This window comes from Orbicella faveolata, unplaced genomic scaffold, assembly GCF_042242905.1.
Source record: "Orbicella faveolata isolate gen_17 unplaced genomic scaffold, um_ofav_v1 contig_46, whole genome shotgun sequence".
Taxonomy (NCBI): Eukaryota; Metazoa; Cnidaria; class Anthozoa; order Scleractinia; family Merulinidae; genus Orbicella; species Orbicella faveolata.
The window spans coordinates 15,454,947-15,567,500 of NW_028301576.1; the positions used below are offsets into that span (position 1 = coordinate 15,454,947).

Genomic DNA, 112,554 nt, shown 5'->3' on the forward strand with positions numbered 1-112,554 from the left:
TTCTTGAAAGCATTTTTCAGATCATTGAAGCCACTGGCCTCCAGAAGTCCCGTATTTTCAGCAAGTCAAGCTATCTTTTCCGTTGAATTATCAACATTCATTTTAACTGGTGATCGAGCATTCTTTTTTTTTCCGTCGCGAACTGGAAAAGAACGTCCGATCGCACGTAAGTTACTTTGAAACAGACCGATGAAAATTACATAACATGAACAAGATGTTGTGAAGAATGTAAAAATAAATCGCGGTCAATCCTAATGCTAAACACATTGCAAAGTGTTTATTTCACTGTCGGTAGACCGATTTCGAGCAGCTCAATTTTCTCCAATTATTCTTTAATTTAGCCAAGCGCCGACGGAACAAGACAAAAAGCGCATATGTGTATAATTAACTGCTAACACTGGAGGGTTGGGCCGTAATATAGACTGGAAAACAATTTCTCATTAAATTAATCCGAGAACAAATTTTGAGGACGAAATGACTGTTTTATTGCTCATATGCATTTGCTGCACATTACCCAAATACAAATGGTCAGAACGGTGGATAGTTTTAGAGGAATCAAGTTGAGCAATATTACATTTTCAAAGGGTTTCCGTCAATTTCCTTTTCTTGCATGAAACATTTGTCGCTATATGTTTAAGGAAACCGCAGTTATAAATAAACAGTTCTATACATTATATCTCTCAGTTACTACGAGTGCTGTAATTGGTCAATTTAGCGGGCCGTACTCTGCTTTACGGCCCGCCAAAAATTTAAGCTTTACATGTCGCCCAAAGGTCTCGTAAGTATTCATAACTATCATGGCAAATAAAGGTTTAAAACTTTCGTTTTTTTAAATTGTGTATTAAAATGTGTTAACGACTTACCAACGATTTTGAATTGAGTCGTTTTGCTTTCAGCCTTGCGTCAGTCATTTGAAGCCGTTCCGTGCGCTACAAATCAGTTCACGAACCCGACAGATACACGGTATGTTGAGATATAAAGATCGTTTTCTCGCTCTGTACTGTAAGTCACGGATCCTCATTTTTCACCCTTTCGATTTATGGCCTAAGTGCGCTTGTGTGTATTTTCCTGTCAGGATTCCTGGTTGAAAGGACTCGAAAATCCATCGTTCGAGACAGTTTCGAGGTCTTTCTTCCGGAATTTCGAAAAACTTGAAACCAAAATATAGGATAGTTTCTGTATATTATTTCCAGCAAACAGAGCTCAGCCTTGGCAATGAACATTACCGGTTTACAATAGTTAAGCCAGAGAGAATCATAAAAGAACTTAACACCAAAATGGCGGACTGATGTTTCGCTTTGCAACCGCACCTCGAGACACATAGTGACAGTCACTTGAAAATCAAACTTCACAGTAAAATTAACACGTGCAGTTCAACAAATCCAACACCAACGCTATATATTTATCATTTGCCTGTTTACCCTGATCATGAATTGGTCAAGATTGAAGAATTCTACTCGAATAGTTTAGTTATGCAATCACTCCACAAGAAACTTTTTTTGCTTCTTGTCAGGTTTTTTACCTCTAGCCCGGTCTATATTGATATCATTGTAATTAAAGAACAATCGATCTATTGATACGCTTGTGATGTAAACCGCTATGATAATCAAAGTCTTGCGACTCAACTCAAAACGATTAATTATACCATAAACAGCAGGCTCGCCAAGAACATTATGAACAGATAAACTAAATACTTGAACATTGTAAACAGACCTACCACCCACGGAGACGTGGAAGCTGTTTTGACCGAGCGATTTGTTAAACAAGATTATCTTTTCGTCTTTTTAACGAGGCAAAATGGCTAGGTGTTAACAAACTTATCCAATGGTGCAGATTTCAAACTTTCTTATTAAATTTAGAGGCAATTGCCATTCTCTCACATTACCAACCATAACACTTCCGTTCCAGCTTTAAGCGGTACTTATCGGCAGCCGACAACGAGCATTCACACATCAATAACTATCATTAGATCTACCGCCTTATCTTCAAATCGATCACTACCCAGTTACAGTTAGTGATGTACATGTCCCTACGTGAGTGTAATAAAATTACTAGGTGATCAAAATTCATTGATTATTGAGGATATTAGAATGTTCGTCCAACTCACTGCGGCCACAAGGAAAACAGATGGCGAAAAAATTAAGAAATAAGCAGATAAACACACACAGAAACAAACAAACAAACAAGCAAACAAACAAACAAACAAACAAACTAACTAACTAACTAACTAACAAAAAAATCAAGAAAGCCACATCTACTAGAAAGACTTTTAGCGTCTGCAGTTGAGAGCCGTCAAACTTTGCGAAGAACTATATGAGAGTGTAACTGTGCTTCTCATTTCCTCTAGAATAGTTCTTTGAAAAATTCTGAGTGGTTACATGTAAAGACTCACGAGTAACCATTTTGCAGTGGAAAATGATTACTCCTGCTGCTGGTATGACTGACAGGCTGTTTCAACAATCGCAATGTAATGATAATGCTTCACGCTAGGACACGTTAGCGCTCTTAGCCTGCGTACCAAGCGTTCCCGTACGAAGAACTATTCCGCATTCTGGCCGCGCGTAAATTGGAGCGAGAGCAAAAACTCGAATAAGCAGGGGGTTGTGAGGAGAGCAAAAACTCGACGACGCAGGGGGTAGTGGGGCCTCATTCCCCACCCCTCCCACTCTGCTTCGTCGAGTTTTTGCTCTCGCTCCAATTTACGCGCGGTCAGAACGCTCAATCCACGGACTGAGTTCGATTGACTATGCCGGCAAATTTCGGGCTGGGCTTGCTCATTAATCTTAATATTAAGATCATTACAATAAGATCAGCAGCACTGTCCGCATGGGTGATGGACGAAGGTCGAAAAATCAACTCCCTTTTAACAAAATTTCCAAATCGTTTTCTTTAAGATGAAAATTAAAACCAAGCTGGGATAGCGAACCTCATTTCTTTCGGTATTAGTATAAAACAACACCAGGCGAAGGAAGCGTGTCTGTAGTAGCTGTCAGTGTTACAAGTTTGAAACGGACACAAGTATAGCCGGATGATGAAGGCACTCCAAACAGACATTTATATCAAAACGCCACGGGTATTTTTAGAATTTACCGCTTTATGTCGTACCCTCTCAGAAATGAAACAGCTGAAGTATAGTAAAGTACTGTCTTATCTTTGGGAGCTAATCGTTAAAAGTTAGCTGATGAAACAGGCTGGGACTTTAAGATCGTTGGGTGTCAATAGAAAACCATAGTCGGGAGGGACCCGGGAGAGATCAGGACCCGAGGGAGTGGTGACGCTACTTTCTGTGGGCTTGGGAAGAAAAAGGTAATCTTGCAATCCAGAAAAGAGATGTTACTTGGCCTGGTAAGTTGCGCACTGGTCAAACAAGTTAGAGGAAAAAGAAAAACCCGTGAGAAACAACAAGTTAGTGATTCAAGCACAAATTTCTACAATCACAACATTGCTCAACCTTGCGCGAGTCAGTCTTCCCGATGCTTGTGATTGCATTTTAACGTCAGTCTAATTGTCATATTCCTTTTGTGTTGCTACAAAAAAGGTGATATTATTCGCCAACCAACAAAGGTTCAGGCTATATCTGCCATATTAAAGCGGGGCTGTTGTAAAATCCGGCTTCAAAAATCCATTTAAGGTTACAGTATACCTTCAGGGGTGTCTCGCGTGAGAGCGATGTAGCGCGTGCAGTTTAAGCTTTAGATACCTAAACCCCTATATCAAATTAAAGCTTATAGAGCTGGCTATCAAACTATACCAAGAATTGTGAAATAAAATGAATTGTCGAATTTTTCACGACCACTAAATGAGAGCGACCGAATCACCTTTCGAAAGCTACAAGTCAAAGCGAATTTTGTTTTTCGCCAATGTAATTTTTTCCTCGGCTTCAGGGCCCAAAGCGCTTTAAAAACGTGTCTGCGTTTTGGCATATTCAATTGCGGTAAAAAGTTACAGAACATTTTCGAAATAGGATTAAAAAAATGTGGAGTAATCGTACAAAAATCGCTCTCGAAGAAAAGGTATTTCGAAATTAACAATTCCCAGACACACTTTTTTAGTTTATATGTTAAGCTAGCTACTGTCCAAATTTGAGGGCAATTGAACAAATTCCCTTTGAGTTAGAACTCTTTAAAGTGTCTGCTTCAAGTGAAAAAATTTATTCGAGAAAACAGCGCTAAGAAAAATTTTCTGCTTCGCAAACAAACTCCGCCCACAAACGCCTTCAACTGGGTTCTCAGATAACTGAGCCAATCAGTGCAGGGGAAGTTTACTACCGTTAACCTCCTGGTGAAATTTACGCGCGAATCTCTAAAAAACTCTTGTGTTTCGCAATGCGCTCAAGCAACCGAAGGCGGAGAGGTAATTTTTCTGTAGCTCGGTTTTTCTTGAAGCTCAGTGGTCTGGCAAAATGGGGAAGACTAAAAAGAATACGAACGCTAGAGTGGCTGAGCGAGGAAAACAAACAAAAGAAAGCGCGGGCAGCAACTGTGTGTGGTCAACTGTGCATGGATAATATTTCAAATGGTCTCAATGAGTCCGGCGATTCGTCAATATCGTACTCATCAGAAGAGTCTCTGTCAACATCCCTGTTATTGCTGTCAAGTTCCGAAATTTTTACAGAACCTTTCTTTTCTCTTACCATGAATATTTTTCCCGCCTTATACGATAGCTATAGCTTCATCCTCGTGGCGAACTTTCGCTTCTTCACTCCTTGATGTATTTTCATTCGTTCTTCGCTGTTTTCGCTTTTTCGAACTGGTCCATGGCTTCAACGTGGTCTATGTCTACTTATGACTTAATAGAGTTACTCCTAATACCAAAAATGCTGGGTAGTCAGAACAACAATGCTGATCAACTGAGTAGTCAATTCGTTACATCCATACAGGCAATTCCCGCGAATACGTCTCGGTTGATTGCATACGCACCATAGAGCTGTCAATCAAGAGGTAAACTTTTACTTCCGGCGAAAACGTAAAACCGCCATTTCTCCGCTTATATTTAGCCTTTTTCAAAAATTTTTTTCAGATATTAGAGGTTATTCTTCGACCACTACTTTGACCCAAAAATCCAAATTTGAAGAAAATTGCCGACCTGAAGGTATACTGTAACCTTAAAAAACCAAAAAAAGCCATGATAGTTTTTTTTTTTTTTTTTTTTTTTTTTTTTTGTGTCAAAAGCAGGCGGAACGGGAAATTCAGAATCATGTAAGCTAAATTGTAGTACTGAGTAATTTGGTGTAAGTTCTGCATCTGTTTTTTTCTCTGGACGTCGTTAATTTTTCATTATCGACCGGCTACGGCGAAAGAAAAAACAAAACAACTACTGCAGCCTAATAAATTGGGCCTTCAGCTCACGAACAAAGTTGAACTGAGCCACTAGTCCAGTCTAAACGAGACAAAACAATTGTCTCACGATTTTATGAGCGACGACTTTGTGACCGAATGAAACAAAGCTCACAATAAAAGGCACGTGTGACATGGAGGACTATAAAAGAATATTTTCGACGACCATGGAACTTTGTCTTGGAGACACAAGAGCGACTCCAGACAAATCTCCAGTCGCACATTGTTACAGATCGATAGAATATCAATAGAAGATTCAACATCGCCAGAAAACAGGTTTTATTATTGATAACCACGGCAACCACTTGAAGAGATTGAAGAGGTGTAGCAATAAAAAAGGTATTGCGTTCAGGGTATTCATTAATGGAAATGCCTGGCTCTCAAAGGAGCTATGACGAGGTATAATACAATGCAATACCCGTTGTGGTGGGTAAACATTTTAACTGCTGTTAAAAACAAATTCTACCATTCGTAGCGGTTTGAAAGCCTTAGAGAGTGGATTTTACCACGTTTTTTCGTCAGGAAAAAAGAAAATGAAGATCGCGTGATGAATGTAAGGACGTCTGTAACTGCTATTAAATACACAACATAAAATAAATGCGATGCATACGAATCTTTGTTCAAGACCGGCTGGTAAGGACAATCCGCGACAATGGTCCGAATATTATGAAACTTCGCGTTTTCGTTACTCCACTGTTCTGCCTTTGAAAGTTGACAAAATTTAAAATGCATTTAAAAGAACCTTGTCATAATACTGAAATGTGATATTTTAATCCTTTTCGAATCGAAATATGTTTTAAGAATTTTATTTGCCAGGAGCTGTTTCGTGATTTTTGAGACTTTAAGAAGTGATTCGAATGATAAGAGAAAACATAATTTAGGTATTTGCTACACGAAAAACCAGATCATGTCGTTTGTAATCTGAACGCAAGCCTGGTGTTTGTAATTTTCCTTAATATATTTATAACTCTGCATGCAAAAGAAATTACATCCGGTTTTTTTCACGGGACAAAAATTTGATAAAATCTTCCTTACCTAGCGACTATTTGCTCAATATCCGAATTGCGCGCTCATTAATCATGCGAAGACTGGGCCTTTTGAATTAAAAGAAAATTACCATTTGCGTGCGTTTCCTGGTACTAAAACAAACCTCACGAATTAAAATGATTATATTACTAATCATTCGCTGATTAAAACGACTAAATTGATCTTTTGGTTTTACAAAATGAATTTGTCGACATTAGTGGATGAGAAAATGAGCCAGTTGCCGCTTATATGGAAGTTTTAACAATTCAAATGAATGCCATTCGATTAATCGAGGTACTTAATACCTGCCGCATTGAATTACGGAGAACAAAAAGCTTTGATCTACTCACGGACCTTGCTACACTTCTCCAAATCCATTAAAAGACACACTTCCTACAACGACGAAAAGTTGTTACTGGCTAAAAAAAATTACCAAAACTATAACCCCTTCCACCGCGCAGTGAAGCCATCTTCAGTGAAATAAAATGGTGAACTGCGAGAAAATACATAAACGACTTTTGATTTTTCTTTTAAACGACACATTGGTTTAGTAAAAGCTCAAAGACAAAAGAAATTCGAGTTCTTTTGTGGTCAAGCACTGGGCTTTGTCTTCTTTTATGAAAAAGAAACACAGATACGTTCTTCAATGAGGCTCTTGTTTACAAAGTATGCCAATAAGTTTGGATGATCGTATGCTGTCGAAAGTTACATGCCAAGTTTTTTTAAAATTCATTTATAATTATTTCTTCGTCATCCGCTACTCGTGCGAACTGTTTATCAAAATTCGAACGTCCGTGGAACACTCGCGAGACGGACGGGTTGAAAATATGAAAAGAATTTGATAGCAGAATGGAGAAAATCTTAGTCAACAGATAAATCGAGTTACGTATACGTTTCGCAAATCCTTAGATTCTCTCTGTTGTTGCTGAATAAGAGACTGTCAACAACCAGGAAATTGGTGTGAAATGGGACAATCGAAAGCGTAAACACAAGCTTTGAAAAGTACTGCTAAGGCTCGATCTCAAACTCGCAGCTACTCTAAGGCCCCGTGCACACTACGCCGAAGAAATTTGGTCTTCAGACCGGAAGAACTTGAAAACGCCGGCTTTTCGTTTTTCTTTGGAAGGAACGCGTTTTGAAAACGGAACTTTTCGAAGACATTGGCGTCACGATAATCACGTGATTTCCTGACCGAGTTTTCCTCAAACACAAATCCAAAATGACCGGTGATTGTTGCGTTTCTAAATTCCTCTGGCGTAGAAAACATTTGATGCTTTTTCAGAGAGAAAACTCCGTTTTCAAATTTCTCCCTCGTTGAGTGGATGGGACCAAATTTGAAAGTTAATCACATTAACAGCCCGGGAAACATTTGAATCACATGTTCACGACAATTCTGTGGCAATATCGCTTCCAATTGCCAATATAACTTTGTACAAGTTTCTGGAAGTTCCGCAAAGGTAAATACCAAAAAAAAAAAAAAAAAATTGTTATAATTCCTGTCACATTCAGATCTTGTTCAGTACTTTCTTTTTCCACGTTACTAAAGTGGAGTTCGTAACGTTCACCTTCCACAGGACATACTATAAGAACGATCCGATACCTTGTTAGTAAAGGAAACCTTAAAATAATGTTTGCAACGGCAGGCGAACACCAAACAGATATCAACTGGAAAAAAAAGGAAACAAAAAGGTACTGGTAAAGGTATGTTCGAATCTAGAAGCCCACCACGCGAGGGTTATCTCCAGCTTCCGCTGCATGAAGCAACCAGGAGTATTTCTACTTCCCCTGGAAGGGATGCTAGTTCCTCCAAGGGTCACTCCCAGCACTAAATTTGCGCCGTACCTATTCATACACCTGTGTTGGAGGAAGCACTGTGAGAGTAAAGCCCTTTGCCCAAGAACGCAATAGAATGACCCCGGCTAGGGTTCAAACCTGTACTACTCAATACGGAGTCCAGGGTCAACGGACCTCCTACTCACGATTAATAACTTTTCTTTAACTTGCTTCCTTCCATCAAGAAGTCGGGAAGATGCTGCAAGATTCTCCGCCTCCATAAAGTCGACGTGAAATTCGAGAAGCAGACCCTCGCACTTGCGGTATCTTCAAACACGCGCGCGCGTAGATAAACAACACGGGCAAAAACGTCAAAACATTCAAACTTCGCGCGTGTTCAGTCAGTTGACCTTCCTCCCTGTGGCTGGCCGTGTACGAACCGGTTAGTTTCACTGCATGGCTATGGGAATTAACACTTTTGGGGTACCGTACAACTTTAAGAGATTATGGCACAGGGAATTAACACAGCAATTGCGAAATTTTTCAAACCATACACGAAGAAAGCTAGTGCAATTAGCTTGACAGGAACTCAATCTCCGTGAACGCTACGGTTTTGGAGACACTGATGTTAAAAAGAGAGCAATTTGCACCGGCCTTTCGGTAGTCTCACTTCTCAAACGCTCGTTAAATTAGTTGTTTTCTTCCTAACATCCGATCCGTATTTAGAAGATTTAATCAAACCAAAGTTGTTTCTAATGGCAAAATGTGCTGATGTTTCTGTCTAATGTGCACCAGCTGGAAAAATCGCCTTATTTACCATCCATAAATGGCAGTTTCGCATTTGGATCTTCCGAAAAAAGAAAAACACTTTAGCAAATTTACATACGATGTCAGATTTGAATTATAGAAAATCATTGCCGGTGAAACACACCGAACGATTGCTTTGTTCGCTGTGCAAGTCGGCGAATAGGAAATATCTCATCTCGCATCAGAGTTTTAAGCCGATTTAAAAGCGTAGAAAAGCGTAGGAAAATATTTCAATGAATCGTTTACCGGTGCTTTAAAGAAATTTAAATATGCCACAAAGTGACAGGCAATTTCTTCTTCTTCTTTTAAACACAAGCCGTAGGTGAAACTGCCACAGAAAAAAATATCAAAATAACCGCTAACAGCCAGCAGCGAGCAATGTATACATCACGAAACTGCGCCACTTTGTTACTGACAAAAACACTTGTTTGATACACTTTTCCCGCTGTTCCTTTCATAAACAAAGTCTAATTTCCATTCTCATTGGCTGCAGTTATAATTTGCGTGTTATTTTATATCGATGCGCTTTGAAGACAGGCTATTTATTACCGCATAAAGCAACACAACTCAATTTAATCGTCACATTAATTTCACGCGTTCGAAATGCTAAAAAAAGATTTTGGGATTTCAGTTCAAAATCCTCGAGATTCGGCGAAACGGGTTGAAGAAACCGGGGTGGCCGTAATTAAACTCCACTTTGTCTTTTAGCGGGCTTTTAAATTTAAAGTGTTTTCTCTTTATCAAGACATAAAAATGTCATTATTTCGGCAAAAAAGGCAAACTGCAACATAGGAACTTCACAACAGAACGCCACTTAATTGAATTATACGAGAAATAGAAAATACGGAGAGAATCACCGAAATAGTTACAAAATACCGGCGAAATTAAGTTAAACGCCGGATTTTTTGAGGGAAATCGAAAAAAGTCGACATTACATTGAAGTAAAATATTTAAGGGTCTTCAACAAGAGCTCTTTCACCGTTTTGTCGAGCAATACAACCACCCGAAGAAGCGAGTAAACTGGTTCTTTCTTGTTACTATCTGAGCTAGCAGGCATTTAAATGCAGCTGGACTAAAACCACGTGTTTCAAAACTGTAGCAAAATAAAAGTGCTGTTGTAAAAAAAAAAAATTCGCTCGACTTTCTCGACAAACGGAACACAGGAATACTCGAGAGGCTTACGGAACACGCGGTCAACATTATCTTTTAGATTTTAAACTGGTTCCTCTGGGTTTTCAGTATGGACTAAGCAATTTCAAAAAAACAGCAAAACAGCTGTACTGACATATATGTAGATCTGCTAGCATATTCGACCACGGAGTGAAAGGAGAGCTTATGAAAGTTTAATTTTAGCAAGCAATTTGCTCTGGCTATTCCCATGTTAATATTTTTTCTTCTCGAAATTGAAAGCGAGAAAGCTATGGAAACGAAAGTTCGCCCATGTCAATGTGCCGAATAGAATAAAAACTAGAAGTGTTTCTCTGGCTCCAGGTAACGTTCAACTGCTGAATGGAATCTCAACACAGCTACCACATTTCTCTTTCAATTCTTTCCAACGATTCTTATCTTTTCATAAACCCACACGAAGCTATGGACTTCTTAAGGTAACGCAATGCTTTCGCCACAGAAAACGACCTCAAAACTGCCCTTCACCCGTGTGAGGGTTTCGCAAAACTCGAAACAGAAAAAAAACCCAAGAAACGAAAAAAAATTTCTCTTAACTTCATTAACTACCGTACCAGTAGTTCGGTAGTGTGATGTCCTCGAAGCTGATTGGTCGCCACGCAGAGACATTTAATTGTTAACCGGGTGAACGCGCGATGTGATTGGTGAAAGACAGTTGTGTTTACGATTCATTGTCTTGCCGGCCGTTACAGGTGAATTGTGCTATTGTAATGTTGGTAATTTATAGTTAGCGCCAGAAAGGAGGGCCTTTCACTCATTCGCTTGTGAGTGAAACAACGGCCGCACAAGAAATACGCTACTGCGCTTGAAAAAATCACCGACGAAATTCTAGAGGTAAATATCTGCTTTAATCCTGACAGTCTCTACGTGATCAGTTCATTTTCCAAGGGTGAATACGAATAATAACTCTCGACTTCTCGGTTAGCCGGTGAAGCTTATTTACGTCTGCTTATTTCCACGTACAGTCCTGCAGATTTCGTAAAATGTTTAGCAGTGGGAGCAGCGAAGAAAAACAACTACAGGACTCAAGAAGTCGCGAGATTAAGAAATGCGTTCGAAACTACAAGAAGCAGATGAAGTCGCTGGAATATTCACGGCTACGATCACTTGTTCCATCCACAGCATCAAGGCCTCGTGTTTCTAAGGTACGATACTTTATAGCAAGCCACTGATTGCCGGCGACTAGGACTTTGATAAATTCCAAAAGGTAACTCGCTGTATTCTTGTGTTTTTCAGATCGAAGTTATCGAAGAAGCGATCAAATATATCGCATATCTCCAGGCTACGCTGAGTTCGCGTTTTGAAGAACCCAACGAAAGTAGGTTTGAGATTGTAAAATTTGCCGGAACTCCAGCGTAGTGAATTGAGCGCACATTTTAAACTTGAGTAATTTTTTTTTCATGCTCGCAGACAACGACGGCGAAGGAACCGGGCAGCGGACAGACAGCGAGAGACGACCAAAAGTACTCAGGCAAAAAAGACAACGTTTAGCTTCATATATGATTAAAACCCAGAGACACACTCTTCCAGCGCGCCGAAAATTTTCAAGTAAGTCTGCAGAAATCTGTGTTTTTCTTTTCGCTCTTTGAAAAGTTCAAAGCTGGACGCTTTGCGCATGGTTAAAACGACTCAAGAGCGCGTGTTTCCTTGTTAGAAAGTGAAAATTCGGGGAGAAAAATCGGGTGAATCGTTTTCTTCATCCGGTAGTTGGGTTGGAAGATGCAGCTGCGCTTTAAAAAACAACATATGTCCCTTTGAGGCGAGCAGCACCTGGCTTTTGGTGCAAAATAAAGTTCCCTTGCGCTGGAGATAAATCACCCTCTACACTCTCCCAAATGGCTCCGAGCTTAAAAGCTAACTTCAAATCCCCGCTCTGACAACTTTTCAAGCAATTTCTTTCAAATTCGAGGAACATTTAGCCATGGTCACTCCCGTCTCTAAGTAACCAATTCTGGCTAAGGACGTATTTCAACCCTCGAACATGGGAATAAATATTCCAATATTATATTATAACCTTTCAACTTATTAAAATAAAATCTACAATTTACATATCACTCCTCGAAGAAATTAAGGGGTTGTTTTCAAAATCTGTCCTTACGTTGTTCAGTGTAGTTTTAGGGAAAAAAAAGTTTTTTTGTACACGTGAGAGGTTCTTCAAGGGTTATCAAGTTTGGCAATGAAGAGAAAAGGAGGTATAATGCAATTAGACATTCACACAGCACCCTGGGAAAATTTAGAGAGTACAAAATATTAATACTGTCATTTATTACACATTATCTCGTATGAAGAGTAAACAAGTTCTCGCTATTAAAAACGCGACATTTAGAAAGCTTTTATCTTGCTGAACATTTCTCTTTCGTTTCGTATTTGCAGGAAGAAAGAACACAGAGCCCGAGCAGCCGAGATAGATTGGAAAAATTCGCGCATGCAAGGACACACCGAAGAATTAAAGTCGCAGGAAAAATAGAGAACTGTGCTACAGACCTGCAAATTCAGTTGCGATCGACTAATCTTTCACTGCTCAGTCGTTCACTTTGACGATGTTGTCCCGATTGATTTAAAGTTTAACATTAGAATTTATGTAGAGAAAACCAGTCAAATTCGAATATATAGGAAGCCCGTGAGCTGTAAACGAGCACGCGCGCCTCTGAGTGTGTGTGTGACAGAGAAAAGGAAAAAAAAAAATGAAATAGTTTGCTAAGCTTGAGCAACCCAACAAGGTTTTGTAAATATCCAGAAATTGCTATGAGTGTGTTTAAACGTCCTTTACAGAAAGCAAAGCCGGTGAAAGCTCTTTTTCACGTACGCTGCGGCTATTCAGGCCAAATTAAATGCGTATCTGACGAAAATGAAACACGGGACCACGCGCTGGAGAAAAAAAGGGCAAGTTTTTACATAAATCAAAACTCCTTGCTCAGATACCGGCGTCTTAAATCTGAAGGATGATTTAGTTAGAGGGACATGGATCTTTCCGCCCTAGAATTTATCAAAACGACTTCTTTTATCTCGTTTTTTGAAAGGTTGGAACCCCTTTTTGAAGTCAACTACTTCCTTCAGCGAGTTGAAAGCGGGTGTTTCGTTTCAAATTCCGCAATCAGCTCAAATCGTCCGTCTTGACTTTCTCTTTCTAAAAGGAAGACTCTAGCAAGGATGTGCACTGAAGCGTTAAATCGAAAATTAGCTGGCAAATGGTCCAGTCCTAATTAATCGAAATAAAGGAAGAGGGAGTGTAATAAAACGGTTTTTAACAAAGCACTCAGGAAATAACAATAAATCTTACGAAGGAAGTTCAGCCCATTTTTTCTTGACTTCAAGTGAAGCCGAACAGAAAATGCTGCTAAGGAAGAAAAATGTACCTGCATTTATATCAAAGGCGAATAAAACTAACAAAATAGAGACAGTGGCGTCTGTTTTTGCTCTATTACAATTTCTCCCTAGTCAATGAATTTTTTCCTTCTAGCAAGGGCTCTCGCTTTTCACTAACACAGTAATTCAGCGTTCTCTTCCCAGACAGTCTATATTTTTACATTATCTCTTCCATATTTTACGTTCCTGTTTGACGTTTTTACTTTCGCAATTCTCGCCGCTCTAAGTTCTCTGATCTTTAAACTCCCAGAAGTGGTAAAATCAAGAATAAGAAGAGTCCCAAGCGCCTAAAAAGCTAACAGAACCACATGAAAGTACTGCTTGATGGCAGTTATCCGTTGAATAGTCCGTTGCAAGCACTGGAGAATTTCAACTACAACCACACCGACTAACTTGAGGTTTAAAGAGTCAAGCGCACGCAAGTACACGAGTCACAAACTCAGTTGCAAACGCCAAAAAAAAAAAAAAAAAAATTCACAGCAACACGAAAGTGACGCTGAAAAACGCAAACAGCACGCGTTTTGCACGCGCAACGTAGACAACGCGCTTTATAAGAGAAACACATCAGGAAAAGGTTATTGAGATACTTTCGACCCACTTTGCTTACTGCTGGGAGGAAATTGCAAGTAGCTATCGTATAACTATAGGGCGTTGTCTACACGAAGAACTAAATTTGAGAAGCTTGAACACAGAACACAACTAAACATTCGCTACATGACGGAAATTTTATTCGTTACGAGAGACTTTCCTAGAAGCACTTCTCATAGAAGTTCATTTATAATTGTTTTCAGAAATAGCTGAAGGGCAATAAAAAGTCACTAACGCCATAAAGCCCATCAAATGCAGTCCAGGAGTTCGACTTCACTCTTTACAACCAATAAGAAGACTGAATTCAAAATCGGACTCACGTGTTTTCAATCACGTGCGTGTCGAGTGCATTTTGATTCAGTACCAGACCTCCTCGTCCATCATCAACAACCAGGTTTTCACTCACTTGAGCCGCTGAACAATCACAGCATTTAAAAGCTTTGCTTCGGACAGTTTCTGGGAGTCATCCATAAGTTCTTTATTTGGAAACGTTGTCATGAGGACAAAGTTCATTCCTGCCATTTGCGGCCTTGAGCTGTACGTTCAGTAGGCTAAGTTAAGGCAAAATAGCGAAAGGCGTAGTGCATCTCAGCTGACTGGCAGATTCGGCACAAACGTTGCAAAATCGCGGTTTTTTAGCTCCCTGAAATAAATACTAAATGGTTTGAACCCAGGAGTATCATGATCAGTAGTCTGTATAGTGTGATCGTCTAGGTGAGGGTAGTTCTCAAAAGAACTGTTGTTGATGACCGACTTTACGACAATCTGAGCGGAAGTCATCTTCAGAGTCAACTGTAATGTGTCTGTTAGTCGATGGTGTTAAAATTCTGGTCCATTTAAAAAGATTGGTCCGTTTTGCCGTGAGGGTATTGGCTAAAATAATAAGTATTGACTGTGGATATTTAAAAAAAAAAAAAGACACACACACAAAAAAAATGAGTAACGAAGCCACATTTAGTTGAAATCAGAAATTTTAAACTGGAATAAAAAGTTAGCTACAAACCATCGATATCTGTTAGGAGGTGTTTATTGCAAGTTGGTGTACCAGCTTTCCCAGAAGAGTCAGTGTTGAAAATAGTTTGCACTGTAGGTTAAGCATTGAGCAGTATCAATTCTGTGGTTTGTAAGCTGATGTTCAACAGTGTGATTGTTTACATTACCATTTCTCTTGCTCATTCGTGTTGCTTATGGGAATCTTCCATAACATAAACAGCAAACATTAGCTTTTCAATTTTTCTATCAACGACGTAAGCTGACTAGTCCTCAAAAGACGTCAAGAATTGTAGTTTACCTAATCGTTCATTTTTGGTAAGCTTCAGAAGCGGCACATCAGGCGAATTTGAATTTTTGAATTACACCTTATCTCTGGTATCTGAGCAACATAACTACGTTACTCGAAGTGCATCCCTACAACACTTAAATCCCGAATTCTCCAGAATAAACATAAGGAAATTTTGCCCCACTGTTATTGGATGTTACTATTGGAATGACCTTCCTTTATCTATAAGTAACTTAGCGACTAGAGAACGTTTTAAAAAAGCACTCTTCCAGTATTATTTTGCTCAGTATTAATTAATTCATACCTCTTCCTCTCCAATGTTAAGTTAACTTTTTTACCCTAATTATTATTGTTCTCCTCTTACTTGTCTACTTTATATTTATCTTGGTAATTTTAGAATGGAATAAAAAAAAAAAAAAAAATGAAAAATGAATTTGATCGAGCCATGGTTTACATTTGGCGAGACCAAACGAGTCTCATAAGCCGCCGAAGAGTACCAATAGAGAGACGATTAGGTATTTAACGTAATCAAATTCGGTCAAGTGACCATGATATCGCAGGTCAGTGACTTGATATCACAAGATATCAGGACAGTAGACACGGCTTCTGATTGGCTAATGGCGGGTATTGGTACGGTAATCAATGAAATTTCTTTTGGGAAATGCGTTCGTTTCTTACGAAAAACTTCCATTCGTTTGGGGAACACCAATTCGACGCCCTTAAAAACGCTCTAATGTAGTTCAACTACATTAAAAGCTCAAGAAAATCACGAAGTTCACACTTTGTACCCGAATTTGACACACTTCTAAGTTCGCCAGTAATGTTATGCAAAATATGAAGAGCTGTATGCGAAAATGGCTACTCATCTAAACCGTTTTACTCTTGTGCATCCTTAACCGTTTGGATGACTGAAATCTGATTCTCCTTACCAAATCAGTGCATTGTCAGGGGAGAACATACGGCGACCTGTGAGGAGAATTAGTTTTTTGAGCTTCGTACTTATCTTTTTTGGGTCAAAGGATACGCACAGATGAATCGTCGAATATCTCCAACTGTATGGGAGTGGTTGAATTTCGAAACCATACTGAAAGAAAAACAACTGATATGTTAGTTAGAACGTTAAACTGAGGGCTGATTAAACCAGGCAAATGGTGAAACTCTCTCCCCACAGAGATAAAACCGTTTGTAGTGCATACATCAGTTAGATATTCACTTATTCCTCTAATGTTTGCCAGGCAAAATTTCAATTCCAGTAATGTAGGTTACTGTCTGCGAAAACTGGATATCTGTTTTGAAATACCTTGCGAATGCTGCGCACAAGAGTTTCAGTGGCCACCCCTTATTTCATGTAAAGGTACAATTTCTAGAGGGGAGATGCTGGAGGTTGTGACGGTCGCCGTGCACAGCGAAAAATGCCAGGAAAACAAATAGGAACGTTGACGGCCGCGACGAGCCGCGAAGCAAATGCGGGAAACAAATAAAAGCTGTGACAGCCGCACTATAAAATGGCGGGAAATACACGTACGTAGCAGTTGGGACTACTAACCCCGACTCAAAATGGAGGGAAACAAGTGAAGCTATCACAGCGGCAGCGAAAAATGGCGGAAAACGAATGCTAGCTGTCATGGCCGTGGTTCAATGCCTATATATTTTATACTCACTGTTGACAACATTTTGAACATATTGTGAATGAAAATGAAACACGTCAACTTACCGTGTTCCATCAGCTAGTCGAATCTGTATGCTGGTTACGGGCTGTGATTCGTCCAAAGGTGTCGCTGGTACCGCTGGCTTACTGTCGGCCTGTGCAGCTTGCTGTTCTGTAGAGTGACTGAACTTCACTTGTGGAGCTGGACTAAGGAATAAAATAACAAAAAAATAATCAATGACTGTGAAAATCTTTTGGTTACTCATCGATTTGCTTGAAAAGCCAGATCTCTCTTCTGTACAGTGCAAACGTTTGAGAGTAATATATATATCTGGAATTAAGGAACGAAGAACCAAAGGAAACAAAGAATGCAGAACGAATGAACGAACGAAGGGAAGAAAGAACAAAAGAGAGCAAAACGAAGAGAGACAGTCCTAAGCTTATCAAAGGAGTCTCAGACTTTAAACTGAGATTCGATCTCCGTCGCTCTCTCAAGTCGCTCTAAGTAACCCCGCCCCGAATTCGGGGAAAGAGCTCTGGCTCCTTTCCCGAACAACGACTGGTAATCAAGCTTACTTTTTAAAAACAATATGTTATTGTAGCAGAAAACCTTTCAAACTTGTTTACACTGTAAGCTTTGCTGTTGGCTTGAGTCCTCATTCTTCTAAACCCACCTTCCTAATTTATGTCCTGCACCAGAAAATGCCTGGACTTTGGGTTTGGGTGGAGGGACGTAGTCTTCATGTCGGTGATCCTCCATGTTCACATGGACTTCTCCTCTCCGTGACTGCCTCAACAATTCCTGTGGAATCTCTCTACAGAGCAAGACAAGTGAACAAACAGAGTGACATGCAACTTACATGAAAGTTGGTATCTTGTGGTTAAGGGGAGGGGTGGGTAGCAATGAGGGTTAAGACAAACCAAACGGACAACACTTTCCACTATTCACCTCTTCAGGGTTCGCATATTTGTTTAAATTCGCTCCAAACTTTCTTTCTCCCCTATTTATTTCAAATCCACAGCAGAACAGCTCGTTCTCCATCTTTCTTTACATATGTTTTAAGGGTTTATGCCTGGGACTTTATGTGACCTTCCTCTACAAACCATGTTTTAGAGTAGAATAAAGGTCTAGTTGGGAAAGACAAATGACCGAGTTACAAACGGTGGACAACACTGTCTACATGATAAATCACCATGGAAAAAGGGAGAGAGCATTGCTGGTAATACTTACACTCATCTACTGGATAGACATTTGTTTAATAGCATTAGCCGTCTTTCGGTTCAACCGGGATCTTAAAGCTCTTTACAGCTGATAACTAGATATGGCCGGGGCAAGGATTGTCGAAAAGTGCGTAGCCTGCCTATAACACCTTTAACAATTTCAATGTCAAAATTTGCAAGATTCCCTACCCTCGCTTGACAGAATTCAGGAATTGCTCATTTGCGGGATCTTCAAAGGATCTTAAAGGACCATCATCGACAGAAAAGCCATTGGACCAGAACTTCAAAACAACTTCTTTCTGGAAAGAGTTGAAAACACCAGAAAGCAAATTCAAATGTATTGATGAATAAATGCTTCAAAACATTTTAATTCAGTTTATCACAAAAAATATTCTTAATTTATGACACAAGAATTGGGAAGCTTTGTTGCTTTAGTTAATAATGTTCATTTCTACTTAAAAATGGCCTTTTAAATTCTTTGGAGCCAATCTTTCAAGTCAAACATATTCCAATGTACACATTGAGCCCAAATCTTCTTAATATAAATCTAATGGTTAATACATTTTGCAGATCAGCTGCTGACAAGCAGACAACAAACAAACAAACAAACAAAAAACAAATGTATAAATAAATAAATCAATCAATCAATCAATAAATAAATGAATAAATAAATAAATAAAAAAGTACTTCCACAGAACAACATCAAGGTAGCTTACTGTTTGCTGTTGACTGTTGCTTTGTCTGTTTGATATTGTTTCTGGAAGAGGTTGTGAACTTTCAGCCTCTGTGTCTCCAAGGCGATATCCTGTAAGGACAATGAAATAAAAGGATGGTATTAGCTATTATTATACCTTGACCTCACTATCTCTTTTCTGATTGGCCGAAACCGTATAGTGAATTTTTTAAATCAGTGCGTGTGACGTCATATAGCTACAGATTATACAATAATCATGTCAAGGACACTCAAGGTCACAGGTAATTGTATCAAGTTTGCGTGTTTTGTGTTGCTTGCTGTCAGTGAAGAAGCAAAAACATGACTTCCATTTCTTTTTTCGTTCGATGTATCATAAAACAATTATTAGATAGTTTCTGTTTTTGTGACATCCAGAATAATCAAGGTCTCAGTAAGGGTTATCAGCCTCAGCCTTCGGCTTTGGCTGATAACCCCTTACTCAACCTTGATAATTCTGGATATCACAAAAACCTCATCCAAAAATTGTTCATAAAAAGTTGATCTCAATCCAAACTGGCCCACCCCATTTTTTATAGCTCCTTTGGACTTGACTAAACTCTTCATCCCAGCCTGCTTATAACGCCTAACAGATTTCCAATACCCATTTTAAACACATGTACACTAGGTGGAGAGAGGAACTCTGAGAGTTACACATCTTGTCCAAGAACACAACGCAACAACCTCGGCCCAGGCCATGGGAAACTTGATCTGCCATTTTCAATTCATGCCTGATCACTGTACCTGGGTTTTGGGCAAGGTCCTTTACTCTCACTGAGTCTCTCTTCACTCAGGAATATAAATGAGTCTCGTAAAATTGTTTCCCAAACTACCAATTGAAATTGCTGCAAGACTAACACGCTTAGGGTTTTCAAATTGAAATAAAATGGCAGGTCTGGAGGAAATCGTAAAGTAGGCAGGGCACTATTGGGTTGCAATAAGGCTGCCCATTTGAAGAAGAGTGCTGAAGTGGGTTGCCCCCTTACAGGGTTACCCCTCCTGCATTGGGTGGTGGTGCTGGAAATTCTGGTGTATTTTTTAACAGCTGAGAGTGATTTTGTTGGAGAACACACTGTATTCTAACAAGAGTTTATTGACAACTTGCTCATTGCAAGATGAAGTTTCTTTGGAAGTTCACATATAAAATGATACATAAGGCTTTTCATTCCATTGTACTTGCTACATTGTAAATTGTCGTGTTTGGCTTGCAATTCTATTTAATTGAACTGCGAATTATAACATGAATCAACTGTAATTTTATTATTATTACTATTATTATTATTTTAAGTCCTTAAAGTCTTGCCGCTTTTAACTTATGGTGCCGAGTTCAATCCATGAACCTAGGGCAGTCATAAGTCTGCTGGATTACTTGATGGATAGAGTCCTCCTAAGTATGTGAGCAGTTCCAAGGAGGACGGTCTTCTGTAGCTCTGTTATTCTAATATTGCCTGGGATCTTGCCGATGTAGTTTTCTGTTCCCTTCTTGACAAGTCCGTTATTATTATTCTTATTCTTATTCTTATTCTTATTCTTATTCTTATTCTTATTCTTATTCTTATTCTTATTCTTATTCTTATTCTTATTCTTATTCTTATTCTTATTCTTATTCTTATTCTTATTCTTATTCTTATTCTTATTCTTATTCTTATTCTTATAAGATTAAATTTGGAAATACAGTTAACAATAAAGATTAGCGAAAAAACTGAGCAACGACGTTTCGGTGTCATCCTGGCACCATTTTCAAGTTAAAAAATATTTGTGCGAAAAGTAAACTAATTTATACCAATGGTAGAGGTGCAAAATTGAATAAATTAAGATTAAGATAGCTGTTCAATGTTCATGTTCATTCCAATGAGGTGTCAAACACTGGTAATGAGTTCAGTGTCTGTTGAACAGACACTGAACTCATTACCGTCGTTGCTCAGTTTTTTCGCTAATCTTTATTGTTAACATTATTATTATTATTATTATTATTGTTATTATTGTCCTCATGTAATGTTTGCTTAGAGTCCTTAGGGCTGAGACCAAACCATGGTCCTGGGGCACTAGGGAATAGCCAGTTTTTAGCTTGATTATTATTATTATTATTATTATTATTATTATTTCAATTTTGCAAGTTCAAGAAAAAAGGTTCAATGTCAAGATAATTTTAGTTTTTTTAATGAAAAAGGGCTGTAGAAGAATCAGGTCCATAGTTATTGTGTGGTTCAGCTTCGCATGGCTCCCAGTTGAGAGAAGACTGGTCTTTCATTGGTGTTAGTCATGCTTCCTTAGCTCTTAAGTCACTGATTTGTACTTTAAATCTCACCTGCACCCTTAAAAGCTGGCTGGTGGCGTACCAATGGTCCAGCGATATCTTCATCGCCAACAACTTCAGCCCCATGTCTACAATGAAAATACAGTTACTGTCTTTGAATTCCCACAGGCTATATTTTGCAACATTTTATTTGGAAACAATCAGCTCAAAATGTAGATCTGACAACTTGATTTTCCTGGTTAAAAAAGCATCTGTAGTTTTTTTAACTGTCTATTCTGTCATACAACACAAACAAAACTCCTACCCAGCAACACTTTTTGCTACAAGCTTGAGGCTCAACAGATCATAAAAGAAAAGAATTGTCAGACAGGAAACAGTCATACCTTTTTGCCTCATCAAATATACTCTGTGTAACATCATCTGATGTTTGCTTTTTCCTTGGAGGACCAAGAATTTGCTGCCCACTAGCAAGTGAACAAAAATATGGAGAAAATGACTCAGATTACTCAATGGGTTAAAATCAAACTATCTATGGCAGTTTTTGAAATTATATGCATTTTGAACCACTATTTTATGTGAAACATGAATTGATCAACATGACATGAGTGTGGGATGAAGAAAAAATCTGAGTCCCCGACAGGAATTGAACCCATGACCTCCCGAACACCAAGCAGGTGCTCTATCCAGTGAGCTATGAGAACTCATGGAGAGCAAGGTCATTTAACTGAGTTCATATGTGACAGGCATCCTGCATACTGCTAGAATCAGCACTGTCGAAGTCATTGTGAGTAGTGATAAGTGAATAGATGGTAATTTTTTTATGATGTCTGTCCATAAGTAACAACATAAGGATGATTGTCAGTAATGACTGACTCTGGTTTACAATACCACTGACACTTCAGTGCTTGATTTGTTCACAAGAACTAAACACCTGTATCTTGTGGCACTTCAAAGGACACCCTACCTTCTCTCGGAGCCACCAGCATAAAAGGCCTGACCTTCCTCGTCATCACTGTCATTATTGCCTGTTGCTTGCATGCTTGCCAGGGATGCAACATTCCGTCTAAAAAATAAGTTTGACTTTGAATCGTATTTTACTTTGGCCTCAAGTTCTTAAACATCTAGGAAAACCAAAATGTCACATTCTTAGTGGTTCATGTTGCAATACATGTACATGTAAGCAATGTTTGCAAGTTGATACTGATGAAAAATTAAGGGTGCATTCCTTTGGGATGATCTGGATCAGGATCAGTGATCAAAGATCATTTGGATCAAAGTACATGTTCATCAAACGAACTGACGATTCGGACCAAAGTGGATCCATTGGTTCCTTTGATGCACCATGATCTTGATCGCTGTCAATCCAGATCCAAGTCATCCCAAAGGAATGCACCTAAACTTATCAACTTACAAAAATATTTATTAGCTGTCTTATCAAATATTGAATTGCAGCCACAATAATAATTCCTTTGTCCTTTCCTGACAAATCAGCTTTTGGCAGCTACAGCATGCTCGAATATTAACAGTGATGTCTTTTATTGCTGGAAGACATCATTTTGAATATATATGTGGAATTTACTCAAAATGAAGATGGAGAAAGGTACTTCTTCAAGTTGATAAGTTAGTTTTAAAATTATGCATTCAGTCATACATGTAATATCTCCCAACTGTGCACGCGTAAAGAATAGTACTGTAAGTTATTCATTATCATGACAAATGTGACTTACCCTGCATGACTTGGAACATTTTGTCTTGGTTTAGAACTTGGCTGCTGTTAAAGAAAAAAAACAACAATATTGTTTATACTGAAGGCTGTATAAAACTTACTAAAGCCCTAGAAAGCTTAAGTTGCTAAAATTATTTTTTCCCAGAATACCAGATGAATGATAGGGTATCAGACTGTTAAGCACTTTAACTGGACTTCAGAGGATTGTGTGGCACTCTGAGCAATTAAGGACGTTCCCACTAACTGTTTCTGCACATCCTTATCGCATGTAAATTCACATGCCACGTTATGCAATGAGTGCATGCTAAGTAATAAAATGAACATTGATAGGGCAGATGGCCATTGCTATAGCTTTGCTTTGATTTAATGATCTTGGACGTTCGGTGAGCCCTATTTTTCTTCTGATGGATCATTTTCTCGACCGATTGTCTATGTTTAGCGAAAAAATAGAGAAAATCTATTGATTAGAAGTTTAATTTTTTTGCAAAAATTATGCAACATCAAATTCCATTCTTTTTAGCTCTTTGTTTATCTGTGTGGCGGTTTCAAATGCCTCTTGAAGGGTCAAGTTTTGTGAAAATGTTGGCAAAACCTGGAATCATTTACCCAACAGACCCACTTCTGCAATCTGATATGACTAAGATCGTTTGCCTCTGTTGGCTCACCTTCGATATCTTTAACTATAAACCCCTGTAGACCATGCTGAATTAGATGTGCCAATTTTTTCAAAATCAGGGTAGTTTTCCACATGCTTTATCTCTGAAACGAAGTCGGTGACCCCCAATTTTTTTTGCCTATCTAACAGGTAACTCACTATCTGACTGCAGTGAAAATTTAGAAAAAAATCTATTGACTGGAAAATTTTCGTACGAACGTCCTTAACTCTCACAGTGCCTCTCTTCACCAATGTGAGGTTAATAGCAAACTCTCAGCAGAATAACCTAACAAAATACTGAGGGGAACCAGCAATGAACAAGAATCCCGTCCATGTTACAAAAACAAATTGCTTATTAGTGAAAATCTTGTTTGAAGACCATGTTTGCTTTGAAACATATTAAAAATCACAAATCATTCAGATTTTAATAGCTTCTCCAGACTTGTAAAAAATGTGAAGTGAACAAGTCCTTTGAAAGTTGCCCCGTAATGCATTGCTGAATATACTTATAACTTCATGTACAATGTATACCTATGGATTGAGTCATTAGATTAGTTGTGTATGCAGATTACCTATCCATACCCCTTTTCATTCAGTGTAGGTTATGCTGAAGATCTTTGTCGTGATTGGTGCGCACATTTATATTTGCTGGTGCTCGCGTATAAGCGCTTCACTACACAAGGTGAATTGGTGTGACAACTATGAGTTCTTAACTTCTCTTTATCTCCTATATCCTGGCCAAAAACTGGCATCTTATGATCGATTTGAGTCCAAATTTTCCCACCTGCGTTTTCTTAATGTTTTTACTATACTGTAGCATTCTTCAGCATGGGACTTTGGCCGCTTGCCAGGCGCATGGCATGGAATTTAAAAAGCCTTGGTGTATCTTTGGCGTGGAAGTCTTGCAGAATGCACCCTGGTGGGCATCTCAAGTATATGAGGTCACAGCACCCCCACTCCTTTGTCCAAAGGTGCACGTATGCTAATGCCCAAGGGTACACAGTGGATTGAGGAATGGCTTAATTTAGTAATTCACAATTCAGTTTTTCGGAAATTGGATTATATGAGGCCCAAGAGTTTAACCTGAAGGCAACATGTAAGCTTATATCAGCCTCAATAAATTAACCACACAATTGCTGAAATTATATAGATGTGTCAAACAACTTATGTGATACCTTGTGAGTTTCTTCTGGAGTTTCATGTACAACACTGTCATCCTCGTCTCCCATCGTATCATAAAAACTACTAAGAGCCAGCTAGAATAAAATAAAACACATCAAAACGGGCGGATCGACAGAAAGGAGGAAGTAAAACATCAGTACCATTAGTCAGCTTATTGTGCTTGTGTTTAAAAACAGAAACCCTTTAGAAGATCCCCAAAATACACTAGATTACTCACATTGAGATCCCAGCCAGATGATTCCAAATAAAACTGAGCACGCTCGACATCAACGTCAGTCACTCCGGAAAATTCAGCGACAAGCCTATTTCTTTCACCTTCGTCCGCCATGTTGAATAGAAGATCACGTGGGAGAACGCGATGGAGACTGGGTACCGAAGAAAAGAACCCTTCCCTTCGACGCCTGCCCACCCCTTTTAGCAAAGCGAGTGTTTCCTGTGTTTTTCGTGTTGGTGTGTTTGGTTCCTTGATCTCTCGTTTTACCACGGCTGTTTGGATGCCACGCACGGAATAACGACATAACAGCGATCTTTTATGTGGAGGAAAACGTACTTAGGGTGATTTAATCACGACGATGTTCTAGGTTGTGAAGCAACTGTTTGTAATCGGTGTTTCACTTCAGAACGATAAGATTTCCACGACGGATATCAGTATGAACCGTTCCAATCCTAACCAGCTCAGGTACACTGTGACTGATCACTTGCTTACAATCAGAGTTTTTTTTTAACACTGCTAATTGCGTTATATTACTGTGCCATTTCAGTTGTTATCTTGGTCGCCTAACTCGGGACAGAACTACGAAATATTTGCTAGGAAAGAAACCTGGTACATATCTGATACGCGACAGCTCGTCAATTCCTGGAGATTTTGTTCTTGCTGTGAGGTTAGTGGAATCATAGCAGAGTTTTGTGATGCTTTAAACGATTTAAAATTCTGATCACATTGCTCTTTTATAATCAATGTCATTTCAACGATCGCCAAATATACGCTTAGCTAAGCAAACTTCGCACATTCTTGCGCTGATGTCAAAGATTCCATCAGACAGCAAGCTTCTATAGAGTGGCTTCGCTGTAGCGATAGATCGAACATTACCCTTTCATAGTTTTAAACTTTAATGGTTTATAGCATATCTGTGTGGTCAGAGTTTTAGGTCATTTATTGTGTAATTACTGTAATTACAAAGAAAGCAAATTTTATCGTGAAATCTAAATTTGTTCGCTGCACGTCTAGTACTTAATGAATAACTGTTAAACGACGCTCTCGTGGAGTTTAAATTCACTTAAATACATTAAGAGTGATTGTCATTTTGTTATATACTTGTCAAACTACAAACAGTTTGTTCCTGGATGTTGTGATCTTAAATGAAATCTTGGATCTGTAAATTTGCATTGAACGAAAATGAATTCTCGTATCTGTGAACATACGGTCAGATGAAAGTGCAAGTTTATTTGTCAACACTGGGATTTCGTTGTCATTTCTTGTGGTCAGTCTTCACAAGCCATGTCCTTATTAGAAATCTTCTCTCAAACAAGCAAAAAAATCTACATCACTTTGTACTTCATGTATATGCCACGTTTTCCGTTTTGTCTCAGGAAATAATCACAGGCATAAAGTTTAAAAACAGGAAGTAACTAAATGGAAATTGTAGTGATGGGATGACATTGGTGTGCACGTTTTGCTAACATTATTGACCGGAACCCTTATATTATTACCTGTATCTGTTTGTTTTCACATCTCAATAAGCCTGGTTATGAAAATAACAATAATTAATAGAATTAGGGATAGGGTAGTTACATGTCAAACTCGATTGTCTGGTGATCAGCTGTTATTATTCGTAAAAGGCATGTTTATCACGTAACTTTTTTTTTTTTTAAAGAACAGCTTCTGTCAGTGCCTTTAAATAGCATTGTTATAATTCTACTTGTTGTAACAGATTTGTCATTATTTAAAACTGAAGCACAGGATAATGTATTTCTTGAGGTTTGATTGGCTTAGTGGCCATTAGATAACGGTCATAATACCATGCTTGACAAACATGGTTGACTAATATCATCTTCCAGTCTTTTTTTTTTTCCCAAAAAAAAAAAAAAAAACAAGCAAAATTTAAGGATATTTCTTGATAACTTTTGTTGGAACAATAATTAATCCACCCCCACTTGTTGGATATGACATGATTATAACCAACCTTCACTGTACAGAAAATGCGCAGAAAATGTGTTGCATGTGATATTACCTTCAACCGACCTCTTGTCACTGTATAAAACTTTGTTGAGTACTGTCTTCCCTCTTCTTCACCCCCTCCTGCCAGGGCTTGTCTTTCAGCGGTAAGCTGTTCCACTGGTGACTTGTTCTACCTGTAAATTGGTGGGAGTGGTAAGGTAATCATTTCACAAGGGTGATTGGATATACTAGATCTCTGTTGGTGATTTGGAGGGAACATTAATTTTGTACACTTCCACGCTACTTCATGAAAATGAAATTATTTAAATTTGTTATGTTTCAGCGAAAGTGGGAAAGTGAGTCATTACATCATCAACAGTATAGGCACTGGTTATAAAATAGGAGAGAACACCTTTCCCGACCTACATAGTATTATAGAATTTTACAAGAATCATTTTCTGGATTCTACAAACTTAACAGAACCGGTAAGTACAACATGAGTCTGTTACGTGGCAAGAGTACAAAGCAAATACAATTAAACCTCTCCTTACAGATGTCTCCATAATACAGACACCTTTATATTAAGGACAGTTAATTTAATCCCAGACAAAACAGAATTCATGTAATCTCTTCCTGTATAATACAGCCATTTCTATAATACGGCCATGTCCATTATATGGACACTCATGTCTGTCCCTTTGGTGTCTGTATCAAAGAGGTTCGACTGTACAAGTTAGAGTTTGCACAAAATATTAGCTTGCATTGGCCTAAAGTCTTATTTGATTGGCAGTAGTGATGAAAACTTAAAAACTAAATACTCATGACTATTCCTTCGCAACCATTATGGGAGTTGCATTCCAAGTAATGGCTGCCAATCCCAGTAGCAACTGCAAAGGAGACCATGTCAAGACTTAAAGACATGTAAAACATAGACAGCTATGTTCCTGTGTCTTAACACAGATCACTGTGTAACATATACACACAATTCATTGAGAATCCCTGAAAAGGGTTTTTAGCATAATGTTGTAATCCCATGTACAGTTTTCATAGGCATCCTGTCCACATATTTTTGCATCAGAGGCTGAACTGTTTAAAATTTGTTTTGTTAAATATAAATTAAAACTGGCTTTCGATGAAATATTCATTACTGGAGCTTGTCAAATTGAAACACAGAAAAAGAGCAGTGTTCAAGACTCCTACTGTATACTAACCTGTATACTAACTTGTTTCTTTTTTCTGATTGACAGCTGTTTAGAGTACAAGCTCAGTATCCATTTACAGGAAAGGTATGTTTACTGCCTGGTAAATTAGCTAAATGAACCTTGTTTTTTCTGATTATTTTTTGATTATCTGAACTCTCAATAGCTGTTATTGCAGTTATCAGTGGCTTGACACACAAATGAGGCAAAAGGGTCAATTCTGCATTGTACTGACCCTTTCACCTCGTTTGGATGCCTTTTAAAACAAAAAAATATTTGACCGCAGGCTTGACTGCAATAACAACTATTATTGGGGAGACTATTTTAGTGGGTGCCAGTGAGTCTGAATAATCAAGTTTTGATCTTAGTATAATCTTATTACCAAGAACATCTTTGGAACATTTTTAAAAGTATTTTTCAACATTTACTTGTTGTGAAATTGAAGCAACAGCCACAATGATGCATATGTCCTTTTGTAACCTCCAAATTTATTGTTGCTGGAGTTAGGGAGGGCTCTTACTGGAGGTAAAACAACTTTGTTAAAAGAAGGAACCAATATCAGTTTGTATAACAAATACCTTGTGAATGCACTGAAGGGCTGTCATTAAGTTTTGGGTCACTTGTCGGTTGCCTTGATCTTACAACCCACAACAAAATTGTTGTTTTGTGAGTGAAGTGTATCAAGAACAGGCAAATTCACCATCCAGGGCCCATCAAACATACTAAACCGTAAAAGGTGCTCCAGGTTATGACCTTTGATATCATCCCTGCAAATACTATCACACTGACCTGGCTTGAAGTCAAATATTTTGAGAAATGAAGAGATCCGATTTCACCATGGCTACCTTGTGCTTAAACTACCCAAAGGAATGTCTTTTCCAAACCAAGCATTAGAGGAGTCTGATGTTTTGTCAGATCCAGCTGAAGGCCTTTTGTATATACATTTGTGACAAGTTCTTATGAATGTTTCAATCATGTACAGGATGCGGAGGACCTCAGTTTCAAAAAAGGTGATATTTTAGTTGTTGTGGAACAAAACGAGGAGAAGTGGTGGACTGCTATGGATGAACAAGGCAACAAAGGCCTTATTCCAGAACCATATGTTAAAAAGGTCTGTACTACAGTCACATGCTCTGCCATCCTCTGTGGTAGAAATTTGAGCTGAAAATTCTTGACTGATCCAATCAGCCGGAGGCAAAACATCTCAGAATACTTCATGTGTGCTATCCAATCACAATTTACTAGCCAACCCTATTGTAGTGCATGGAATCATTATGTTTTTCAAGCTATTGTTGACAAGGTTTTGGAACTGAGAAAACAGTTGGAAGCACAATATGATGTAAAATTGTTTTCTTAAGAGATACAATGGTCTGCATTATTATTTAGAGTCTAGCTTTTCTGATTGTTTTTGTCCCTAAATTTTGTCTTCTCCGTTCTCCAATTTACCCTTCCACTTTGTAATGAAAGATTATTGTTTTTGTTGAAAATTTATGAGAGGGATCTTATGAATACTGCTGGGACAGACGAAATTCAAGGTCACCCTTATGAAGTAAAATTGAATTTTTATCAGGGACTGTTCATTATCTGATAATTGTTTGTTTTGTAACAGCAACTGGGCTTGGATATTGTATGGGCAAATTAAAAAAAAAAAAATTAAAATTTTTAATACACCAAAAAGATACTAGACACCTGTGCTGATCAGTCCATCTTTGACTTTCAGCTTGTCGATCTTCAGCCACAACAGCAGCCAGTGTCTCCTGCACAGTCGACTGTTCTTTCCAACCTGGGAAATGACCAAAGAAGATCAATGCCTCCGCCGACAACTACAACACCAGACAATAGTAACAGAAGAACGTCCGTACCTCCCAATATGAGACCGCACCCATCGGTACAGTTTGTGTTTGTGTGACTTTCAATTGTCATGTCTTATAACCAGTAGTATCCAGAAACTGATATGAATTTTTAGTGGACTTTTGAATGTAAAGTGTGCGTAGTGTTAGATTTACTTAGATTGACTGTTGTGAGTTGGAGATAGCCAATTCCTTGAATAACTAACTTTACTTTCTTTTATGTCAGCCCGCTTTCATGGGAGGATCCATGTTAGTGCGTGCCACACGAAAACATCTGATGCCATACGATGACTCGACACTCGCTTTTGAGGTGAAATTATAGTGATATTAATAATTTTACTGTAAATGTGCCACTTCCCTCTTTTGGAGAAAATTTTCCTGTAGGGCTCAATATTGGAGACTCTGTTAGTTGTATGCCTGTTGCAAGTAACAGTTCTTACCGGTGGTTTGCAGGGGGAAGGTGTGAGGGCAACATTGTAATACAAGTGTTTTGTTATAAATAAAACGTTGTTACAGCTACAGAAAATGGCTGTGCCCACCCCAGGAAAGTTGTTAGAAATTCTGAGGGATACATGGGGAGGGGGAGGGGTGTCAAATGCCAAAATATTTAAAGGAAAGTTTGGAACACGAAGCAGGGTTGAAACTAGACAAACTGCCAAGGGTGTTGGTTTGTAGGGGGGGGGGGGGGGTATGCATGCTTTCTTTAACAACACAATCCTTATTTTGTACCTTGCCTTGTTTTGCAGAAAGGAGATATCATCACGGTTCTCAAGAAACAGGATAATGGAAAGTGGTTTGGTCAGCTTGGTGACAGAACAGGATACTTCCAGTTTAACTATGTGGAGAGTATACCACAAAGTGAAAATCCAGATTGAAAAGAATTGGTGCCACAACTAAATGTAACTACTGTTGAAAATTAGGATTAGATGTAACTAGGACTTTACTGTCAATCAACTGTCAATTATCTGGGAATGTCAAATGTAATAGGCCCTGTTCAGGCAGTGTGAGCCTAATTGGTAATCTTAGGGTGATTTTCATTTATCAGGTCTGGCTGTTGTAATGAATGTTTCACAAGATAACATTGCTGATCTCTGAACCTCAAAAATGTGGCTGTAGTGGTTAGAGACCATCTTGGCTCCATATTAGCGTGGGGGCAGAGAGATGCCCAATGAGAAATTATATATTCTATGTTCCACGAGGTGCTCTTTTCTGTGTTGTGAAAACTTTGTAACCAAACATCTGTGTTTAGAATGACAGATTTCAAATTTTCTAACATCAAAACCTTCTCCCCTCTTCTCCAAAGAAAAACAAAAAATAAGTATATTTGTCTCTAGGGAAGAACATTTGATTAAAGGTGTAAGCTCAGCTGCCAGCTTTGGAACAGAACTAAAATTCAATACAGAATTCTTCATTTCACTTGTCATTACAACAATCATCTTTTGAACTATCAAGACCTGACAAATGATAAGCACTCTTTGACCACTTTCTAAGAAATTGTTGGTGTCACATACAAAAGTTGTGGACTATTTGTGATTGTTGAGAAATTTAAGTGCTGTAATGTAAAAAGCAACCAAGATATGGCACATTCAAGCACTTTGATAATAAAGACAGCTTATTCTAGCAGACCAGAAAGTTTTAGTTAGAATATTGATTGTGAGAAATCCATCTGTTGTCGTGTAAAAAGGCCCAAGTAACTATTTTATAGAGAGGTACTCCGTAATAATAATGTACTCTTAAAACTTGTGAAGCCACTTAAGTTGACCTGATTATAAAGCTGATCTCTTCTTAAATTGTTGTCAGAGTAGCCATTTAACTCTTACAGTCATTGCTTTCTTATCTTTACCTTAAAGCCAAAAAGCAATCAAGTATAAACATGGTCTTCCTGAAGGAGATTAAGGGTTTATTTGCCAAATGCTTTGCTAACTGTTTTCTTGATCGTTTGGACATCTTTTTTTTTCTTTCTGTGTTCGTCATGGGCAACATATAAGGCTAACTGTTGATACAAAAATAATGAAATATTATCACAAGTAAAACACATTCAGAGAAGTTTAGTGCTCTTTATAATGTCCCTTTGTGATGTGAATTACAAATGGAATTTGATGCTGACATTTTCAGAGTGTACATAGCTTGACATTAAGTTTTGACACCACTTTGCATTGGAAAATTTGCTTTCAAGTGGATGAGTGCGAGAGTCAAGCTGCTGTTACGTGAATCTGTCGATGACGTGTTAAGAAAACAGTAATGGATGAATGAATGAATGCAACTGAATATGCTGTTCTTGAAGTGCGTGTAACTGATTACTGCTGGTCAATGATTACAGCTAAATATGCATTTCCCAGATTCTTCTGTGTACATGCTGGTAGAACTTGTGGATTATGATGGCCTGGGATGCACATTTATTGATGCACCCTTAATTTTATACGGTCAGAGAGATGTTACGTCAAGCATCAAAATTCTTGAGCAGTAGAATTTCTGTAAATCTATTGCTTAGTGATGTTGACAATTTCTTGATGTTGCTATCAGTAGACTAAGTGATGCTAGACAAACAAAATGATATGTAGAACACAATAAGCCACTTCCTGATTACACTTCAGCTTCTTTCTTGAAGCGTGTCTTCATGCCCATCCTTTCATATGAAAATGAGATTTCATTCACATGCAAATTAAACTTGTTTTCTAATGAATGGCTGTGCACCAGGCCTCGCTTTGATAGAGAGGCTTAGATCAACTTGGAAATGGGCTTTTGCTAGGTCCTGGTTTACACATACAAAGCAAGCACAAGCAGCATATGTGCAGACGGAGAAACATTTAGTTAAGGCAATAATAAACGACACATCACCACATCTGCTTATAATTCTTGCTCTTATGCTTGGGTTGTTTGTGCAAAGCAGCCCTAACTAACAATAATATTATTTGTATATTAATACCTGTCTCAATTCTGCTTATCTTTCTCCTCTATGCCACCATAAACCCTGTAAAATTTCAGTAACTAGTATTGCTTCATTGTATTCTTGTTCTTAAAGTAATTCAATTTGATTCATGCTTTAACCTGCATCATTGAGTTACATTTATGATGCATGTGGGATGTTTGGAGTGCATGGAAGAAGCTTAAGAGTTGTTGCTTGAGGCAACAGCAACAACATCTAGCCTCTTGGGTACTCTCCAAACTTCCTAAGTGCATCATAACTTGATCGTGCATTGCTAAATACATGAATCAATTTTTTTATGCCATTGCCAATAGAAATAAAATAATTTCTCTCGTAAAGTGAAGTTAACTTTGCGTACTCCGATCCAGCATGCACCAATGGATTATGCCGAGTTTCATAGTGCAGATTTGCTGAGCAATTTAATACCATTACAATGAGCCCCTCCGCTCTCATCTTAATTTGCATTCTTCATAAATAACAGAATCTAAGTAGAAAGAACTATGAGGGGGACTGCTTGTGAAAAGTCCTCTGGAAAGACTGACTCAGCCAATCATAAACAATTTTATTGGTACATGTAGTAAGTTTGCTGTGATAATTATGACTATATAACAACTATATGATTTTGTCAGTGATGGTAAAATCTATTAACTAGTGTATGGAAAGAATGGAAAGTTAACTTCTTGTATCCTTGTTTTAGAAGACTATTTGCCATAAAGTTATTTATCCAGTAATTTATAGTATCACAAGACCTTACCAATAACTAGTAAGATTTTCTTATAAAAATTTTGAGGGTAGTTTCTGCAGTACTACAGGTTTATGTAAAATCATTCTTGTCTCCAGAGACTGCAATTCTCTCGGTCAGCAGAAGACTATTTGCCATAAAGTTATTTATCCAGTAATTTATAGTATCACAAGACCTTACCAATAACTAGTAAGATTTTCTTATAAAAATTTTGAGGGTAGTTTCTGCAGTACTACAGGTTTATGTAAAATCATTCTTGTCTCCAGAGACTGCAATTCTCTCGGTCAGCGTAAAAAAGAAGCACTTCAACCCAAGGCGGATATTTAAGCGTGCACGGTACTTATTTTTAATTTTCAGAGGTCCAGACTCTTGGATTGCGGCCTCTTACAAGAATGAAATGCAGAGGTTTTTGTGTAGCTTGGTTTACAGATGGATGACAGCAGCTTGCTTTATGTATTGTTATCTTAAACTTTTAACTTGAGCTATCTTTTCATATCTGATTTATAATCCAAGTCAATCATACCAGGTATGATTGACTTAAATGGTTATCACCTATAGATGTTTGTTTATGATTTAAAACTGCGTAACATACCAGGCACTACACAGTTTATCTAAGGGAGCCTGGGGCAGATCTAGGGGGGTTGGAGGGAGGCGGGGGTTTGGAGGAACTCCCTAAAGTAAAGAAAATGAGAACTATCACACTGACTTGGCCTCGGAATGCTGGAAATCCCATTTCACAGGACCTCGATTTTTCGGGAGACAATCGTCTGGTACAGGGGACCACCTTCAGCGGACCGTATCTTGAACCCCCTTCTCTAAACTCCTGTGTCCACCCCAGGGAGCCACCATTTCCATTCTTTCCATGCATGCATGTTTGGTGCTCATTTCCACAGCTTTCAAATCGCATTTTGATAACAGCTCTTTTTTTTCACTTTTTGGACATACATGTGATATTCATCAGAAACATCTTCAGTTATTTCAGGGTAGTATAGTGTAAAGCCAGTCTGTCTTTATCTACGTTTTCTGTCATTTACACTTTGTACATTGTGACATTGCTGCAATCTTGACAATAAAACAATCCCGCCCCCAACCCGAACTACTCAGTTTATATTAATATCAGTGCCAAGAGTTGTAAACCTTAGGTTGTGTGGTTTGTTTATCAACACTTGATTACTGTAATGTTCTCTTAAATTTTTTAAATGATTTGTGAAACTTAATAGTTGAATTTGTTTTCATTTTGAAAGCTGTGTAGGAAATTAAATATTTTTTATTATTTTTGTATAAAAAAGAGAAAATCTTCCGGAACCAACTTGTCAGGAAGATATTTGGTCTGTTGGTGATGAATCTCCAGTGAGGAGTTGTCAAAATAAATTGCCCCAACGTTTTGTATTTAGCTGTCTTGTTTGTGCTTTTTTTTTCTGTCACCTGAGACCAATATACTGTTTGTTATGGCAGCTAAAATTAAGTTCCTTTTCATGGCCTACCTTTGACTGAGGGGGGTGCGGGGGGCAAGAGAGTTTGATAGGCACTGTTCCCCTTGGCCATCAGCCCTAGTGAGGACATGCAGCCCCCTTACCAGCAGTAGAGGAACTGCTGGTAAACAACACTAACAGGAGTGCTTGACAGGTGCTCTTGGTCAGATGGGGAATGGCAATGAACGTTACGAGCTGCAGCAGCAGCTCACTGTTCTCGAGTTTCATCTTAGTAATTCTGTGAAGAGAAAACACTTCCTGTAGTCAGCCATGCCACTCCCCAGATCCCTTATTTCTGTGAGACAGAAACATGAGCAGCTTGGAGACAATAGTTGTCAACCAACTGACCAATCCAGTTCTGGCCCTCTCTCTGCCACGCAACGCTCTCTGTCACGCGACGCTCGTTGCGTGACAGAGAGAGGGCCAGAACTGGACTAACTGACCAGTTGATTGGTCAATCGGTCAATGAATCAATCATTTGGTAAGTCAGTCAGTCAAACATTCAGCTGAAGTTTTTTCGGCATAGCCTGAATCTGGTTGCATTTGTCTCAATTTTGTAAGTGTGCCTCCAGTCCACACTTAAAGTAGCATGGCAACCTTTCTCGAACAACTTGCCAACTCTGCAATAACAGTAGTTTAAAACTTGGAACTGCAAAAGTCGTCCAGTTACAGGCACCAATGCCTGTTTGGACTGAAACAAGCCTTCTTGATGGGAAACACACTCCACCTCCAGTTCATTGTGTTTATTAATTTATAGTTTACTTTTAACAGGAGACTAAACAACAATCATTTTCTGCTTGTTCAGTGTTCGTAGACAAATTGGGCATCAAATGTACTCTAGGAAAACAGCACTTAAGAAAAGAACTGTTTTGAGTGAAGCCAGGTTATAAAAAAAATCCATGAAACTAAAAGTTCCTTTATTAATAGGAGTTTGTATCCATTATTTTACAGATATTTCACAGCTGGTTTGTTTTTGCTTGCCCTACCAGCTTTTCTTCCTTCTGTGATTTTTTTCTTTTTTTTTAACCCAAAATAAAGGGGGGGGGGGGGGTGGGGGGAACTGGGCCTTCCACTAGATCTGCCACTGGTTATGACTGGAATAATGGGATGGTCTAAAACGCAGAGTCCAAAGGCAATTTGTTTTTATCAAGAGCCTTTTGGAATACAATCATCTTACAATGTCCACTATGTTTTATGGGCAACTATAACTTGACACTTGGACATGCAACAAGCCAAGCTCTTTTACAAAAGCACCTTTTCATAGAGTTACGATCAGCTATGTCCTGTTACAAATGTACGAGAGTTTCACGTTAAATAACAAGAGCAGAAGCTTGGTACGGAGATGTGGTCTTAGAATTACATTCAATATCTATCTGAGATGACATGAAATTATGACCAGCAGCACTACTCCTCTTTACAACTAGCAAAGCATATATTATACCCGTAATATTATTAACTTATTCAATCCTAAACAGCAGTCGAACGTTCATAGGTGGTGTCAGAAATGAGGAAAGATGGCCACAATATTAGTTGGGACATTGATTAAGTGGGCAGCTTTTCAAATTGGGAACTAAAAACAGCTTGTGTAACTATGGTCATCAAACAGCTATATATACTGGCACCGCAGCCTGAGAGAAGGTTAACATTTGGGCTCCTGTGTGTAAGCAAGGAAACTGCAAGAATTTGGGTAAAAGTGAGGAACAGCTCCCCCTAAAAAACTGTCAGTTGATGGACAGACAGTTGACTGTTGGCTCACAGAGGGCTGACAGAAACCAAAGTACAGCTGCCAGAGATTTATCCAACAGATGGCTGTCTGTTGGCCAACAAAGCCCAGCGAGTTAACTGACAATTGTTGGCTGACAGGTGGATGACAGTAGACTCAGTTCTTTCAGAGAGCTATTCTTCACAGTTACCAAAAATTTGTCAGCATACAAGAAGCAGAAGTGTCTGATTATTATTACAGTTTTGCCTCTCACAAGGAAGGCAACAAGTGTGAGCTTGCTCACAAACAAAGATGTCACTGAGTCTATCATCATTCAATCTTCATTTTGTCTTTTCTTATCCTGGACACACACAGGTCAGTTTCAGTCATCTGTATTAAGAATGTCTAGTTCACTCTGTCATTGTGTGGCAGCTGAATAGTCAGGGGAACAGCCTTGATACATCATACACCTTATTCCAAAATGGCTGCCATTTTAGTGTTCTTTTGTTTACTTACAAATTAGCCCTTGCTTGTTTAAGGGGAAATATTCTTTTGAATTTCGAGTTTAAGAACGAGGCAACTAGGGCTAATTTGCAAGAAAACAAAAGAATACTTACATGGCAGCCATTTTGAAATAAGGTGTATTAGATGTCCGACTAAGCCAGTTTAGTCATCTATGAAAAATCTTCCAAAAAAACAAGCAATCAAGCATTTTAGATTTTCTCTTTGTCAGATTACATCAATACAGAGGAAAAGATAGTACATCATCACAGAGCCATAGAGGTGCTCCATCCTTTCATTTCATGCCTGGACTTTCAGCGAGACTTTGGCCTTGTTACTGTAGCCAGCCAACGGTTTTAGACCAGCCCATATTTTTTTTGGTATGCCTTCCTTAGAAGATTCCTCTGACCAAAGTATACCACTTCAAATTTAATTTAGTGTGGTGTCTTGTTGCTGCTTTCCAACAAAATGTCTGTGTTCCAGAGAACTACTTGCATTTTCCCTCCTTCTCTTGTTATAATATTGTGAAGGACCAGCCTTCTCGTGAGAAATGTCTCTGTCATGACTACCTTGAGTTTGTTTCCTTGTCGAGCCTGCTACTTCATTATGTCTACCCTTGGTGCCTGAATTTCTGCCTTGTTGCTGCGGCCAGCCAGCTGCTTCATGGTTCTGTCCATGTCTGTATTGTTGTTTAGTCTCCTGTAATTTGCCTTCAGAGTTTTTCCTTTCAGGGTTATAGTCTGATACCGAGTGCGCACATTTAGAAGGAAGAGGATCATTTACGTCAATGATAGACAATTCACTGACTCTTGTCTTGTGCTGTTCAACAAGATTTGGCAATCCCGATGATGAGTTGTTTACTCTGTGAGTTGCCTCTGCCATAGTATTTGTTTTATTATCTGTAGAAGGCTCTAAGCCCTGTGGAATTTCATCAGTTCTGTTCTCCCCCAAATTGGACAAACCACCGGAGTTAACTCTCTGTGAGGATTCTGTGTTAAATTGTACTTTTAACTTCTCTCCTGATGAGACTGCCTAGAACAAAACACACAATACTGAAACCTGGCTTACACTGAGACAAACTCCTCTACAAATTATTTCCATCATACATAAGCCACTATACCATTGGAATAACTGGAAGACACTGGTAAAATTAATCTGTCCTTTAAGTTTATTGATGGACAGCCATTAGATAGAAAAGAAATATGACGTAGTTCTTATTTTTGTCAAGACCTATTCATTTGAAAGGTCAAGTGGCCAACATACATGTAAGTGAAGTTAATGTTAAGTCTGCATACCAGCTAGGTGGCCAATCAAGCCAGAGCTTATCCCAGTTTGTGTAGTGTGAAGCGACTAGGAGTAGTTCTAGTCCCCCCCTGGATGGGATGCTAGTCCATCACAGGGTTACTCTGCAGCATTAAGTTCACCGGTACCCATTTATACACCTGGGTGGAGAGAGGCACTGTGGGAATAAAGTGTCTTGCCCTAGAACACAACACAATGGCTCGAGCCCAGACTGCTCGATCCAGAGATGAGTGCACCAACCACAAGGCCACCATGCCTCCCATCCAACATACATATAAAACCGTGCAAATTACAAGTGATGTAACTCTACGAGTCCTATCAATTTTAGTGATGTTTTATCCTCTATCTCAAAGGATTAAGCGAAGTGTGTTTATTTCAAGCAACAACTCATACCGCAGAACTGCCTAGATCTGTTGGTCTTCTTAAGGGATGCATTCCTGGGAATCCATTAGAAACAGGTCTTGTGATAGGTTTGTTCAGTTGAGGGTTGCCTGACAAAGAAGAGAAAAGAAAAAGCCATCAATTGGTAAAGCGAGGGACTCTGAGGGGAGCTGCAACTACAAAATTGTTAGGCACATCACGATTGTCCTTTTGTTACAACAGCAAGTAAGAAAGCCATTCAATTGTTTGTCACTATTTTAGGCCAACAATTTGGTACCAAGTGAAAAAGAAAGGGTGAATTGGTTGGCAAGATCTCATCAATCTACAATCCGAAACTTATCACACTTTCCGTAGCATTGAGCGACTAGGAGTATTTCTCCCCCCCTCTTTGTGGGATGGTAGTCCATTGCAGGGAAGCCCCCCCCCCCCCCCCCCCCCAGCATTAAATTCCCTGTCAGCCACGTATACACCAGGGTGGAGAGGGGCACTGTGAGAGTAAAGTGTCTTGTCCATGAACACACCACAATGATCCCAGGGCCCCAGCCAGGGCTCAAACTCAGACCACTTGTTCCAAGTCCAGCCTGCTAACCATTAAGGTTGGCTGGCTGGGCATAATTATCAAACTACAAAATGTACCTTAACCTTGGTATTCTGGTGATCTACAGTAAACGATACTGACCTGCGTCAACTGCTTTCGACCACAAAATACTGGGATCATCAATCATTGGCATCTGACCTGACAGTGATTTGCATTCAAATCCTGGAGGAGGACGAACTGTGCAGAAAGAAGTTGAAAGCAGGACTCACATCAAACTCTTATCTTCCAACCTGTTAGTAGGCAGCTACATGTATGCGTAGATTGTTTTTAATTTTATTTCAATATTGTTATAAAGGAACATGGTCTATGTTTGGTATATGGACCTGCACCTGCTCTTAATAAATCCCACTGAACACCTAAGAGTGCAAATTTGTTGGACACCTCAGAACATGAAGAAAAATAATACTACATAAAATATAATGGAAACTTTGAATATACAGATTTTGCTTCTAACCTGGAATTTAGAGATAAAAATTGCACTTGCCAAATGGGCAAGTGATTATTGGTTTGCTCTTGCTTAACACATTCACCTGCACAAGTGGGCATGACCGAATTTTTTTTACTGTCAACTATTGTATGAAAGATACAAGTACTACTTAAGGCAAAATGCCATCAGCTAAAAAAATATACAAACCAAAGAAATTGCTGTTTGGTGAATACACACCTTGGAATGAGCTTTGTGGCTGTTGTGATGAAAATGACCAGTTAGAGGAAGTTGGTTCTGTCACAAGGGATGTTGAGGGAGGCCAGGAATTTTGTGGTTGAGATAAAAGAGAATCTGGAAAACAGTGTTATCATAAAATTGAGTTTCTATCCTTTTGCTACTGCAAATGATTTGTTAATTACTGTTTTATGATCTTGAAACAGATTGGAACAAGTGCTAGCCAGTACCAAAGAAAAGTTCATGTAACTAAAGAGGAAGATTCACAGTTCACATCAGAATTCTTATTATATCAGTCTGAAAGGTAAACATACATGTAACCACATGGTTGGTGCAAAGGTAAATCAAAAAAATTTCTGATGGCATCAAGTGAAGAAAAGCATCTCTTAAAGTGCCTATGAACTGAAAATAATTGCTGCTTATTTGAAAGGCTTTTTAAAATGCAGAAGAACACTGCTCCAATAGTTCTAGAGATATTCTTTATTCAATATTTTACTGTTTTAGCTGCACAACTGATGACGTCATCACTTTGACTAATTTGCATAATACAAAAATGTCAATATCTCTTAAATGAAAAAAGATATTCCAAAAAGGAAAATGCCATTCTTCTGTATGTTGAAAAGCCTTTCAAATAAGCAGCAATTATTTTTCAGTTCATAGGCACTTTTAAAAGGATATCACCACTGACAGCATTTTGCTCCACTTCAGAGTGAATAATTAGTCAGAGACGATGGAATTCCATGCATTTCCAGGGTACAATTGTAAAATTTTTAGGAACCAAACCTCAAAAATTTTAGTGTAAATGTTTGACAATATTATGCTTTTTTGGGCAACCAAGTTACTAAGAGTCCGACTATGTGAAACACAAGCAACCTTACTGCTTTCTAAAATAACAAAATTCAAGGAGTTTTCCTGGATTTCCAGGATTGGTGCCAGCCATGCCATTTCTACCCCTGTGTGGTCAGTCAAAACCCTAACATTAGTGAGTGGAGGAAGGGGGGGGGGGGGGGGGGGGAGGCATCTGTCATACATAAAAGCTGCCTACATTTCAAGGTTCCTTGCTATAACTGCAGTACTATTGGTATTACACTCTATTTTGTTGTTCCTGACTACTGTACCTGAGAAACTTATGTTAATGTTTGGTAGAAGTGCTCTGAGTCCATCTTGCCAGTTTCTGATATCATCACCCTTAGAGAAGATCATAGTACAATACACAGTCATCCACAGGATCAAGGACAAAACCAGGTTTGTTACAAATTACTTAACCCAAGCATTATCACTAAACTGTTGGCAAGGTATGCTTACTAAATGCTGCATTTCCATGTATATTATTGTTACAAGCAAAATATTTGCTCCATGCCACGAAAAGTGAATAATTTCCCTGTTTTCAAGGACAATTTGCTAACCGACAGCTACTTTGACAACCTAGATTTTTTTAAAAAAGTATATTCGAAGATGTGATTGAATGATCATTGCAGTTATACACACAACTTAAGCAGTTGTGGAATGCCTGAAAAAATTCAGGCCTGAACAGTATTCAAACCCATGACCTCCACAATTCCACTGCTCTACCAACTGAGCTATCAAGCCAACTGGGAGCTGGTCACTTTGCGAGTTTGTTATATACCCGTAGATGGTGAAGAATACAAGTGAATATGAAAGATCATATAACTATTTGAACTAAGGAGAAAGATATGAAGACCTGAATGATCCTATTCATTTTAGGTTGCTTGGCCAGCACTTACATCTGTTGGAAATGCTGATAGAAAACTGTGTGTATGTGAAGCTGTAGAAATGTGTTGTGCTGAATCAGGTTCTGTTGTTTTCTCTTCCTCTTGCAGAAGATCTGCTAAGCCTTTACTACATTCATTCCATGGGTCAAACCCTAAATTAATAAAAAGAGAAAATGCCAAGATAAAAGTTAGTAATTCACCCTTAACTGATCTAGGAATAGATAGCAGAGAAGCATGAAGAGCAAACCAATTGAGATTTGGTACAAAGCCTGTGTCACATGGGTCGGGATCACAGACATAGAAGGCAATAGTGGATGACCTTGTATGTGTGTGTTGCCCATGGGACGTAGAGGAATAGACGATGAATTGGCACAAACATAGCTCATTGGTACCAAATTAAGTGGGTGGTAAGAGAGGCCTGTGTGTTCAATCCCTGGTGCTTGAGAATTTGTTAATTTGTTTCTAAAATAGCTTCATCACTGATTCATATTTTACTTAGAAATAATGCGATTGACCAATGAGATCAATCTTGTCTGGTACTTCTGAAAAAACTGCACACATGAGGTGACTTGCTTTAGAGATTGGTCACAGCAAAGTTGCCTTGTGTGTGCCGAATGTAAGTTACACATACCTAAATCATCCTCTCCATAAACTTTCAGATGCAAATTGGCCAGCCCCAAACCACTACAGAGATCAGCAGTAAACAAGCTGGAAGTACTGAGAAGGGACAATGAACTTCTTAGTAATTCCCTCTGATGAATAACAACACTGAAGTTGTATGCTACGTGTACAGTTGACATTCTTTTAAGTAGGAAATTAAATAAAGGAAAGTACTTTTGTTGAAAAGATGTGTTGCAAACACGTAACAAGTTCATACAAATGAAATAACAATAATATAAATGACTGCTTACTCTAATACACGTGCAGTGTTTTCTGTGTTTTCCCAACCTACAGACATGAATAAACAAAACATGTCAACATTGAAGCAATACTGAAATGCCATGAATACTACAACAAAGTGAATGAATTGGGAATATTAAATTATGGACCTGGACAGAAGATGAATAAATGTACCAAGACCTGAAAGTCTTACCTGAGTTGCTGAGTGAAGTCTGTGGGGGTTTTGTTGGTTCTTCTTGTGTCACTTTATCAGATGTGGTGTTGTCCGGCTTGGTGGCAGGAGGAAGCCAAGTATCTTCCCAGTCCTCGCTCTCTAAAACATGCTGTTGTGTATTATTCTCCTCATCCTCACTTTTGCCAGCCCTTCAACAAGCAATGATAATGCACAGTAATCAGTACGAGAAATTGATTTCTCTATACCAAGAGTTGATGCTGGACTGTTAGCCTTGGTAGACAACGTGTCAGTTACCTAGGTCCTAAATGTATACTGAAGTCCAGACTGAATGCAAGGGTTAAACAATCAGAGACCTTAAATTTATTAGACATCGATTGTCTTTTACTTGTATATTGATTTAAATTTTCTACTCTTGTTAGGAATTATAATTCAATTATACCTTTACAAACATTTATCATAGGAAATTCCTTATAGCAATTCCGTTACTAAAATAGTGATAACATGATTTCAATTGTAATTAGGAGTTTGTGTTCCCATTTAGCACCTGTGCTACAGGGAGGCTAGATTTTTCCCCAACACCAAAATAAAGTTATTATCAAATTACAATGATAATAATTGATTATGTGACCCAAGATAATGAATAGTACACAACAGTTTACCATCCGTACCAAGCCGCTCCAGAAGGTAAACCAGGTGGTGGGGTATTCTCACTGCTGCCATCATCTGGCCAATGACTATTTGAATCCTTTAAAACCAAAAAAGATGAGAAAAAATAATATTGCTAAACTGCCAGCTACATCATCTAAGTTTGTTGATAAGTTCAGACCTAGAGAGCTGACTTTTGTGGCAAGATAAACTTACTTGTTACTCTGAAATTACTGCGAGTCTTAAATATTACCATTTGTCGCCACTAAAAGTGGATTTCATACACATGTAGATGTCATGAGACCCTTTGGTGTAATTGTAAAATTTCACCCAAGGAGACTCTACCAAAAGATTATGTACTCCATAGCTGGGCTCGAAATTAACTTTTTTGTTTGGGAGCCAGCTGGCGACTAACGGAAAAATTTTGGTCACCAGATCGTAAATTTTGGTTGCCAACTTATTTTATATTAAATTACACAAGAACACAATTTTATACGTTACTTTGCATGCAAGAAAAGTCACAATTGAAGAACGAAAACAATTAGAAACAACTTGAGTAATTCTTAGTTATAAAGCTACCCTTGTTCTCAGGTGATGTGTCTCTGGTCCAAAGGTGATAGTTGTCCCCATAGTCATTTTAAATGAGGCGAAGCATGAAACGTTTTAAGTCCGTGGTTTTCATTGTGAGACAAACACGGGTCCTTGCGTATTTCTTTGAAATGCCGCTCTTTATTTTTGACTTGCTTTCTTCGACACCTTTCGCTGCCGACAAACAACGAATGAAGGATTCAAAGTTTGGATTAACCTTTTGGCTGAATCTTCATTCCCCGCAAGTAAAAACTCACGTAATTCCCTCAACTGATTGGTATCTGCTGCCATTTTCGCGGCAAATGAAAAGCACATGGTGATGAAGTGTGCCTGCAATCCCAGTTTCGGAAGAAGCCGCTGAAACAATATGGTGTGCCGTGAATGCAGTATCGACGTGTCGAAATACATTCAATTTTTTCGATTATCTTGTAATATTCAGGCATTATTTTACTGGGAATGGAAAGGTGAGTTGTATACTAGCTATCATATCCGATTGATTTCCTTATGTAAAGATTTAAAAACAAAAGTTGTGTCGTGGTTTTCTTTCGTTATTGGACAAAACGCGAGTCGCCAGTGCTCAATTTTTGGTCGCACTGGCGACCAGCGAGTCGCAATTTCGAGCGCTGCTCCATAGGAACTTTTGTGGAGCTCACACTATCCAGTTAATGCAGGCTACAATAAGGTATCATTATGTTGTACAACAGGGCTACTGCGACATTACATGAAAATGCACCCCAGGCAGCAAAGCAAAGCAGCAAAAGACATGTTAAACCTACCTTATCACTATTAAGGCCCCTACGAAAAAAACAAAACAAAAAAACCTCTGTAAGATGAGATTGGCAATCATATTATCAGCACTATTCTTATCCTGGAAATTTAAGGAACATTGCAGTTCACCAAAAACATCAAGGCACAAACCACTTTAGTTGAAAGCTAGCAGATTATCAACATCTGAAACTGAAAAAATAACCTGAAACTCACATTTTCTTTGAATAAAAAGCAATTAACTGCTGTTCATATTCTTGATGTTTTCTGAAAAGAAAAATTAAAAGGTACAGTACATTTCTTCGCTTCAAGTAAACACTGAAGGAGGTGTGTGTGTGTGAGTCAGTAACTGCACGAACACATGAGAACTGTATACATGTATGAAAATCAAGTTATGGTCTGTATAGTGTGATCCTCAGAGAGGGGAAAAAAGAAAAGAACTGTTGCTGGTGATTGACAATTCAAGAAACTTTATTGCAGGTAGTGTTTGGCAGTTGATGGTGTTGTAAGTCTGGCCCAACAAAACTAATTGGACAGTTAAGCAGTAACGTTATTGTCTCATGTAAGGTTTTTCAACAGTGATTGGTCAGCTTCAGTAAGTAAGTCAAATTAAGTTGTTGTGTTTAGGCTCTTTTACAACAATGTTGAAAACAAACGAAGCAAACAGGAGGGAAAAAAAAAGGAAAGAAGAAATACTAACCCTGCCTGCATGTCATCTTTTGTAAAGCTTCCTGCACCATCCCCTAACTCATGAAGATACATACAATCCTGCAGATCCAGAGAACAAAAGCCATCAGAACAAAAACACATCCTCAACACCACACACTATATTGAAGCTGTTTAATGTTCTGGCCTTACACATAGGATAAGGCAAATGGAATTGAAAAAGGAGAAAGAGAGAGCCCCTGCCTCCCCCTGAATTAATTCCCAAGCAGAGAGTCTGCTTGCAGCCCACTGTTGCTTACAATGTCCAGGAAACAGATTTAAGACAAATGATATTTTTCCAGAATTAACATAAACTGCATTTAACAGCTGAACTAAGGAAGCCACTGGCACTTAACAACAACCTAATGCTCAAAAATAAAATTGCTCACCGTTTTCGGACAAGGTATGTTTCTGAGAAAGTAGCTACAGTATTTTGTTGTTCCTAAAGATGCCCTGTGGGGTTAAAAACACTCAAAGTTAAAATGCAATTTGGAGGTAGAGCAAAACCATTACACTGACTGTTTTGTAAGAAGTACGAGTTTAAGAAGCTCCCTGTACTGCTTTCATGTATGTCATTAAACTTTTTTTATCCCTCGTGCTATTTTGCAGAAATAAAGTACAGACATAATGTAAATTATGCACAATGAATATTATCCTGCAATGCATGGATTTGAGGACACTGTTATGATGCACAATTAATAATAAATAAATATAATTTATATAACTAAATAGCAAAAACAAACAAAGTTCGTTTAATAATTTCTTACTTTAGTGTTCTGCCATCAAGGTGAGTATTACAAACTGCTATTATTGCTTTAATTGCATCCTGTGTATGGAAAAAGAAAACAGGTATCAAGTCTCCCAGTTGGGCAGGTCTACACTCAATCCAAAGTGACCAACACCTCCTGACCTTACCCATTTTCTGAAGCATACCTTCCCCAGCCAAACAAAAAACTGTCCAATTTTTCTGTAGCATAACTTTGCAACCCCAAACAAGAAACTGTCCAATTAACAATCGCAAAATCAACATAGTCAACCCAAAAAGTTATTCACCTCTTCTCTAACATATGTGATGTATGCACTCGCACTTGGGCCCTGAAAGAAAATCACAATTTAAGCAGGTTTTTGAAAGATGAATAAACAATAGCCTCCAATTGGCGAGAAAATATGCTAGGATATTTGTCTGCGGACATTATCTGTGCCAAGCGAACAGTTTTCCAAGAGCGTAGCTCGAGGAAAACTGTGAGCTTTGAGGAACAGATAATGTCCAAGGGCAAATATCCGAGGATATTTTCGCGCAAAATGGAGGCTATTGTGTTTATTATCCTTCAAATCTTTTTCGCAACACGCGCAGTTTTGAAAATTGGGGAATATTCTCGGATATTCCCGAGTTTTAGCTGGGGAATATTTGGTCATGTGACGTGTTTAGACCAATTGCACACGAGTGAAAATATCTGATGGATTATAAATAAAAATATATTGCTCACATGTACCCACATAAATGTGATTGCAAAGATCATCATGAAACTCACACAGCTTTCAAATTGAATAACAGTTTTCAAGGAAAATTAGTTGAACCGATTTCAGGTTTTAAGAGTTAGGGCAAGTCTGGTTTCTGTCACAGGAAACAACACAAAGAGTTGCTACTGCTCCCCTGAATGGATGGTTGTCCTTATGGCATGCGCGGTACCTATTTATACCCATGGGAGAAGAGACGCAAAGCTAGAGTAAACTGTCTTTCCCAAAAACACAACTCAATCATCAAGCTGGGGCTTGAACTTGGACAGCTGCACCAAGAGTCAGTGTACTAACTATCACACCACCCCATCTGCCAGATATGGTCTGTACACTGCCACCTCAAAGGGTTAACAGATGTCAAGCGCAATACTGGTGATGTTGTATCTCACCTGAGGACCTGCATAGTTTGTGCTATTGTTCACAACTATCTTGTGTATTTTGCCAAACTTGCTAAAGTACTCTGGTCTCTTTAGAAGCTGTGAGAGAACAGTAATTTATGTAAGTTTGGTCATTGATTCGAAGTGGTTATAAATTTGAACAAAGAAGATGAAACTTCACATGTGACCATTCATATGACAGCTATCGAGTATTATCTTCATGTGGTACTGTTTCCGCTTTACAAGATGTCCTAAAAATTAAGTCTTTAGAAGAAATGCTAGTTTGACCATACTAATACAAGGTGCTATAGTCCATGTACACATAACTCTCACCTCAGGGTCTGCTAATCTTTGAGTTAATCCCACTACAAATACCAAGTTTTTCTGTACAACTCTAAAAACAGGAGAAAATGTATACATGTGAATAATGATACACTCAGTAAAACATTTTTAAGTCCACTGATTAGCCAAAAAGCTCATCAGTTCTAGTAAATACTGGTAACTTTGTTAGAGTCCAAGAGTACTTTAAACTCATCAACAATAGATGAGGTTGGGGGTTGGTGCCTGGAAGGATGGTGGGACTGAGAGCATAGAAGCCGAGCACCAGGGTATCCCAGGCAACCCTGTGAGCGGCAACCACCATCTGGCACCGTCACACTGAATGAAAATATGGTGGAGATGAATTGATACTTACCATGAAGGGGGGGGGGGGGGGGGGGGGGGGGAGGGGAGGCAGAACAGCAAGAAAGCTAGCAAATGCGAGAACATGAGTGATTGCTCAATGTATCAAAGAAACCAGAACTGTACAAAGGTCAAGCCCTGTCACTTACCAGGCGCCCCCGCGGCAGATGTGAACTGCCATGATGAAGATCGCTGCCTGCATTGTCTTGATTTTAACTACACCTAAATTACATTTAGCCACGTCTTACTCCCTTGGATGCGATGCTAGTCCACCACAGGGTTCTCCCTCCCGGCATAAAATTTATTAGTACCCATTTATATACCAGGTGGAAAGGTACCATGAGAGCAAATCATTTGCACAACAACAAAACACAATGACCAAGACAAGATCTTAAACTTGGACCGCTTTATTTGCAGTCCTCTGCACTAAGCACTGATCATTAGACCACTGCACGTCTCTAATTATTTTCTTGTTACCATGGAACCTCCATTTAACAAACCTCTATTTAAAGAAGACCTTGGTATGACGCTCGATATTCTTCGCCCCAGTAATAGTAAAATATATGGAAAAGAACCTCAACATAACAAAACCTTGTTATAGCGAACATATTTTTCTGGTCCCTTGGCCCTTTGTTAAATCGAGGTTCCACTGTACATGTATAAAGATGCATGTGACGGCATGAACCATCAAGTGACACAACTAAAGCATTTACAAGTATATAGCCCAAATACTTTTCTTGAAAGTGTCCTACCTCACATTTGCTAAGTGTTTTCTGTTTTCAGTTACTTTCTGTTTTCTTTGGACATCTTTCTGTTTCCTTTCTTTAAGAATTCTCTGTATTCTGGCAAAAAGGGAGTTTGACATTGATCACAACAAAAGCACAAACATGTAATGTATGATCTTCATTTCCTTAGCTACAAATCTGTTTTAGAAATACTATGATATCAATGTGTTTTGCTATTGAAATTTACCAGTCTTCAAGCAAAACAATTCTTGCTTCAAGCAGTCAGTTGAGATTTTGTAAGCAAAACAATACTGCTTAATAATGTGAGACAAAATATCACTTCAACTTGTTTAGCTAATTAACTAATTAATAAAATCAGTAAGTCAGTGAGTAAGCATGTCTGCCTCTAATAAGATTACAAATAAAATGCACTTACTCATCTTGTGAAAGGGGAGTGTAAACTGCAGGATCTTCACTGTACGGCTGTAGAATTTAGGAGAAATAACTTAAACATAACTCAGGAAAACATTATACTGTCCATGTAATGTACTTCTACTTGAGAGAAATGTTCATCTACAAGTGTTGTCCCATTCTGAACGTGAAAGCTCTGCTACTTTGGGTGATACACACATGTTTAAAACTGATACATTTCTTAGTTATATAACCAACGCTTGTTTTCTACCCTTCTGTATTTTATCTTTCTTTGTGATCAATACAGTGTGAATAAAGAGTCGACTTGATTTGCAGGAATTTTGGATTTGTGTTTGCAGGCGGCATCCATAACTGCTGTCAGGCTGAGTAGAACCTCAAAGTGGTGATATGCATCATCCCGAGGGCTTGAGGAGCAAGATGGGGGTGAGGAGGGAGAAGAAGGGGGGGGGGGGGGGGGTAACATTTTTAGCTGCTCAAATCCTGTTTTATTTATTAGCATGAAACCAATCAGAGCATTAATACCTTTCTACATGCAGGACACAATCCATTTTCATCTGTTCTGATCCGATGCCAGCAAAATCTACAAATCTAAGAAAAAGATAGCAAAAATCTTTTTACTCAACACTGGAAAATTATTAAAACTACCTTATTTAGCTAAAGTAGCTCACCCAGAATAGCTTTGCTAGCTGCGAGCTACTATGGCTTGTAAACCTATTATATATTAGTAAAAGTTACTGCTACTGTTACTATAATTCATGGTTAAAATACATTGATATTTTTTCATAACCCAGCACATTTTCTATGATTTACATGTACATGTACTCAAACATTTGTGAAAAGTAAATTTTCAATCAAAGCACTTTACTAATAGTAAACTTACAGCATGCTGAAACTGCAGCAATTTAGTTCCTGCAGAGTTGCTGGTGTCCACAGAGTATTGAAACTTGATCCGGGTAACAAAGTAAAGTACACTGGCTTTTGGAAGAATATTTAACTGTTTCCCCAATGTTGCCTGATTTTTCAATGCAAGCCCATTCGGGTGTAACAGCTTGATCAGTGGGGCATTGAAAGAAAGAATCTCCCACCCTTAACGGACAGAAAGCCCCTCTAAATCAAGCCACTTTTTAGGTCAGGCTGCTATTTAGGTCAGGACACACTAGATCACAAGTTGCTTCTAGATGTCTCTGCGACAAACAGCATTGTCTGTAATTGCTTCCAAAACAAGTTGCTGCATATTCAAAACTGGTCCTTGTGTTGTGTCACAATGACTTGTCGCCTGGAGTGTCCTGACCTTTAAGGCTGGGAGTTGTTCACACAGAAGTTCACCACCTAATAGGGGAAGGACATTGACTGGCACAATAGTCGAGTGAACTCTACTCATGCTGCCTGCATTCTTCTCACACTAAAGTGCAGTTCATCATACAACAGGTGGCAGAATGATATAAACAACAGCAAAAAACTTTGCAGTACTTATTCTTGTCTCAATTAATTATTTTCTTTGCTTTCAGTTGGCAGTTTAATTACTTGCAAGTTCAGTGAAATAAACGAAATAACATTATCAACAAATAACAAAAAAAAAAGCGTATTTGAATATCTTAGACAATGAAGTGGGCGTTTTTGAAATTAAGTCTTACATGTACGCAACCCCGCTAAATAGAAACTGTTCTAGAGAAGAATAGGTAGAGCGATAGACATAGACATTACTGTATAACTAGTCTATCATAAAAATTCGATTTCATATTAACAAATCAATGAACAATTTAAATTGTGCAGTCATAAAATAGTTGTACAATACGCATCAAGTCATTGTGTACTGAAGCAATTAGCCGTCACAAGAAGTTTTTCCACGAAAACAGTTTCGACACGTATTTACCTGGTATCCACAAGTACAAGGGAAGAAATTGACGTCGTCGATTTCCAACTGCTCCATGCATAACGGGCACTACGTAATGTAATTCAATCAAACAGGGGAGAGAGCATACATAAATTGTTTAGAACTCCCGCCAACAAACGCAAGATCAACACAAAAAAAAATAACCAGTGAATCTTCAAGCATCACTACCTCTGCATCTGAAGCTTGCATAGTGATTATCAAACGCCGTGAAGCAAAACAGGTGAAGAATAAACAGGTTTTGGGAGACAGACGACGAGTTGACTTGGCGGACACAAAATTATAGACCGGGCACGAAACTTTTTAACGTAGCACCGGAAACAGTGAATGTTGGCGGAAATTACCAGCAGGTTTGATGAACAGGTCGGCCTGCGTCTTCTTGGAATTCCTAAAAGCCGGTAAATGCCCAAAGGTAAGGAAAAATGAAGCAAGCAACTCGTATTTCGCGTCTAAAATTCTCGCTCTCTTGCCCAACTTTCCTTCTAGATGTAGCTTGTCATATCGGTGTCATTTCGTACCGAGTGCGCATGAGTCACGCGCATGTGGCCAACTTGCAACCTGTCAAGATTGCAGGCTCACTTTACGAACGTCGTTAGTTTCCCGCGAAACATTTTGCGCAAGGAAATCTTTTTAGACTCGCCTTCGGCTGGGTTCATAAACTTGCAAACGGAAGAAAACAGAAGCAAAATCAAACAAACAAACAAACAAACAAAAACCAAACGCGCACAAATAATTAACCTAACAAACGGACTCATTGGCTTAAGTGTCGTAATTACCCGGCTTCTCCCCTCTTTTATTTATTTATTTATTTATTTATTTATTCATTCATTCGTTTAATGTTTTACATTTCAAGTGAGTCCTAGAGAGAGAACATCTCTTCTCCCGCCCGGGTTCATCCCGAAAAAGAACGGGTCCGGTAAAGAAGGATGAGGAACTAGAAAGCTTAAGACAATCTGAAAAAATACTGGGGAATACAAGGGGTAGAAACTCTTATTCTTCGGCCATTTCAGCTGTGGTAAAAATTAAAAAAACAAGCTGTGGTCACAAACATAACAAAACAACGCATGTTGTAGAAACCTTGATTTGAGAACTTAACGTTTCGTATGCTTCTACATACATCCTATGCAAGGACCTCATCAAGCGGGGACAGGAACCCATCACTACCCCATACCCCATATTCATGTAGTTATGCTTAAAGTCATTTTATGCTACAGAAACTGGAATAAGGTCCGTCACTGGCAACTGCTTTGGTCCGTGTACAACAGTCTAGTTTCCAGGACTCGCGGGTTCTTGGATGTTAACCTAACGGATCAACGTGTCTGTTGTTTGCACTCGATCTAACGGCGCTGAGCCGAGTAAAGCAGACTACGCTTTCGTCTTCACGCGAGAAGAAAATATGTTGAGCAATGCAAGGCGACGAGAAATTTACAAGGTAGAGTGGCTCAATCGAGAATGAGTAAATCCATCGGAGCAATGCAGCTCATGGTGGCGGAAGGTTTGCCAGTTCTTGTAAGTCATGTAGTATGCACGAAAAGTCATTCTTAAAAAAAAACAAAAAAACAAAGACTGCTGTTGTAACAAGTATTGCCAGAAGTCAATATGGTAATTCGTATAACTAGAATAACCCGTAAGCCACACATATCAATCATCATCCACTGGGAAATCGACGGGTTTTCTCATAGAGCACTTTGATTACTTCTTGTACATTAGTTGTTTTTCCTTTGTGTGTGGGAAGCAAATACTTACTCCTTCCAGAATGGATCATGTTGCAAAGAGTCCCTTCCAAGTGCACAGGAATGAGGATTTGGAGACGAGCTCTGCGTTTGTACATATAAATGCGAGGCTAGTGACTAAACATTTAGCTATCAAGTACTCAGAGATGTACTTGGTGTGGTGGAAACCTAAAAACCGGAAAGCAGGAAATTAAAGTCGTTGTGTACTAGACGGTATTACGTCCAACCTTACCATCGTACACTGCATTGTGTTGGCCACTGTATTTTCTATGGCATGGTATAAAATATTTAATACGCAACACTTTTTCGACTTGTGTCTTCTTGGTGTAAAAACACTCGCCTAAATGACTCGTGGTATATAGACTACGAGTAATCCCTCTTTCGCTTAGTCCGTCGTGCGTGACGCGAAAAAAAAAAAAAAAAAAAAAACCGCGAAAGAAAAATGGCCGTGCGACTCCTGGGGGCACGCGCGCGTCTGGCCCCCAGGATTTCTCGTGGCCATGTTTTCCTCGCCGTTTTTTTACGGTCTCGCTCGACAGACTAAGCGAAAGGGGGACTACTGGTATATACGTGGGATATTCTACGTTATACCGCGAGGAAGTGATGCATAGCTAGTATGTAAGCGTGCATGTGTCACTTTGCGATCGAAAACGTCTGATCGTGGAACAGACGTCGCGGAGCTTACGCCTTGAACAATGTGAAGAGGTGTTCAGACGCTTTTTCGCACGTGGCTATAGTATTTGTATCCCAGCCGTACGGCCTAGTAGTTGTCTTGAGCGGTTTGAGTTTTCTACGACACAACTAATCACCATGTGACTAAATCTTTAAAGGGTGGATAACACTATCTAGCTGGATCAAGCACTATCTTGTGGATAGCGCAGTTTGTTTTATCAACACTGATCCACTGGATACGTTAGTTATCCGATGGATAGCGTCATCCACTCTTTAACATAAAGAAATGGGCCTGGCGCGCCCACCGCCGAACTGTCCGGGAGAATCTGAAAAAATACTGCGGTATAGCTGAGATGGATAAGAAACTCTTCAAGCGGGGAGTACAGTTGTGCTCGAAATAAAGCGAACCGTAAACATGCTACCCATGAGAGCGTTATTCACGCTAACCTGAGTGATATTCAGGCTAACTTGAGTGTAGACTTTCACTGTGATTAGCCTGAATAACCCTTTTTACGATTAGCAATCGATAATGTTTCCGAGTTGGCGTGATGTCTTCTGGATGTTGCCGACGAAATGATATTTAGATTTATATTTCGACATATACTTAAAAGTCTGTAGTCTGCATTTTACCCCGGGTCTGCAGTGTGCAGTCCGCAGTCTGCGTTTTACCTCCGGTCTGCAGTCTGTAGTCTGTAGTCCACTGACCGGTCAACTGATCTATAGGGGCTCCTTTGGTCCACGGGCAGCAATCTCGTTCCCCCAGTGACCGCGGGTTTTCGGTTTCTAACCAAAGGATCGCGGCTTCTGGGACGCAGAGTTTACTTTCAATTCCAGTTCTGATGTTTCCTCTTGAATTAAAGATTTTTTTACATCAGAAAAAAGACTAAAGTTATCGTGGAATAGTTCTAAATAAACGTTCTTGTCGTAATATCCAGTTAGATTTTAAGTTCACAAGTAACTAAACTTTGTCCAATCAATAAGTTTCAATTTTATTAACAATATATTTCTTGATTTCTTCGTCTACAAAATAGAACTTCATTTAGCCTAAACTTCGCGTACAAAAACATGTTTATCAACAAAACAGCCATATATAAAATGTTCAAATATTTACAACGTTAAACCTGCTACATTATGAAAATATATCGTTTCATTGTATTTTCTATTTTACAGAATGTGTATTGTACCAAGACGATGAGTAGATCCTTCTAATTAATTTAATCATTTTCATTCGGTCCTCTTTTAGAATTAATTAATACTTATTATCAATTATCAACATGGCATATGTAACTATATAAATCAAAATCGACACATGGAAATGAGCATATTTGCGTCTTAAACAACTATGCCGAATTAGCCATGACGTAGATGTGAAAATGCGAGCTCACAAGCCCCAGATTAGCAGTGGTGTGGTTTTCACAATTGAGTGGAAAGCAATTTAGCGAGTATGGGGAAATCGGGAGAGCAATTTCATCTTATTTGACATTTCGAGCGCTGTTTATTGTATCAGTGATAAAAATCGACGAATAACTATTTTCCTGCGAATCTGTTTGGTGGCTAAATAAAACAAATTTCTTTCTCATTTTCGACATAAGGAACAAAACCAGCGAGAGCCCGATTACACACAGTTGAACAGATTAAGGCCTGTTTCTATAACTCTGTGAAAACGCTGAAACGTACTCCTATGGGTGTCTTATATTATTTCCTAATGGAAATAGAAAACCGTTTTGTCCTTGTTTGTGCAGACAGTCACCCAAGAAAGTTAACGAGAAGTAAACACATGCCTCTCCTCGCGCGCAACACGTCTGACATTCAACACGAAAAATTGATTGGTTGATACAGAACTAACCAACCAATCAGAGCACCTCACGGACCTCCGTTGACCACGTCATCATTCCTATTTGAATGTCAGGCTTCCCTCACGTGCGGACATCAATTCCCAGAAGTTTCAGAGACGGAGAAGAATCAAGCGCAAACGGAATTTTAAAGTGATTACGTTAATTCTTGGTATGAGAGGCAAGCTCTTCCTTTCTGTACAAAAAGGACAAATTGTTCTTTGTATTTCTTAATTTTAACATAAACAGAAGTAATTTCGTTGTTTTCAAAAATACATTTCTATGGATTAGCAATTTATTTTTCCCGTGTTATTTGTTTCTTCTAAAACGTAAGAAAAACCAGCTAACCAAAGTTACCAGAAAGTATCATATTAAAAATTTATATAAATTGAACAAGTCGCAAAAATATTTTCTGAATCTCTCTGTACATTTGTAATAAACTACTTTCTCATATGCGATCTATATGGCTGCTTCTGTAAGAAGTGAATTTATGGAGGGAAGAATTCCTGGTTCATCAACGCAGTCCATTTTTTCCAACTCACAGTCCCCGTTAAAAAGCTTATGAACAGTCATGTTGATGTACTCATCGTTTTCGTCTGCGTGATCCCCGACCCCCACCCCCTCATCCAACATTCCTGATGCCTCGGAGTAAACTATGTTACAAGCCATCATCGGGACTTCTACGCTAGTGGTCACGTGCTCAATGTGGGTGCGTGACTGAGGTTGCGTTACAGGCATGTAGTAGGCTTGCGTTACGTGCGGGTAGGGTGTGTTCGCAGAGGTCATCATGGGGTGATACGGTAGGGGACCATGACCACCAGCAGTATGAGCCGCGCCATTTTGGACGTACTCCGGGTTGCGGGCATAGCCCTGAAAGGTCAATAAACACAGTTAGTAATGATAACGAGAAAGCCTGAAACAGAACGTGACATTCCATGTGGGATAACCCCAACAAATTATCACTTTATTATATGACTGAGAAAACTGTTTCATTGTGATAGATTAAGAGCTGGCAAATTTATCATTAGTATTTTATTTCCACTACGGTGTAAATTAACGCGCGCGCGTTCCTAATTTTCTCGGTCATTTCAGAAATAAGTAATCGTATCAAAGCTCCAGCAATTAAGGATTAACACTACTCGTGGTATTTGAAAATTCTTTCAAATCGCCTTCGCCGAAAGGCTCGTGCAATTTTGAGAGAATTTTCAAATATCACGAGTAGTATAAATCCTTAATGCACTCGCATTCTTACGATTATCTTTACTTATAACGAACATCCTGAGAAAGAATTTTAATCCGAATTTAGCACTAGCTGTTGTTTAAAAAAAATGGAAAGGTTATCTGATGCAAGATGACTAATCCCAAATTATAAAAACGATAGTTACACTTACGTTGTTCATGAAACAGCTCTCGCTGGTCGCTGGAGCCTGGTACCGAGTTGGCGCCACGAATCCTCCCAGTCCACAGCTGTTGAAGTGTTGCGCTACTAAGCTGTCAATCACCTCAGATGAAGGGTTTACTTCGCCATTTATGGGGTATCCCCATGGTTGCTTCTTCTCACCCAGAGCTGTGTACGTCACTTGAGAGAAGTTGCTGCTTCCCAATGCGTTCCTAGGTAACCCTGTTGACACCGCTGGCGAAACGGGAGGCGTGAGCACGGGCGCTTGAGGCATTCCATTGTGACCAGGGAAGAAATTCTCCTTAGGGGAAGGCATAATGAAGGCGGACGACTCCAACGGTGTTGGCGGGAACCCGTTCATTGCTGGGGACATCGGTTCACTTATCATAGAGCATGCGCTCAGGCGATGAGTTGAGAGTTTCTTGGGTCTCGGTTTCAGGCCGTTTAACTGGTCACGTGACTTTGTTCGCTTGTTGCGATTGGACGGTTTGCCGGTGTATTCAGGCTCTATGATTTCCACTTTGGGAGGCAATTTGCCACCGTTTAGAACAACGCTGTCGGGAACGGTAAACTTGGTTTTTGTGACAACAGTCTGCACGCGAAGAGGAGAGTTATCTTTGTCGACTCCTTCGCCTAACAAAAAGAAATAACAGAGAAAAACATCATTCGTTGCCTTTCATTGTAATACCGTAAACTGCCACTAATATACAACTTCATAAGGGGTTTTGGATGGGCTTATATCCGGGTGGGCTTATAAGCGGAATAAAAAAACCGTTTCGAAATGTGCTACAGCAGATAAGCAAAGAAGATAAGAATCTTGGAATATTACAACATCGTCATGTTGTGAATCCAAAAGGCAAAATATTACCAACGGATAACGCCCTAACATCGAGCTAGATCATCTGCTGCTCTGAATAAAAATCACCACTTACCCATTTTCAAGTGTCTATCCAACATTTCCTGTAGCTTCTCTTCGGTCTCGTTATAGAATTTTGTTTCGATGACGAGCAACATGTATTCATCGAGAAGCATTCTGATGAGGTGGAATGAACCTGAAAATGGCAAGAAAACGTAAGACAAAGGGCTGAAAAAGACTTGGCCCCAGTTGTTCGAAAGGTGGATAACACTATCCACGGGATGAATCACTATCCAATGGATAAGTGTTGACAAAACAAACCACGCTATCCACTGGATAATGATCTATCTAGCGGATAGCATTATACACCTTTCGAACAACCCTGGCCAGGCAAACTAGTGAAAAGAGAAAATTATTTTCTGGATAAATAATGAAAAATTGTAAATTTCAAGTAATATATCAAACACGGGAGACAGTGTTTCATGCTTGGTGAAAATACAGAAGATGAAATTTCCAGCACGTCGCTAGCTTGGAACAAAACACATCTCAGTCCCCAAAGAGAATTGAGCCAATGACCTCCCAGATACCAGGCGGTCTCTCTATCTAATAAGCTACGGAAAAGCTCTTATACCCCATTCAGACTAATCAGGTTAAGGTTTCTTCAATTTTATTTTTAATCAAACACGTTTTTGCCTGGTTAAGTTGTGGAGTGTGCACGGTATGAGCAACTATTTTTTTCTTAGTTAAGCCACTTTTAAACATGTTTAACATGTTAATACGTTCCCGTACAAAACGCACACACTGCATACTGTTAGGATCAACAATATTGATGAGACTGCGAGGATGTCGTGGTTGTTGTTCCATCACACAACTCATTGGCAGAGAGACTCAGTGAGAGTTTAACACCATTTAGAACTGATATTACTATTCTTTGCGATCTTATTGATAATCGGAAAAGTAACTTGCTTTGTAATGGATTATAAGAATCGACAACTCGCCCAGCCATAAACCAAAGTAAATACCGTAGCACTAACCAAAGTATGACGAGGCGTTGAGGGTCAAGTTGTGCATTAGCCTCGCTCCCAAGAATGACCATCTTAAAAGGAATTCCTGGGCTCTACTCTTAAAGTCGTCACCAGTTCCCTCGCAGGGCTGTAAAAGGATGACAAATAGATAACATTAGTGAAAATGCACCTTTCTATCACATTCTTCAAAATTTTTTTAAAAATACGTGTTTAACCTCCAGAGGTAACGACTTTTCGTATTAAAGTACAATACTCTGTTTTCGGTATTCGATCCTTAGCTACTTTTCCAAAGCACCATCAAAGTGCATGTATATGAGGAAGTACACGAACGGGATGACGTCGGTCTTCGTGTATATCACATGCATATCATTTTATATCACGTGCATATCACGTGCACTTCGATGCATGTCACATATCACGTGCATGTCACGTGAATAACACATTATAAGAGCTTACCCTTATGATTTTCGTCTCGACCAGTCTGTCTAGCCATTCTACGTACGACTCCAAAGGCGCCTGTTCCCGCAAAAGATCCACAAAATCTTGAAGAACTAAAAATTAAAATAAAGGAATTGAAAGGTTATTTCTGAGGCGGAAAAATTAACTGCTGGAGCAAACAAAGTTGGTGTCCAAACTATTGCTTACATTCATTGTCAAATCCATCCTCGCAGTCTTTTTCAGTTTTTGTACACAGTGCTGGTCGCCCTGTGCCTCCGTTATCGAGTTTCTCGATATCTTTCACCATGTGATCAACAACTTCTTGGTTCGCTAAAACGGGACGTGAAGTCTGGAACAAATTAAAAGGTAATATTAGTAACTCCAGCAGTTTGCACTACTCTTAGACTGCCATTTCTCTTTTTATCGTGTTTTCAACCCAGGAATTACGATGTTAAAATGCATTGAATCTCTCAAAATTAGGTTACTTAAATCTTTAACTCGTTTGATCTTTAAATTGTGCCCCTTTTAAAACTGTCCGTTCCCAGCTCCTGTCATCGATCCCGTTATCTTTTGTTCCGTAAGCGTAATAGTCAAGGAAGCCTATTCAATGAGTCGCTTAATTGAAAAATAAGATTTTCTCGGTTCTTTTTTAAATAAAGTAGAATTTTGAATAGAACAATAGAAATCTGAAGATTAATGTGCTTTTTCACACATTCTTCAAAGTTATCGCCTTATCTTACCTGTGCAAGATGTAAGAAAGATGTTTGCCTTCTCAGTGACTGAACAAAACGTCTCACAGCTTCAGTTGAATAAATAAAAAGAGAAACATGGTTAGTTGGAGAAAAACAGGTGTGTAGATCTAATAAGAATCCGGTTACAAAGAATGTAGATTATTAATTTTAAAAAAGCACATTCTCAACACACCTTGAATTTTTCCCATTTTAAGATAATCTGGCAGCTCAACTGTTGCAGCTAGTACCCAGGACTCCAGATGTCTCGCAAACGTCCTGATATCAGCGAGAAGTCTGGAACGACAAATCGTCGTAATTGATCAGAACACTAGATTGAACTCAGAACGTATTTAAAATTTGAGCACAGTACTTACCCCTCCGGAACATCTTGCATCGTGGACGGCACAAGAACATCCATTAAAACCTGACAGAGACAGCAACATATTCTATTTACCCTTCGTTTTTTACAAAGAGAGTTCCTACACTCATTATATTACATTATGCAAAAGAAACATTTGAGTGAGTTTGAGTGAAAGGCCCATCGTATCCTTCCAAAATGCTACTGAGCAAACTTTGCTAAAATCCAGCCTCCCAACATAATGGTATGTAATGACTGAAATCTTTTCCTCACGATAGGTAGAAAACAATGTAACTTGGGAATGTTCATTATTTTTAAACTATTTGTGTACGAGGGCCAGAACTAAATCAGTTTTTATCAATACAAGTACCTAGTTTTACCCTCTCTATGTCACGTTATCTACTTTAAGTTGTTTGGTTTTCAAAGTTCCCGTTATAGTTAACGGAAATTATGAAATGCATATTGCCGCTTTTCATGTGAAGTCATCATTTTCCAAAATAAGAAATAACCAATCCTTCTGAAGTTTTAGTTTCATCAGATGTAAGACCCTCTAATAACTTGACGTTTTGCAGCGTTTAAGCTCGACAGGGTTCTCATTATGTAATAGAGCAAGGTTTGAATTTCCAAGTTTATGCGTTGTGTGACATTAAAATGGCGGCCCGATAAGGCTCTCGAGTATTCAAAAAGATGACTTATATCTCAAGTTTTTGCTAACTAAACAGTTGTTGCTCTATAAGAAGTGTTGATTTTAATGTGTCGGAACTCTAGAGTAATACTTTTTCGTTTCAGTGGCAAAACTCGATGACAGATGTTTCTGTCACTTTACGGCCGCCATGTTTGTGTCCCTCCGAGGGGCACAAACATGGCGCCTCCACACAAAGATCTATAAATTTGAGTGAAACACTTCTCCGAATAACGTAACGGGAGAATGAAAAACCGCACAGACCTAAATCTTGGCGAGGTTGTCTACATATCAATCATCTTTCATATCCCAGCTTCTTGACTTAATTTATTGTATGGTTATGATTTTTATTTTTGATGGCGTGACACTGCAAACCAGCCATTATCTTGCAACTTCGAATACAAACTCGTTTTCCGTAGGTTTCGCGAGGACGTATGCTTTCCTGTTGGCGTAAAGACCTTGGAGAGAGCTTAAGCAATGACGGGGGCTACTCCGGGGACAACGCCTAGTAAAGAATGAATTTATATTTTACCTATGGATTTCGCAATTGTCTAGATCTGATCAGTGCGCCTGTTAGTCTCAGAACTTGCTCAAGCTAAATATGTAACGCCAGAGTTCAGTTCCAAATGAAAATCCGAAAAACTTAGCCGCCGTCGTTCGCGTTCTCTAAATACGCAGAACTTTGTCATTTCACGTTGTTGTTTTTTGCAGAGGACGGCAAAGAAAAGTACAAATATTTATAACGCACGTGCACGGCCTTTGTTCTGCTCATTAAACCTTTTGATTTAGTGGCGTTTTCGTTGCCGACGCCGATGCCGTCGTGGTTTACTTAAGCTCTGTATTCTGGCGTTTTAAAGAGTCCACTTCCTATGATAGTACGGGCTCATCTCATTACCTTGTAGAGAATTGAATCACACACACAAACTACATCAGCAACAACTTCCGTGTTCATCAGCGGTAAAAGATGATCTGGCATTCCTTGCCAAAAGTGAAGGAGGAAATTTTTTATCTGAAATGACAAGCAGATACCATTTCGTCAAGTTCGGTTTTACAACCAGAAACCAAAACATATCAAGTAGAACAAAACAAATCTTTAAATCCCATAGCATTCTAATCTCACTATTGATACTCGTGAAACACATCCACCGATTCTAACGACATGAAGATATCATAAAACCACGTACCCTTCCCACCAAAACTGGCCAATAACCGATACAGAGCACTATTGAAAGAATGACGACTAATTTTCATATTTAAATTAAAACGACATTTCGCTGGACCAAGTTTGCGTTGTATATGACGCCTCATACAAATTAACAAAGCGACTTTCAGACTGTTTTGTCCTTCAATTTTGTTAAATTTTCTCTTCGATTAATCAGAAGCGTATTTGAAAAAACAGGGTTAAGACTTAAACTAAAACGAAAGAAGCAACTGTAACAACCACTAATAAAGCGGGAAAAAGAGCAGTGAAGCAACCAACCGGAATTCGAGAGAAAAAGCGCGGGAAAAGCGGAGCAAGCTGAATCACGGCAAGGTTTTGGTTTTGCATCTGATTGGCTGCGCAAGTGCAAGGCTTTCTTGACCAATTACATCAGCGAATAAAGCAGACACAAAACTAATTTCCACACTGAGGAGTTGGGTTAGGTGGACGCAATTGCGTACCTCGTCAAAATTAGCGTTGATGGCAGTATCCAGTATGCACTGACAGTGAGTCTTGTACATCACCACGAACGTTTCAACCTGAAAATAAACAGTCAGAAATATTTACACTCTTGTAGCACAACAAATGTACGAAGAAAGGTACCCTGCTTGTTCACTTTAGGCATCTGAGTTCCAGTTGCCGTCTGCAGGATCTCAATACTTTTTTGTCTGATACACGCTGCTTGGGTCAAAAGCATTTTATGTCATTCGTTGTCATGGCGACCAGCATGCGAGCTTCTTTCATAAAATAGCTGATCTATGAGAAGAAACAACAGTCGGTCTTATTACTAGATAAGTGCTATTTCGTCATGTGATCAATTCAAGCCAATAAGATGTCGGAAAGAAGCAGCGGTAAATTTAACGAAGGTTGTGATATTGTAGGATCTCACCTTTTCAAGAGAAATGTCTTCCGGTAGCTCCAGTAATCTTGGATTTGGAAAATCGGGTAATAATGTTCCAGTTTTGGAGCTGAGTGAATATTTCCGAATTGAAAATGAACCCTGCGCAAAAAGAAAAATAAAGCAAAAGTGTTATGGTAAACGATACGATAGAGAAAGGGAAAAGAAAAAAAAAAAAGAAAGGTAAACACTAGGGATAAAATACATCACTCAAACACAGCTAAACCTCACCCGTGCCTAGTTAGAAAAGTTTCAACAAAATTATGGATGTTCGTTATAACACCAAGTCAAAAGTGTTTTCTCTTTTTGTGCTGTTAAGATTGGTTTTTAACATCAGTTCCTTACCTCATTCTTTACTTTTGAACCAGAAAATCTGTTTGAAACAAGATAATAAAGAAAAATGTATATCACTGGGTGAAGGACTTTCTATAGAAAAATCAGGTTAAACCAGTTTCTCTTGGCAAGCACGTCAATCGATGGATTTCAACTGGTTAAACTTGATATTCACCGACTAGTTGTCATGTAACTGAACACGAGGTATCACTACCACTGACGTATACGCTGGCTCAAGGCAGAGAACATTCAGTTATAATTTGCTTGAATGTAAATTTAACAAACAACGCGGTTAACCGGTTTCTTTCCGCTCTTCTAGTAGAACACAAATACATTTACCTACGCTTTTAACGAACGAATTTGAGAGATGAACACTGCATGGGAATTTCCTCTGTAAAGTGCTTTGCTATTAATAAACATTCAAATACATTCTAAATTTGCTTCTTTCAAAATGTCACGGTGCCCATAGCTTTGCTCTCGTTGGAGATGTTGTTCTAAACTAACGAGCGTTAAAAGATATAGGGTCAGTCAGTGGTAAACCATCAGCACCAAGAAATGTTGGCAAATCTTTATTACATGTAGTAACTTTTAGCAATCCACGGGCACATCAGAATACAATTCTATGCGTGGGCGGGAAAGTTAACAAGTAACTGTTGATACTTTAAATAATAACGATTTCTAAAACGGCGGCGTTACGGGCTTTGTACATGAATAAAACAAAGCAGAAGTGCTTCCACCCTTTGTTTCTCTTCGTTGTATCGAGTTTCTTTTCGTGACTTGAGGCGAGGTAACCTTTTTATTTTGACAGTTCGAGAGTGATTCGAATGTTAACAGTCAAAGCTTGCTTAATAACCCGATTACAAAAGAAAATTTAAAAAAGCCCTACCCTAAATATAAACAGAGGAGATGGTTACAATTGCGTTGGAAAAACAGACCACAAACCAAACAGTTCTTATAGTAAACGTTTGATTTTGATTTAAAAGAAATGGAATTCGAAAACACAAAGCTAAACCAGGGATGTAAAACAACTAGTGTTAATTTTTGGTGAGGTGAAAAGCCACTTTTCATGAATAATGGATAAACGGTATTTTTTTTAAAATAAAGTCTCACTCTTATTAAAAAAGGTTATCAAGAGATTGCATTCCTAGCTTAAGAGAGCTTACAGGGCGGATATATTGTACCTTGAACCTACACATTATACTTCCTATCTGATCTGAAATTTTCTGTACTTTCAACAATAAAAGTTGCAATTTGTGAGCATGCTCCGGTTCATTTTCAGTTGAGTTACATTTTCTATTTTCAAACGCCTTTATCAGTTCAGTTTGTCGTCCGTCCATGTTTAGTGCTGCATTGTTCTTTTAATAATAACTGGCTTTGATTTACAGTATCCTTAATTTAAAATGTGTCAAAAGGAATAACTGAACTTAAATGTATGAAAGATTTCTTTTATTCCATGTGCAGAAATACTCTTCAACATTGGTGGTGCAAAAAAACCAGAGAAACTTCCCGTTTCTCAACAACTCAGTTCTAAGAGAGCAGATTTAAAGCATTAACGCTGCAATATTTTTTTACAGTATGTACAGTTTACATTTCCAAATTTCCGTTTTTTCATCCCTTACAAATTTTCAATAAGAAAGGACCGGCGCATCTTTTGTCTCTTCAACAAACAAACCCTATTCTTCCACGGTGGTCCATTTAATTACAACGAGCGGCGACATGTCGTTTAATATTGCATGGCAAGAAGGCAATACGGAAAATTATCTCCTTACCTTGTTAAACCTTTGCCTGAGTACACTGAATGATAATAAGCCGACGATTCCTTGATGCCAATTCCGTAATAGTGATATCTAAAAAGATGAAAAAGGATTAATTCGAGAGGGTCGATGCTGTTGTATATTTAGCCAAGTGCTCGTTTAAATAATCGCCATCTTAGAGCTCATTAGCGATTCAAATGATAAGTAATTCCAGTTGATGACAACTTACTTTGAATGGCCGCGAGTCCCAAGTCTTCTAGTTGTTAGTTGAGGAAATTTCAGTCGTATCGTCTACAAGTAAAAAGAATAATATTCATTAGGATAGTCTCAGGTTGTTTCATAAACTTAACAAATATTTTGCTAAGTATATGCCTTTTTCAAAGGGAATTCTTGGAAACAGATACCTAAAGAACTTTAGAAAACAAACAGACTCGTTTTCCGGAGCTTATTGACTGATCGACGATTACAACGGGCAAAATATATCCTTCTAGAATACTTTGCTCAGCCCCGTTTTTTTGGTTGAACTACCTAACAGTTATTGGAATATACCTTTTAACCAAATCATTCGAAAACAATGTTTCTCTCAATAGTCCCAAAGACTGATCGAACAATAAAAAAACAAAACAAAACAAAACAAAACAAAACAGCGGATAATGGTCGTGAAAGTTTTCCATAATTTTGGAGCCATGAAAAAAACAACAACTGTAGTTTGAAATACATGCACTGGGTACAATCGAAAAGCCTAATTTAACCAGCGCACAATTATTAAGGGTGTCAAATTCACTCGACCTGTTTTTGTACGTCTTTCATCAGTTAGGCATTCTCTCGTGTGGAAACAGTTCATTTCCAAATTGCGAGAAATCTTTATTAAAATAATTAAGGCGAAGCAACGCTTAAATGCAACTGTTCAGAATTAAGATTCAACTTCTTCCAGAGCAGAAGGATTGTAAAGAAGAAATGTGATAGCAATCATATTTCGTTCTCGCGTGGCTCCTTTTCCAGTTTATAACCGTAAGACTTTCTGTGGAAACTAGTAACACGACTTAAAGTAGTTCTAAGAAGAGGTGCAAATTATAATCAGACATGTGGTCTGCTTTGAACAAAAAGTTAATTACGCTCGACGCTATTCTTTCTTATTTTAGCAACTGATATTTCTTTTTGAGCGTTAGTACTGCATCAGAGCGAAGGAACTAGTGCTCAATGCTGAATGCTGAATGAACTATAAAGCAATGACAACTCGATCATAGTAAAAAACATAATGTAACCGCTGGTACAGTCCCAAGAAACAGATCACGATTTGTTTTCATTCACCGCATCCGATTGGCCAATGAAAATAATTTATCTGATCGGTTGAGCCTGTTGCACGAGCTTTATCGTACCAATGGCCAGTTCCCTCTATGAGGCGCGCTTGCAGGGAATCATGGTAGTTGTATTCATGAACAAAGCTCAGCCTAACCGCCAACCAAACGTAAATTCTCTGAAATACCACTGGAATAAGCCTCTACGAAAAGGCCGTTGACAGTCATAATGAGAACAGAAACAAGAGGGAGGACAAAATTTTTAACTCAATAAAGCAAATTTCTTTACCTTCCCGAACGTGGCGGCACAGGCGGCATCAACGTTGTGCCTTCGACAGAAATCCAGGTAATGAGCGTAAAGAATACAGCGAGGAAGACACACACCTTCACACATCACATAATTCTCTTCAAGCCTAGAAAAAGGAAAAAAAAAGCTACGTCACGGTTTGCAGATCTGGAAAAGTTTGCCGTTTGCAATCCGTGTCAATCCTCTCCATCCTTCACAATTCTTGTTCCTTTATGGTTTAAAATTATGTCTTTGGTGTTTTTCTATCTTAGTAAAATATTATTTTCAGGTTTCCTAAAATTTACAGGTAATTTTGTACGTGGCCAAAATAACTCAAAATACTGCTGTAAGTCTAGCGATGGATTTCCTTCAATCTTGCGTCCCTTTAATCTTACAAACGCTGCTCAAACAAAAGTCGTACTACACCCATGTGTGGTTCACAGTGATTGGTGTATAGCACGACTTGTGCTGCTGTGGTAACTGGTCACTTATTCGTACAAGAGCGGCCATAGGAAAAACCCTCAATGAAATACACTGGTTTATAGTGAAGGGGGAAAAAAACTGTAAGGTTGGTTTTTGCGATTTAACAACAAACAGGGGGCAGGAACGTCACTGCATCTGTCCAAAAAGGCACTGCTACAGTGAGCAATATTATTGTTGAAATTCATCTCGCAATTTTGCAAGATACAAGAAGTTGTTGGTTTAAACAAGAGATTAATCTCTTGGTATAAAACAGATGTCATCAGTTTAATCAGTAAAGGTGCAACTGAGCCCGTAAAAAGTGTTTCACAAAGTAGAGTCAAGTTAACTCTTCACAATGCATGTCTGCGAATTTTTCAGTATTTGTCGCGCAATTGTTCATACCGACAGGCAAAAGAGTTGCGCGAAACACTGCTTAGCTTGACAGCGCAGATAACTTAGAAACGTCACATAATCTTTGTTCAAGACCATGAACAAACTTACAAAAGACGTGATGCACCAAAGATCGTCTGCGCATGCGCCAAGAGACTATAGTTTGCAGCGCTGTTCTTTCCAGAGCCTTCGTTTTAGTTTGGACTCGAGAAGCGGGGTCCTCGGGAACGGGAATGCCCTTGGAAGGGTTAAGAAATCTCAAGGAATTTCGGGATAATACTCTCTTTTTATTTCCATTGATTAGACTCTGTTTGCACTCTGCTCAGTTTTTGAAATTTTTTGTGAGCATTAGCAGCAGGCGAGGTGGCTCAATTTCAGGCTTTGATACAAACAACAAACAGTGGACACGCTAAAGGGCTATGTCATTATTTATTTATAACAAGGAACCTTTCCGACCTTTAGAATCAAGATGATCAAGAATTGAGCAGTAATGGAAACACGCACAGGCTAATCTCTTCGTTCAAGTGTCGGTTATCAATTGGAAAGCGCGAGTTATCTCGGCGACCCCAGACCAGACATAAACAAGTTCTACACGCTACGTCTTTACGAGTGTTGCGTTCAGTCTTAAACTAAATCATTCTCGCTTAGTATTTTCGATTTTTCTGATCCCTTGAAACAATGGATTTGTGATCGCTTTGAGATCAGAAGGCAATGTTCTAAGTTGCTAAATTAAGGATCTCTCGACAGTTAAACAATTCTTCAGGAAAGTCACTTGACGGCAAACAAATACGTCGATCTTCGATAAAAATATATTCATTGCAAAAATTTGAGTCTGTTAAAAAAACCACTACGTCATAGGGAAGACCACAATAAGCGGATATAAAGCCGCTAATTGAACCTGATTGCATTAAAGAAGAGTAATTAAACGTACTGTTGAAGATTTTTTTGTCAAGCAACGTCCAATTTTGACAAAAAAGCAAACTACATTTCGAATCAGAAAATTGTTTTCACCAATTTCACGAGTTTTTGTTGGGCTTATAGAACGAGATTCTACTTTTCGTGAAGTTATTTTGATTACCGCAGACAGCCAACCACACCGCAAACCTTCAAATGCAGGTGTGGAAGAATTTACATTTCGAGTGTTCAATTTAGATCCCTGAGGCCACCAAGGGGTTCAAGAATTTGTTTTCCGGTCTTTTGTAAGTACCTGAAAGTATCCACAACTAGATCGACAATTCCATCGAATGTAACCGCAACGTTTTAATTGTCGGTTAAGCGAGTCAATGGAACTGCGTCCTGATGTCAACAAACTCTCGATCCAAGTAGAAATCCCAGGTCCTAGGTTCTAAAATTGTCACGTACTAGGAGCAGTTTTAAACTTTAAAACCAATTCCGGCGAATAAAATCAACAGGTGGTCACTGTCCAATTGGACTAATCACCAACTTCGTCTGCTAAATGCTGAAATGTTCGAGTGTCGCGAGGGTATTACAGAGAAATAAAAGCTTATTTAAAAGTTGTGAATTGTGTTGGAGTTTTATAAAGCCCGGGCGCGAAAAAAATGGTTTTAACTTCTTAAACCAATTAAAAACATTTTGGAAATATGAGCTCTCTAATGGTATTTTCGTTAATATATTATTAAAAGCATTTTTCTCAAAAGGAAACGCATTAAACGAGGATAAATATTTTCAGAATCCCGGATTGCACAATTCTGTAAAAATATTTCGCGTATTTTCTGCCAGGGTGACATCAGCCGATATCAATTCCAAACCTTCGAGTGCGTCAAGGCTTTTGTCCGGCTATGATCATTTTTCCACTATGAACGTCACTCGATGAAAGGCCTAAAAGCACTGTTTGTTTATCGCCTTACTAGCTGTTGAGTCGAGAAATATTCATCTATTTTACGGCTGACAGAGTTTACTTTAAATGACAGCTACAGAACTACAGTTTGCCGAGAAGACCAAAATAGAACTTTCAAGGGTATCTAGCATTTCAAGAAAGCTAATTAACAGCTCCTCAAGGTCAATAAATGTGGAAGCCTGGCTTATCGCTAAAACGATTCCCTCTTTGAAGATTGAAAGCAGCAATTGCTGTTGTTTGTAGTTCACACTGTTACTACACCTAAATTTACTTGTGTCCCATTGTATATTTTTGAATTTAATCTTCCGCCGAATTTCCGGACGCTGTTTGAAAGCGTGTGAAGGCTCGTTAGCCTTTTGCCTAAAAGGAAATACGGTATATCATCATATCATATCCAAGCAATTTATCAAAGCAGATAACATAGCACGAAAACCGTTTAAATGTGATATCGGTGTTGCTCAAAACGCCAAGACTAAAGTGACATGCAAATGGGATGAAAACACTGTGTTTACTGTAAACACGGCTCGAAAAAAAGAATAAATCAAGACAAGACTTTTGTCAACTTCTACTAAACGAGTGTTGCAATTGCGTCAGCTAAAAAATTGCGAACACGAATGGGTTTCTTTAAAAACTTAAACCGAGTTTGCGAACTTTCCAAATTCGTGTGAGCTCCAGTATTACAGCATGCAAAATCTACGATTCTAGCAGCAGCAAAGTCACTTTTAATAATAAGTGTTTTGCGATTTCCACTTCAAATTTCTTGCACCTTAACTCCATTAAAATAAACTGTTGTTGAATTGAAAGAAAGCTGACCAGTTCTAATTCTTAATAACTGGGCATAAAGAAGGATTGAAAGTGTGAATTATAATCTTCAAGCGGCACTTGAAACGTTTTTTGAAATGCTGAGGCGCAAAGTTGCGGCCAACACCTCTACAGGAAATCATAAACTTACCACAATAATGTTTCCGTGAGCTGTTCCTTCTTCGTTTTCGGAGCAGCTGAATTTCCATGGGATATTCTCGACTTGCTCTCTTTCATTATAAACTCGACGCCTGTGTGGAGAGCGAAACAGATCTGTCAACAAGACGGAAACGAACAAATCGGTGCTTTCATCGCGCGCCACTTACAAGCTTCATTTTCTTTGTTCTTGCATGAAGTGGTACGACGCGACTTCACCATTTCGCGCGCTGCACAAGCAGACAATCCTTCGTGCTCTAAAATGAACTTGAACTTGAGTTCCGTGAGTTTTGGTGGGTTTTAGGCCCATCTATCACAACCAAATCACCGTGGAAGCAGCTTCAATATTAAGCCGGGACAATGATAGGTCATTTATCGTGAAACCTCTCAATTCTGACAGGTAATCCTTTCTTTGAGGCTGAACGACAACTCAGCGCGTTGTCGTCTGATGCGTATTACACGCTTCGTGCACTTTTCCATGATTCCAGCAGATGATCGCTTTTGTTTTCACGCTTTTTGGTCAGCTCGCGTTCTTGGCTTGACCTCTGTTGTTACGAACTCAGACGAGAACATTTTCAAAACATTACAATGCGGTCGGCTGCGAGCAGTCAAGCAGGCAAGTTCGACACTCCAAACTTTTCGTGCAGGGGAATTTGAATCAGCCAGGTTTGACTCTCCAGAGGGCAATTACGTACAATAACAAGGATTATCGACGTAACTTAAATAGCTTTTACAGAACGTACAACTTCTAAAGAACTAATGGTCAATTGGTCAAGGCAGCTTGCACCGCTTGTACAAAAAGCATTCACGAAAATATTCAGTCTGAATGAATCAGAACATGTTTAGCCTTCGGCAAAATAGTGACGTAACTTATCGCGTAAACGCTTAGGGACGAAACTTTCGAGTATACCCTACTAAACGACTTAATATAATTGAGTGCCTCTTTATGAAATGAATAGTTCAGTTTGGAAGACTGCAACGGCCTGTGAATCAGTGATGGTCGATATAATTGAAGAAAACTATCCATGGTGAAAAAAACTTTACATATTTAACCTTTCTGTAATTCAGATCACTTTTGTTCCATGTCTATTAAAGTTTATTAAGCATTGACAAAAGATAATTAATTTTTGTAGTATCAGAAAATAATACGCCCGTTTAACCATACCTTCGTCTTCGTCGTCAAATTGTTCACTGATTTTCTTGTTGTTTTGCGCTTTCTTCGCTTTAAGTTTACATCTTTTCACCCGGGGTGCCAGGGCTTTCTTCTCGAAATCACTTGCGGCAAACTTGTTGCTTGATTGATCAGTAAGTCGGCTTCTATTTCTTGTACTCGGCATTCTGATTAACCTCGCTCTGTGGTTTGTAACTGTAAAATTCGACCCGTGCGGGCTGTTTATACTTCCTGTGGAGAGCTTGGTACTCAAGATAAAGTACCACGGGAACTTTAAAACCTTTTGCCCAGAAATGCAGTGAACGAGAGTACAGGCGAAGGAGAGGGGAAATATCTTAGCTGGACTATTTGTGTGAAAGCATCTTGAGTCATCAACCCAGGTGAATAATTTAAATTAGGTTCGCAGCCGAAGACAAAGGATGTTATGCCCTGTTGCGACTCTGTTGACGATTAGTGAATCGGTTCATAAATTATTAATGCAAACGGTCGCGAGAGTATTAAAAATACGTCATTTGAAGTCTCGTCCCACGCATTTCGATCTTAATTAAATAATTATCAGTATCTCTTTCTCTCGTGCCCAATTGACCAATCACGGCACTCGCGCTAATTGAACTTGTGCCTCCCGAAACAAAAGGATTTTGGTTGCTATGACAACTACCGCTGAAAACAAAGAGACTACAAAAGCTTTGCCCTCAGCGTTTGATCTCATTGTAAACAAGTTTACAGCGACTGAATGTTCTCTTTTGTGTGTGCATCGGCTTTGATCACAAAGCGATTGTGCCACGGATTTCTTGTATTGTACGACTCTGGCTAACAAATAAAAGTGTTTCTTTTGGAACAAACGGAGTTGGAGCATTCTTGCCGCCTTTTTCGCACCATTTTGATCAAACACCAGCCAGCAGACTTCGGACTGATATTCGGTCTACGCGTTTTCCTATGCTTCTCGTTTTAATCACGTTGCAACGGTAAACGCATCGCTTGGAGCTCTACTTTATTTGAAAGTCTTGTTGTGATATCACATTAATCCGTGCTAAGTCGTACGACACTCTCACAAATTCACTCTAATGTGGTTTGTCGGTGAGCAGACCTTTGTGGTTTACACCCGGGCAAAAAGTCTTCCTGTACCGCTTGATACTTAAAGAAAATGTTCTTTTACCGCTTCCTTTCCAGTTTAAGGGGAGAAAAATGCAGAGTGGGCAAACATGACACACGACACACGGAAACGCGTCATTTTCCCGCCGTTTGACGCACGCGGCGGCAGGTGCCATGACGCCACTGAAACATCGCTCGCTTGCGCGCGAAAAATGACGAACGCCGCGGACCACATAGCTAGGAATTTGTTGACATTGTGGTTCACCCCCTCGGCCTTTCAGTTTTTAAGGAGACAAAATTTATGGTAATTTGCTACTCTTCTTTAGTATACATGTACACTCACTTCGGCTGATGTCAACAACAGTTCATTCTGGAGTATTCCGACCACTACGACTTGAAACATTCAATAGGAGTTAAGTGATTTTGTTCACTGAAGCTCGAAGAGATACAGTATTCATGCAGTCAAAACCACACCCCGGGACAGGATGACACAAAACCATTCAAGTGAAATGTAACTCGAAAACTAAGCAACCCCATGCTGGTAAAAGTAAAATAAATCTGTAGAAAATTAAAAGAAAGCTAACGTTGGTGTGATGTCTAACGACTTTACCGACAAAATCAAATGTAGATATAGATGAACAGTAAAACATCAAAGGATTATTCGTACATTTTTTGGAAAGGTTCGGTGATACAAATTTGCATGTCATGAAAACATGTTTTCGGTCAGCCCTGCAGCAGTTCCTTTGAAATAGGGAGCTTAAGCAAACCACGACGACGACGGCAACGAGAACGTCACTAAACAAAAGGTTTAATGAGGAAAACAATAGCTGTCCACGTGCGTTATATATCTTTGTACGTTTCATTGCCGTCCTCTGCAAAACAACAACGTGAAATGAACAAGTTCTGCGTCGTCTACGGAACGTGGACGACAACGGCTAATTTTTCGTATTTCCATTTGGAATTGAACGCCGTCGTTGCACATTTAGCTCAAGCACGTTTTTAGAGTCATTGGCGTACCGAACAGATCTAGACAATCGCGAATTTCGCTTGTAAATTATAAATTCATTTTTTACTAGGCGTCGTCCTCGGCGTCGTCGTCGTCGTTGCTTAAGCTCCCTAATACCTACGTAGAGAAACAGTTGACTACTTAAACATGTTTGATATAGCCACCCCGGGGAGGGGGACGGGGGTTTACTCCAAGAACCCTACCTACCCTACCCTATTTATGACCAGACCAAAAATTCGATACCCTAAAATTCCCACGCTCGTGTCATGTTGATCAATTTACCTTCACATTTCATTACCGAACTTAAAATTCACCATCTTTATTAACTTATCACAATTCGATACCCTGTTAATGACCGTTGAGGCTGACACAGTTGCCCTTAACATAATTTTTGAAGGGTTTTGTTTATGGTCTTATCGATAATGATCAAAAAGTAGCTTTTTCTAAAAAATATGCCCATTTCAAGACTAGAGTACAAAAGCCATACCCTATTATAGACCAAAATGGCCAAATCGATACCCTATTTATGACCAAAACGGCTGAAAAATCATATCCGTTGAGGCCGCACATACTTATATAGCCCATATAAGGGAATGCCGCCCCCCGCCCTGGAGGCTACACGTTAGTGAAACGTAACTTGTTTTCTGGAGGCTGGAAGAAACCACGTAAATGAAGGTGATTTGTAGGTTGACTGAATTCATTCATTGAAGGTCGGTAATAATGTGCTAGTACTCATGCATTTAAATAACCACACCCAAAATAAAATGCCATAACCATGACAGTACAATGGAACACAACAGCAATAAATTGGTTAGAATGGCATAGTTCTATGAAAGATGAAAGAAAAAATGGACAAAACAAACTTATACTCAAAGATGACATATTGTAATTTAGGAAAGACTCGTTAAAAGGACATGCAGATAATTCCATGTGTTCAAGTCATAAATTGCATCAGTTCACGGTCACGAAGTACGTGACTGCCCGCAGCGTTTTTCACTTTTTCTAAATAATTAAAACTACCACATCGGAAAACTTTTGACCTTTTTGAAATTTCTCTGCGAAACGTAACTGATAACGAGACTTGATGCCAGGCTATTGGCGTAAACAAGAGTTAGTGCTTACAGCCAGAATTAACACGGAAAATCGAAGTTTCATAAGGCCAGTTGCAGCTTACGTGAATCACCAACAATATTCTCAATACCTTTTATGGTAAAATCTTCGTAGCCACACATGAGTAATGAAGGTCGATTCCTGTTTGTTATAGTTACAAAACTCGCGTCATAGTTTAAGTGAACAATGCTGATCAGTGGAGCCATGACAAAAGAAATAATATCAAGGCATTTTAGAAAAGAATAGCAGGGATGTTTTCTTATTTAATTGACGTGAACGGCACGTATGTTTGCGTCGCAAAACCTCGTTTGTTTTCTTCAGTTTTGAGAATCATAAGGCTATAGATCACTTAACATTCTGGAACCAGGGCTAACTCAAGAAGTATTTCAGAAACAATTAAACTGTTTATTTTAATTCCTGGGGCCGAAAGTATAGGATTTACAGAACGTACGTGTACTTATTGAAAAAATGCGATTTAAAAAACCCTTCATGATATTTTTTTAAACGTCCTAGTGTAAAAAGAAGTAGAAGAACACAACTGAAATGTTTTGATAAAGCTTAATTCGTCTCTGAGTTGTCTGAGAAATGTAGTGAAGCGGGACAAATTTAACTAGGCCAACAAAAGGAAAATATTAGCAAATTGACATTTCGGACAAGTTCGAAGTTTGAAAACACGTGTTCAAAGTTAGAAACGTAGTTGTAGATCTCACCAAATGCTATGGACAAGGCAAGATCAAGTATCCTAAAATTTAAAGGAAAAATTGCGCGTTTGTTTTTAAGCGAATCTGATAACTTCATGTGCCGGTGGCCCACATTATTTTTAGTAAATATTAGCGCTAGAGTAAATAACACTTAATGGTTGCTCTGTGATAACCTTTCTTGTGGTTGAGAGCTTGAGCCAAAAGGTGACAGAATTTGTAATAAACAAAATGGTCTAGTATCTAGACGAAGTCTCGGTCGGTTTCCTTTAGTTGCGGGCCGGCTGTGTAAAATAAAGCTCGAGACTTTTTAACCCAAATTCACTCTGCATATAGTAACTGAATACTTGAGAGTAAAGTGCGCGAAAATATTATGATTGCAACTTATGGTGTACACTGAACTGGTAACTTGTACCAATCTTCTCCAATGTCTTTGCGATTTACCTAAAATACCCGCTAGGTTTCATTTTATTTGATAATACATCACGCCAAATCACTCAAGCAAAGAAAATCCGAAGAATACAGACAGATAAAATAACATAATCCATTTGCCTTTAACTGCAAATCAGCACGTTTTTCACGCTTTTATTGCGCGAGGTATTAAGTGGCATAATACGCATTATTTACGTTGTGTATTATGAAAAAAAATCATATTTAATTGTTATACAAGAACTCACCTTTACAAGAAATGTTGTTTCCTTAGAAAGTTCTAATTCAGAGGGACGTTGAAATGCTTTGGACTGCCCAGGAATACTCGAGGGCCCTAGATTATCGGAGCGGAGATGGTCGTGGCTCTTTTTCGGGTTAGCAAAATATCGACTGAACCACAACCTTGTGTCTCCGAAAATCACACAGGTGTGACTTTCAACACAGTCATTCTGTCTCCTTCTGTAAGATATTGCTTTACCACCGAACACAGGAAGTTTTTCAGGAAATTTTCCAGCATGAATATACAACGAATAACAGAAAAACGTATTTACTGTGGCGAGTAGCTTACACGTGATGTGGGACAGTCTGTGAGCCTTTTTTTGTTTACAGAAAGCCAAGTTTGGTGACAAAGAAAATAGACGAAGTTAGTGACAAGTTCAACAAACGTCTAACATGCAGGCATTCAGTTTCTGGGCGAAAAATGCTCTGTATAACTGAAGCTTAAGTTGTTTCTCTATTCCAACAGAGATTGATAAATGTTTGCTCAAAAATACTTCATCGAATTTTTGACCTCGCTTCGTAAACTCAGTTAAGGAAAATATTTAACCATTCGTTACAAACTGGTCGACTATCAACTTTCACTCGAGTGTTGTGCTAAGTCTAGCTAGGCGTAACACATAAAGACTCACAGGGTTGTTTTCTCTTTGAAAATTTCTTTTCTCCAAGAATCATAGTGATACGAAATTCTCCTCTAGTATCATGCAACCGATAACCTGACAAATCAGTGTTTAATTATTTAAAGTTTCTCAAAATAAATTGTTTTTTTCTAAACTTCTACTTATGTTGAGAGAAAATACTAGCATTGTTTACTTATAGAAATCGTTGTTGACCGCATGCGTGTGATTTTCCTGTTGTGAAATTCAGCTCAAAATACTCTACTGGGGGTTAAATTTCTTTTAAAACAGCTTGTCATTCAATAGCCAAGTCCAAGTTCAGCCGTCTTCTCAAGCGAAAAGAGAAACGTTCTCTCGAGAACCCAGACACTCTGCAAGAGAAATTTAACCCTAACCAGTTCAGCCGGCGCTATTTTATGTAACGCTATTTTACGTCTTTTTCGCGACAACACAGCTTTTCACGTTAATTAAGTATTTTTCATTATCATGAATAATTTCTTAAATTTCAAAAGAGCTAAAATATTTGATGGATTAAGATACCATCTAAACTGAACTTGTTTTTTTTTTTTTTTAAAGTAAACGTAGTGGGCTTATCCGCGGTGATGGCAGATAGCTAAGGATCTGAGAATTTGAAAGTAACCCATCTAATTTAATGCGTTTAGCTCAAATTTTCTCAATTTTTTTCTGAAATACTGCAAAAAGTTGAATCTAAAACGCCACAAACTCACAAGGAGTCACCCGCCAATCAAAAATTGTCATTATAGCTGCATTATTGAAAGAAAATGCTCCCTTCTTAAAAACACATATGACTTCCCTAATTCCCACTTCACTGAAGTTTGCTGCAAAATCTGTCGGCGGCTGGGTACCTCAAAAGGTCTCAAAACAGCCACAGAAAAGAAATGTTAGAAGCTTAAGCTTCAGGACTTACTTTGGCGCCGTTTTAGTGTTGGCTTCATTGTTGTGGCTCGAAATTTCTTTCTGCATTGACATTCCTTTATGACAGAGTAACCTAAAGTTTCAGACTTCAAACTCAGACAATAGCTCTTATAACTATTTCAAGAATTCCTTTCGGATGACAGAATAATCTTCTAAAGTTTCAGACATTTGACTCAGACAACAGCTCTTGCACTTATTTCAAGAATTAATTACTTCACAAGAAGGTTAACTTTCGGTAGCAATATGTCTGTTCTCTTCGAAAACTGCAATAAAGCGGTCTCGTTTTTATGTCTTTCCCCAATTAATTCCAGCGCTTCTTTTGAGATATTTTTGTTATTCAACGGCCGGTCACACAATAATTAGGATAACTTTCAGTCACGTAATAATTAAGAGAGTCAGTTGGTACGTGACCCCAGTTAAAACGAACAACCTAGAAATGGTTCACCGAATCTCTAGGGCGACCAGAAAAGGACACCAGTTAAGCGGCTTTCAAACTTGAGAGTAGCTTTTCGAAGGAAAAACAGACATAGCTTTCGATCGATTTGAATTCCTTACAAACTTTTACAATACAGTCAAGGTATTAGATTACTGCGGTTGGTAACGAGCCAAACCACTAACTAAACCACGATTTTTGAACTCTCCCCAGGTCCCGCTCACCTCGAGAGATTCAAGATGGCGGCTAGTGGTCCGCCTGGACACTGAAATTGCTCGCTCTAGTGCAATGCTTGTTAACGGTGAGTCAGCGATATTACGAACGACCGGCAATCATGTTTCTTCCTTAGACATAACACCGGGTTTTAACGCAACTAATTAGGCAATATGGAGTACACTTTGTATTTCCTCACCGGCGATTTTGAAGCGTCATGCAATTAAGCAAAATTCTCTTTGTACGCGATGATTAATTTCAATTACCAAAGCTGGTATCATTCACTAATCACTTTAATTTTGTCTGTCCTGTGACAGTTATAGACCGTTTCGTGCCACCGATTCAATAACCTCTTCATTTCAAGGACCCTTCAACTAATTACTTACGACGAGTATATTTAAGCTATACAACCGAAGCACATCGCCAATATTGTGCTTGAAAACTCAAGTGCTTTAAATTCAGCGAAGCAAACCATGAATATTTCGCAATATACACCAGCCGGCTTGGAGAAACGCCTTTACAGAAATATTGGAACTGACCTTTGTCAACCACTGTAAAGTATTGCAAACCCTTCAAAGCTCGCCACACAAAATAGCAAACTGAAAAGTAAAATTCTGTCTCCTTAGTAACCTTAGTTTTCAGCCGACACTTGGACGCCATCATTGGGCAGGAACTAAAGAGCAGAACAAAATCGTCGACTTTATATTGTTTACACAATCAAACCATTAACAAATTCTTCGACTCAGACAATGTGTTCCTCTCTCACACGATCGTATACCCGATGTCGAATTTACTCGACTTTCGAGTACATTTCAACCGGGCAATTGGAAAGCTTGAAAAGTCATGACCGATCAAGGGTTTGTTTATTTGTTGTTTCCTGAATAGAGCTAGTTTCTAGGAAGAAATCTCTTATCGTGAATGAGCTAGCAATATTGACAATATCGGTGGTTTTCTTTCGAAAAAGTCACTGAAGCGCTTGTATGTTTCCTTATGAAAATAATACTGATATTATACCTTTATAAGGAGGTTGTTTCCCAGATTGTCGGTAACCTCGTAACGTTGTTTCATACTCATTGTACAACAGACATTTCAAGACACTGTTAAAAGTCTCGAGCTTAATCAAACCTGATCATGATCATTTAGTAAGTAAAAGCCTGACCTTAAATCAATATCAGGACTGTCTAATTGCTTTCGACTGAATAGTTTGGATTCCTGTTTCCACTTCTATTTTCACTTTACAAGTTTTACAATGTCACGGCGTACATTTTCTGAGGAAAACTGTTATTTACAGGCGTCTTTTCCTTGCATCCAAAAATACAAAAACAAACTTAAAACGGTAAAAAAAAGCCGGCCATCGACAGTTCATCCCATGTTACGTTACGCCCGGCTTGTTCCGACCGTGAACAGTCGCCAAAAAAGGCATTTACATGATACACATTTGCGGTCTTTTGACTATTAATATTACGGTTAATGACATAGAAACCCTCAGGCGAATCATCAACTTACTTATCAAGTCATTTCCAACCACAAAAGTGCAATTAGAATAACAATATTTTATTTGTTCTTCACACTGGCTTTTAATTCTGAACTTTTTGCCTCGTCAGGTCATTAGCATGCAAAGGAACATTTGCTCAATTCGAAAACTGAGTTATTGCTTTACTTTTGTACATACGGTTTAGTCCGATATCTCTAGACTCTGTCACGAAGCTCTGTCAACCCGAATTTACCTGTAGCTACCTGTATTGAAACCCCGTTGCGTCTTAGATGAATGACAGATTGCGTAAACTTTTTCGCGACTTACCGAGCTCATATTCCGAGTCTTCGCTCCCCTTGGCCAGTGGACAGGAAGGGAGTGACCTTAGAACGCCCTGATTGGTAAGTCCGAAAATATGCGACTTCTGGTCAATCTCGTCCTCAGTGCCGGCGTGTTTTCGGCCATATATGGCCGAACGCGGGATATTCTGGACGAAATCAAAAGCCGGAGCCAGAAAACACTCCCTCTCCTGAGGCCTGTAGCTGCCGCGATAGCCTGCCGACCCTCTTTCCAAAATGGCCGCCAATAAAAGTTCGAGAAATCGTGACGTCACGATGGCACCACCAAGATGGTCCAAAGAGGACAAATTCTGGAGTGGTAGTCAAAAAGTTGGGTGAACCCTAATCCGTCTAGGTGTAAGGGTTGGGTGAACCCTAATTCGTCCAGGTGTATGGGTTTTTTGGAATGTATTCAGTTTATAAAACTTCGGTCACCAGGTTGGGCTTAGGCTTAGGCCTAATCCGTGTAAAGGGGGTAGGTTTAGGCTTAGCGAACCCTAATCCATCTAGGGTGGGTTTAGGCTTAATGCATGTAAGTTTTTTTTTAATGTATGGCCGCCCATAAATGTATGGCCGCCCATGAATTTAGCCTGGTTGGATCTCACGTGGTGATAAGACGGCAAGAGCTCAGTAGTCTTGAAGTGTTCCAACCATGCTCAAAACAGGCTAAGCATGGGTCTACCTGTTTAGTTCTTCCCTCGAAACCTTTTGTCATGGATTTGACAGTGCATGTTGATGTCTCTTCAAATCCAGAACCTGAATCTAACCAAGAAATTACCTCAAGGTCGGTTGGATTATAACATCATTCGTTTCGGTCGCCACAACTTATTACATATTCAAGAAGTGAGTTGTTATCAGTGCGGTGTTTTTCGCCGGCTCGTTTGCCTTTTCATCTGGTTTCGGTCTTAAAGGATTTCAGTTTGCTTCGGACAAGAGGATGTAGAGCAGGTGTATGGGCGAAGTCACGAACGAGGCAGAGGAGCATAAGGACGGTTGTTTCAAATCGAAATGATCGATTTTCGAAACTTGCATCTTTGCTTAATCGCGACAATCTCGTGAAGGTGCAGATCTCACAAGTTGCTAACACCCAGGATACTTCTCACGCGATCAACTTTCGTTTGCTCAATTCCAGGTCAATACTGAAAGACTTTGTTGTTGACAAGGACATTGATCTTCTTGCGTTGACGGAGACGTGGCTCAGACCTGGAAATATTGATTGTGTCGAGAGTGGTGATTTATGTCCCACTGGTTATGATTTTATCCACATTCCACGGGAATCGAGACGTGGTGGTGTCGGCTTGCTTTTCAAAGAAAGTTTGGATATTAAATGCAAAAATAGTGAGTGGAACACTTCCTTCCAGTCGTTCGAATTCTTGGATGTTCGTTTCAAGAGCTCAAAGATGATCAGGATGATAATTATTTACCGCCCACCGTCATCTGTGCCTTTGCCAACATTTTATCGTGAATTTTCTCTCCTGCTTGAGGAATTGGCCACAGCATCAGGCGAGCTTTTAATTGTCGGTGATTTTAATCTACATGTGGATTCTTCGCGTGATGTCAACGCATTGCATTTTTGTGACCTAATAGCGTCTTTCGATCTGAAACAATGGGTGACTACGCCGACTCACACAAGTGGTCATACCTTGGATTTAATCATTACTAGAAATCAGTGTAAACTTATAGACAATGTTATGGTTCATGACCCTTTGATTTCTGATCATTACGCTATTTTTATGCATTTATTATTGTACAACCACAATTTCCAACAAAAACTATTCGCCACCGGAAGCTGCGTTCGATTGATTATGCTGAATTCAATGACACTATCATGAATTCGTCCTTGTTTGATGAATCACGGCATGATTTGGACTCGTTAGTTGATTCCTATCGTCGGGTCTTGAAGTCCACCCTTGATGTTTATGCCCCCGAAAGGACCCGTGAGGTAGTTCTTCGTCCTTGTGCGCCTTGGTATTCAACTGACATTAGTGTTCAAGAGAACATAAGGAGGAAGCTCGAACGTAACTGGCGACGTATAAGATTACCTGCAGATAGAGAACGGTATGTGTTTCAGAACAGTGTTGTTAATGACATGATTGCCTCCGCGAAGCACACATTTTATTCATCAGTGATCCAGGAAAACTCAGGGAACTCTGGACTTCTTTTTAAGACAATAGAGAAGCTTCTGCACTCCAATCCAGTCCAGCGTTATCCATCTGGACCTAATAACTGTTCTCTGTCCGAATCATTCGTTGAATATTTTAGTGACAAAATTGTTAAAATCCGCAATGATCTTGACAAAGTTGATGGAACTCTGAATGACGGTCAAGTTACTTCATGCAATGCTGAGTCTGAAAGCTGTCTAGCTGGTCAGCTGCTAAGTGAATTTAAACTGGTCAATCAGGAGGTGGTATCTGGTTTTGTGAATCACCTGTGCTCAAAGTCCTATACACTTGATCCAATTCCATCTTCAGTGTTCAAAAGGTGCCGTCATTATCTGCTTCCAATGATCACTCGTATAGTTAACTTGTCTCTTACAAGTGGCCAAGTACCTGATAGATTCAAGGTTGCCATGTTGAAGCCGTTGTTGAAAAAGAGTGGAGCTGATCATGAACTATTTTCTAACTCGTCCTGTCTCGAATTTATATTTTCTATCCAAAGTTACGGAGAAAGCAGTTGCAGCACAATTAATGGACCACCTTAATGATAATGAAGGCTTATTAGAAGAATTTCAGTCGGCATATAAATCTAATCACAGTACAGAGACTGCGCTTGCGAGAGTTCAAAATGATATTTTGAAGGCTATTGACAATAACAGATCGGTTATATTACTATTGCTCGATTTATCGACTGCGTTTGATACTGTCGATCATTCGATTTTGTTATCTAGACTACAGAATCGCTTTGGTATAGGGAACACTGCTCTTAATTGGTTTCATTCGTACCTTCACTCACGCGAACAGTTTGTTTCTGTTAATGGAATTGAATCGTCAAAGAAGAATTTACCCTACGGGGTACCACAGGGTTCTGTGCTGGGACCCTTGTTGTATTCCCTTTATACAAGTCCGCTGGGTGACATAGCCAGAAAGCATAGCATACCGTTTCATCTCTATGCAGATGACACACAGTTGTACTTGTCGTTTACGTCCAACTATCCTAATCACCTATCAAGCTCAAAGATGGCAGTAGAATTATGTGTTAAGGACATTGGGGACAGGATGCTGCGCAACAAACTTAAGTTAAATCGGGATAAGACTGAACTTTTGGTTATTAGTTCTAAATATCGTCCACGACCACCCCTCGACTACATACGAGTTGGTGATGAAGTAATCAAGTCTAGTAAACAGGCCAGGAATTTAGGAGTTGCATTCGATCAATGTTTGGATTTCAAAGAACACGTTCAAATAACCTGCAAGAGCGCATTTTTCCGCATTCGTAATATAGCTAAAATTAGGCGATACCTATCCCAGAGTACTACTGAGACTATTGTTCACGCTTACATAACATCGCGTTTGGACTATTGTAACGCCCTACTGTACGGTCTCCCAAAGTATCTGATTAATAGACTTCAGCTTGTACAGAAATCAGCAGTTCGCCTTGTTACCCTGACTAGAAGGCAGGAACACATCACACCAATACTAAGGAGCTTACATTGGTTGCCAGTTCATTTTAGGATTATTTTCAAAATATTGTTGTTAACTTACAAGCTCTGAATGGACTGGCCTCTGATTACATTAGAGACCTACTGCGATTTAACATTTCTGGTCGCACACTGAGATCTTCAAACAACAGGTTGCTTATGAGCCTAGAGCAAATCTTAAAACGTATGGTGAAAGGGCTTTTTCCGTGGCGGCACCAAGGCTCTGGAATAAACTACCCCTCCAGATCAGACTTTCATCATCAGAGGCAGTTTTTAAGGCTAATCTTAAGACTTATCTTTTTAAGCGTGCATTTGATTTGTAGTTTTTACTTTTTATTTGTAGCCTAATTGTATTATATAGCGTATTTGATTCTTAGGATTTTAACTTTTAGGATTTAGGATTTTAGGTTTTTAAAGAATTAGGATTTTAATTTTAGGATTTTAAACTTAGGATTTTAATTTTAAAGTATTGTAAAGCGCCATGGACAATTATAGTCCAGCTGTTAAGGGACAAAATTGTTCGTTTTTTGATAAAAGCATCAAACTTGGCAGGGTAGCTAACCTCCATAAGACAAATATTTCCTGATATGGAGCCATGCCAAATTTGCTTCCAGAACCATGGAATGCGCATGTCAAAAATATAGTATACAAGGCCCTTACATGGCAACGAGGCCGGTGCAAAATACCGCTTATTTTGGCCTTCTGGGACTACTATGCCTAGTATCTTGCTTTTTTTTTTAATACAACAAATTAACTAATGCTTTTGAGTCTTAAGTTATGTCACGTGACCATTATTTTCAATTACCAGCAATAGGCACTGATGAAATCATTACCATTTTTTACGTGCCAATTTTATCATTTGCAATGTAGATTCTATTGTCTAGAGTAGGAATTTCACACCTTAAATGTATGTTTGGGATGTACCAAAAACTTAATATCAGAACTATGCATCAAATCGAGGCCGAGATATAGAGTCAATTTATATAGGTTTCATTGACATGATTTTCTTGAGTTACTTGCTTAGTGTGATTGAGACACCTTCTATTTCGCGTTTGGGACTTTCAAATATGCTGGAATAGATCAGGTATGTTACAATAAACACTTGCTGAACTTTTGGTCAGAAGGAAACGTTTTGAAAAACAGCTTTCATTGGCTATAACGTTCCTATGCCTGCCTTTAAAAACACTAGCTGGATAAAGGTTCTTTTAGTTGCAATTTCCACCACAATTGCACAAACCGGTACAGTCAAGATTAGTCTTCAAGCATATGTTAATAACTTACAACAATATTCTACTTATAAACCTGATTTCCATGAATGCCGTGTGTTTAAAAATTACGATAGAGAAAGCGTTTAAATTGACTTAATGAACCAAACTCTCTAATGTTACAGGGTAAGCTGTTGCAAAGCGTTGCACCGCTATAAAACTATTTTTCATGTAGTTAGTTCTCGGAAAGGGAACAACAAGTTTGTTAACCGAGTCCCTCAGAGCATAATTTGATTCATTTCGCGTTACAAATTTAGAAGTGAGATATTCGGAAACCAGACCGTTTAAAGACTTGAAAACCATTAATTAGGGCTTTCTGAATTTGATGTTGAAATTGCAAGTCTTTCCAGCTGAGTCTGTAAAACAAGGAATCGACATCAGCGTCACAGCCCGATGAAGTTATTACTCGTGCAGCACAGTTTTGTTGTTTTCGTACCATGTTAGATAATGTTTTGCCACAATTACCCCAGACTAGGTTTCAGTAATCAAAGTGAGGTTGAACTAGAGGCACAAATGGCTTAACTCGCTTTAGGGCTCCAATTGCAGTTCTAAGCGATCTTTTTGCACATTTTATCAGTGTGGGAATGCCATGTTAGATTTTCTTTGATATATACTGCAAGTGATTTCACAGAGGAAACTTGTTCAATCGGAACATTATCAATGGAGAGTTCGAGTGTATCAGATAGAGTACTTAATCTTTGCCTGGAGCCGATCAACAGAAATTCCGTTTTTGTAGCGTTCAAGGGAAGTCTGTTAGACACAAGCCATTTGCTTAGCTTTTCAAGGTCGTGATATAGACTAGACTGAATCAGACGCAAATCAGAACCAGCATAAGTGATGTGGGTGTCATCATCATGCATTCTAGGTACGCTAAACGATAGACAGTTACGTAAATCGTTAATATAAATTAGAAATAAAAGAGGACCAAGGATGGTTCCCTGTGGCACACCACATTTAAGAGTAGTTAAGTCAGAGAGAAAGCCATTAACGGAGCACCGTTGTGTGCGATTAGTCAAATATCATTTAGACCAATCAAGAGTTTTCCCATGAGTTCTGCACCGAAATTAGTTATATCACGTTAAGCCAGACTTTCGTGCGGAAATTTTCCAACTTTGATTTTTTTCTGAGAATTTTACCACTATAACCTGATGAGTTAGTTATGTCAGAAATATAAAAGAAATGGGGGTTCACCGAGAACATGCCCGAAAGAACACCCTAAATCTGAAAAAATCGGGCTTCGTAAGCGAATAAGGCTACAGTGTCTGTAAGCCCAAAAATATTGCAAGTAGATCTTTGAAATGAAATGTTCTCTGCCAAATATTGTTTCAGTGGACCTATTAGGTGAATTTAGTAAACTGGTGAGGTTCCTTAAAGAACAAGTTCGCATTTAGCGACCATAGTTTCACGCGCCTTGCAGCCGCAAGATGGCAGGATCCGATGTCCCATGGGCAGAAATCTTTTTAACTTCCCGCATTGATTTTCTGTTCATTTTTGGACGATGTGGAGATAATGGTAAATAAAAGCTGTTTCTGGAAAGAAAAGTAGGGGTCACGGAACGTCCAAGATCGTTAAATCCAGGCAAAGCTATAGCAATAGCCATCTGTCCTATCATTGCTTATTTTATTACTTAGCGCGAGCTCTCATGCACGATGTGACTTGTGAATTTGCATGCGCAGTTAGGATGCGCAGAAACAATTAGTGCGATTAGTGCTAAACAATTAGGTGGCCCCCTAAAGTATTTACAAACATCCTTCCTATGGAGCGCGAGTTAGAAAAGGAAACTTAGTTAATTTCTCTTAACGTTTTCCCTGTAGAGATTTACCAGTTGGTTAGCTCAATTGGGAGAGCGCCGGACTGCTGTGCGGGAGGTCGAAGGTTCGAGCTCCAGACCGGACCAACACTCAGGGTCTTAAAATAACTGAGGAGAATGTGCTGCCTTTGTAATTACATCTACAAATGGTTAGACATTCAAGTCTTCTCGGATAAGGACGATAAACCGTAGGCCCCGTCTCACAGCACTTCACTGATCTGGTTCTTGTGGGACGTTAAAGAACGCATGAAACTGTTCGAAAAGAGTAGGGGACGTAGAACCCGGTGTCATGGTCTATCTGACTTGTGCCGGTCATTGGTCTGGGGTGGGTAAGGTGAGATCATACATGGACTGAAGTGGCTGCAAAGTGTGCCTTCATATGCTGACCTACCTACCTACCTACCTACCTACCTACCTATCTATCTATCTATCTATCTATCTATCTATCTATCTATCTGGGTACTGTTAAAATAAGGCTTATTTTTTGGTTGTCAATTTTTGGATTAAGGCCGTTACTATGGCAACACCTCATCTAATGACAGGCAGATATATTCCTCATTTTGGCCTAAACTCCTTAATATTTATACTCCCTTTCGGTAAAATGTTTTTATACTTTGCCACATCATGGAAATGATGTTGCGTGACAATTTGAATTGATAAAAAGTCAAGGTTGTTCAGACGGTTTTTTCCAATATTCTGTAATTTTTCATTCTTCTAAATATATTAAGTTAGCTCTGACAAATTTTAACAAAATACGGTATTTTATAGGAATTGTATGTGGTTACAACTGAGCCAAATTAAAAAAAAAAAAACGCAGCGAAGGAAACGCGAGAAAATTCACAGTCAGTTTTGCTTTTTGTGCTCATGTTGACGTCATAAAAATCGAAAAACACTGACGTTTTCCTTTGAGCGCGCGCAGATTACTTGAGCTTTCGTCCTATGCGCGCGTGCAATCGTAAAATTATAGTAAGCCACCTTAAGCAAATCACTTCAATAGCCAACATAGATCCATGCCTTGTCTAAGCCTCGATTTGATGAAGAGCCCCAATATGACACTGTACATGCCGAAACACAAGTTTCCAAGTTTGAATCTCTGATGACTCTATATGTAATGTTCAAAATGATTACTTCTTTTTATTTGCGAGGAAAAACGAGGAAGTAGAGAAATAAAAATTATTAATCGTATTAATGCAATATTCGGTATTATTTTGTTTATTGAAAATGATGGTCACGTGACTAATCACGTGACAAATTTTTAGACTCCCAGATACTTTATAAGTTACTGTTGTATTAAGAAGCAAGAAATCTAGGCAAAGAACTCCGGAGAAAGCTTAGAAATAAGCATTTTAACTCAGCCTCGTTCCCATGTAGGGGCCAAATATGTAATTTTTGACATGCGCGTAGCATGTTTGTGGGTGTAAATTTGGGATGGCTCCATATCAGAAAATGTTAACCTTATAGAGGTTAGTAATCCTGGGAAGTTTCATGCTTTTATCACAAAACGAACAATTCTGGTTATTTTTGGCTCTTAACAGCAGGACTATTTGTGGAAAATGGCGCTATATAAATGTATATTCATCAGGAGCCATAATCGGGGACGGAGACCGTAAGTCCTGGGATCCGCGCGCACCTATGATATGGGACAATTTTTCTATTTTTAGAACAAATTGCGCCATCCTGACGTCATATATCCGCGCGGATCCACGCACATGTCGGGGGCTCTCGCGTGGATGTTGTCACGTTGCGTGATCAAATGGTGAGAGTTGAGAGACCTTGCGAGATAATCTTGCGTATTTTTCACAGCGATGGCAGGGAATAAGGCAGGGAATACGAACTAGGGCGCTTATACGTAGTTTTATGCTCTGAGCTAACGGAAAAGGTGGGTTTTTCAGGGTCGAAAACAAGACTTCAATCTCGCGCTGGGAATGAATAATAAGATCTGCTCGCGCTAGATGTAAGCTTACGCGTATGTTTTTGCGTTTGTTCTGACTTAAGAATATAGCATGAAAACTCTCTACTCTGGTATCGAGTTAATTTGTGAGTTTCTCAGACAATGGTTAATCATAAGCAAAACCTGTTTTGATGGTTTCTTATTGGCCGTTTTCACACTAGAGACGGATAATCCGTCTATCTATATCCGTCCGATCATCCGTCTATATAGACGGATAATCGGACGGATAAAAATAGACGGATTATCCGTCTAAAATGAGCACCGTTCCGATTTCACACTAAGACGAATTATCCGTAATGGACGGATAACCCGTCGTAGACGGATTATCCGTCTCTAGTGTGAAAACGGCCATTGTTTCTGCTTGTTTGGTGAGTTTGCAAATGTTTTTGAAAGGAAAGTCTGACGCGTACAATTAGCTCATTTGCAAAGTGCAGCTCGTGCACTTTTAAGTCCGAGTGTTGTCAACAAATCTCGACAAAGATTTCTTTCGTTATCTTTTGTGCTGAGATGCTACAACAAATTTCACGAACGCAAAAAAGGCTACTAACATCATGTGTTTCTTCAACATAAGCATAGTGAAGTTTTACACTGCGAAAATGAAAATAGGCAAGGAGTTTTGATAACTCCAGTCGATCAACAAAATCGAAATCGTTATTCGAAGTTGATTAAAGAAAGCGTCATCGTAACTTTGCTGATTATTTCTGCTTCATTCACATATTTTCAGCTTAGCTTTTAATATGTTCTCAAACATTTATCAATCTTAAACATATTTAAAAACTATAGAGTTATTGTTTGAGTTCGATCTACGCTTTCACACGAAAGTGCGGCGGAAGTATAATTTGTCATGTTTACGTGTACAAAACACGCATCGACGGGCGCTCTCATTCATCAACAACAGAGAATTCACTGGATTTTTACACGAATAAAACTGAGCAGTATCTACGGAAGTAAAGTTATTGGGCCTAGATGAAACATCAAGCGTTGCTTACAATTCAGGCGAAACTCAAACTAGCAATTATTTTGTTTTACTTTTCGGTCGCGATAGACTGGCAAATTCCTCGCAAGCGTGTGGCAAGAGGAGCTAGGAAACTATGAAGTCCTAAAGCTCTGCTATATCTAAATACATCCAGCTAGTTTTTTGCTGTGTAATGGAAAAGCTGTTAATCTTCAACATACGTGAAATTTAAAGTGGAGTAATGTACGGCTCATGTAAAAGAAGCATCCGTCGGAACACAACTTGGTCAGCGATATATATGAGCTTAAAGCGGAACATACCTAAGTTCGACACTGTCTTACTATCTCAGACTGGAGCAGCTTACGACGAAAGTACTTAAGCAAAATTCTAACAGACGTAAACGCATTGAGTTGTGGGCCAAAAACATGAAAAACTTCGGGAATTGCGAACGCCATTTCCCCCGCGCGACATCCGCAAAAATCCTCGCAGAATGTACGCGCGTGTGCCGCACGGGATGGCGCAATTTGTTCTAAAAATAGAAAAATTGTCCCATATCATAGGGACAGCCCCAATACTAGAAATGGCGCACGCTTACGGTCTCCGTCCCCGATTATGGCTCCTGATATTTATTTATTTATTTATTTATTTATTTATTTATTTATTTATTTAGAAACGTAGGCTTAGGCTTTGTCGTCAGAGGAGGGGGTGGCCACCCCCTCATAGGCCTGTAGCTCGGGGGTGGGCTGACGTCAGGGCGCTGACGTCATGAACAGGCGCGATAGAGCATAATGGAAAAGCTCAGTTTTACATAATAGATGAAACAGGAAGTGGTAACTTATCAATTGTGTAGATCATATTTTATAATTCTATACATATTTTAGTCTTCGGTAAAGAAAAAAAAAGGACTACTGACAGTTGGATGCCAGAACTGCTATACGTCAGGTGGGGAGATACCCCCTGATGACGTCATCGCCAGATTATATAAAAAAGGCTTCGTTCACCTCTCAGAACCAGAGATGCATTTAAGCAACCTTTGTGACAAGACTTTCTCTTTCAATTTTTGTCATATCATTAAAAAAAATTTACGTCAAAAGTCGTTTCCTTTTTTTCCTGGATAGGAACTATTACTTGTTCATTTCGCGGTGTTTTCTTCGAACATGCTGGTTCAGGTTGTCTGCGCGGCTGAATCTCTGGCGACAGTGAGGGCATGGGAAGGGCTTCTCTCCGTTGTGGAGTCGAACATGCTGGTTTCTGTTTCTCAACTGGCTGAATTTCTGGCGGCAGTGAGGACAGGAGAAGGATTTCTCTCCTGCATGAACTAGAGCATGCTTTTTCATGTTTATCACCCGCTGGAATTGTTTGGCGCAGTGTGGGCACTGAGAAGGGTTTCTTGCCGGTGGGAACTTGAGCATGCTTTTCATGTTTCCTCAATGTTCATAAATCAGCAAAACGCCTAGTACATCCTTCATGCTTACTCTTTTATAGTTTCTGGCCGGTGTGTATCCGCCGGTGATTGGTCAGTGATGTGCAATGCGAGAAAATATGCAAATCATAACATGTGACATGGGTTTTTTTAATGATTTGAAAAAGTTCAATACCAACACTAACAGCTACAATAAGAAGTCCAGGGGCGTTGCTGGACTTGAAAAAACTAAACCTATCAAATCACGTAGGGTGCCAGAGGCGGTGCTGGACTTGAAAAAAACTAAACCTATTAAAACACTAGGGTGCCAGAGGCGCTGCTGGACTTGAAAAAAACTAAACCTATTAAATCACGTAGGGTGCCAGGGGCGCTGCTGGACTTGAAAAAAACTAAACCTATTAAATCACGTAGGGTGCCAGAGGCGCTGCTGGACTTGAAAAACACTAAACCTATTAAATCACGTAGGGTGCCAGAGGCGCTGCTGGACTTGAAAAAAACTAAACCTATTAGATCACGTAGGGTGCCAGAGGCGCTGCTGGACTTGAAAAAAACTAAACCTATTAAATCACGTAGGGTGCCAGAGGCGGTGCTGGACTTGAAAAAAAAAACTAAACCTATTAAATCACGTAGGGTGCCAGAGGCGGTGCTGGACTTGAAAAAAAAGACTAAACCTATTAAATCACGTAGGGTGCCAGAGGCGGTGCTGACTTGAAAAAAACTAAACCTATTAAATCACAATTTAAAAAATATAGAGTTTCATGGAGTCTGTGATTTTTTTTCCTGGCCCCCCCAAAAAACTGTTCACTCATGACTGTGTTTACATCGAACATGCTTGTTCATGTTTTCCACCCGGGTGAATTTCTTATTGCAGTGTGGGCATGAGAGTGACCTCTCCCTTGCATGGACTAGAGCATATATTGCTTTTTCATGTTTCTCACTCCGGCGAATTGGCTTTGTTAATGATTTGGAAAAGTACAATATCAACACTAACAACTACAATAAGAGTGCCAGGGGCGCTGCTGGACTTGAAAAACTAAACCTATAAATCACAATTTAAAAAATATAGAGTTTCATGGAGTCTGTGATGGAGTGTGAGAAAGCATCATCGAGACGGGCGATTTTTGCCAAGGAGTAGCCACGTGAAGTGGCAGGGAATTTTGCTCTGAGTTTTTCACTAAACTTTTTGAGCATTTCTGTGCATATCTCAAGCTCCATTGGGCCGATCACTCTGATCTGGGTATCATTGCAAAGATCTTTACCTCCTGCAGAAGATGAGCATGGACGATGCCAATTTTGACGTCAGAAGTGGAAGAAAGGGCACGGCTCGTCACGGCCAGCACAGGAGTCAATGGGTTAAGAAACAAACTTGATATCAGTGAAATCATCAATATCTTTACTAGTGAGGATATGGAAAATATGCCACCAGGAGCCTGATGCCACCCAAGTCCCGGATGTGGTTTCGTATGAAGTTTGCAAGTGACGTATTTTCCAGTAAAACACTCGTGTCTATAAAATAAATCATGCAATGTCATGCTATTTCAGTATTATGCAATGGCTGTTGTGCTCAAATCAGAGCATTTTACACGTGTTAATACTCTAAACATTAAGCTGTTGTGTACTTAGCCTGCAAAGGGAAAAAGCCTTTCTGCTTTCGTTTGAGTAGTCACTGGGAGTCACTGGCGCCATGTCTTAAATAATACTCCAGATATTGAAGGGTCTGGATAACTGAAATTAGTATCTACTAAAACAGTGGATAGCGCTGAAGGCGCGCTCAGATTGGCGACTCAACTTTGCTATTCACCTTTGAGGAATGTGCGCCCAAAAACATTGTAATTGTTGCAGGAAAAGATGACTTTAAAAAAAAATCATCTTTTTGTGCTATATTATCTCACTGTTGTAGTTTATAACAACTATTCACCTCAGCGTTGGTGGCTAGTGGTGGATATTTACCTCTATCAGTTGCTTGGTGGCTCGATAAATATCCATCACCAGCCACCTCCACTTTGGTGTATACAATTCAAAAGTTTTAATTCACTTAGCAGTGATGAAATATCAGGCATTATAATCCATCAAGTATTTTTGCTCGCACGTGATTGGTCCAAACACATCACATGAACGACTATTCCCTAGCTAAAACTAGGGAATATCTGAGAATATTCCCCAATTTGAAAAACTGTGCATATTGCAAAAAATATTTGAAGGATAATAAACACAACGACCTCCATTTGAAGTTTAAAATATGCTTGGATATTTGTCCTTGGACATTATCTGTTCCTCAAAGCTCACAGTTTTCCTCAAGTTATGCTCTTGGAAAACTGTTTGCTTCCTTGAACAGACAATGTCCGCGAACAAATACCCGAGCTGATAACCCATCCATTAATTTTTGTGCAATTTCATTGGCTACTTTATGTCACGTGGTGGACAGTTATCACGCAATAACCCCCCTTTGAGTTGATATTTGTCCTCCTCCTCTGATATCCACTGAAAAAAGCAAAGTCTGCAGAAATAAAGCCAGCACAAGAGTTTCAATTTTCATCTTTATTATTTTACATGGAAGAAAAACGGCCTTCTTTTGTAGAGTCTAGTGATAGTGACATTAGAAAGCTGTTCTCAAATGTTGTTTCAACAAAATACGAACCAGAAAGCTAAAGAGTGCCAAGTTTTTTGGGTATTTCGAATTCAAATAAGGGGCACTGCAAGAGTTCATTTCACATCATTCAATTTGAAGAAGAAGCCTGTCAGATAACATTAAAACAAATGGACTTTCTGTATTTTTAAATTTCTGTTAATTTTTGTAAATTAAGTACTAAGTTTTTGTTATAAATAGTTTTTTTTAATTAAGTTTCTGGCAGGTCCCCACCAGCCTCTAGGTTGCCTCAAACCAACCAGCCTCAACAAAAAGTATATGTATGTATGCATGCATGTATGTATGTATTTATGTATGTATGTTTGTATGTATCACAGTCTGTCAAGTTTTGGTCTAATCACAGTGGAAATAAAGTTAAGCCGATCAAATTAACTCGCCCTCAATAATCACGCCCATTCGCCCTCAGATCAACACTGGCTTTTGGTGAGCCATTCAAGTACGATACGAAAATTAATGGGAGGGTTATAAATTAAATAAACCACTTTCCGGCTTGCTGGTATGTTGGCTGATAACATCCTTGGCTGGGAGATTGTCCTCAAAATTTCATATTTGCCCTCAAAGACTTGTTTCTTGGCCAAATATTCAATTTTCAGACAATCTCTCAGCCATGGACATTATCAGCTGACATACCAGCTGCCCAAAGGGGTTTGTTTACTAAATACTTTTGTGCCAAATGGAGGCTATTGTTTATTTATACCATGCCTGAGAGTTACCTGCCAAAGAATTGTTTGAAAGTGAAGAATGATCATCATCATCAATTTAAGCAATTGGAAAGAAGAAGCCTGAAAAAAAATCAGGGCTTCAACAGGATTCGAACCCGAGACCTCTGTGAATACCGGTGCAATGCTCTACTAACTGAGCTATGAAGCCACACATTGGGGGCGAGGTCAATTAATTGAGTTCATATCATGTTAGTACTGTCTGCTTGTTACGACTTAAGGTCTGAAAATGTCCCATTAGTACATTTGCAATAACAAAATAAAAAACAAGAAGTGGCTTGAAGATTAAATGTTACTAAGATCCTTCGCCACCTTGGAAGTTGCACCAGCAAGTACAAACAGAACAAGAGTGATGTCACCAGTTGGCCAAGACTGTGGACCATGCCCATCTGATGGGAGGATGCTGCATAGTAATTCATGTAGGTCCTGATATGAGATGCCGATTGCATTGAAATTGACAGAGGCTAAAAATCCCCCAGCCATTGAAAAAATTGCTTCAATTGTGTCCAAAGTTTGCTTGTCGTCATTACTAAGAGGCCCAGTTTGGTGTCTCAGAAAGGCACCAAGCTTGTGGAAAAGAGAAAATAATTCTGTATTCCTCCCTTGTCTGATGGAGTCAACAGTAATCTTCCCCAACGTCAACCACACCAACAACGACTGATTCACTTGTTCTGTTTCCATCTCAAAGAAATCCTCCCAAACTGAGTTGGACTTAATCTTGGCACGCTCAGCCTCAGTTTTCCCCATGGTAAAGGCAAACTGGTGTCCCTGAAGAATAGCTCTGATGTAGACCTCAATCAGTCTAGCACTATGCAGAAATTCCTTGATAGAGAGGACAGTTTCCTCCAAGGTTTTTGACAAACACTCAAGTTCGAGCTTGCTAACAAATTCAGTTACCTCAGGGTTGGTGATGGCTGTATGAGCTAAATGGCTTGGCAGGCTCAAAATTTTCCTGTTCAGTTTTCCTTTCACGTCCACCAATAAAATACCAAGGCGAGGTATTAGCCCAAGAAATTCGTCGTTCACAATGTTGCCAAAAGCAGCCAAAGGATCACTTAAAACATGGGAAATTTCACGCACAGCATCCTCAAGTGCCGATTTCGATGTCTTGTAAAATAAATTGTGCTTACGGATGAAGTAATGCGGGCAGAACCCTTCCATTGTAAATCGTAATAACTTTCTCAGAACCCGGAAGTACATATCCAGAGTACTTTCTTCAAACCAAACACTGTGTTCCTCTTCCTCCAGCATCCAAAACATGACTGTTTTGAGGTGATAGGAGGTTACTGCTCCTTGCAGCTTTCCTTTCAAGTGTCTCACATACAACGAACGCAAAAGGTAGTATACCTTAGCTTGGCATTCGCTGAAACTGTCGAAAAGTTTCGCTTCCGGTTCCGAAAACGAGAGCCTCCACTCCTTTCTTGTGTCCCCTGACATGTAGGAGGGCTTTGGTACAATCATGAAACCACTGGTGGAAAGGCTCCTCACCAAATCTGTGGTGGGCCAGTTCCTTGGCTGTCGAGTTATCCATTCAGATGCCTCAATCGGCCATCCCATACACTCGATTGCGGGTACGCGATCTACTTCACATTTGTTTTTCTTTGCGAGCGAAGTGAATGTATAGGCGGGTGACGCCTTGCCCTCGGCAGGCGTCTCTGAAGCGGTCCACGGTGCACTTGGCTTCTTATCGGCCATAAACTCATGGTGAAAATCCCTCTCGTGAACTTCTCTTGTACGCCCGGCTGAGATGAAGAGGATGCCCTCGTCGTCCTTTTCCAAAAGATCAAGGAAGGTCGACAGCGTGTAATATTTCTCTTTGAAGCGGTCACTGTAAGCCCGAGGAATGATAAGTTTTACGTGCGCTGGGGCTTCAACAACGGGTTGCATGATTTTACGTTGAGATTCCAGAGTCAAGATCTCCTCTGCTGGATTTAACACCACCATGAAGTCGGCATCACTGCGAATTAAGCCGGGATATCCTTCTCGGAAGCTACCAGTCAACAAATACCGCAGTTCCTCGTTCGACGCCTTTGTATAAAGATGCGCAAGAAACTCACAGCTCAGCCGAGCAGACTCAATATAATCTGTGTAAAATGGAAAACCATGGAGCAACACGCGGACCAGGTTTTCTAATTCAGACATGGTGGATTATGGCGATACTTTGTGACGATCAATCTTGTCATCATCAACATCCCATGCTTCCAGTCCTCCATATCCATCCTCAACCCCTGCCTCGAGTGTCCGGGAACGGGGATGGGGGAGCGGAGAAGCGGGGAGGGGGGAGGAGCGGGGAGGGGTGGGCGCATACCTCGCGAGCTCCAGAGATGTTTCCCTTGAGGTCTGCAACAGTAAGTGATGACATCCCATAATTTTGTAGCCCCAAAGGGGAGAAGGATTGACTTTTTAAACTCTTTTTTTATGAGCGGCGCTTGGTGAAGCACCTTGCGAAACAAGAAGATCTTTAAGATCTTACAACCGCGCTTTTAAAATTTACTATTTTGGTAGCACGAGTGACCCGAAGAAAAAAAAACGAAAAAAAAAAAACTATCGGTTTTGAACCTATTTCCGGCAAATTTGGCACACCGGAAGCTGAGAAAATTACTCTATTTCCGGCCATCATTTTTCAGCTCTTTTCGTCATATCCCCCCCTCGGGAGGGTTTTGTAAAGTTAGCGAATTAGCATACAAGTCACCGTAATGGTGATTGCTGTCGGCGAAATGTTTACTTGCTAAAAAATTGCGGCCAAATCTTTCGGAGATGGAAGTCAAGACATTTGTAAGGATACAGAAAGTAATTTGGGACCAGTTGCTGGCTTGTAAGGCTGAAATTATCCAGAAGTAAGGGTTTTTTTTAACTTGAACGTAACGAAGGCCACGCGGTGAATAAATTATCGGCTCTTCTCACTGTCTCGTTCTGTTTTTTGTTTCGTTCTCTTTTGGAGCCCGCCGAGGTCATTTTTTTCGTCTAAATAACCTGAGAAAAGTTCGAAAAAGATGTTCCTCTTCAATTTTCAGCTCTCAGGCAATAATCCTCGATTTTTTTGACCGAAACGTAGGTTCATGTTATGTTGTATTTCGGTGGCTATGGCCGACCGTCGCTTCCATTGTCGACTCAAGCAATGAAGCGAGGTTACAAAAAAAATCTAATAATATTTAGTTCTGGTTTTGTTCGATTTCGTTGAAATTTTAATATGATGAAGCTGGATTGTTAAGGAATAGATTTTGCTACTGCCGATATGAGGTGGCTATTAACGCTAAAGTGATATATCGCTTCGAAGTCAGGGTTTTGAAGAGATTTTTTTGCAAAGCCTGAATCTGGCGTGACTTTGTAATCTGAGATTTTTGTTGACCCTGAAGAAACAAGGTTTGGCGAATAAATATTACAGATTGCGTAATGCAAAGTTGGCCGAGTCGAGGTCTGCGTCTGGTCTCCGACGAAAAAAAAAAACAAGAAGATCTGTTAGATCTTATAACCGCGCTTTTAAAATTTAACTGTTTGCTTAGCACTACCGTCGGAACGCAGTGCACATTCCAAAGCAGTTATTGATGATTCTTTTCTTACTGTAGACATCACATCACTTGATCAACACGAACTATATTATTACACCATCAGTGGTAGCCATTAACAAATCTCCGATGACGTAATGGTCTTAATCTTTGTAGAACTTTCTTCGGGATATGTATGAACATGAGCGATATGAATGACATGATAATAACACTATTAACAACGGCTTTCTTTCTTAAAAGTCATGATTAAATTTAATTGGTGTTTTCCACGAGTAAAGGGCTAGCAAAGTAGTCACACAAGTCATATAATTTAATAATAAAACTCTATCCCGACCGATGTATCGATTTTGGTCACTCCAGTGACCACAGATTGAAAACGTGACAGAAAATTGGCGTTACTTTCGATGATCTCATCATTAGCCAATTATAGGCCATCTTTCAGCTCTTTATGTCATATCCCCCCCTCGGGAGAATTTTGTCAAGTTAGCTAATTTAGTATGCAAGCCACCGTAATGGCGGTCACCGTCGACGAACTGTTTATTTGCCCAAAATTGGGGCAAAATCTTTCGGAGATGGAAATCAGGACATTTGTAAGGATACAGAAAGTAGTTTGGGGCCGGTGGCTGGCTTCTAAGGCTGAATTTATCCAGAAGTAAGCTGTATTTTCGTTTTCGTGCCGAAAGCCGTGCGATGAAATGTTATCGGCTTGTTCTGCTGTCTTGTTCTGTTTTTCTCTTGGTCTTTCTTGTAGCCCGCCGAGGCCAGTCTTTCGTCTAAATCAGTTGAAAAAAGTTCGAAAAAGATGTTCCCATTCAAGTTTAAGCTCTCAGGCGATAATTCTGGAGATTCGGCTTTGTTATGTTCGTGTTTTTCGGTTGCTATGGGCGACCGTTGCTTCCTTTGTTAGGTCAAGTCTGGGGAGTGAGGTCACAAAAAAATTCTAATTAATTCTGGTTTTGTTCGATTTCGCTGAAATTTTAACACGATAAGGCTGGATTGTTAACGAATAGATTTACCGCCTGCCGATGTGTGGTAGCTATTAACGCTGAAGTGTTATATCGCTTCGAAGTCAGAGTTTTGCAGAGATTTTTTTGCAACGTGTGGGTTCGGCGTGATTTTGTAATCGGAGGTTTTTGTTGACCCCGAAGGAAAAAATATCCGGAAAAGGTCATTTCATCGACGATTCAAAGGAATATAAATATGTATATGTTCCGAGCTAAATTTCTGCTGAAAAAATATAATTTTTGACGAACGCTGGGTTTTTAATTTTTTCCCGCGAAAGTCAGTATCGGAGATGAGATTTATTAATGTTTCAACAGCTTTTGGCGAGTAAACATCACAGGTTGCGTGACTCAAAATTTGGCCGAGTGGAAGCTTGGGTCTGGTCGCAGGCAAAACTGCGAAAAAACAAGAAGATCTGTTAGATCTTATAACCGCGCGTTTAAAATTTAACTGTTTTCTTAGTACTACAGTCGCAACGCAGTGCATATTCCAAAGCAATCTTTGATGATTCATTGATTACTGTAGACATCACAGCACTTGATCAACATAAACTCTATTATCGCACCATCAGTCGTAGCCGTTGTGACATCTCCGATGACGTAATAGTCTTAATCTGGAAGTTTCTTCGGGATATGTATGGGCATGAAGATACGAACACTATTACAAACCGCTTTCTTTCTTTAAAGTCACGATTAAATTTAATTGTTTTTTTCCCTTGAGTTAAGGGTTAGCAAAGAAGTCACACGAGTCACATAATTCAAGAATTGCGTTATCTACGGCTATCTTTAGTACGGTGGTTATTTCCCTATCAATGACGTAATCTTTGCACGTTCTGACACGTTCTTTGCTTGGCTTTCAAACATTTAATTTTCTTTCCGATCTATGAACTCGCTGCGATGAAACAGTCAAAGGATTTACTTCATTTGCCTAAAACCGCAAGAAATACTCGCAAAATTACAAATAAATTAATGACCGTCGCTTCTGCCGAAATAAACTTGCAAAGTAAACACGATCTTATTTGTCACGTAGCGAAAGTGAAAGCTGCAACGTCAGCGCATTCCATGGCTGACGTAATACCTTTTTTCAGCGTATTTATTATTCCCTTTAAATCCAACGCTTTGATAAAGCGAAAAGAAAATATATTTTACCCACAAAAAAGAAAACAATATCCGTAAAATTGTTCGTGTGTTTATGTTTTAACAGCTTCTGGCGGAAAAACATCACACGTTGCGTGACTCAAAGTTTGGCCGAGCGGAGGTCTGCGTCTGGTCACCGACAAAAAAAAATAAATAAACAAGATCTGTTAGATCTTATAACCGCGCTTTTAAAATTTAACTGTTTTCTTAGCACTACAGTCGCAACGCAGTGTACATTCCAAAAGCAATCCTTGATGATTCATTGATTACTGTAGACACCACATTACTTGATCAACACAAACTCTATTATTGCACCATCAGTCGTAACCGGTGTGAAATCTCCGATGACGTAATAGTCTTAATCTGGAACTTTCTTCGGGATAGGTATGGGCATGAAGATACGAACACTATTAACAACAGCTTTCTTTCTTAAAAATCACGATTAAATTAAATTGTTTTTTCCCTTGAGTAAAGGGCTAGCAAAGAAGTCACACAAGTCACATAATTCAAGAATTGCGTTATCCACGGCTTTCTTTAGTACGGTGGTTATTTCCCTACCAATGACGTAATCCTTGCACGTTCTGACAAGTTCGTTGCTTGGCTTGCAAATATTTAATTTTCCTTTCGATCTATGAACTGGCTGCGATGAAACCGTCAAAGGATTTACTTCATTTGCGTAAAACCACAAGAAATACTCACAAAATTACAAATAAATTAATGACCGTCGCTTCTGCCGAAATAAACTTGCAAAGTAAACACGATCGTATTTGTCACGTAGCGAAAGTGAAAGCTGCAACGTCAGCGCATTCCATGGCTGACGTAATACCTTTTTTTAGCGTATTTATTATTCCCTTTAAATCCAACGCTTTGATAAAACGAAAAGAAAATATATTTTACCTACAAAAAAGAAAACAATATCCGTAAAATTGTCCGTGTATTTATGTTTTAACAGCTTCTGGCGGAAAAACATCACACGTTGCGTGACTCAAAGTTTGGCCGAGCGGAGGTCTGCGTCTGGTCACCGACAAAAAAAAAAAAAATAAACCACGGGTAAACCTAGAACCGCGCTCGGCCCATGGCCGCGCGGTTAATAAAATAAACCACGGGTAAACCTAGAACCGCGCTCGGCCCATGGCCGCGCGGTTAAAAAAAACACGGGTAAACCATGAACCGCGCTCGGCCCATGGCCGCGCGGTTAAAAAAAAAAAACCACGGGTAGAACATGAACCGCGCTCGGCCCATGGCCGCGCGGTTAAAAAAATAACCACGGGTAGAACATGAACCGCGCTCGGCCCATGGCCGCGCGGTTAATTACTTGAGTTGGCGATATGGAAATATATTTATTTATACAAGGCGGTTTCCAACTGGCGGCCATCTTGAATCAGCCATCTTGGATTTGAAAATTTTCTTTGAACCTTTGAAAGACAAATTTAGCCAAATGTAACCAAAACCAACAGGAAAACACTAAAATGTTTGTTGTCTCAGTATTCAGGCCCCCCACCCACGCCAAAAAGAAAAAATTTGAAGGAGAGGGAGGTGATTGATTCTTATTCTGGACGGAGGCTTACTTGTGAGAGAGGGGTGGGTAGGGCTTATTCACAGATTATGCTACACTAAAGGTCTTTTCCTCAGAATTGTATTGTGCATCCCTACTGCGCGCGATTTTTGCGTCATTAGCGTGCGCTCACCATATACAAAATGGTGGCTTTTGCTAAATGGCTTGGATTGCGAGAGACAAGTCATCGTTTTTTCTCGCAAACGGTTACCGGGACTCGACGATTCTTTTTATTTAGTTTGAATGCAGAAATCACCTTTTTTCCATACAGTGGATATAGATCAATTTCTATTGGAGAATTTACACTATCACTGAAAATGAGAGCATAGCTAGTGTTTGGAAAAGATAATATGTGCTCTCAAGACACTGCGTACTTGGAACAAATTGAATCCCTGTCGGCTAAATATGGGTGCCTTTATCATGAAACGCGCATCAAATTACCTCTTAACATTGATGTAGTACATCCATTGATGTTTTTCCTACTTAACTTTATCCTTTTTATTCTGCTCTCACAAAGCGTTAAGTGAATGGTTCAAATATAAGCGTTTAAGAAGGCAGATAATTTAAGGAAATATGGGGTTTATTGAAGGTCCTCCTGATCTAAATGAATAACGGGACCCCTCTTCTTTGTTTCAAAATTCTTTGTTTTCAAATTTCTTGAAATAAGCAGCCAACAGGTGAAGTTTGAAAGAAAATCTATTGTGAGTTCTATTTTGATGGAATTACCTTAAATGGTCATATAATTATGTTAAAGATCTGTGAGTAACTATCTTATTTAACTAATCTCTTCACACTATCATGGCCTGACCAAAATTATACAGGTTATGATAGTGAGGGGAATTATCACCTGATGATTTAATGTCCTTCACGGTAGTGATTTCCCTTGTTTTCTCTTCATGAATTATCAATGAATTTGAGAATGTATAATAAATGTGATGTTATCTGCAGGTTCTGAGACAGAGTACATCATTAGCTGGCTTTAAGACAGATGGTGATGGTGATTTGGCAACCTCGATAGAAGCTGTTAGATTCTCTTCACTCTATGTATCTGTCTCTCTTGGTACTGTTGTTAGCCTGCGAACGCAGACGTATTTCCGGCTGTCACTTGATTCCGCCGAAAAATAACGTCTGCGAACCCGAGCCAGGAAACGATTTGTGACGTAATGACTTTTGTTTCTCCTTGGCCAATCAGATTCCATGATAGAATGAAACTCGAGTGCTCCTCGCAGCGAATACCTCGCGGAGTAGTTCTGGGGTTATTTGAGCTAAACTATGATTGGCTTAGAGTTCCTACGTCACAGAAATCGTTTCCTGGCTCGGGTTCGCAGACGTTATTTTTCGGTGGAACCAAGTGACAGCCGGAAATACGTCTGCGTTCGCAGGCTATACTGTTGTAAACTGGCAAATCCTTTTAGCTATCACAGTGTATGCCAAAATTTAATGAACCTGAATTCATAAGCATATAAAAGTGTACTCTGGAAAAACAAATTAAAAAAACTACGAGCTTTTGAAGTAATGAGGAGTGATGAAATGAACTGTGATAAAAAAAAAAATATGTAGCGAAATATACATAAATTAAAAGTAAAGAAAGCTTCGCATACAGGTGAGAACAAGAAAAAATGTTGACAAAATGCCAAAATGTGAGGTTTTCCTTGCACTTAATTTCAGTGTAGTTGTTTCTCTACATATTCATTTTTTTTTTATTACAGTTCATTTCATCACCCCCCGTTACCTGCTGAAGACAACAAACAGACGCACTTTATTTGGATTTCACATTATTTTACCACAGGCAGCCCATGTGGGCAACTGCATCCTTAAGTGGCGTACTTGGTGTGGGGCCTGTCATCGTACGGGTTCGACAACAGTGTAAACACCCTGTGAGTACAGGTTTTTACTTTAATGTTGGACCACCCTGAGGCAACATCATATCTCACATAATCGGCAGGCAGGTATCCAATTTGAACTTCAATGCCTGTCCCCATTGCGACAAGGAATTTAATCAGTCAGGAAACAGGGACAAGCATGTTCGATGTAAACAGTCATGAGTAAATAGTTTTTGGAGGGTAAGGAAAAAACACAGACTCCATGAAACTCTATATTTTTTAAATTGTGATTTATAGGTTTAGTTTTTCAAGTCCAGCACCACCCCTGGCACTCTTATTGTAGCTGTTAGTGTTGATATTGTACTTTTTCAAATCATTAACAAAGCCAATACGCCCGAGTGAGAAACATGAAAAAGCAATATATGCTCTAGTCCACGCAAGGGAGAGGTCACTCTCATGCCCACACTGCAATAAGAAATTCGCCCGGGTGGAAAACATGAACAAGCATGTTCGATGTAAACACAGTCACGAGTAAATAGTTTTTCAGGGGGGCCAGGAAAAAAATCGTAGACTCCGTAAAACTCTATATTTTTTAAATTGTGATTTAATAGGTTTAGTTTTTTTCAAGTCGAGCACCGCCTCTGGCACCCTACGTGATTTAATAGGTTTAGTTTTTTTCAAGTCCAGCAGCGCCTCTGGCACCCTACGTGATTTAATAGGTTTAGTGTTTTTCAAGTCCAGCAACGCCCCTGGCACCCTACGTGATTTAATAGGTTTAGTGTTTTTCAAGTCCAGCAACGCCCCTGGCACCCTACGTGATTTAATAGGTTTAGTTTTTTTCAAGTCCAGCAGCGCCTCTGGCACCCTACGTGATTTGATAGGTTTAGTTTTTTCAAGTCTAGCAACGCCCCTGGCACTCTTATTGTAGCTGTTAGTGTTGACATTGTACTTTTTCAAATCATTAAAAAAAACCCATGTAAAGACGTTATGATTTGCATATTTTCTCGCACTGTACATCACTGACCAATCACTGGCGGATACACACTGGCCAGAAACTATATAAGTGTAAGCATGAAAGATGTACTAGGCGTTTTGCTGATTTATGAAAGTTGAGGAAACATGAAAAAGCATGCTCGAGTCCCCACCGGCAAGAAACCCTTCTCAGTGCACGTGCCCTCACTGCGCCAAACAATTCCAGCGGGTGATAAACATGAAAAAGCATGCTCTAGTTCATGCAGGAGAGAAACTCTTCTCCTGTCCTCACTGCCGCCAGAAATTCAGCCAGTTGAGAAACAGGAACCAGCATGTTCGACTCTACAATGGAGAGAAGCCCTCCCCATGTCCTCACTGTCGCCAGAGATTCAGCCGCGCAGACAACCTGAACCAGCATGTTCGAAGAAAACATCACAAAATGAATAAGTAATAGTTCCTATCCAGGAAAAAAAAAAGAAACGACATTCGACGTAAACTTTTTTTAGTTATGAACACTGTTGAATAGAACACATTTCGTGTAAACGAAGAATGCCCTCAAAATTCCATTCAGAGTTGTTTTTGAGTCAGGTATGGGAGGACGTTTTCCAAACACGGCAGCCCAGAGAGGGGGGAGGGAGGGGGTATGGCTTTTTTGGGTTATAAAAAAAGGAGCTCCGGTGAACAATTTTAAGTACTTTACACCATGTAAGTTCAGACCACGTTGAGTGCCAGAAAAAAAGATGGCAAGAGAATCGGATTTTTAAAGACAGGTGATAAACTGTTAGGGGAGATTTTGAGTCCGCTCCAGTGTGCCGTCCTCTCAGTTCCGCCTCACAAGGGATTCACACTCCCTGCCATGGTGGAGATACTACAACAATGGAATCTTTACAATCGCACCAAGGAACACTATAACAACTACAAAGAGTTGAAAGATGTCCTTCACCACCCAAGACAGAGCCTTGGCAAGCAGAGAAAATCAAGGTGCGGGGAATCTCTGAAAGGCCCTTTGGTTCTCCTCATTGATCTTCAGATGCGAGTGAAAATGAGCCAGGACGACTGGAACATTTTCGAACTGATGGAACTCCAGGAACTGTTACCTGACAATCAATTACTGATCGTGGAGGTGAAACCTTCAGATCATTCGTGTCATTTTCTCTTTGTGGGACCAACGGCCCCAGACAGTATTTTTATCTTAAAGGAAGGGTTCCATTTTCATGGAGTCTTCATGGTATAAAATATCCCATCCCCTTTTTTGAAAAATAGTGTTTCTTCCACTGCTGTTGTTAGAAAGAGTCGATGACCTTTGGGAAAAAATAATGGTCTTTTCCACTGTTGTTGTTGTTAAGAAAACCTCACTAAAAAAAATTCATGTTTTAATGTCATCACCAAGTATGTCTCAGCTTTTTTTATGACCTTCAGAGGAGGGGCTATTCTCCTTGTCCGTGACATCAGCCCATCCCCGAGCTACAGGCCTCTAAGGGGGTGACTACCGCCTCCTCTGACGACAAAGCCTAAGCCTAAGCCTTAGCCTAAGTTTATGGGAGGTCATCTTGAATACATTTAAAAAAGAGTTACATGCATCAAGCCTAAGCCCACCCTAGACGGATTAGGGTTTGCTAAGCCTAAACCCACTCCCTTACACAGATTAGGCCTTAGGGTTAGGGTTAGGGTCAGGGTTAGCCTAAGCCCAACCTCGGAACCTCTTACACCTAGACAGATTAGGGTTCACCCAACTTTTTGACCACCACTCCTGAATTTGTCCTCTTTGGACCACCTTGGTGATGTAATCGTGACGCTACGATTTCTCAAACTTTTATTGGCGGCCATTTTGAAAAGAGGGCCGGCAGGGTAACGGGGCAGCTACAGGCCTCAGGAGAGGGATTGGCTACCCCCTCCTTGACGACAGCTGGCTACCCCCTCCCCTGACGTCAGCCCACCCCCGAGCTACAGGCCTCAGAGGGGGTATACCTCCTTCCCTAACGTCAGCCCCAACCCGCAGGGGGTAGCGAGGGGGTAGCGAGGGGGTAGCGAGGGGGTAGCGAGGGGTAGAGCCCTCTCGAATCCAAGCCTTTTCCCGCCCACTGCCTGCAGCTTCCATCCATCCTCCTCCATCCTCCATCCCTCTCCATCCACCTAGTTTTCCCCTCTTGACCCACTTGGTTACGTCACCATTTCTTGAACTTTTATGGAAAAAGAGGGCCAGCAGGATAACCGGGCAGCTATACTACTACTGTGGATCCATCCTGCAATGGAACTCTCAAGAGTTCCTCGTTTTGTCAAATTTGCGCTGTCAGGGACGAAGGCTCGAGGTGCGACACAGGCAACTCACATGATCGAATTTGACTTTGGCAAGGTTATCGTATGCTCACTGGTCGAGAACTAGAGTCTAAAATATAGACCATAAAAATGATATAACCATTAATGCATAGCAAGAAGACTATCTAAAAACTTTTTGTTGTTGTTGTTGTGAAAATGGCTGCATCTTTTACATTGATGGACATCAAGTTACCTAATATCAACCTTGAAAAAAAAATTTCTGCTGGCAAATGTTCAGTTTTATTTTAAAAACCAAAATAAAATGCACTGCCCCTTTCAACGTTCTACTTCCTTTTAGTATAAATCTACTAGTGTTCTATCATGAATGCCATTCTCTGATTGGCTACGTTATTCACTCTCCATTCTGTTATACATAGTGAGTAGAAAGGGAATGGCGGCCGCTTGTTTGCGTTTTCGAAGTGTCTGTGAGGATTTAGATAGTTAACTAGTCATGGTTATTCCAGAGTAGATTTATAATTAGATATTCGCTCTCGATTACTATGCGTAGCCTCGAGCTCATAATCTAATTGTTAAATAGAACGCAGAAATGTCACCATAAAACATGAAACTTTTGCAGTAAAGCCCCTTGTTTCTCTCAAGATTCCACTTGAGTTTTCAACATTCTATGGTGTTATCTCTATGGTCTGTAAGAGTGTGAGTCATGGAAAAAACGGGGTTAATTTGTAATGAATTTTCAGACTGATCAGCAGATTGATTTGATTGTTCATTTATTTAACCCGAATTTACAGACTCAATTTACAGACTGATCGATAGACTGATTTAATTGCTCATTTATTTATCCAGAATTGAAAATTTTACTTAACCAGAAAAAAAAATCTATATCTATATGCAACCAGAATAGTCAATACTTCTGCTTCGAGACCTTCGATTCAAATTGAAAACCAAACGCAGCTCAACACAGTCAGACGACTGGACCGTTGCAGGTCAAATTTAGCTCTTATTAACCGAGCTGGAGGTCTGTATGGGAGAATCTTGACCGAGGTCGTGAGTACAGACCGAACGCAGTGAGGTCTGTACACACGACCGAGGTCAAGATTCTCCCATACAGATCGACTTAGCTCGGTTAATAAGATGTTTATTATATGGCAAAGAAGAAAACTTTAATTCGTTTAATGTACTAACTGGTTTGCTGACATTTCGCTTGCGAACGGCGATGAGCTTAACTTAAACCTGCCGAAATTTGCTCGTCCTCTTTACTTTTTTTTTTTGTCATCAGGCTTTTTGGCATTTCCATAAATGATTGAGAAGAAAATAAAACAAAATGGTGAACATTTTTGTATTTTAGATTGCTACTTTTTCAACGCAAAATGAAACCGGTCTAGATGCCGGTCTAGATGGGAAAATCTAGACCGCGGTCAATATCGATTTCAGCCAATCAAATTCGTGAATTCGGTAGTTCCCAGTCCTTGTGATACACAGCCATATAATAAAGGTTGAGAAGGTTGACATATCGTTTATATTTCATGTCACTGGACAATTCAATACAAAAATGCAAGGAAGTACGTAAATAACGTGCAACCTTCATATCTTGCAAGTCAGTTAACTGTAGTTATTACCTACCTGTTATATATCTCCCATCGCGTAAACCAATCAACTAATAGCTGCTCATATAAACCACGCTACCCTTAACTTATCTTTATCTATTCTATTTAAATACACATCACTCTGACAACACCCTCGTGCTCTATGACTCAAAAGCCCACGGCATCATGCACGCTTTGCGGCCGTTTCCTAAACTAAATAGATTGATTGTTTTCTTAGAATATAAGATACAAAAATATTATGACTCCAGTTTGATTGCCTAACCCTTCCAAAAACTTCTTCAAATTGATTCCCGTTACAATTGAATTTCGCGTTCTCTTTAGAATTAGGTTGGTCAGGAAATAAAGTTTTACAGCTTAGCTTGAGCTGGTAAGCTTTCACCCGCCAATCCTGCCAGGAGATTTCTTGCAGCTAAAGTAGCCATAGCTTCCCTGGTAGAATCCTCTGCACTGCCAATGTGAGGAAGAACGACTAAAGTAAATAAGAAAACAGAAACAAAAAAATTGTTAGTTTTTCACTTTTCATATTTTCATTACAGTAATAATACACGCGTGGTCCAGCCTTTATGTCACGTGAGCCCCAAAAATGAATAAAGTGCAAAGTTCCTACGTAGGTACACTCCTAACGACCTCCTGAAGATTACCCAAAGATACTCGATGATCCCAAAGTTACCCAAAGATATGACGAAGATTCTCGAAAGTTAGCTGAACGACCAATTGTGACTATTATAGTAATCAAGTTGCTTTACAAAAGAACCTGGATCTTACCGCAGTTCTTCAAAGATAAAAGCGGGTGATCGGTTGGAAGAGGCTCTGGTACTGTCACGTCCAGACCAGCCCCCTGAAGAAAAACAAACAGAAAAACAAAAACAAATCAATGACATGGAGAAAAAAAAACAGATCCTGGCCACACAGAAACAAAGCTGGGTGAGCGATTTAGTTATTTTAGCTCACTTTTCTTGGCTCTGTTTCTTTTGTATTTCAAAATATGGCAATAACTTTGCAGTTGCTGTTTACTCTTGTTGCAAAAAATGATGGACGTGTTTAACGTTGTAGCTTGTTGATGCATTTGAGATCATGCAATGCCACACTTGCCACTATTTTCAGTCGAATTTCACCATTTTTACGGGCAGATGAGTGCTTTATTTCCAAACATATAGAGGAGCAGTTTTCATGATCTGAACTGGGCAATAACGCACAAAGCTAAAGAGGAATACAGAGGCAAGAGAGCCTTCATGAGAGGTTTTACAAACGTTACCATTGCGTAGCAGCCTCTGATGAAAACAGTGAATGTAACCGATTCTCAGGGACGATATTCTTTCATTGTTCGAGTTTATCTTGGCCGACACCATCTTACCCATATCTGGCCAGTCTTGAGAGCTTCGTACAAGTCATCTTGATTTACAACTCCACCCCTGGTAAAAGGAAACAGGAGATTTCATCAAGTGGTGTCTCGTGTAAAACATGTCTACTTTGTAAACGTAAAAGAATAGAACATAACTGGACATCGATTTAACCATACTGGTGAAGAAATTGGTGGAAGTTTACCTGCTGGTATTAACAAATACTGCATTACTCTTCATCTTGGAGAAAGCATCCTTGTTGAACATTCCTATATGTGAAAAAAAAAAAAAAAAAATAGAAATCATTGCGTCCAAACCAAAACACGATTGAGTTCACTTTACCACAAACAATTGCCTTATGCCTTGTATGCGACACCACTCCCTGGCACGATATACCAAGTAATCTTTGTCGCTGCCAGTCATTTTCCCGCCAAAAATGCAGTATACTTAAGAGCACTTTTCAATACTGAGTGTCGTAAAACCAAAACAAAAGCAATCACTCTTGGCAGTCACAAAGGACACAGACAAGTCAATGAACCAATCAAACCCCATCGTAAATACGTGTAGCTGACGCGAAGCGCGGGAAAACGTGTGCGAGCAAGTTGCTAGTGGTTTAAGTTTTACTTCTGATTGGATGAAAAAGTGGCGCGAGTTTTTTAAGCCAATCGTGTAGTGTAGTAATGCAAAACCAATTACTTTTCAACCCTCAAATGAAAACCGCTCTAAAGCTTCTATTAACTGGTGATGGGGCTGTAACCATGCCAGAAGGGATGTAAGTTGTCCATTACTTAGGAGTCGGGACTTAACGCGTCGATTCTGTGGTTTATGTATTCAGCAGTTTTGTTTCAGACATCGAGTAACAGTCTTGTTGGACTACACCCAGCTTTTAAAAGATGAATAGACAAATACACCACAATAACGGAGAAGATGTACGTCTGTCACATTTTGGATGTGAATTTCAAGAAGATATGAGCTCGTAATAACGCACTATCTTACCTGCTGTTTCTGGTGTTAGAGCAGTGTGAGCACTCACAAAGTCAGACTCCTTGAACAACGTATCCTTATCAACTGAAAGATAAAAATAGCACGCTCATGAAACAGACACCAATGAAATACATTGGATTAAACGTGGCATTCCTTTATCTCACGTTCCCAGCGGTCTGTGGTCTAGACACCAAAATAACGTAATTTGATTGACTGGTAAACAAATGAATGAAAATAATAAAACAACAACCACTTCCTCATCTTTAAACCCTTCTCAACCTATGGTTTAGACATAAAATTACCCACAACGTCACCGGTCTGCAAATATCGTTTGCAAATTATATTTGTAGATACACGGCATTCATGGAAAACGAGTTTGCTATTAGTAAATAATTTTTGAGTATATATTAAATCAATTGTAATGATAAGATTAGTTTAAGTCTAGATATAAATTATAGTCATTGTATTTGTAAATCCTGCTGAATTTTCACCATGTATAAAGAAAGATTAAAGGTTAGCATAATTTGACAAAACAGTTTAGTTTGCACCATTTTGAATATGGAGTTCACATTGAAAAGCTTACCATGCTCCGCCCTTGGTGATACCAACTTTTCCTCTGAAATGAAATTCAAACACAACAATCAGAGTCAGGTTTACGACTTAAAAAGTCAGAAATAAATAAGGAGGTATTCGCAGTTGTAGAACAGTTCTTAGGTTTATTTTTAGTTTTAAATATAATATTTTTGAAAACTGCATTTGATCATTTATTACAAATGAAGTTTGCCCAATGTAAATTCCAAATATCATAAGTTATGAAACGTAAGCAGTAGTAAAGAAGTCTCTAGAAGTGGTAAGGCAATTCCTTGTTGAATGAACGAGAGATGTGTTTTGAGAGAGTGAGCGAGGTCCAGTAAGCATAATTACCCACAGAATAAGTTTCAGTCTATTTTCAGTTAAGCATCTTCAAACCAATTACCGCGCCTTTCTATAACATGCGGACTCTAAAATTCGAAGCTCAACTGACAAATGCATTTTTTGCTAGCGTCAATGAAATGTTTGGCGGCTCCTACCAGCTTCCATTAATTACTGTCGAGCGCATGGTAAACAAATCGTTGAGCACAGTTCAGACAACATGACAGATGTGTTGGAAGATTCACAGTGCTCCACAGTGGTCAGAAGCTGGGAGTAGCCACCAAACATTTGATTTACAGTAGGGAAAAAACATTTGTTGGTTGGGCTTAGAATTTTCGAGTCAGCATGTTATTGAAAGGTGCAGTAACTAAAGATAAAAATCCTCTTATGTCAACACAATACTGTAGTTTTAAGGCATAACAATGCTTATGGCGTTGTTCTAACACTACGGCAAAATTAATATGGAGATCTTGAATGTTTTTGTTATTAGTTGTTTAGTGGATAACCTGTAGATTTTGAGCAGCTGCCAATAAATTGTCACAATATTGTTACTTAATGTACATCTTGTAGACCATTGGAAGCAATTTCAGTCATACCGCTCTCTGATTTCTTGTGGACATCACAATAAAGAAACCTCGCAACACCAAATGGAGCTAGTCTTTGTGCCACAGCTA

At 39.3% G+C, this 112,554-nt stretch overlaps 7 protein-coding genes across 11 annotated transcripts in view; 2 read left to right on the top strand and 5 right to left on the bottom strand.

Moving 5' to 3' along the window:
* The first annotated feature begins 10,803 nt into the window (after positions 1-10,803).
* Positions 10,804-13,525, top strand: LOC110047489 (uncharacterized). Its single transcript, XM_020753245.2, has 5 exons — positions 10,804-10,961; positions 11,093-11,272; positions 11,364-11,445; positions 11,538-11,675; positions 12,501-13,525. The coding sequence occupies exons 2-5, from the start codon at positions 11,111-11,113 to the stop codon at positions 12,533-12,535; spliced, it is 417 nt and encodes a 138-aa protein (XP_020608904.1). The 5' UTR covers positions 10,804-10,961; positions 11,093-11,110; the 3' UTR covers positions 12,536-13,525.
* A 674-nt stretch (positions 13,526-14,199) lies between these two features.
* On the bottom strand, positions 14,200-25,123 carry LOC110047494 (NSFL1 cofactor p47-like). Its single transcript, XM_089278446.1, has 12 exons — positions 24,997-25,123; positions 24,773-24,853; positions 22,944-22,987; positions 22,181-22,279; positions 21,600-21,680; positions 21,268-21,344; positions 18,946-19,034; positions 18,419-18,528; positions 17,683-17,823; positions 17,075-17,215; positions 16,385-16,444; positions 14,200-14,616 (listed from the first exon to the last, which is right to left on the bottom strand). The coding sequence occupies exons 1-12, from the start codon at positions 25,105-25,107 to the stop codon at positions 14,484-14,486; spliced, it is 1,167 nt and encodes a 388-aa protein (XP_089134572.1). The 5' UTR covers positions 25,108-25,123; the 3' UTR covers positions 14,200-14,483.
* Positions 25,124-25,177: 54 nt separating this feature from the next.
* LOC110047487 (adapter molecule crk-like) lies at positions 25,178-35,047 on the top strand. The gene is made up of 8 exons (XM_020753242.2): positions 25,178-25,458; positions 25,541-25,660; positions 27,281-27,422; positions 28,185-28,223; positions 29,119-29,247; positions 29,857-30,024; positions 30,213-30,296; positions 30,733-35,047. The coding sequence occupies exons 1-8, from the start codon at positions 25,430-25,432 to the stop codon at positions 30,859-30,861; spliced, it is 840 nt and encodes a 279-aa protein (XP_020608901.1). The 5' UTR covers positions 25,178-25,429; the 3' UTR covers positions 30,862-35,047.
* An 807-nt stretch (positions 35,048-35,854) lies between these two features.
* LOC110047485 (CCR4-NOT transcription complex subunit 4-like) lies at positions 35,855-51,921 on the bottom strand. Its single transcript, XM_020753239.2, has 23 exons — positions 51,578-51,921; positions 51,389-51,457; positions 50,038-50,103; positions 49,520-49,566; positions 49,111-49,200; positions 48,011-48,071; positions 47,690-47,776; positions 46,836-46,877; positions 46,550-46,608; positions 46,172-46,235; positions 45,778-45,845; positions 45,294-45,344; positions 45,089-45,107; positions 43,748-43,824; positions 43,098-43,267; positions 42,916-42,952; positions 42,636-42,721; positions 42,017-42,156; positions 41,390-41,459; positions 40,275-40,388; positions 39,692-39,787; positions 39,025-39,122; positions 35,855-38,361 (listed from the first exon to the last, which is right to left on the bottom strand). Exons 1-23 carry the CDS (start codon positions 51,596-51,598, stop codon positions 37,759-37,761), a joined length of 2,235 nt encoding a protein of 744 aa, XP_020608898.2. The 5' UTR covers positions 51,599-51,921; the 3' UTR covers positions 35,855-37,758.
* A 2,854-nt stretch (positions 51,922-54,775) lies between these two features.
* Positions 54,776-76,670, bottom strand: LOC110047467 (DNA-binding protein RFX6-like). Of its 4 annotated transcripts, none has more exons than XM_020753220.2 (18): positions 76,324-76,670; positions 70,565-70,664; positions 66,906-67,029; positions 65,548-65,609; positions 65,334-65,411; positions 63,577-63,604; positions 63,223-63,333; positions 62,795-62,872; positions 62,028-62,141; positions 60,467-60,516; positions 60,286-60,386; positions 60,102-60,160; positions 59,569-59,710; positions 59,380-59,474; positions 58,933-59,050; positions 57,975-58,094; positions 57,035-57,675; positions 54,776-56,513 (listed from the first exon to the last, which is right to left on the bottom strand). In XM_020753220.2, exons 2-18 carry the CDS (start codon positions 70,648-70,650, stop codon positions 56,103-56,105), a joined length of 2,418 nt encoding a protein of 805 aa, XP_020608879.2. In that variant the 5' UTR covers positions 70,651-70,664; positions 76,324-76,670; the 3' UTR covers positions 54,776-56,102. The 4 variants fall into 4 exon arrangements, with proteins under 4 accessions (XP_020608879.2, XP_020608877.2, XP_020608878.2 ...); XM_020753218.2 differs by lacking the exon at positions 76,324-76,670 and adding an exon at positions 71,735-73,632; XM_020753219.2 differs by lacking the exon at positions 76,324-76,670 and adding an exon at positions 70,740-71,678.
* Positions 76,671-92,775: 16,105 nt separating this feature from the next.
* Positions 92,776-98,155, bottom strand: LOC110047460 (uncharacterized). Its single transcript, XM_020753212.2, has one exon. It carries the CDS (start codon positions 96,909-96,911, stop codon positions 95,055-95,057), a length of 1,857 nt encoding a protein of 618 aa, XP_020608871.2. The 5' UTR covers positions 96,912-98,155; the 3' UTR covers positions 92,776-95,054.
* Positions 98,156-107,790: 9,635 nt separating this feature from the next.
* LOC110047515 (glyoxylate reductase/hydroxypyruvate reductase-like) overlaps positions 107,791-112,554 on the bottom strand; it is a 12,877-nt gene continuing 8,113 nt past the window's right edge. For both annotated transcript variants that reach the window (XM_089277707.1, XM_020753267.2), the window contains 7 exons: positions 112,477-112,554; positions 111,552-111,584; positions 110,981-111,052; positions 110,190-110,253; positions 109,999-110,056; positions 109,410-109,482; positions 107,791-109,113 (listed from right to left, as the gene is read on the bottom strand). The exon at positions 112,477-112,554 is cut by the window's right edge and continues 3 nt beyond it. In XM_089277707.1, coding sequence (XP_089133833.1) covers positions 108,992-109,113; positions 109,410-109,482; positions 109,999-110,056; positions 110,190-110,253; positions 110,981-111,052; positions 111,552-111,584; positions 112,477-112,554 — 500 coding nt within the window. In that variant the 3' untranslated portion in view covers positions 107,791-108,991. The remainder of the gene's footprint in view (positions 109,114-109,409; positions 109,483-109,998; positions 110,057-110,189; positions 110,254-110,980; positions 111,053-111,551; positions 111,585-112,476) is intronic.

Coding starts and splice junctions, on each gene's coding strand:
- LOC110047489 (XM_020753245.2), top strand. CDS start 11,111: ATGTTTAGCAGTGGGAGCAGCGAAGAAAAACAACTACAGGACTCAAGA. Junction 11,273..11,363: donor CAAGGCCTCGTGTTTCTAAG/GTACGATACTTT, acceptor TGTGTTTTTCAG/ATCGAAGTTATCGAAGAAGC. Junction 11,676..12,500: donor AGCGCGCCGAAAATTTTCAA/GTAAGTCTGCAG, acceptor TCGTATTTGCAG/GAAGAAAGAACACAGAGCCC.
- LOC110047494 (XM_089278446.1), bottom strand. CDS start 25,107: ATGGCGGACGAAGGTGAAAGAAATAGGCTTGTCGCTGAATTTTCCGGA. Junction 21,681..22,180: donor GCTGGTGGCTCCGAGAGAAG/GTAGGGTGTCCT, acceptor TTCACTTGCTAG/TGGGCAGCAAATTCTTGGTC. Junction 19,035..21,267: donor GCCAGCTTTTAAGGGTGCAG/GTGAGATTTAAA, acceptor TTGTCCTTACAG/GATATCGCCTTGGAGACACA.
- LOC110047487 (XM_020753242.2), top strand. CDS start 25,430: ATGAACCGTTCCAATCCTAACCAGCTCAG. Junction 28,224..29,118: donor AGTATCCATTTACAGGAAAG/GTATGTTTACTG, acceptor AATCATGTACAG/GATGCGGAGGACCTCAGTTT. Junction 30,025..30,212: donor ATATGAGACCGCACCCATCG/GTACAGTTTGTG, acceptor CTTTTATGTCAG/CCCGCTTTCATGGGAGGATC.
- LOC110047485 (XM_020753239.2), bottom strand. CDS start 51,598: ATGCAAGCTTCAGATGCAGAG. Junction 46,609..46,835: donor TCACATATGTTAGAGAAGAG/GTGAATAACTTT, acceptor TTCCATACACAG/GATGCAATTAAAGCAATAAT. Junction 43,268..43,747: donor TTACCTTCTGGAGCGGCTTG/GTACGGATGGTA, acceptor TGCTTGTTGAAG/GGCTGGCAAAAGTGAGGATG.
- LOC110047467 (XM_020753218.2), bottom strand. CDS start 71,906: ATGCCGAGTACAAGAAATAGAAGCCGACTTACTGATCAATCAAGCAAC. Junction 60,387..60,466: donor ATGCAAGATGTTCCGGAGGG/GTAAGTACTGTG, acceptor TTGTCGTTCCAG/ACTTCTCGCTGATATCAGGA. Junction 59,051..59,379: donor TCGAGACGAAAATCATAAGG/GTAAGCTCTTAT, acceptor ATCCTTTTACAG/CCCTGCGAGGGAACTGGTGA.
- LOC110047460 (XM_020753212.2), bottom strand. CDS start 96,911: ATGTCTGAATTAGAAAACCTGGTCCGCGTGTTGCTCCATGGTTTTCCA.